At 40.7% G+C, this 144,179-nt stretch overlaps 1 protein-coding gene across 1 annotated transcript; it reads left to right on the forward strand.

The window, feature by feature from the left end:
• The first annotated feature begins 16,253 nt into the window (after positions 1 to 16,253).
• On the forward strand, positions 16,254 to 119,632 carry LOC138357158 (uncharacterized). Its single transcript, XM_069313810.1, has 5 exons — positions 16,254 to 16,292; positions 116,063 to 116,205; positions 117,321 to 117,526; positions 118,346 to 118,487; positions 119,268 to 119,632. Exons 2-5 carry the CDS (start codon positions 116,181 to 116,183, stop codon positions 119,615 to 119,617), a joined length of 723 nt encoding a protein of 240 aa, XP_069169911.1. The 5' UTR covers positions 16,254 to 16,292; positions 116,063 to 116,180; the 3' UTR covers positions 119,618 to 119,632.
• Positions 119,633 to 144,179: the final 24,547 nt, after the last annotated feature.

Here is a 144,179-nt window from a genome sequence, read left to right on the forward strand (position 1 = left end):
TTTGAAAACTTCAGGGAGGTTTGGGACAAATCTGACCAAACGCCACTTTCAGTACTTGGCATATGTTAGGTATAAAAAAGTCGCAATTTCAAACTGCGAATACGTGCAGAGAGCCAGAATTTCGCTTCAAAATATGGCTCAGGCCTCGAAATTGGGATGTTTGATAAATTTTGAAAACTGCAGGTGGGATTGGGACAAATGTGTCCAAGCGCCGCTTTCAGGACTTGGCATATGTTGGGTATAAAAAGTCGTAAATTCAAACTGCGAATACGTGCAGAGAGCCAGAATTCGGCTCCAAAATGTGGCTCAGACCACGAAATTGGGATATTTGGGATATATTGAAAACTGCAGGGAGGTTTGGGCCAAATGTGACCAAACGTTGCTTACAGTACTTGGCATATGTTGGGTATAAAAAGTCGTAATTTAAAACTGCAAATACGTGCACAGAGCTAGAATTTGCCTCCTAAATATGGCTCAGGCCTATAAATATGAATATTTGGGATATTTTGAAAACTGCAGGGGAGTTTGTGCAAAATATGTCTCATTGCCGCTCTCAGTACTTGGCATATGTTAGGTATAAAAAGTCGTAATTTAAAACTGCAAATACGTGCAGAGAGCAAGAATTTGGCTTCAAAATATGGCTCTGGCCTCGAAATTGAGATGTTTGGGATATTTTAAAACTGCAGGGGGGATTGGGACAAATTTGACCAAACGCCACTTTCAGTACTTGGCATATGTTGGGTATATAAAGTCGAAAATTCAAACTGCGAATACGTGCAAAGAGCTTGAATTTGGCTCCAAAATATGGCTCAGGCCTCGAAATTGGGATGTTTGGGAAATTTTGTAAACTGCAGGGAGGTTAGGGACAAATGTGACCAAACGCTGCTTTCAGTACTTCGCATATGTTGGGTATATAAATTCGTAATTTCAAACTGCGAATACTTGCAGAGAGCGAGAATTTAGCTCCAAAAGATGGCTTAGGCCTCGAAATTGGGATATTTGTGATATTTTGAAAACTGCAGGGGAGTTTGTGCAAAATGTGACTCACTGCCGCTTTCAGTACTTGGCATATGTTGGGTATAAAAAGTCGTAATATCAAACTGCGAATACGTGCAGAGAGCCAGAATTTGGCTCCAAAATATGGCTCAGACCTCGAAACTGGGATAATTGGGATATTTTGAAAACTGCAGGGGAGTTTGTGCAAAATGTGACTCACTGCTGCTTTCAGTACTTGGCATATATTGGGTATAAAAAGTCGTAATTTCAAACTCCGAATACGTGCAGAGAGCCTGAATTTGGCTCCAAAATATGGCTCAGTCCTCGAAATTGGGATGTTTGATATATTTTGAAAACTGCAGAGGGGATTGGGACAAATGTGTCCAAACGCTGCTTTCAGTACTTGACATTAATTGGGTATAAAAAAGTCGCAGTTTCAAACTGCGAATACGTTAAGAGAGCCAGAATTTGGCTCCAAAATATGGCTCGGGCCTCGATATTGGGATTTTTGGGATATTTTGAAAACTGCAGGGGAGTTTGTGCAAAATGTGACTCACTGCTGCTTTCAGTACTTGGCATTTATTGGGTATTAAAAAGTCGCAATTTCAAACTGCGAATACGTTCAGAGAGACAGAATTTGGCACCAAAATATGGCTCAGGCCTCGCAATTGGGATGTTTGGGATATTTTGAAAACTGCAGGGGTTTTGGGACAAATATGACCACACGACGCTTTCAGTACTTGTCATATGTTGGGTATAAAAAGTCGTAATTTAAAACTGCGAATACGTGCAGAGAGCCAGAATTTGGCTCCAAAATATGGCTCAAGCCTCGAAATTAAGATGTTTGGGATATTTCAAAAACTGCAGGGGGGATTGGGATAAATTTGACCAAACGCCGCTTTCAGAACTTGTCATAAGTTGGGTATAAAAAGTCGTAATTTCAAAGGGCGAATACGTGCAGAGAGCCAGAATTTGGCTCCAAAATATGGCTCTGGCCTCGAAATTGGCATGCTTGGGATATTTTGAAAACTACAGGGAGGGGTTTGGGACAAATTTGACCAAACGCTGTTTTTCGTACTTGGCATATGTTGGGTATAAAAAGGCGTAATATCAAACTGCGAATACGTGCAGAGAGCCAGAATTTGGCTCCAAAATATGGCTCAGGCCTTGAAATTGGGATATTTGGGATATTTTGAAAACTGCAGGGGAGTTTGTGCAAAATGTGACTCACTGCCGCTTTCAGGACTTGGCATATGTTGGGCATAAAAAGTAGTAATATCAAACTGCGAATACGTGCAGAGAGCCAGAAATTGGCTCCAAAATATGGCTCAGGCCACGATATTGGGATGTTTGGGATATTTTGAAAACTGCAGTTTGATTTTTGATAAATGTGACCAAACGCCGCTTTCAGTACTTGGCATATGTTGGGTATAAAAAATCGTTATTTCAAACTGCGAATACATGCATAGAGCCAGAATTTGGCTCCAAAATATGGCTCAGGCCTCGAAATTGGGATGTTTAGGATATTTTGAGAACTGAAGGGAGGTTTGGGACAAATGTGACCAAACGCCGCTTTCAGTACTTGACATATGTTGGGCATAAAAAGATTTAATTTAAAACTGCGAATACGTGCAGAGAGCCAGAATTTGGCTCCAAAATATGGCTCAGGCACGGAAATTGGAATGTTTGGGATATTTTGTAAACTGCAGGGAGGTTAGAGACAAATGTGACCAAACGCCGCTTCAGTACTTCGCATATGTTGGGTGTAAAAAGTCGTAATTTCACACGGAGAATACGTGCAGAGAGCCAGAATTTGGCTCTATAATATGGCTCAGGCCACGAAATTAGGATATTTAGGATATTTTGAAAATTGCCGGGGGGATTGGGACAAATGTGACTCACTGCGGCTTTCAGTACTTGGCATATGTTCGGTATAAAAAGTCGTAATATCAAACTGCAAATACGTGAGGAGAGCCATAATTTGGCTCCAAAATATGGTTCAGGCCTCGAAATTTGGAAGTTTGGGATATTTTAAAAACTGCAGGGAGGTTTGGGACAAATCTGACCAAACGCCACTTTCAGTACTTGGCATATGTTAGGTATAAAAAAGTCGCAATTTCAAACTGTGAATACGTGCAGAGAGCCAGAATTTCGCTTCAAAATATTGCTCAGGCCTCGAAATTGGGATGTTTGATAAATTTTGAAAACTGCAGGTGGGATTGGGACAAATGTGTCCAAGCGCCGCTTTCAGGACTTGGCATATGTTGGGTATAAAAAGTCGTAAATTCAAACTGCGAATACCTGCAGAGAGCCAGAATTCGGCTCCAAAATGTGGCTCAGGCCACGAAATTGGGATATTTGGTATATATTGAAAACTGCAGGGAGGTTTGGGCCAAATGTGACCAAACGTTGCTTACAGTACTTGGCATATGTTGGGTATAAAAAGTCGTAATTTAAAACTGCAAATACGTGCACAGAGCTAGAATTTGCCTCCTAAATATGGCTCAGGCCTATAAATATGAATATTTGGGATATTTTGAAAACTGCAGGGGAGTTTGTGCAAAATATGTCTCATTGCCGCTCTCAGTACTTGGCATATGTTAGGTATAAAAAGTCGTAATTTAAAACTGCAAATACGTGCAGAGAGCAAGAATTTGGCTTCAAAATATGGCTCTGGCCTCGAAATTGAGATGTTTGGGATATTTTAAAACTGCAGGGGGGATTGGGACAAATTTGACCAAACGCCACTTTCAGTACTTGGCATATGTTGGGTATATAAAGTCGAAAATTCAAACTGCGAATACGTGCAAAGAGCTTGAATTTGGCTCCAAAATATGGCTCAGGCCTCGAAATTGGGATGTTTGGGAAATTTTGTAAACTGCAGGGAGGTTAGGGACAAATGTGACCAAACGCTGCTTTCAGTACTTGGCATATGTTGGGTATATAAAGTCGTAATTTCAAACTGCGAATACGTGCAGAGAGCGAGAATTTAGCTCCAAAAGATGGCTTAGGCCTCGAAATTGGGATATTTGTGATATTTTGAAAACTGCAGGGGAGTTTGTGCAAAATGTGACTCACTGCCGCTTTCAGTACTTGGCATATGTTGGGTATAAAAAGTCGTAATATCAAACTGCGAATACGTGCAGAGAGCCAGAATTTGGCTCCAAAATATGGCTCAGACCTCGAAACTGGGATATTTGGGATATTTTGAAAACTGCAGGGGAGTTTGTGCAAAATGTGACTCACTGCTGCTTTCAGTACTTGGCATATATTGGGTATAAAAAGTCGTAATTTCAAACTCCGAATACGTGCAGAGAGCTTGAATTTGGCTCCAAAATATGGCTCAGTCCTCGAAATTGGGATGTTTGATATATTTTGAAAACTGCAGAGGGGATTGGGACAAATGTGTCCAAACGCCGCTTTCAGTACTTGACATTAATTGGGTATAAAAAAGTCGCAGTTTCACACTGCGAATACGTTAAGAGAGCCAGAATTTGGCTCCAAAATATGGCTCGGGCCTCGATATTGGGATTTTTGGGATATTTTGAAAACTGCAGGGGAGTTTGTGCAAAATGTGACTCACTGCTGCTTTCAGTACTTGGCATTTATTGGGTATTAAAAAGTCGCAATTTCAAACTGCGAATACGTTCAGAGAGACAGAATTTGGCACCAAAATATGGCTCAGGCCTCGCAATTGGGATGTTTGGGATATTTTGAAAACTGCAGGGGTTTTGGGACAAATATGACCAAACGCCGCTTTCATTACTTGTCATATGTTGGGTATAAAAAGTCGTAATTTAAAACTGCGAATACGTGCAGAGAGCCAGAATTTGGCTCCAAAATATGGCTCAAGCCTCGAAATTAAGATGTTTGGGATATTTTAAAAACTGCAGGGGGGGATTGGGATAAATTTGACCAAACGCCGCTTTCAGAACTTGTCATATGTTGGGTATAAAAAGTCGTAATTTCAAAGGGCGAATACGTGCAGAGAGCCAGAATTTGGCTCCAAAATATGGCTCTGGCCTCGAAATTGGCATGCTTGGGATATTTTGAAAACTACAGGGAGGGGTTTGGGACAAATTTGACCAAACGCTGTTTTTCGTACTTGGCATATGTTGGGTATAAAAAGGCGTAATATCAAACTGCGAATACGTGCAGAGAGCCAGAATTTGGCTCCAAAATATGGCTCAGGTCTTGAAATTGGGATATTTTGAAAACTGCAGGGGAGTTTGTGCAAAATGTGACTCACTGCCGCTTTCAGGACTTTGCATATGTTGGGCATAAAAAGTAGTAATATCAAACTGCGAATACGTGCAGAGAGCCAGAAATTGGCTCCAAAATATGGCTCAGGCCTCGAAATTGGGATGTTTAGGATATTTTGAGAACTGAAGGGAGGTTTGGGACAAATGTGACCAAACGCCGCTTTCAGTACTTGACATATGTTGGGCATAAAAAGATTTAATTTAAAACTGCGAATACGTGCAGAGAGCCAGAATTTGGCTCCAAAATATGGCTCAGGCACGGAAATTGGAATGTTTGGGATATTTTGTAAACTGCAGGGAGGTTAGAGACAAATGTGACCAAACGCCGCTTCAGTACTTCGCATATGTTGGGTGTAAAAAGTCGTAATTTCATACGGAAAATACGTGCAGAGAGCCAGAATTTGGCTCTATAATATGGCTCAGGCCACGAAATTAGGATATTTGGGATATTTTGAAAATTGCCGGGGGGATTGGGACAAATGTGACTCACTGCGGCTTTCAGTACTTGGCATATGTTCGGTATAAAAAGTCGTAATATCAAACTGCAAATACGTGAGGAGAGCCATAATTTGGCTCCAAAATATGGTTCAGGCCTCGAAATTTGGAAGTTTGGGATATTTTGAAAACTGCAGGGAGGTTTGGGACAAATCTGACCAAACGCCACTTTCAGTACATGGCATATGTTAGGTATAAAAAAGTCGCAATTTCAAACTGCGAATACGTGCAGAGAGCCAGAATTTGGCTCCAAAATATGGCTCAGGCACGGAAATTGGAATGTTTGGGATATTTTGTAAACTGCAGGGAGGTTAGAGACAAATGTGACCAAACGCCGCTTCAGTACTTCGCATATGTTGGGTGTAAAAAGTCGTAATTTCATACGGAGAATACGTGCAGAGAGCCAGAATTCGGCTCCAAAATGTGGCTCAGGCCACGAAATTGGGATATTTGGGATATATTGAAAACTGCAGGGAGGTTTGGGCCAAATGTGACCAAACGTTGCTTACAGTACTTGGCATATGTTGGGTATAAAAAGTCGTAATTTAAAACTGCAAATACGTGCACAGAGCTAGAATTTGCCTCCTAAATATGACTCAGGCCTATAAATATGAATATTTGGGATATTTTGAAAACTGCAGGGGAGTTTGTGCAAAATATGTCTCATTGCCGCTCTCAGTACTTGGCATATGTTAGGTATAAAAAGTCGTAATTTAAAACTGCAAATACGTGCAGAGAGCAAGAATTTGGCTTCATAATATGGCTCTGGCCTCGAAATTGAGATGTTTGGGATATTTTAAAACTGCAGGGGGGATTGGGACAAATTTGACCAAACGCCACTTTCAGTACTTGGCATATGTTGGGTATATAAAGTCGAAAATTCAAACTGCGAATACGTGCAAAGAGCTTGAATTTGGCTCCAAAATATGGCTCAGGCCTCGAAATTGGGATGTTTGGGAAATTTTGTAAACTGCAGGGAGGTTAGGGACAAATGTGACCAAACGCTGCTTTCAGTACTTTGCATATGTTGGGTATATAAATTCGTAATTTCAAACTGCGAATACGTGCAGAGAGCGAGAATTTAGCTCCAAAAGATGGCTTAGGCCTCGAAATTGGGATATTTGTGATATTTTGAAAACTGCAGGGGAGTTTGTGCAAAATGTGACTCACTGCCGCTTTCAGTACTTGGCATATGTTGGGTATAAAAAGTCGTAATATCAAACTGCGAATACGTGCAGAGAGCCAGAATTTGGCTCCAAAATATGGCTCAGACCTCGAAACTGGGATATTTGGGATATTTTGAAAACTGCAGGGGAGTTTGTGCAAAATGTGACTCACTGCTGCTTTCAGTACTTGGCATATATTGGGTATAAAAAGTCGTAATTTCAAACTCCGAATACGTGCAGAGAGCCTGAATTTGGCTCCAAAATATGGCTCAGTCCTCGAAATTGGGATGTTTGATATATTTTGAAAACTGCAGAGGGGATTGGGACAAATGTGTCCAAACGCCGCTTTCAGTACTTGACATTAATTGGGTATAAAAAAGTCGCAGTTTCAAACTGCGAATACGTTAAGAGAGCCAGAATTTGGCTCCAAAATATGGCTCGGGCCTCGATATTGGGATTTTTGGGATATTTTGGAAACTGCAGGGGAGTTTGTGCAAAATGTGACTCACTGCTGCTTTCAGTACTTGGCATTTATTGGGTTTTAAAAAGTCGCAATTTCAAACTGCGAATACGTTCAGAGAGACAGAATTTGGCACCAAAATATGGCTCAGGCCTCGCAATTGGGATGTTTGGGATATTTTTAAAACTGCAGGGGTTTTGGGACAAATATGACCAAACGCCGCTTTCAGTACTTGTCATATGTTGGGTATAAAAAGTCGTAATTTATAACTGCGAATACGTGCAGAGAGCCAGAATTTGGCTCCAAAATATGGCTCAAGCCTCAAAATTAAGATGTTTGGGATATTTTAAAAACTGCAGGGGGGATCTTCTTGAGGTTATCTTGAGATGATTTCGGGGCTTTAGTGTCCCCGCGGCCCGGTCCTCGACCAGGCCTCCACCCCCAGGAAGCAGCCCGTGACAGCTGACTAACACCCAGGTACCTATTTTACTGCTAGGTAACAGGGGCATAGGGTGAAAGAAACTCTGCCCATTGTTTCTCGCCGGCGCCTGGGATCGAACCCAGGACCACAGGATCACAAGTCCAGCGTGCTGTCCGCTCGGCCGACCGGCTCCCCTATTGATTGAATTGGGATAAATTTGACCAAACGCCGCTTTCAGAACTTGTCATATGTTGGGTATAAAAAGTCGTAATTTCAAAGGGCGAATACGTGCAGAGAGCCAGAATTTGGCTCCAAAATATGGCTCTGGCCTCGAAATTTGTCGGAAAATCCGACACCATTTAATAATCATACAGATAATAACTGTATTACCAACAAGTTACCCATTGAAACCGTAACTTGTAGTGGAATTACCATCTAAAGAAAACGGGATATCATCACCACATACTATTATAATTCACCACCTATTATGGTGGGAATTATTCTTAAATACATTAGTCTTTGGACTTTACCATCATAAAAACATCTTATATAAATTAACTTAATTATCAATATTAAAGTAGAGTAAATGTGGCCCTTCTATCACTTTCTGAAATGTGGACAATGTAAGCCAGGCGTCAGAGTGGGAAGGAGGGCAGCCATTGTTTATACGAGACCAGAGGCTCACACGGGAGCAAATTCGGCTCCTGTTAAATTTACTTGGACGTAGTGTTATGGAAACTAAAAGTGTACCATTATCAACACGCTGTCTACAAATACAAGTTAAGTGTCTATCCGAAACCCGTTTATCATTCATTTATGGCCATTAATATCAGGATATAGGGTGGCCCGGTTAGATCACGAAATCGCCTCAAACTAAAGGTATTTAAGCCAGGTCTTCATGTTCCATGTACAGTTTTCTCTGATATAGCTTGTCATATATAGGATTCTGGCTTCACAGCTAGCGCACTTTTGACAGGTCAAGACGAGGAAGCAAGATTTGTGCACCAGTTACTGGGTGATATGGAAGCTACCTCAAAGAGGATAATTTGGTGTCTACACCCTAGTTATACCTGGTGGACTAACCTGCTGTACTATAAGATAAGGAACCTCTTCAATGTATGTAGTTAATTCTGCAGTTTGATTGGCTGCATATATATTAATTTAATAACCCCCCTAATGTGTAGAGGATCGATTTGTGAGATTATGAGATTATTGCAGAAATACAGTCCACTTATCATTATACAAATTGCTATCGAAGTATATAAATTAACGTAAATATAAATTCATATAAATTAAATAAATATAAATCTCACAGGTCGGTTCCCACATTATTTGGTCATCTTCGAACCGGATGACGGATTATTTGATCCTTTGAACCCACATTTGGTCATCTTAGTACCGGATGAACCAGTTAACCAGTGGATTCATTAAATATACTAGTGCAGTGTTATTTAAACAAAGCCAGTCAAGACGGCGGCGTTGACTCGTGCGAGTTCACGAGCCCCGCTCAGTTCAGATCTGCCTCATCAGCGGTTTCAGGGACACCCACAGATATTTGGTGGCGTGTTATTTCGTGAAATGACAGCGATAATATAGAAGCCAGCCAAGTTAGTGGCTGTGTCCTCGCAAGATTGTTCACGGATTTCGTGGTGTTACATTTCGCGAGAGATTATCTACGAATTTTGTGGAGTTTATTTCGCGAGGTCACTAATAATATTTAATACTTCTTGATAATATTAGAAGTTTCATAGAGGCTAATTAAGAGGCTATTATCAATAATTGTGTATATTATTTCTCCAAAATAGAGAATTATTTAATATATATTGCACTAGTGATCACAGTATAATATTTACTAATTGCCAACCCACAACAGGGTAGGATAAAACCATTGACTAGTTGAACTATTATTGCTCATCCTAGTCCCATGATTACCATAGTCAGTTGTACTATATTGAATAACCTAACACCATTAATGAATGGTCCAGACCCTATTTTGGGTGTAATTTTTATCAACTCGAGTTGAGTTGTGTATATATAATAATTTACTTATGATCATTACACCTTTGAGTGATTAATTAGTGTCTCTACCATCCTAGGGTGATATAGAAGAGCTAACCTAAAGGTACTTCCAGTGACACTGGTTTATCACTCAAATCATTAGTGTGGATGATTGTATATATATAATGTGTATTAATTTTAAGTGCTAACCTCTAGTAGTGGTAGGATTACAGCCTAGTGAGTGCAGAATTTACCCTAGGCTACCATTAGAGCTTGTTCAGTATTATGAGCAGCCCAAGTACAAGTCCCACAAGGCTTAACCAACTAGCCAGTATGGATAATGCAGGGAGAATGAAAAGAACCCTTGCAGGTCTGAAAGGCCACTTAACAAGACAGATCAAGAAATGTGAAGATTTGTCACAACAATCTCAAGTTGATTATGCTGACCTGGAAAGCTATTATCAAGCAGCTGCAGGTAAATTTGAGCAAATCAAATGCCAAATAGCAACATATGTGGCTGAACTTGCCAACACCAATTTATCAGAAACAGAAATAGACGACATTATGGTTGATCTTGCGAATTATGAAGATCACACTCAGGCCACATTACAGCCTTATGTCAAATTAATTGCCCAGAACAAGGCAGCAACAACAACAACAGTTGCATCTAATACGAGTCAAGCGGAAGCTCGACTCCCTCCAATTAATTTACCCACTTTCTCAGGGAAAGATGAGGAAGATTGGGACGAATTTTGGAACAAATTCGTTGACCTTGTAGACTCAAAACAATCTTTACCAAAGAGTAGTAAATTCTCTTATTTGCAAGGCCAATTATCAGGTGAGGCTAAAACAGTAGTATCCCATCTGAGATTAACTAATGACGGCTATGATCTGGCAGTAAAACTCCTCAAGGATAATTATGCTGATCCAGAAGTAAGAACATCACATTTAGTTCATGAGCTGTTGCATTTACCCCCACCGGAGGCTTCAGCTGATTCACTCCAAGTCTTCAAGCTGGAGGTAGAATCATTGATCAATGCCCTCAGCCTGACAGCAGATACAAACGGGGCTGAGTGGGTCTTGAAAATAATTGTCCAGGAGAAAATACCTAGGGACATATTGAGACAAATGAGTGCTCATTACAATAAAAGCATCTTATCCATGAATGAAATATCTGAAGGTTTAAAGTCAGTAGTTCATCAATTACGAACACATGACAAATTAAAACCACCAAGTAAACCCTCAGAAACCAATAATAGTAAACCACAGAGTACCAAAGGTACTCCAAATCAATCTAGACAATATAATTCAACACCAAAGTGGAACAGTGGCAGTGTGGGCGTATATGCAGTGGGACCCTCCAAGCCTATAGTTACTGTGTCACCCAAGAACGTGACACCAAAGGGTACTGGAAGCTATGGAACATGTTTGTTCTGCAATGAGAAACATTCAATGTACCACTGCCCTAATTTTCCTGATAGTGACGCCCGTGTTGAGCGACTCAAAGATTTGCAACATTGCACGAGGTGCCTCAGGAAACATAACATCAAGGATTGTGAGACCCAATTACACACCTGTAATAGGTGTAACAAAGGTCGACACCATGCAGCATTGTGCAGAGACACCAAAACAACGTCTCCAAACGCCAAGGTGGAAGATAGCATTCCCACCACAGTACAGTACTGCAAGGTGCAACAAACAAACAGTGTCCAATCGGCAAAGTCTAAAGGTAATACGACTTTGCCTACTGCCCAAATTACCATCCTGAATAAGAGGGCCAAGGTCCATACCCGTGGGTTGTTTGACCAAGGATCCCAGAGAACATTTGTCACTAAAAAGTTGGCAGATGAACTACAATTAAGGCCTGTAGCCCAGACGTCATTCAACATCTCAGGGTTTGTAACAGATGCAGGACCTCAAGTCTACCAGGTGGTACAACCATCAGTACGCTTAGGCAGGTACGTCTGTCGAGTACAAGCCATTGTGGTGGACAAAATACCAGTAGACCTACAAGTTCAAGGTCTGAGAGCAACAGCCAAATTCCTGAGAAATAGAGGAATAAAATTGGCAGATAATATTAAGTCTGATCACCTCACCGACTTCGGTCTCCTTGTAGGGACAGACTATTGTCATCGATTCATCGGTAGCCCTACTAAATATCAGGGTATAACCATGTTAAACTCTGCAGGAGGTAAATTACTCTCAGGCCCAGTATCAAGCCTGAGGAGACCTATGCCTGCAGATAAACAATACCAGTAGAAATCTAAATTTGTCAGCTGATTATATTTCTCCAGTAGCATTATACTAAGGAGATTACAGCTGACTATACCAACAGAGATTGATGTTAGTATCATCATTTGAAGCTGGAGATGAGTTCATGAGGCCTCAGTGGCAAATCAGTGAACAGTAGCCTAAAACAGCTACAAGTCACTGCGACCAATATCACTGAACCCACTGCAGTCTCAGAACCATACTTTACTTTAATGATGAGCTATTCAATCTTCTGAATCAATTAACTAAATTAAACCCCAATAAATCTGAAGACTGATTTGATACATTTATTATTTAATCAAGATGTATTCCATGGGCCTCAGTGTTTATATATCAGTGACCAGTTACCTGAAGAAACTTCAAGTTATATCTAATGTCACTGATCTCACTGCAGTCCCTGAATCATACTTGACTGTAGTACTTGATCACATTCAGTCTTCTGGGTTAAATAATAAGTAATTAGGCTTGAATATTAGCCTTTCAAGAGTTGACAGGGAAATGAAATCGCATTAGACTTCTAACCCCTGCAACTCTAGTACGGGACATCCGTCCTGTACGAACAGACACACAAATGTGTGATTACTAACTACTAACATCAAATTAATCTAATAATCCGAAGGAGGAGTATCGGTGTTCGTCTGTTCTAAATAGGACTTCGACCCGTGAGCAGCCCCCTGGGGAATTATGTCGGAAAATCCGACACCATTTAATAATCATACAGATAATACCTGTATTACCAACAAGTTACCCATAGAAACCGTAACTTGTAGTGGAATTACCATCTAAAGAAAACGGGATATCATCACCACATACTATTATAATTCACCACCTATTATGGTGGGAATTATTCTTAAATACATTAGTCTTTGGACTTTACCATCATAAAAACATCTTATATAAATTAACTTAATTATCAATATTAAAGTAGAGTAAATGTGGCCCTTCTATCACTTTCTGAAATGTGGACAATGTAAGCCAGGCGTCAGAGTGGGAAGGAGGGCAGCCATTGTTTATACGAGACCAGAGGCTCACACGGGAGCAAATTCGGCTCCTGTTAAATTTACTTGGACGTAGTGTTATGGAAACTAAAAGTGTACCATTATCAACACGCTGTCTACAAATACAAGTTAAGTGTCTATCCGAAACCCGTTTATCATTCATTTATGGCCATTAATGTCAGGATATAGGGTGACCCGGTTAGATCACGAAATCGCCTCAAACTAAAGGTATTTAAGCCAGGTCTTCATGTTCCATGTACAGTTTTCTCTGATATAGCTTGTCATATATAGGATTCTGGCTTCACAGCTAGCGCACTTTTGACAGGTCAAGACGAGGAAGCAAGATTTGTGCACCAGTTACTGGGTGATATGGAAGCTACCTCAAAGAGGATAATTTGGTGTCTACACCCTAGTTATACCTGGTGGACTAACCTGCTGTACTATAAGATAAGGAACCTCTTCAATGTATGTAGTTAATTCTGCAGTTTGATTGGCTGCATATATATTAATTTAATAACCCCCCTAATGTGTAGAGGATCGATTTGTGAGATTATGAGATTATTGCAGAAATACAGTCCACTTATCATTATACAAATTGCTATCGAAGTATATAAATTAACGTAAATATAAATTCATATAAATTAAATAAATATAAATCTCACAGGTCGGTTCCCACAAAATTAGGATATTTGATATTTTTTGAAAACTGCAGGGGGGATTGGGACAAATGTGTCCAAACGGCGCAATCAGTACTTGGCATTTATTGGGTATAAAAAAGTCGCAATTTTAAACTGCGAATACGTTAGGAGAGCCAGAATTTGGCTCCAAAATATGGCTCGGGCCATGAAATTGGGAAGTTTGGGATATTTTGAAAACTGCAGGGGGGTTTGGGACAAATATGACCAAACGCCGCTTTCATTACTTGGCATATGTTGGGTATAAAAAGTCGTAATATCAAACTGCGAATACGTGCAGAGAGCCTGAATTTGGCTCCAAAATATGGCTCAGATCTCGAAACGGGGATATTTGGGATATTTTGAGAACTGCAGGGGAGTTTGTGCAAAATGTGACTCACTGCCTCTTTCAGTACTTGGCATATGTTGGGTATAAAAAGTCGTAATTTCAAACTGCGAATACGTGCAGAGAGCCAGAATTTGGCTCCAAAATACGGCTCAAGCCTCGAAATTGGGATGTTTGATAAATTTTTGAAAACTGCAGGGGGGATTGGGACAAATGTGTCCAAAGGCTGCATTCAGTACTTGTTATATGTTGGGTATAAAAAAGTCGCAATTTCAAACTGCGAATACGTGCAGAGAGCCAGAATTTGGCTCAAAAATCAGGCTCAGGCCATGAAATTGGGATATTTGGGATATTTTGAAAACTGCAGGGGAGTTTGTGCAAAATTTGACTCACTGCTGCTCTAAGGACTTGGCATATGTTGGGTATAAAAAGTCGTAATATCAAACTGTGAATACGTGCAGAGAGCCAGACGTTGACTCCAAAATATGGCTCAGGCCTCGATATTGGGATGTTTGGGATATTTTGAAAACTGCAGGGGGGATTGGGCCAAATGTGACCAAATGCCGCTTTCAGGACATGGCATATGTTGGGAATAAAAAAGTTGCAATTTTAAACTGTAAATACGTGCAGAGAGCCAGAATTTGGCTCCAAAATATGGCTCCGGCCTCGAAATTGGGATTTTCGGGATATTTTGAAAATTGCAGGGGGGATTGGGACAAATGTGACCAAACGCCGCTTTCAGTTTTTGGCATATGTTGGGTATAAAAAATCGTAATTTCAAACTGCAAATACGTGCAGAGAGCCAGAATTTGGCTCCAAAATATGGCTCAGGCCTCGAAATTGGGATATTTGGGATATTTTGAAAACTGCAGGGGAATTTGTGCAAAATGTGATTTATTGCCGCTTTCCGTACTTGGCATATGTTGGGTATAAAAAGTCGTAATATCAAACTGCGAATGCGTGCAGAGAGCCAGAATTTGGCACCAAAATATGGCTCAGACCTCGAAACTGGGATATTTGGGGTATTTTGAAAACTGCAGGGGAGTTTGTGCAAAATGTGAATCACTGCCGCTTTCAGTACTTTGCATATGTTGGGTATAAAAAGTCGTAAATTCAAACTGCGAATACGTGCAGTGAGCCAGAATTTGGCTCCAAAATATGGTTCAGGCCTCGAAATTCGGATGTTTGATACATTTTGAAAACTGCATGCGGGATTAGAACAAATGTGTCCAAACGCCGTTTTCAGTTCTTGGCATATGTTGGGTATAAAAAAGTCGCAATTTCAAACTGCGAATACGTGTAGAGAGCCAGAATTTGGCTCCAAAATATGGCTCATGCTTCGAAATTGGGATGTTTGATAAATTTTGAAAACTGCATGTGGAATTGGGACAAATGTGTCCAAACGCCGCTTTCAGTACGAAACATATGTTGGGTATAAAAAAACGTAATTTAAAACTGCGAATACGTGCAGAGAACCCGAATTTGGCTCCAAAATATGGATCAGGCCTAAAAATTGGGATGTTTTGATATTTTGAAAACTGCAGGGTGGATTGGGCAAAATGTGATCAAACGCCGCTTTCAGAACTTGGCATATGTTGGGTATAAAAAAGTAGCAATTTTAAACTGCGAATACGTGCAGAGAGCCAGAATTTGGTTCCAAAATATGGCTCAGGCCTCGAAATTGGGATATTTGGGATATTTCGAAAACTGCAGGGGAGTAGCAGCTAAATAAATAAATAAACAGCTAAATAAATTAATAATACACAGTACGTTTATCTAAGATTAGCTAAAGGTTTGTTTTTAGTGGAAGACCCTAATAAGATAATGTGTTTCTATGTAACTTTAAAAGAACATTGATGCTTAACCATAGCCTCATGAGTCGGAGACAAAAATGTATTCCGTTAGGCTATTGCAGTGTTATCAGTCTTGCCTACTCGCTATTGTTGATACAATATGTAATTAATCTCCATTGCAATTTCACCTTTTCCAGTGATTGGTTCCAGTGTTCTTGAAATTCATAATTGTATTTTCCTACTCGATTGTATTTGAAATAAACTGTTTATACTTACCCTGGTGCTACATATCCTTGCTGGTTTGGTACCTTCTTTTGATAATTACTTACTTATACTTGCCCTTAATATATGTAAAAAATATTTTTTCAGGAGTGTGGCACGTGTGGACAAGTGTTGGATCAGAGGAGTCAAGGTAAAGTGCTTATTTAACAACTAGTTTTGGGGAGGAGCGGGTGGAACTAGATGGACGTAGAAAACTTCACATTCTTGTTACACTAACACTGGTTTGTGCCTCGGAGAGGCTGCAGGATCCAGTAAGTTCAGTAGAACTTCGGTTTCAACTCCTTTTGACCATGTCGTAGCTCAGTCGATTACGGCAGCGTCTGGGATGCTCTCGGATGCAGGTTTGAATCCTCGTTCCGGCCCTTGTGGATTTGTACACTCTTGTTAACAGGCTGAGAGCTTTTCTTTCCCATAGATTTATTTATAGAAGAGTTAGCATTAAGTCGGCTGGGTTTATTAACGTATTGTTTTTAGGCCTCATTTAGATTATGCAGTTCAGTTTTGATCGCCATGCTAAACAATGGACATAATTCACTAGAACACGTCAGTTAGGATGACAAAGTTAATCCCGCAAATTATAAAGCTTCCGTATGAAGAGATGTTGGAAAAACCTTAACGTGACATGATTGAAGTGTACAAGTGGATGAATGGGCATAACAAGGGAGTTATTGATAAGGCTTTAAATGAAGATAAGTTTAGATTTAGGAAATACCTGGGTAAATACTGGTTTGGTAACTGGGTTGTGGATTTGTGGAACAAATTACTGGATCATGTGCAGACGACGAGTCACAATAACGTGGCTGAAGTATGTTGACCAGACCACACACTAGAAGGTGAAGGGACGACGACGTTTCGGTCCGTCCTGGACATTCTCCTGTCTATTGTGGATCATATTACTGGATCACTGGATCCATATTACTGGATCATAATAGGCATAGGAATCTTTGATTGGTTGAAGCTTAGGTTAGACGTATATGAATGAGTGTGGGTGGATATAAATAGGTGGTGATACGTGCAGGCCAATAGGCTATCTGCAGTTTCTTGACTTACGTTCTACTAGTTTACACTCAGAACGCGACTATCCAATCAACTTACATCTGTATCCTCAATTGCTGCTAGGTGATCAAGGGCAAACATTTAACCTTGAATGTTTAATACAAACCAAATGATGGGTAGCAAAGATGTGTGGTAAGGTAAAAGCTGGGTGGCGAGGCAAGTTTTGGAGTAGTGAAGACTTAGAATATTGTTCAATGTGGGTGACAAAGACTTGCTGTGAAGAGTAGGTAAAGAATAAATTGAGAGATAGGAGAATTATCTTAAGATTAGACTTGGACTGGCTGGCATATGCATTATATATCATTAATGCATATGCCATGGGGGGGGGGGAGTTTTTCCCCAAAGGCATAAACTGCTAGGTCAGGTCATCCACAAACCCATATCCAATGACTCCAAGGTCATGGGAAGCTTGACCTTCCCATTAAGTTGGAGGATTGTTGGTGGGTTTGTGGATTTGGAATGAGGGAAGAGGCGGGCTGGATGAGGCAGTTTATGTCTTGGGAAATATTTGTAATCATTTTATTTAGAGATGAGTGTGAGCAGAAATGACACGCTATAGTAGTAATTTATAGTGAAGATGATAATGTATTTTCCAAATGAGAAAAAATTATGCGTGGCGAAAACTTAAGTTGAGATAAAAGTATGTTGTCAACAGCTCTACAATAAAAGATTTCGTTGTGGAAGAGATTCCCGCCCGAAAGGTCGGCCATCTTGGCGCGCAGTTTGAACGCTCCTGGCTGGACTTTCTTTCCACACCTCGCCTGGAGCTCATCTTTGAATTCAGCTGGCTTTTTTGGGCCAGTGTGTGCTCACTGCAGCTATCCAGGGGCTCACAGCATCAGGGGAGGCCGGAGCCTCCCTAATGGACGCCATTTTTTGGAGCCAAATTCTGGCTCTATGCACGCATTCGCAGTTTGATATTACGATTTTTTATACCCAAAATATGCCAAGTGCTGAAAGCGGCAATGAGTCACATTTTAAACAAACTCCCCTGCAGTTTTCAAAATATCCCAAACATCCCAATTTCGAGGCCTGAGCCATATTTTGGAGCCAAATTCTGGCTCTCTGCACGTATTCACAGTTTGAAATTGCTACATTTTTATACCCAACATATGCCAAGTACTGAAAGCGGCGTTTGGACACATTTATACCAATCATCCCTGCAGTTTTCAATATATACCAAACATCCCAATTTCGAGGCCTGAGCCATATTTTGGAGCCAAATTCAGGCTCTCTGCACGTATTCGCAGTTTAAAATTACGACTTTTTATACCCAACATATGCCTAGTACTGAAAGCGGCAGTGAGTCACATTTTGAACAAACTCCCCTGCAGTTTTCAAAATATTCCAATTTCGAGGCCTGAGCCATATTTTGGAGCCAAATTCTGGCTCTCTGCACGTATTCGCAGTTTGAAATTACAACTTTTTATACCCAACATATGCCAAGTACTGAATGCGGTGTTTGGTCACATATGTCCCAAACCTCCCTACAGTTTTAAAAATATCCCAAACATCCCAATTTCGAGGCTTGAGCCACATTTTAGAGCCAAATTTAGAATCTCTGCACGTATTCGCAGCTTGATATAACGACTTTTTATACCCAACATATGCCAAGTCCTGAGAGTTGCAGTGAGTCACATTTTGCACAAACTCCCCTGCAGTTTTCGAAATATCCCAAATATCCCAATTTCGAGGCCTGAGCCATTATTTGGAGTCAAATTCAGGCTCTCTGCACGTATTCGCAGTTTGAAATTACGACTTTTTATACCCAACATATGCGAAGTACTGAAAGCAGCATTTGGTCACATTTGTCCCAAATCCCCCTGCAGTTTTCAAAATATCCCAAACATCCCAATTTCGAGGCCTGAGCCATATTTTGGAGCCAAATTTTGGCTCTATTCACGTATTCGCAGTTTGAAATTGCGACTTTTTTATACCCAACATATGCCAAGTACTGAAAGCGGCGTTTGGTCACATTTGTCCCAATCCACCCTGCAGTTTTCAAAATATCCCAAACATCCAAATTTCGAGGCCTGAGCCGTATTTTGAAGCCAAATTCTGGCTCTCTGCACGTATTCGCAGTTTGAAATTACGACTTTTTATACCCAACATATGCCACGTACTGCAAGCGGCGTTTGGTCAAATTTGTCCCAAATCCCTCTGCAGTTTTCAAAATATCCAAAATATGCCAATTTCGAGGCCTGAGCCATGTTTTAGAGCCAAATTTTGGCTCTATGCACGTATTCGCAGTTTTAAATTACGACTTTTTATACCCAACATATGCCTAGTTCTGAAAGCGGCAATGAGTCACATTTTGCACAAACTCCCCTGCAGTTTACGAAATATCCCCAATATCCCAATTTCGAGCCTGAGCCATATTTTGGAGCCGAATTCTGGCTCTCTGCACGTATTCGCAGTTTGAAATTGCGACTTTTTTATACCCAACATATGCCAAGTACTGAAAGCGGCGTTTGGTCACATTTGTCCCAATCCCCCTTGCAGTTTTCAAAATATCCGAAACATCCCAATTTCGAGGCCAGAGTCATATTTTGGAGCCAAATTCTGGCTCTCTGCACGTATTCGCAGTTTGAAATTACGACTTTTTATACCCAACATATGCCAAGTACTGAACGCAGCAGTGAGTCACATTTTGAACAAACTCCCCTGCAGTTTTCAAAATATCCCAAACATCCCAATTTCGAGGCCTGAGCCATATTTTGGTGCCAAATTCTGGCTCTCTGCACGTATTTGCAGTTTGATATTACGACTTTTTATATCCAACATATGCCAAGTACTGAAAGTGGCAGAGAGTCACATTTTGCTCAAACTCCCCTGCAGTTTTCAAAATATCCCAAACATCCCAATTTCGAGGCCTGAGCCATATTTTGGTGCCAAATTCTGGCTCTCTGCACGTATTCGCAGTTTGAAACTACGAATTTTTTATACCCAGCAAATGCGAAGTACTGAAAGCAGCGTTTGGTCACATTTGTCCAAAACCTCCCTGCAGTTTTCAAAATATCCCTTCCATCTTAATATCGAGGCCTGAGCCACATTTTGGAGCCAAATTCTGGCTCTCTGCACGTATTCGCAGTTTATTATTACGACTTTTTATACCCATCATATGCCAAGTACTGAAAGCGGCAGTGAGTCACATTTTGAACAAACTCCCCTGCAGTTTTCAAAATATCATAAATATCCCAATTTCGAGGCTTGATCCATATTTTGGAGCCAAATTCAGGCTGTCTGCACATATTCGCAGTTTGAAATTACGACTTTTTATACCCAACATATGCGAATTACTGAGAGCGGCGTTTGGTCACATTTGTCCCAAACCTTCCTGCAGTTTTCAAAATATCCCAAACATCCCAATTACGAGGCCTGAGCGATATTTTGGAAACAAATTCTGGCTCTCTGCACGTATTAGCAGTTTGAAATTACAACTTTTTTATACCCAACATATGCAGTGTACTGAAAGCGGCGTTTGGTGACATTTGTCCCAAACCTCCCTGCAGTTTTCAAAATATCCCAAACATTCCAATATCGAGGCCTGAGCCATATTTTGGAGCCAAATTCAGGCTCTCTGCACGTATTCTCAGTTTGAAATTACGACTTTTTATACCCAACATATGCCAAGTACTAAAAGTGGCAGTGAGTCACATTTTGCACAAACTCCCCTGCAGTTTTCCAAATATCCCAATTTCGAGGCCTGAGCCATATTTTGGAACCAAAATTTGGCTCTCTGAACGTATTCGCATTTTGAAATTACAACTTTTTATACCCAACATATGCCAAGTACTGAATGCGGCGTTTGGTGACATATGTCCCAAACTTCCATGCAGTTTTCAAAATATCCCAAACATCCCAATTTCGAGGCCTGAGCCACATTTTAGAGCCAAATTTAGGCTCTCTGCACGTATTCGCAGCTTGAAATAACGACTTTTTATACCCAACATATGCGAAGTACCGAAAGCGGCATTTGGTCACATTTGTCCCAAACCGCCCGGCAGTTTTCAAAATATCCCAAACATCCCAATTTTGAGGCCTGAGCCATATTTTGGAGCCAAATTCTGGCTCTCTGCACGTATTCGCAGTTTGAAATTACGACTTTTTATACCCAACATATGCCAAGTCCTGAGAGCGGCAGTGAGTCACATTTTGCACAAACTCCCCTGCAATTTTCGAAATATCCCAAATATCCCAATTTCGAGGCCTGAGCCATATTTTGGAGTCAAATTCAGGCTCTCTGCACGTATTCGCAGTTTGAAATTGCGACTTTTTTATACCCAACATATATGCCATGAACTGAAAGCGGCGTTTGGACACATTTGTCCCAATCCCCCCTGCCGTTTTCAAAATATATCAAACATCCCAATTTCGAGCCCTGAGCCATATTTTAGAGCCAAATTCAGGCTCTCTGCACGTATTCGCAGTTTGAAATTACGACCTTTTATACCCAACAAATGCCAAGTCCTGAAAGCGGCAGTGAGTCACATTTTGCATAAACTCCCCTGCAGTTTTCAAAATATCCCAAATATCCCAATTTCGAGGCCTGAGCCATTTTTTGGAGCCAAATTCTCGCTCTCTGCACGTATTTGCAGTTTGAAATTGCGACTTTTTTATACCCAACATATGCCAAGAACTGAAAGCGGCGTTTGGACACATTTGTCCCAATCCCCCTTGCCGTTTTCAAAATATATCAAACATCCCAATTTCGAGCCCAGAGATATATTTTAGAGCCAAATTCAGGCTCTCTGCACGTATTCGCAGTTTGAAATTACGACTTTTTATACCCAACAAATGCCAAGTACTGAAAGCGACAGTGAGTAACATTTTGCACAAACTCCCCTGCAGTTTTCAAAATATCCCAAATATCCCAATTTCGAGGCCTGAGCCATATTTTGGAGCGAAATTCTGGCTCTCAGCACGTATTGGCAGTTTGAAGTTGCGAATTTTTATACCCAACATATGCCAAATACTGAAAGCAGCAGTGAGTCACATTTTGCACAAACTCCCCTGCAGGTTTCAAAATATCCCAAATACCCCAATTTCGAGGCCTGAGCCATATTTTGGAGCCAAATTCTGGCTCTCTGCACGTATTCGCAGTTTGAAATTACGACTTTTTTATACCCAACATATGCCAAGTACTGAAAGCGGCGTTTGGTCACATTTGTCCCAAACCTCCCTGCAGTCTTCAAAATATCCGAAACATCCCAATTTTGAGGCCAGAGTCATATTTTGGAGCCAAATTCTGGCTCTCTGCACGTATTCGCAGTTTGATATTACGACTTTTTATATCCAACATATGCCAAGTACTGAAAGTGGCAGAGAGTCACATTTTGCACAAACTCCCCTGCAGTTTTCGAAATATCCCAAATATCCCAATTTCGAGGCCTGAGCCATTATTTGGAGTCAAATTCAGGCTCTCTGCACGTATTCGCAGTTTGAAATTACGACTTTTTATACCCAACATATGCCACGTACAGCAAGCGGCGTTTGGTCATATTTGTCCCAATCCCCCCTGCAGTTTTCAAAATATCCGAAACATGCCAATTTCGAGACCTGAGCCATATTTTGGAGCAAAATTTTGGCTCTATTCACGTATTCGCAGTTTGAAATTGCGACTTTTTTATACCCAACATATGCCAAGTACTGAAAGCGGCGTTTGGTCACATTTGTCCCAATCCCCCCTGCAGTTTTCAAAATATCCGAAACATCCCAATTTCGATGCCTGAGCCATATTTTGGAGCCAAATTCTGGCTCTCTGCACGTATTCGCAGTTTGAAATTACGACTTTTTATACCCAACATATGCCAAGTACTGAAAGCGGCAGAGTCACATTTTGCACAAACTCCCCTGCAGTTTTCAAAATATCCCAAACATCCTAATTTCGAGGCCTGAGCCATATTTTGGAGCCAAATTCTTGGTCTCTGCACGTATTCGCAGTTTGAAATTACGACTTTTTATACCCAACATATGCCACGTACAGCAAGCGGCGTTTGGTCATATTTGTCCCAAACCCCTCTGCAGTTTTCAAAATATTCAAAACATGCCAATTTCGAGGCCTGAGCCATGTTTTAGAGCCAAATTTTGGCTCTATGCATGTATTCGCAGTTTTAAATTACGACTTTTTATACCCAACATATGCCTAGTCCTGAAAGCGGCAATGAGTCACATTTTGCACAAACTCCCCTGCAGTTTTCGAAATATCCCAAATATCCCAATTTCGAGGCCTGAGCCATATTTTGGAGCCGAATTCTGGCTCTCTGCACGTATTCGCAGTTTGAAATTGCGACTTTTTTATACCCAACATATGCCAAGTACTGAAAGCGGCGTTTGGTCACATTTGACCCAAACCTCCCTGCAGTTTTCAAAATATCCCAAACATTCCAATATCGAGGCCTGAGCCATATTTTGGAGCCAAATTCAGGCTCTCTGCACGTATTCTCAGTTTGAAATTACGACTTTTTATACCCAACATATGCCAAGTACTGAAAGTGGCAGTGAGTCACATTTTGCACAAACTCCCCTGCAGTTTTCAAAATACCCCAATTTCGAGGCCTGAGCCATGTTTTGGAGCCAAAATTTGGCTCTCTGCACGTATTCGCAGTTTGAATTTATGACTTTTTATACCCAACATATGCGAAGTACCGAAAGCGGCATTTGGTCACATTTGTCCCAAAACCCCCTGCAGTTTTCAAAATATCCCAAATATCCCAATTTCGAGGCCTGAGCAATATTTTGGAGCCGAATTCAGGCTCTCTGCACGTATTCGCAGTTTGAAATTGCGACTTTTTTAAACCCATCATATGCCAATTACTGAAAGCGGCATTTGGTCACATTTGTCCCAATCCCTCTGCAGTTTTCAAAATATCCCAAACATCCCAATTTCGAGGCCTGAGCCATATTTTGGGGCCACATTCTGGCTCTATACACGTATTCGCAGTTTGAAATTACGACTTTTTATACCCAACATATGCTAAGTCCTGAAAGCGGCAGTGAGTCACATTTTGCACAAACTCCCCTGCAGTTTTCGAAATATCCCAAATATCCCAATTTCGAGGCCTGAGCCATGTTTTGGAGCCAAATTCTGGCTCTCTGCACGTATTCGCAGTTTGAAATTACGAATTTTTTATACCCAACATATGCCAAGTACTGAAAGCGGCGCTTGGTCACATTTGTCCCAAACCTCCCTGCAGTCTTCAAAATATCCCAAACATCCCAATTTCGAGGCCTGAGCCATATTTTGGAGCCACATTCTGGCTCTCTGCACGTATTCGCAGTTTGATATTACGACTTTTTATATCCAACATATGCCAAGTACTGAAAGTGGCAGAGAGTCACATTTTGCAAAAACTCCCCTGCAGTTTTCAAAATATCCCAAACATCCCAATTTCGAGGCCTGAGCCATATTTTGGTGCCAAATTCTGGCTCTCTGCACGTATTCGCAGTTTGAAAATACGAATTTTTTATACCCAGCAAATGCGAAGTACTGAAAGCAGCGTTTGGTCACATTTGTCCCAATTCTCCCTGCAGTTTTCAAAATATCCCTACCATCTTAATATCGAGGCCTGAGCCATATTTTGGAGCCAAATTCTGGCTCTCTGCACGTATTCGCAGTTTAATATTACGACTTTTTATACCCATCATACGCCAAGTACTGAAAGCGGCAGTGAGTCACATTTTGCACAAACTCCCCTGCAGTTTTCAAAATATCCCAAATATGCCAATTTCGAGGCTTGATCCATATTTTGGAGCCAAATTCAGGCTGTCTGCACATATTCGCAGTTTGAAATTACGACTTTTCATACCCAACATATGCGAATTACTGAGAGCGGCGTTTGGTCACATTTGTCCCAAACCTCCCTGCAGTTTTCAAAATATCCCAAACATCCCAATTTCGAGGCCTGAGCGATATTTTGGAGACAAATTGTGTCTCGCTGCACGTATTCGCAGTTTGAAATTACTACTTTTTTATACCCAACATATGCCAAGTACTGAAAGCGGCGTTTGGTCACATTTGTCCCAAACCTCTCTGCAATTTTCAAAATATCCCGAACATCACAATTTCGAGGCCTGAGCCATATTTTGGAGCCAAATTCTGGCTCTCTGCACGTATTCGCAGTTTGAAATTACTACTTTTTTATACCCAACATAAGCAAAGTACTGAAAGCGGCGTTTGGTGACATTTTTCCCAAACCTTCCTGCAGTTTTCAAAATATCCCAAACATTCCAATATCGAGGCCTGAGCCATATTTTGGAGCCAAATTCAGGCTCTCTGCACGTATTCTCAGTTTGAAATTACGACTTTTTATACCCAACATATGCCAAGTACTGAAAGTGGCAGTGAGTCACATTTTGCACACACTCCCCTATAGTTTTCAAAATATCCCAATTTCGAGGCCTGAGCCATATTTTGGAGCCAAAATTTGGCTCTCTGCACGTATTCGCAGTTTGAAATTACAACTTTTTATACCCAACATATGCCACGTACTGAATGCGGCGTTTGGTGACATATGTCCCAAACTTCCATGCAGTTTTCAAAATATCCCAAACATCCCAATTTCGAGGCCTGAACCACATTTTAGAGCCAAATTTAGGCTCTCTGCACGTATTCGCCGCTTGAAATAACGACTTTTTATACCCAACATATGCCAAGTACTGAAAAAGGCAGTGAGTCACATTTTGCACAAACTCCCCTGCAGTTTTCAAAATATCGCAAATATCCCAATTTCGAGGCCTGAGCCATTTTTTGGAGTTAAATTCTGGCTCTCTGCACGTATTCCCAGTTTGAAATTGCGACTTTTTATACCCAACATATGCGAAGTACCGAAAGCGGCATTTGGTCACATTTGTCCCAAACCCCCCTGCAGTTTTCAAAATATCCCAAACATCCTAATTTTGAGGCCTGAGCCATATTTTGGAGCCAAATTCTGGCTCTCTGCACGTATTCGCAGTTTGAAATTACGACTTTTTTATACCCAACATATGCCAAGTCCTGAAAGCGGCAGTGAGTCACATTTTGCATAAACTCCCCTGCAGTTTACAAAATATCCCAAATATCCCAATTTCGAGGCCTGAGCCATTTTTTGGAGCCAAATTCTGGCTCTCTGCACGTATTTACAGTTTGAAATTGCGACTTTTTTATACCCAACATATGCCAAGAACTGAATGCGGCGTTTGGACACATTTGTCCCAATCCCCCCTGCCGTTTTCAAAATATATCAAACATCCCAATTTCGAGCCCTGAGCCATATTTTAGAGCCAAATTCAGGCTCTCTGCACGTATTCGCAGTTTGAAATTACGACTTTTTATACCCAACAAATGCCAAGTACTGAAAGCGGCAGTGAGTGACATTTTTCACAAACTCCCCTGCAGTTTTCAAAATATCCCAAATATCCCAATTTCGAGGCCTGAACCATATTTTCGAGCCAAATTCTGGCTCTCAGCACGTATTGGCAGTTTGAAATTGCGAATTTTTATACCCAACATATGCCGAGCACTGAAAGCAGCAGTGAGTCACATTTTGCACAAACTCCCCTGCAGGTTTCAAAATATCCAAAATTCCCCAATTTCGAGGCCTGAGCCATATTTTGGAGCCAAATTCTGGCTCTCTGCACGTTTTCGCAATTTGAAATTACGACTTTTTTATACCCAACATATGCCAAGTATTGAAAGCGGCGTTTGGTCACATTTGTCCCAAACCTCCCTGCAGTCTTCAAAATATCCGAAACATCCCAATTTTGAGGCCAGAGTCATATTTTGGAGCCAAATTCTGGCTCTCTGCACGTATTCGCAGTTTAATATTACGAATTTTTATACCCATCATACGCCAAGTACTGAAAGCAGCAGTGAGTCACATTTTGCACAAACTCCCCTGCAATTTTCAAAATATCCCAAATATCCCAATTTCGAGGCGCGAGCCATATTTTGGAGCCAAATTCAGGCTGTCTGCACGTATTCGCAGTTTGAAATTACTACTTTTTATACCCAACATATGCGAATTACTGAGAGCGGCGTTTGGTCACATTTGTCCCAAACCTCCCTGCAGTTTTCAAAATATCCCAAACATCACAATTTCGAAGCCTGAGCTTTATTTTGGAGACAAATTGTGTGTCTCTGCACGTATTCGCAGTTTGAAATTACTACTTTTTTATACCCAACATATGCAAAGTACTGAAAGCGGCGTTTGGTCACATTTGTCCCAAACCTCCCTGCAGTTTTCAAAATATCCCAAACATTCCAATATCGAGGCCTGAGCCATATTTTGGAGCCAAATTCAGGCTCTCTGCACGTATTCTCAGTTTGAAATTACGAATTTTATACCGAACATATGCCAAGTACTGAAAGCGGCAGTGAGTCACATTTTGCACAAACTCCCCTGCAGTTTTCAAAATATCCCAATTTCGAGGCCTGATCCATATTTTGGAGCCAAATTCTGGCTCTCTGCACGTATTCGCAGTTTGAAATTACAACTTTTTATACCCAACATATGCGAAGTACTGAAATCATCGTTTGGTCACATTTGTCACAAACCTCCCTCCAGTTTTCAAAATATCCCAAACATCCCAATATCGAGGCCTGAGCCATATTTTGTAGCCAAATTCTGGCTCTATGCACGTAATCGCAGTTTGATATTACGACTTTTTATACCCAACATATTCCAAGTCCTGAAAGCGGCAGTGAGTCACATTTTGCACAAACTCCCCTGCAGTTCTCGAAATATCCCAAATATCCCAATTTCGAGGCCTGAGCTATATTTTGGAGCCAAATTCTGGCTCCCTGCATGTATTCGCAGTTTTAAGTTACGACTTTTTATACCCAACATATGCCAAGTACTGAAAGCGGCGTTTGGTCACATTTGTCCCAAACCTCTCTCCAGTTTTCAAAATATCCCAAACATCCCAATTTCTAGGCCTGAGCCAAATTTTGGAGCCAAATTCTGGCTCTATGCACGTATTCGCAGTTTGATATTACGACTTTTTATACCCAACATATGCCAAGTCCTGAAAGAGGCAGCGAGTCACATTTTGCACAAACTCCCCTGCAGTTTTTGAAATATCCCAAATATCCCAATTTCGAGGCCTGAGCCATATTTTGGAGCAAAATTCTGGAACTCTTCACGTATTCACAGTTTGATAATACGACTTTTTATACCCAACATATGCAAAGTACTGGACGCAGCAGTGAGACACATTTTGCACAAACTTCCCTGCAGTTTTCAAAATATCCCAAACATCCCAATTTCGAGACCTGAGCCATATTTTGGACCCAAATTCTGGCTCTCTGCACGTATTCGCAGTTTGAAATTATGACTTTTTTATACCCAACATATGCGAAGTACTGAAAGCGGCGTTTGGCCACATTTGTCCCAAACCTTCCTGCAGTTATCAAAATATCCCAAACAACCCATTATCGAGGCCTGAGCCATATTTTGGAGCCAAATTCTGGCTCTCTGCACGTATTCGCAGTTTAAAATTACGACTTTTTATACCCATCATATGCCAAGTACTGAAAGCGGCGTTTGGTCATATTTGTCCCAAACTCCCCTGCAGTTTTAAAAATATCCCAAACATCCCAATTTCGAGGCCTGAGCTATATTTTGGAGCCAAATTCAGGCTCTCTGCACGTATTCGCAGTTTGAAATTATGACTTTTTATACCCAACATATGCCAAGTACTGAAAGCGGCGTTTGGTCATATTTGTCCCAAAGTCCCCTGCAGTTTTCAAAATATCCCAAACATCCCAATTTCGAGGCCTGAGCCATATTTTGGAGCCAATTTCTGGCTCTCTGCACGTATTCGTAGTTTGAAATTACCACCTTTTATACCCAACATATGCAAAGTCCTGAAAGCGGCAGTGAGTCACATTTTTCACAAACTCCCCTGCAGTTTTCGAAATATCCTAAATATCCCAAAATTTCGAGGCATGAGCCATATTTTGGAGCCAAATTCTAGCTCTCTGCATATATTCGAAGTTTGAAATTACATCTTTTTATACCCAACATATGCCAAGTACTGAAAGCGGCGTTTGGTCTCATTTGTACCAAACCACCCTGCAGTTTTCAAAATATCCCAAATATCCCAATTTCGAGGCCTGAGCCATATTTTGGAGCCAAATTCTGGCTCTCTGCATATATTCGCAGTTTGATATTACAAATTTTTATACCCAACATATGCCAAGTACTGAAAGCGACAGTGAGGCACATTTTGCACAAACTCCTCTGCAGTTTTCAAAATATCCCAAACATCCCAATTTCGAGGATTGTGCAATATTTTGGAGCCAAATTCTGGCTCTCTGCACGTATTTGCAGTTTTAAATTACGACTTTTTATTCCCAACATATGCCAAGTCCTGAAAGCGGCAATTAGTCACATTTTGCACAAACTCCCCTGCAGTGTTCAAAATATCCCAAACATCCCAATTTTGTGGCCTGAGCCATATTTTGGAGCCAAATTCTGGCTCTCTGCACGTATTCGCAGTTTTAAGTTACGGCTTTTTATACCCAACATACGCCAAGTACTGAAATCGGCGTTTGGTCACATTTGTCGCAAACCTCCCTCCAGTTTTCAAAATATCCCAAACATCCCAATATCTAGGCCTGAGCTATATTTTGGAGCCAAATTCAGGCCTTATGCACGTAATCCCAGTTTGATATTTCGACTTTTTATACTCAACATATGCCAAGTCCTGTAAGCAGCAGTGAGTCACATTTTGCACAAACTTCCCTGCAGTTTTCAAAAGATCCCAAACAACCCAATATCGAGGCCTGAGCCATATTTTGGAGCCTAATTCTGGCTCTCGGCACGTATTCGCAGTTTGAAATTACGACTTTTTATACCCATCATATGCCAAGTACTGAAAGCAGCGTTTGGTCATAATTGTCCCAAACTCCCCTGCAATTTTCAAAATATCCCAAACATCCCAATTTCGAGGCCTGAACCATATTTTGGAGCCAAATTCAGGCTCTCTGCACGTATTCGCAGTTTGAAATTACCACCTTTTATACCCAACATATGCCAAGTCCTGAAAGCGGCAGTGAGCCACATTTTTCACAAACTCCCCTGCAGTTTTCGAAATATCCTAAATATCGCAAAATTTCGAGGCATGAGCCATATTTTGGAGCCAAATTCTAGCTCTCTGCAAGTTTTCGCAGTTTGAAATTACGACGTTTTATACCCAACATATGCGAAGTACTGAAAGCGTCGTTTGGTCACATTTGTCCCAAACCTCCCTCCAGTTTTCAAAATATCCCAAATATCCCAATTTCGAGGCCTGAGCCATATTTTGGAGCCAAATTCTGGCTCTATGAACGTAATCCCAGTTTGATATTTCGAATTTTTATACCCAACATATGCCATGTCCTGTAAGCGGCAGTGATTCACATTTTGCACAAACTCCCCTGCAGTTCTCGAAATATCCCAAATATCCCAATTTCGAGGCCTGAACCATATTTTGGAGCCAAATTCTGGCTCTCTGCACGTATTCGCAGTTTTAAGTTACGACTTTTTATGCCCAACATATGCTAAGTACTGAAAGCGGCTTTTGGCCACATTTGTCCCAAACCTTCCTGCAGTTATCAAAATATCCCAAACAACCCCATATCGAGGCCTGAGCCATATTTTGGAGCCAAATTCTGGCTCTCTGCACGTATTCGCAGTTTGAAATTACCACCTTTTATACCCAACATATGCCAAGTCCTGAAAGCGGCAGTGAGTCACATTTTGCACAAACTCCCCTCCAGTTTTCAAAATACCCCAAATATCCCAATTTCGAGGCCTGAGCCATATTTTGGAGCCAAATTCTGGCTCTCTGCATGTATTCGAAGTTTGAAATTACATCTTTTTATACCCAACATATGCCAAGTACTGAAAGCGGCGTTTGGTCACATTTGTACCAAACCACCCTGCAGTTTTCAAAATATCCCAATTTCGAGGCCTGAGCCATATTTTGGAGCCAAATTCTGGCTCTCTGCATATATTCGCAGTTTGATATTACAAATTTTTATACCCAACATATGCCAAGTACTGAAAGCGACAGTGAGGCACATTTTGCACAAACTCCTCTGCAGTTTTCAAAATATCCCAAACATCCCAATTTCGAGGATTGTGCAATATTTTGGAGCCAAATTCTGGCTCTCTGCACGTATTTGCAGTTTTAAATTACGACTTTTTATTCCCAACATATGCCAAGTCCTGAAAGCGGCAATTAGTCACATTTTGCACAAACTCCCCTGCAGTGTTCAAAATATCCCAAACATCCCAATTTTGTGGCCTGAGCCATATTTTGGAGCCAAATTCTGGCTCTCTGCACGTATTCGCAGTTTTAAGTTACGGCTTTTTATACCCAACATACGCCAAGTACTGAAATCGGCGTTTGGTCACATTTGTCGCAAACCTCCCTCCAGTTTTCAAAATATCCCAAACATCCCAATATCTAGGCCTGAGCTATATTTTGGAGCCAAATTCAGGCTCTATGCACGTAATCCCAGTTTGATATTTCGACTTTTTATACTCAACATATGCCAAACCTGTAAGCAGCAGTGAGTCACATTTTGCACAAACTTCCCTGCAGTTTTCAAAAGATCCCAAACAACCCAATATCGAGGCCTGAGCCATATTTTGGAGCCTAATTCTGGCTCTCGGCACGTATTCGCAGTTTGAAATTACGACTTTTTATACCCATCATATGCCAAGTACTGAAAGCAGCGTTTGGTCATAATTGTCCCAAACTCCCCTGCAATTTTCAAAATATCCCAAACATCCCAATTTCGAGGCCTGAGCCATATTTTGGAGCCAAATTCAGGCTCTCTGCACGTATTCGCAGTTTGAAATTACGACTTTTTATACCCATCATATGCCAAGTACTGAAAGCAGCGTTTGGTCATAATTGTCCCAAACTCCCCTGCAATTTTCAAAATATCCCAAATATCCCTATTTTGAGGCCTGAGCCATATTTTGGAGCCAAATTCTGGCTCTCTACATGTATTCGCAGTTTGATATTACAAGTTTTTATACCCAACATATGCCAAGTACTGAAAGCGGTAGTGAGTCACATTTTGCACAAACTCCCCTGCAGTTTTCAAAATATCCCAAACATCCCAATTTGGAGGATTGTGCAATATTTTGGAGCCAAATTCTGGCTCTTTGCACGTATTCGCAGTTTTATATTACTACTTTTTATTCCCAACATATGCCAAGTCCTGAAAGCGGCAATTAGTCACATTTTGCACAAACTCCCCTGCAGTGTTCAAAATATCCCAAACAACCGAATTTCGAGGCCTGAGCCATATTTTGGAGCCAAATTCTGGCTCTCTGCACGTATTCGCAGTTTTAAGTTACGACTTTTTATACCCAACATATGCCAAGTACTGAAATCGGCGTTTGGTCACATTTGTCACAAACCTCCCTCCAGTTTTCAAAATATCCCAAACATCCCAATATCGAGGCCTGAGCCATATTTTGGAGCCAAATTCTGGCTCTATGCACGTAATCGCAGTTTAATATTACGACTTTTTATACCCAACATATTCCAAGTCCTGAAAGCGGCAGTGAGTCACATTTTGCACAAACTCCCCTGCAGTTTTTGAAATATCCCAAATATCCCAATTTCGAGGCCTGTGCCATATTTTGGAGCCAAATTCTGGCACTCTTCACGTATTCACAGTTTGATAATACGACTTTTTATACCCAACATATGCAAAGTACTGGACGCAGCAGTGAGACACATTTTGCACAAACTTCCCTGCAGTTTTCAAAATATCCCAAACATCCCAATTTCAAGACCTGAGCCATATTTTGGACCCAAATTCTGGCTATTTGCACGTATTCGCAGTTTGAAATTACGACTTTTTATACCCATCATATGCCGAGTACTGAAAGCGTCGTTTGGTCATATTTGTCCCAAACTCCCCTGCAGTTTTCAAAATATCCCAATCATCCCAATTTCAAGGCCTGTGCCATATTTTGGAGCCAAATTCAGGCTCTCTGCACGTATTCGCAGTTTGAAATTACGACTTTTTATACCCAACATATGCCAAGTACTGAAAGCGGCGTTTGGTCATATTTGTCCCAAAGTCCCCTGCAGTTTTCAAAATATCCCAAACATCCCAATTTCGAGGCCTGAGCCATATTTAGGAGCCAAATTCTTGCTCTCTGCACGTATTCGCAGTTTGAAATTACCACCTTTTATACCCAACATATGCCAAGTCCTGAAAGCGGCAGTGAGTCACATTTTTCACAACCTCCCCTGCAGTTTTCGAAATATCCTAAATATCCAAAAATTTCGAGGCATGAGCCATATTTTGGAGCCAAATTCTAGCTCTCTGTAAGTATTCGCAGTTTGAAATTACGACTTTTTATTCCCAACATATGCGAAGTACTGAAAGCGGCGTTTGGTCACATTTGTCCCAAACCTCCATCCAGTTTTCAAAATATCCCAAATATCCCAATTTCGAGGCCTGAGCCATATTTTGGAGCCAAATTCTGGCTCTCTACATGTATTCGCAGTTTGATATTACAAGTTTTTATACCCAACATATGCCAAGTACTGTAGGCTGTAGTGAGTCACATTTTGCACAAACTCCCCTGCAGTTTTCAAAATATCCCAAACATCCCAATTTCGAGGATTGTGCAATATTTTGGAGCCAAATTCTGGCTCTTTGCACGTATTCGCAGTTTTATATTACTACTTTTTATTCCCAACATATGCCAAGTCCTGAAAGCGGCAATTAGTCACATTTTGCACAAACTCCCCTGCAGTGTTCAAAATATCCCAAACAACCGAATTTCGAGGCCTGAGCCATATTTTGGAGCCAAATTCTGGCTCTCTGCACGTATTCGCAGTTTTAAGTTACGACTTTTTATACCCAACATATGCCAAGTCCTGAAAGCGGCAGTGAGTCACATTTTGCCCAAACTCCCCTCCAGTTTTCAAAATATCGCAAATATCCCAATTTCGAGGCCTGAGCCATATTTTATAGCCAAGTTCTGGCTCTCTGCACGTATTCGCAGTTAGAAATTACATCTTTTTATACCCAACATATGCCAAGTACTGAAAGCGGCGTTTGGTCACATTTGTCCCAAACCTCCCCGCAGTTTTCAAAATATCCCAAATATCCCAATTTCGAGGCCTGAGCCATATTTTGGAGCCAAATTCTGGCTCTCTGCATGTATTCGCAGTTTGATATTACGAATTTTTATACCCAACATATTCCAAGTTCTGAAAGCGACAGTGAGTCACATTTTGAACAAACTCTCCAGCAGTTTTCAAAATATCCTAAACATCCCAATTTCGAGGCCTGAGCAATATTTTGGAGCCAAATTCTGGCTCTCTGCACGTATTCGCAGTTTGAAATTACCACCTTTTATACCCAACATATGCCAAGTCCTGAAAGCGGCAGTGAGTCACATTTTTCACAAACTCCCCTGCAGTTTTCGAAATATCCTAAATATCCCAAAATTTCGAGGCATGAGCCATATTTTCGAGTCAAATTCTAGCTCTCTGCAAGTATTCGCAGTTTGAAATTACGACTTTTTATACCCAACATATGCGAAGTACTGAAAGCGGCGTTTGGTCACATTTGTCCCAAACCTCCATCCAGTTTTCAAAATATCCCAAATATCCCAATTTCGAGGCCTGAGCCATATTTTGGAGCCAAATTCTGGCTCTGCATGTATTCGCAGTTTGAAATTACATCTTTTTATACCCAACATATGCCAAGTACTGAAAGTTGCGTTTGGTCACATTTGTACCAAACCACCCCGCAGTTTTCAAAATATCCCAAATATCCCAATTTCGAGGCCTGAGCCATATTTTAGAGCCAAATTCTGGCTCTCTGCATGTATTCGCAGTTTGATATTACGAATTTTTATACCCAACATATGCCAAGTACTGAAAGCGACAGTGAGTCACATTTTGCACAAACTCCCCTGCAGTTTTCAAAATATCCTAAACATCCCAATTTCGAGGCCTGATCAATATTTTGGAGCCAAATTCTGGCTCTCTGCCTGTATTCGCAGTTTGAAATTACGACTTTTTTATACCCAACATATGCCAAGTGCTGAAAGCGGCGTTTGGTCACATTTGTCCCAAACCTCCCTCCAGTTTTGAAAATATCCCAAACATCCCAATTTCGAGGCGTGAGCCATATTTTGGAGCCAAATTCTGGCTCTCTACATGTATTCGCAGCTTAATATTACAAGGTTTTATACCCAACATATGCCAAGTACTGAAAGCGGTAATGAGTCAAATTTTGCACAAACTCCCCTGCAGTTTTCAAAATATCCCAAACATCCCAATTTCGAGGATTGTGCAAAATTTTGGAGCCAAATTCAGGCTCTCTGCACGTATTCGCAGTTTTAAATTACGACTTTTTATTCCCAACAGATGCCAAGTCCTGAAAGCGGCAATTAGTCACATTTTGCACGAACTCCCCTGCAGTGTTCAAAATATCCCAAAGATCCCAATTTCGAGGCCTGAGCCATATTTTAGAGCCAAATTCTGGCTCTCTGCACTATTCGCAGTTTTAAGCTACGACATTTATACCCAACATATGCCAAGTAATGAATTCGGCGTTTGGTCACATTTGTCGCAAACCTCCCTCCAGTTTTCAAAATATCCCAAACATCCCAATTTCTAAGCCTGAGCCTAATTTTGGAGCCAAATTCTGGCTCTATGCACGTAATCGCAGTTAGATATTACGACTTTTTATACCTAACATATGCCAAGTCCTGAAAGCGGCAGTGAGTCACATTTTGCACAAACTCCCCTGCAGTTCTCGAAATATCCCAAATATCCCAATTTCGCGGCCTGAGCCATATTTTGGAGCCAAATTCTGGCTCTCTGCACGTATTCGCAGTTTTAAGTTACGACTTTTTATACCCAACATATTCCAAGTACTGAAAGTGGCGTTTGGTAATATTTGTCCCAAACTCCCCTGCAGTTTTCAAAATATCCCAAACATCCCAATTTCGAGGACTGAGCCATATTTTGGAGCCACATTCTGGGTCTATGCATGTATTCGCAGTTTGATAGTACGAATTTTTATACCCAACATATGCCAAGTCCTGAAAGCGGCAGTGAGTCACATTTTGCCCAAACTCCCCTCCAGTTTTCAAAATATCGCAAATATCCCAATTTCGAGGCCTGAGCCATATTTTATAGCCAAGTTCTGGCTCTCTGCACGTATTCGCAGTTAGAAATTACATCTTTTTATACCCAACATATGCCAAGTACTGAAAGCGGCGTTTGGTCACATTTGTCCCAAACCTCCCCGCAGTTTTCAAAATATCCCAAATATCCCAATTTCGAGGTCTGAGCCATATTTTGGAGCCAAATTCTGGCTCTCTGCATGTATTCGCAGTTTGATATTACGAATTTTTATACCCAACATATTCCAAGTTCTGAAAGCGACAGTGAGTCACATTTTGCACAAACTCTCCAGTAGTTTTCAAAATATCCTAAACATCCCAATTTCGAGGCCTGAGCAATATTTTGGAGCCAAATTCTGGCTCTCTGCACGTATTCGCAGTTTGAAATTACCACCTTTTATACCCAACATATGCCAAGTCCTGAAAGCGGCAGTGAGTCACATTTTTCACAAACTCCCCTGCAGTTTTCGAAATATCCTAAATATCCCAAAATTTCGAGGCATGAGCCATATTTTGGAGCCAAATTCTAGCTCTCTGCAAGTATTCGCAGTTTGAAATTACGACTTTTTATACCCAACATATGCGAAGTACTGAAAGCGGCGTTTGGTCACATTTGTCCCAAACCTCCCTCCAGTTTTCAAAATATCCCAAATATCACAATTTCGAGGCCTGAGCCATATTTTGGAGCCAAATTCTGGCTCTCTGCATGTATTCGCAGTTTGAAATTACATCTTTTTATACCCAACATATGCCAAGTACTGAAAGCGGCGTTTGGTCACATTTGTCCCAAACCTCCCTACAGTTTTCAAAATATCCCAAATATTCCAATTACGAGGCCTGAGCCATATTTTGGAGCCAAATTCAGGCTCTCTGCACGTATTCGCAGTTTGAAATTACGACTTTTTATACCCAACATATGCCAAGTACTGAAAGCGGCGTTTGGTCATATTTGTCCCAAAGTCCCCTGCAGTTTTCAAAATATCCCAAACATCCCAATTTCGAGGCCTGAGCCATATTTTGGAGCCAAATTCTGGCTCTCTACATGTATTCGCAGTTGGTATTACAAGTTTTTATACCCAACATATGCCAAGTACTGAAAGCTGTAGTGAGTCACATTTTGCACAAACTCCCCTGCAGTTTTCAAAATATCCCAAACATCCCAATTTCGAGGATTGTGCAATATTTTGGAGCCAAATTCTGGCTCTCTGCACGTATTAGCAGTTTTAGGTTACGACTTTTTATACCCAACATATGCCAAGTACTGAAATCGGCGTTTGGTCACATTTGTCGCAAACCTCCCTCCAGTTTTCAAAATATCCCAAACATCCCAATATCTAGGCCTGAGCCATATTTTGGAGCCAAATTCTGGCTCTATGCACGTAATCCCAGTTTGATATTTCGACTTTTTATACCCAACATATGCCAAGTCCTGTAAGCTGCAGTGAGTCACATTTTGCACAAACTCCCCTGCAGTTCTCGAAATATCCCAAATATCCCAATTTCGAGGCCTGAACCATATTTTGGAGCCAAATTCTGGCTCTCTGCACGTATTCGCAGTTTTAAGTTACGACTTTTTATACCCAACATATGCTAAGTACTGAAAGCGGCGTTTGGTCACATTTGTCCCAAACCTCTCTCCAGTTTTCAAAATATCCCAAACATCCCAATTTCTAGGCCTGAGCCATATTTTGGAGCCAAATTCTGGCACTCTGCACGTATTCGCAGTTTGATATTACGAATTTTTATACCCAACATATGCCAAGTACTGAAAGCGACAGTGAGTCACATTTTGCACAAACTCCCCTGCAGTTTTCAAAATATCCTAAACATCCCAATTTCGAGGCCTGATCAATATTTTGGTGCCAAATTCTGGCTCTCTGCCTGTATTTGCAGTTTGAAATTACGACTTTTTTATACCCAACATATGCCAAGTGCTGAAAGCGGCGTTTGGTCACATTTGTCCCAAACCTCCCTCCAGTTTTGAAAATATCCCAAACATCCCAATTTCGAGGCGTGAGCCATATTTTGGAGCCATATTCTGGCTCTCTACATGTATTCGCAGCTTAATATTACAAGGTTTTATACCCAACATATGCCAAGTACTGAAAGCGGTAATGAGTCAAATTTTGCACAAACTCCCCTGCAGTTTTCAAAATATCCCAAACATCCCAATTTCGAGGATTGTGCAATATTTTGGAGCCAAATTCAGGCTCTCTGCACGTATTCGCAGTTTTAAATTACGACTTTTTATTCCCAACAGATGCCAAGTCCTGAAAGCGGCAATTAGTCACATTTTGCACAAACTCCCCTGCAGTGTTCAAAACATCCCAAACATCCCAATTTCGAGGCCTGAGCCATATTTTGGAGCCAAATTCTGGCTCTCTGCACGTATTCGCAGTTTTAAGTTACGACTTTTTATACCCAACATATGCCAAGTACTGAAATCGGCGTTTGGTCACATTTGTCGCAAACCTCCCTCCAGTTTTCAAAATATCCCAAACATCCCAATATCTAGGCCTGAGCCATATTTTGGAGCCAAATTCTGGCTCTATGCACGTAATCCCAGTTTGATATTTCGACTTTTTATACCCAACATATGCCAAGTCCTGTAAGCTGCAGTGAGTCACATTTTGCACAAACTCCCCTGCAGTTCTCGAAATATCCCAAATATCCCAATTTCGAGGCCTGAACCATATTTTGGAGCCAAATTCTGGCTCTCTGCACGCATTCGCAGTTTTAAGTTACGACTTTTTATACCCAACATATTCCAAGTACTGAAAGCGGCGTTTGGTAATATTTGTCCCAAACTCCCCTGCAGTTTTCAAAATATCCCAAACATCCCAATTTCGAGGACTGAGCCATATTTTGGAGCCACATTCTGGGTCTATGCATGTATTCGCAGTTTGATAGTACGAATTTTTATACCCAACATATGCCAAGTCCTGAAAGCGGCAGTGAGTCACATTTTGCCCAAACTCCCCTCCAGTTTTCAAAATATCGCAAATTTCCCAATTTCGAGGCCTGAGCCATATTTTATAGCCAAGTTCTGGCTCTCTGCACGTATTCGCAGTTAGAAATTACATCTTTTTATACCCAACATATGCCAAGTACTGAAAGCGGCGTTTGGTCACATTTGTCCCAAACCTCCCCGCAGTTTTCAAAATATCCCAAATATCCCAATTTCGAGGTCTGAGCCATATTTTGGAGCCAAATTCTGGCTCTCTGCATGTATTGGCAGTTTGATATTACGAATTTTTATACCCAACATATTCCAAGTTCTGAAAGCGACAGTGAGTCACATTTTGCACAAACTCTCCAGCAGTTTTCAAAATATCCTAAACATCCCAATTTCGAGGCCTGAGCAATATTTTGGAGCCAAATTCTGGCTCTCTGCACGTATTCGCAGTTTGAAATTTCCACCTTTTATACCCAACATATGCCAAGTCCTGAAAGCGGCAGTGAGTCACATTTTTCACAAACTCCCCTGCAGTTTTCGAAATATCCTAAATATCCCAAAATTTCGAGGCATGAGCCATATTTTGGAGCCAAATTCTAGCTCTCTGCAAGTATTCGCAGTTTGAAATTACGACTTTTTATACCCAACATATGCGAAGTACTGAAAGCGGCGTTTGGTCACATTTGTCCCAAACCTCCCTCCAGTTTTCAAAATATCCCAAATATCACAATTTCGAGGCCTGAGCCATATTTTGGAGCCAAATTCTGGCTCTCTGCATGTATTCGCAGTTTGAAATTACATCTTTTTATACCCAACATATGCCAAGTACTGAAAGCGGCGTTTGGTCACATTTGTCCCAAACCTCCCTACAGTTTTCAAAATATCCCAAATATTCCAATTACGAGGCCTGAGCCATATTTTGGAGCCAAATTCAGGCTCTCTGCACGTATTCGCAGTTTGAAATTACGACTTTTTATACCCAACATATGCCAAGTACTGAAAGCGGCGTTTGGTCATATTTGTCCCAAAGTCCCCTGCAGTTTTCAAAATATCCCAAACATCCCAATTTCGAGGCCTGAGCCATATTTTGGAGCCAAATTCTGACTCTCTACATGTATTCGCAGTTTGTTATTACAAGTTTTTATACCCAACATATGCCAAGTACTGAAAGCTGTAGTGAGTCACATTTTGCACAAACTCCCCTGCAGTTTTCAAAATATCCCAAACATCCCAATTTCGAGGATTGTGCAATATTTTGGAGCCAAATTCTGGCTCTCTGCACGTATTAGCAGTTTTAGGTTACGACTTTTTATACCCAACATATGCCAAGTACTGAAATCGGCGTTTGGTCACATTTGTCGCAAACCTCCCTCCAGTTTTCAAAATATCCCAAACATCCCAATATCTAGGCCTGAGCCATATTTTGGAGCCAAATTCTGGCTCTATGCACGTAATCCCAGTTTGATATTTCGACTTTTTATACCCAACATATGCCAAGTCCTGTAAGCTGCAGTGAGTCACATTTTGCACAAACTCCCCTGCAGTTCTCGAAATATCCCAAATATCCCAATTTCGAGGACTGAGCCATATTTTGGAGCCAAATTCTGGCTCTCTGCACGTATTCGCAGTTTTAAGTTACGACTTTTTATACCCAACATTTGCTAAGTACTGAAAGCGGCGTTTGGTCACATTTGTCCCAAACCTCTCTCCAGTTTTCAAAATATCCCAAACATCCCAATTTCTAGGCCTGAGCCATATTTTGGAGCCAAATTCTGGCACTCTGCACGTATTCGCAGTTTGATATTACGACTTTTTATACCCAACATATGCAAAGTACTGGATGCAGCAGTGAGTCCTTTTTGCACAAACTTCCCTGCAGTTTTCAAAAGATCCCAAAAATCCCAATTTCGAGACCTGAGCCATATTTTAGACCCAAATTCTGGCTCTCTGCACGTATTCGCAGTTTGAAATTACGAATTTTTTATACCCAACATATGCGAAGTATTGAAAGCGGCATTTGGCCACTTTTGTCCCAAACCTTCCTGCAGTTATCAAAATATCCCAAACAACCCAAAATCGAGGCCTGAGTCATATTTTGGAGCCAAATTCTGGCTCTCTGCACGTATTCGCAGTTTGAAATTACGACTTTTTATAACCATCATATGCCAAGTACTGAAAGCGGCGTTTGGTCATGTTTGTCCCAAAGTCCCCGGCAGTTTTCAAAATATCCACAATATCCCAATTTCGAGTCCTGAGCCATATTTTGGAGCCAAATTCAGGCTCTCTGCACGTATTCGCAGTTTGAAATTACGACTTTTTATACCCAACATATACCAAGTACTGAAAGCGGCGTTTGGTCATATTTGTCCCAAAGTCCCCTGCATTTTTCAAAATATCCCAAACATCCCAATTTCGAGGCCTGAGCCATATTTTGGAGCCAAATTCTGGCTCTCTGCACGTATTCGCAGTTTTAAGTTACGACTTTTTATACCCAACATATGCCAAGTACTGAAATCGGCGTTTGGTCACATTTGTCACAAACCTCCCTCCAGTTTTCAGAATATCCCAAACATCCCAATATCGAGGCCTGAGCCATATTTTGGAGCCAAATTCTAGCACTATGCACGTAATCGCAGTTTGATATTACGACTTTTTATACCCAACATATTCCAAGTCCTCAAAGCGGCAGTGAGTCACATTTTGAACAAACTCCCCTTTAGTTCTCGAAATATCCCGAATATCCAAATTTCGAAGCCTGAGCCATATTTTGGAGCCAAATTCTGGCTCTCTGCACGTATTCGCAGTTTTAAGTTACGACTTTTTATACCCAACATATGCCAAGTACTGAAAGCGGCGTTTGGTCACATTAGTCCCAAACCTCCCTCTAGTTTTCAAAATATCCCAAACATCCCAATTTCTAGGCCTGAGCCATATATTGGAGCCAAATTCTGGCTCTCTGCATGTATTCGCAGTTTGATATTACAAATTTTTATACCCAACATATGCCAAGTACTGAAAGCAACAGTGAGTCACATTTTGCACAAACTCCCCTGCAGTTTTCAAAATATCCTAAACATCCCAATTTCGAGGCCTGAGCAATATTTTGGAGCCAAATTCTGGCTCTCTGCACGTATTCGCAGTTTGAAATTACGACTTTTTTATACCCAACATATGCCAAGTGCTGAAAGCGGCGTTTGGTCACATTTGTCCCAAACCTCCCTCCAGTTTTGAAAATATCCCAAACATCCCAATTTCGAGGCCTGAGCCATATTTTGGAGCCAAATTCTGGCTCTCTACATGTATTCGCAGTTTGATATTACCAGGTTTTATACCCAACATATGCCAAGTACTGAAAGCGGTAATGAGTCACATTTTGCACAAACTCCCCTGCAGTTTTCAAAATATCCCAAACATCCCAATTTCGAGGATTGTGCAATATTTTGGAGCCAAATTCTGGCTCTCTGCACGTATTCGCAGTTTTAAATTACGACTTTTTATTCCCAACATATGCCAAGTCCTGAAAGCGGCAATTAGTCACATTTTGCACAAACTCCCCTGCAGTGTTCAAAATATCCCAAACATCCCAATTTCGAGGCCTGAGCCATATTTTAGAGCCAAATTCTGGCTCTCTGCACTATTCGCAGTTTTAAGTTACGACTTTTTATACCCAACATATTCCAAGTACTGAAATCGGCGTTTGGTCACATTTGTCGCAAACCTCCCTCCAGTTTTCAAAATATCCCAAATATCCCAATTTCTAAGCCTGAGCCATATTTTGGAGCCAAATTCTGGCTCTATGCACGTATTCGCAGTTTGATATTACGACTTTTTATACCCAACACATGCCAAGTCCTGAAAGCGGCAGCGAGTCACATTTTGCACAAACTCCCCTGCAGTTTTTGAAATATCTCAAATATCCAATTTCGAGGCCTGAGCCATATTTTGGAGCCAAATTCTGGCACTCTTCACGTATTCACAGTTTGATAATACGACTTTTTATACCCAACATATGCAAAGTACTGGACGCAGCAGTGAGACACATTTTGCACAAACTTCCCTGCAGTTTTCAAAATAACCCAAACATCCCAATTTCGAGACCTGAGCCATATTTTGGACATAAATTCTGGCTCTCTGCACGTATTCGCAGTTTGAAATTACGACTTTTTTATACCCAACATATGCAAAGTACTGAAAGCGGCGTTTGGCCACATTTGTCCCAAACCTTCCTGCAGTTTTCAAAATATCCCAAACATTCCAATTACGAGGCCTGAGCCATATTTTGGAGCCAAATTCTAGCTCTATGCATGTATTCGCAGTTTGATAGTACGAATTTTTATACCCAACATATGCCAAGTCCTGAAAGCGGCAGTGAGTCACATTTTGCCCAAACTCCCCTCCAGTTTTCAAAATATCGCAAATATCCCAATTTCGAGGCCTAAGCTATATTTTATAGCCAAGTTCTGGCTCTCTGCACGTATTCACAGTTAGAAATTACATCTTTTTATACCCAACATATGCGAAGTACTGAAAGCGGCGTTTGGTCACATTTGTCTCAAACCTCCCTGCAGTTTTCAAAATATCCCAAATATCCCAATTTCGAGGCTGAGCCATATTTTGGAGCCAAATTCAGGCTCTCTGCACGTATTCGCAGTTTGAAATTACGACTTTTTATACCCAACATATGCGAAGTACTGAAAGCGGCGTTTAGTCATATTTGTCCCAAAGTCCCCTGCAGTTTTCAAAATATCCCAAGCATCCCAATTTCGAGGACTGAGCCATATTTTGGCTCTCTGCACGTATTCGCAGTTTGAAATTACCACCTTTTATACCCAACATATGCCATGTCCTGAAAGCGGCAGTGAGTCACATTTTTCACAAACTCCCCTGCAGTTTTCGAAATATCCTAAATATCCCAAAAATTTCGAGGCATGAGCCATATTTTGGAGCCAAATTCTAGCTCTCTGCAAGTATTCGCAGTTTGAAATTACGAATTTTTATACCCAACATATGCGAAGTACTGAAAGTGGCGTTTGGTCACATTTGTCCCAAACCTCCCTCCAGTTTGCAAAATATCCCAAATATCCCAATTTCGAGGCCTGAACTATATTTTGGAGCCAAATTCTGGCTCTCTGCATGTATTCGCAGTTTGAAATTACATCTTTTTATACCCAACATATGCAAAGTACTGAAAGCAGCGTTTGGTCACATTTGTACCAAACCTCCCCGCAGTTTTCAAAATATCCCAAATATCCCAATTTCGAGGCCTGAGCCATATTTTGGAGCCAAATTCTAGCTCTCTGCAAGTATTCGCAGTTTGAAATTACGACTTTTTATACCCAACATATGCGAAGTACTGAAAATGGCGTTTGGTCACATTTGTCCCAAACCTCCCTCCAGTTTTCAAAATATCCCAAATATCCCAAATTCGAGGCCTGAGCCATATTTTGGAGCCAAATTCTGGCTCTCTGCATGTATTCGCAGTTTGAAATTACATCTTTTTATACCCAACATATGCAAAGTACTGAAAGCGGCATTTGGTCATATTTGTCCCAAAGTCCCCTGCAGTTTTCAAAATATCCCAAACATCCCAATTTCGAGGCCTGAGCCATATTTTGGAGCCAAATTCTGGCTCTCTGCACGTATTCGCAGTTTGAAATTACCACCTTTTATACCCAACATATGCCATGTCCTGAAAGCGGCAGTGAGTCACATTTTTCACAAACTCCCCTGCAGTTTTCGAAATATCCTAAATATCCCAAAATTTCGAGGCATGAGCCATATTTTGGAGCCAAATTCTAGCTCTCTGCAAGTATTCGCAGTTTGAAATTACGACTTTTTATACCCAACATATGCGAAGTACTGAAAGCATCGTTTGGTCACATTTGTACCAAACCTCCCCGCAGTTTTCAAAATATCCCAAATATCCCAATTTCGAGGCCTGAGCCATATTTTGGAGCCAAATTCTGGCTCTCTGCAAGTATTCGCAGTTTGATATTACAAATTTTTATACCCAACATATGCCAAGTACTGAAAGCGACAGTGAGTCACATTTTGCACAAACTCCCCTGCAGTTTTCAAAATATCCTAAACATCCCAATTTCGAGGCCTGAGCAATATTTTGGAGCCAAATTCAGGCTCTCTGCACGTATTCGCAGTTTGAAATTACGACTTTTTTATACCCAACATATGCCAAGTGCTGAAAGCGGCGTTTGGTCACATTTGTCTGAAGCCTCCCTCCAGTTTGGAAAATATCCCAAATATCCCAATTTCGAGGCCAGAGCCATATTTTGGAGCCAAATTCTGGCTCTCTACATGTATTCGCAGTTTGATATTACGACTTTTTATACCCAACATATGCAAAGTACTGGACGCAGCAGTGAGTCACATTTTGCACAAACTTCCCTGCAGTTTTCAAAATATCCCAAACATCCCAATATCGAGGCCTGAGCCATATTTTGGAGCCAAATTCTGGCTCTCTACATGTATTCGCAGTTTGATATTACAAGTTTTTATACCCAACATATGCCAAGTACTGAAAGCTGTAGTGAGTCACATTTTGCACAAACTCCCCTGCAGTTTTCAAAATATCCCAAACATCCCAATTTCGAGGATTGTGCAAAATTTTGGAGCCAAATTCTGGCTCTCTGCACGTATTCACAGTTTTAAATTACGACTTTTTATTTCCAACATATGCCAAGTCCTGAAAGCGGCAGTGAGTCACATTTTGCACAAACTCCCCTGCTGTTTTCAAAATATCCTAAATATCCCAATTTCGAGGCCTGAGCCATATTTTGGAGCCAAATTCTGGCTCTCTGAACGTATTCGCAGTTTTAAGTTACGACTTTTTATACCCAACATATGCCAAGTACTGAAATCGGCGTTTGGTCACATTTGTCGCAAACCTCCCTCCAGTTTTCAAAATTTCCCAAACATCCCAATATCTAGGACTGAGCCATATTTTGGAGCCAAATTCTGCCTCTATGCACGTAATCCCAGTTTGATATTTCGACTTTTTTATACCCAACATATGCCAAGTCCTGTAAGCTGCAGTGAGTCACATTTTGCACAAACTCCTCTGCAGTTCTCGAAATATCCCAAATATCCCAATTTCGAGGCCTGAGCCATATTTTGGAGCCAAATTCTGGCTCTCTGCACGTATTCGCAGTTTGAAATTACGACTTTTTATACCCAACATATGCTAAGTACTGAAAGTGGCGTTTAGTCACATTTGTCCCAAACCTCTCTCCAGTTTTCAAAATATCCCAAACATCCCAATTTCTAGGCCTGAGCCATATTTTGGAGCCAAATTCTGGCACTCTGCACTTATTCGCAGTTTGATATTACGACTTTTTATTTCCAACATATGCCAAGTCCTGAAAGCGGCAGTGAGTCACATTTTGCACAAACTTCCCTGCAGTTTTCAAAAGATCCCAAACAACCCAATATCGAGGCCTGTGCCATATTTTGGAGACAAATTCTGGCTCTCTGCACGTATTCGCAGTTTGAAATTACGACTTTTTATACCCATCATATGCCAAGTACTGAAAGCGGCGTTTGGTCATATTTGTCCCAAAGTCCCCTGCATTTTTCAAAATATCCCAAACATCCCAATTTCGAGGCCTGAGCCATATTTTGGAGCCAAATTCTGGCTCTCTGCATGTATTCGAAGTTTGAAATTACCACCTTTTATACCGAACATATGCCAAGTCCTGAAAGTGGCAGTGAGTCACATTTTGTACAAACTCCCCTGCAGTTTTCGAAATATCCTAAATATCCCAATTTCGAGGCATGAGCCATATTTTGGAGCCAAATTCTAGCTCTCTGCACGTATTCGCAGTTTGAAATTACGACTTTTTATACCCAACATATGTGAAGTACTGAAAGCGGCGTTTGGTCACATTTGTCCCAAACCTCCCTGCAGTTTCAAATATCCCAAATATCCCAATTTCGAGGCCTGACCCCTATTTTGGAGCCAAATTCAGGCTCTCTGCACGTATTCGCAGTTTGAAATTACGACTTTTTATACCTAACATATGCCAAGTACTGAAAGCGGCGTTGGTCATATATGTCCCAAAGTCCCCTGCAGTTTTCAAAATATCCCAAACATCCCAATTTCGAGGCCTGAGCCATATTTTGGAGCCAAATTCTGGCTCTCTGCACGTATTCGCATTTTGAAATTACCACCTTTTATACCCAACATATGCCAAGTCCTGAAAGCGGCAGTGAGTCACATTTTGCACAAACTCCACTGCAGTTCTCGAAATATCCCAAATATCCCAATTTCGAGGCTTGAGCCATATTTTGGAGCCAAATTCTGGCTCTCTGCACGTATTCGCAGTTTTAAGTTACGACTTTTTATACCCAACATATGGCAAGTACTGAAAGCGGCGTTTGGTCACATTTGTTCCAAACCTCCCTCCAGTTTTCAAAATATCCCAAACATCCCAATTTCTATGCCTGAGCCATATTTTGGAGCCAAATTCTGGCACTCTGCACGTATTCGCAGTTTGATATTACGACTTTTTATACCCAACATATGCAAAGTACTGGACGCAGCAGTGAGTCACATTTTGCACAAACTTCCCTGCAGTTTTCAAAATATCCCAAACATCCCAATATCGAGGCCTGAGCCATATTTTGGAGCCAAATTCTGGCTCTCTACATGTATTCGCAGTTTGATATTACAAGTTTTTATACCCAACATATGCCAAGTGCTGAAAGCGACAGTGAGTCACATTTTGCACACACTCCCCTGCTGTTTTCAAAATATCCTAAATATCCCAATTTCGAGGCCTGAGCCATATTTTGGAGCCAAATTCTGCCTCTATGCACGTAATCCCAGTTTGATATTTCGACTTTTTATACCCAACATATGCCAAGTCCTGTAAGCTGCAGTGAGTCACATTTTGCACAAACTACCCTGCAGTTCTCGAAATATCCCAAATATCCCAATTTCGAGGCCTGAGCCATATTTTGGAGCCAAATTCTGGCTCTCTGCAAGTATTCGCAGTTTGATATTACAAATTTTTATACCCAACATATGCCAAGTACTGAAAGCGACAGTGAGTCACATTTTGCACAAACTCCCCTGCAATTTTCAAAATATCCTAAACATCCCAATTTCGAGGCCTGAGCAATATTTTGGAGCCAAATTCAGGCTCTCTGCACGTATTCGCAGTTTGAAATTACGACTTTTTTATATCCAACATATGCCAAGTGCTGAAAGCGGCGTTTGGTCACATTTGTCCCAAGCCTCCCTCCAGTTTGGAAAATATCCCAAACATCCCAATTTCGACGCCTGAGCCATATTTTGGAGCCAAATTCTGGCTCTCTACATGTATTCGCAGTTTGATATTACCAGGTTTTATACCCAACATATGCCAAGTACTGAAAGCGGTAATGAGTCACATTTTGCACAAACTCCCCTGCAGTTTTCAAAATATCCCAAACATCCCAATTTCTAGGATTGTGCAATATTTTGGAGCCAAATTCTGGCTCTCTGCACGTATTCGGAGTTTTAAATTACGACTTTTTATTCCCAACATATGCCAAGTCCTGAAAGCGGCAATTAGTCACATTTTGCACAAACTCCCCTGCAGTGTTCAAAATATCCCAAACATCCCAATTTCGAGGCCTGAGCCATATTTTAGAGCCAAATTCTGGCTCTCTGCACTATTCGCAGTTTTAGGTTACGACTTTTTATACCCGACATATGCCAAGTACTGAAATCGGCGTTTGGTCACATTTGTCGCAAACCTCCCTCCAGTTTTCAAAATATCCCAAACATCCCAATTTCTAAGCCTGAGCCATATTTTGGAGCCAAATTCTGGCTCTATGCACGTATTCGCAGTTTGATATTACGACTTTTTATACCCAACATATGCAAAGTACTGAAAGCTGCAGTGAGTCACATTTTGCACAAACTTCCCTGCAGTTTTCAAAATATCCCAAACATCCCAATATCGAGGCCTGAGCCATATTTTGGAGCCAAATTCTGGCTCTCTGCACGTATTCGCAGTTTTAAGTTACGACTTTTTATACCCAACATATGGCAAGTACTGAAAGCGGCGTTTGGTCACATTTGTACCAAACCTCCCTCCAGTTTTCAAAATATCCCAAACATCCCAATTTCTAGGCCTGAGCAATATTTTGGAGCCAAATTCTGGCACTCTGCACGTATTCGCAGTTTGATATTACGACTTTTTATACCCAACATATGCAAAGTACTGAAAGCTGCAGTGAGTCACATTTTGCACAAACTTCCCTGCAGTTTTCAAAATATCCCAAACATCCCAATATCGAGGCCTGAGCCATATTTTGGAGCCAAATTCTGGCTCTCTACATGTATTCGCTGTTTGATATTACAAGTTTTTATACCCAACATATTCCAAGTACTGAAAGCTGTAGTGAGTCACATTTTGCACAAACTCCCCTGCAGTTTTCAAAATATCCCAAACATCCCAATTTCGAGGATTGTGCAATATTTTGGAGCCAAATTCTGGCTCTCTGCACGTATTCGCAGTTTTAAATTACGACTTTTTATTTCCAACATATGCCAAGTCCTGAAAGCGGCAGTGAGTCACATTTTGCACAAACTCCCCTGCAGTTCTCGAAATATCCTAAATATCCCAATTTCTAGGCCTGAGCCATATTTTGGAGCCAAATTCTGGCACTCTGCACGTATTCGCAGTTTGATATTACGACTTTTTATTTCCAACATATGCCAAGTCCTGAAAGCGGCAGTGAGTCACATTTTGCACAAACTTCCCTGCAGTTTTCAAAAGATCCCAAACATCCCAATTTCGAGACCTGAGCCATATTTTAGACCCAAATTCTGGCTCTCTGCACGTATTCGCAGTTTGAAATTACGAATTTTTTATACCCAACATATGCGAAGTATTAAAAGCGGCGTTTGGCCACATTTGTCCCAAACCATCCTGCAGTTATCAAAATATCCCAAACAACCCAATTACGAGGCCTGAGCCATATTTTGGAGCCAAATTCTAGCTCTATGCATGTATTCGCAGTTTGATAGTACGCATTTTTATACCCAACATATGCCAAGTCCTGAAAGCGGCAGTGAGTCACATTTTGCCCAAACTCCCCTCCAGTTTTCAAAATATCGCAAATATCCCAATTTCGAGGCCTAAGCTATATTTTATAGCCAAGTTCTGGCTCTCTGCACGTATTCACAGTTAGAAATGACATCTTTTTATACCCAACATATGCGAAGTACTGAAAGCGGCGTTTGGTCACATTTGTCTCAAACCTCCCAGCAGTTTTCAAAATATCCCAAATATTCCAATTTCGAGGCTGAGCCATATTTTGGAGCCAAATTCAGGCTCTCTGCACGTATTCGCAGTTTGAAATTACGACTTTTTATACCCAACATATGCCAAGTACTGAAAGCGGCGTTTGGTCATATTTGTCCCAAAGTCCCCTGCAGTTTTCAAAATATCCCAAACATCCCAATTTCGAGGCCTGAGCCATATTTTGGAGCCAAATTCTGGCTCTCTGCACGTACTCGCAGTTTGAAATTTCCACCTTTTATACCCAACATATGCCAAGTCCTGAAAGCGGCAGTGAGTCACATTTTTCACAAACTCCCCTGCAGTTTTCGAAATATCCTAAATATCCCAAAATTTCGAGGCATGAGCCATATTTTGGAGCCAAATTCTAGCTCTCTGCAAGTATTCGCAGTTTGAAATAACGACTTTTTATACCCAACATATGCGAAGTACTGAAAGTGGCGTTTGGTCACATTTGTCCCAAACCTCCCTCCAGTTTTCAAAATATCCCAAATATCCCAATTTCGAGGCCTGAGCCATATTTTGGAGCCAAATTCTGGCTCTCTGCATGTATTCGCAGTTTGAAATTACATCTTTTTATACCCAACATATGCAAAGTACTGAAAGCGGCGTTTGGTCACATTTGTACCAAACCTCCCCGCAGTTTTCAAAATATCCCTATTTCGAGGCCTGAGCCATATTTTGGAGCCAAATTCTGGCTCTCTGCATGTATTCGCAGTTTGATATTACAAATTTTTATACCCAACATATGCCAAGTACTGAAAGCGACAGTGAGTCACATTTTGCACAAACTCCCCTGCAGTTTTCAAAATATCCTAAACATCCCAATTTCGAGGCCTGAGCAATATTTTGGAGCCAAATTCTGGCTCTCTGCACGTGTTCGCAGTTTGAAATTACGACTTTTTTATACCCAACATATGCCAAGTGCTGAAAGCGGCTTTTGGTCACATTTGTCCCAAACCTCCCTCCAGTTTTGAAAATATCCCAAACATCCCAATTTCGAGGCCTGAGCCATATTTTGGAGCCAAATTCTGGCTCTCTACATGTATTCGCAGTTTGATATTACCAGGTTTTATACCTAACATATGCCAAGTACTGAAAGCGGTAATGAGTCACACTTTGCACAAACTCACCTGCAGTTTTCAAAATATCCCAAACATCCCAATTTCGAGGATTGTGCAATATTTTGGAGCCAAATTCTGGCTCTCTGCACGTATTCGGAGTTTTAAATTACGACTTTTTATTCCCAACATATGCCAAGTCCTGAAAGCGGCAATTAGTCACATTTTGCACAAACTCCCCTGCAGTGTTCAAAATATCCCAAACATCCCAATTTCGAGGCCTGAGCCATATTTTAGAGCCAAATTCTAGCTCTCTGCACTATTCGCAGTTTTAAGTTACGACTTTTTATACCCAACATATGCCAAGTCCTGAAAGCGGCAGTGAGTCACATTTTGCACAAACTCCACTGCAGTTTTTGAAATATCCCAAATATCCCAATTTCGAGGCTTGAGCCATATTTTGGAGCCAAATTCTGGCTCTCTGCACGTATTCGCAGTTTTAAGTTACGACTTTTTATACCCAACATATGGCAAGCACTGAAAGCGGCGTTTGGTCACATTTGTACCAAACCTCCCTCCAGTTTTCAAAATATCCCAAACATCCATATTTCGAGGCCTGAGCCATATTTTGGAGTCAATTTCTGGCACTCTGCAAGTATTCGCAGTTTGATATTACGACTTTTTATACCCAACATGTGCAAAGTACTGGACGCAGCAGTGAGTCACATTTTGCACAAACTTCCCTGCAGTTTTCAAAATATCCCAAGCATCCCAATATCGAGGCCTGAGCCATATTTTGGAGCCAAATTCTGGCTCTCTGCACGTATTCGCAGCTTGAAATTACGAATTTTTATACCCAACTTATTCCAAGTACTGAAAGCGGCGTTTGGAAATATTTGTCCCAAACTCCCCTGCAGTTTTCAAAATATCCCAAACATCCCAATTTCGAGGCCTGAGCCATATTTTGGAGCCAAATTCTGGCTCTATGCATGTATTCGCAGTTTGATAGTACAAATTTTTATACCCAACATATGCCAAGTCCTGAAAGTGGCAGTGAGTCACATTTTGCCCAAACTCCCCTCCAGTTTTCAAAATATCGCAAATATCCCAATTTCGAGGCCTGAGCCATATTTTATAGCCAAGTTCTGGCTCTCTGCACGTATTCGCAGTTAGAAATTACATCTTTTTATACCCAACATATGCCAAGAACTGAAAGCGGCGTTTGGTCACATTTGTCCCAAACCTCCCCGCAGTTTTCAAAATATCCCAAATATCCCAATTTCGAGGCCTGAGCCATATTTTGGAGCCAAATTCTGGCTCTCTGCATGTATTCGCAGTTTGATATTACGAATTTTTATACCCAACATATGCCAAGTTCTGAAAGCGACAGTGAGTCACATTTTGCACAAACTCCCCTGCAGTTTTCAAAATATCCTAAACATCCCAATTTCGAGGCCTGAGCAATATTTTGGAGCCAAATTCTGTCTCTCTGCACGTATTCGCAGTTTGAAATTGCGACTTTTTTATACCAACATATGCCAAGTACTGAAAGCAGCGTTTGGTCACATTTGTCCCAAACCTCCCTGCAGTTTTCAAAATATCTCAAACATCCCAATTTCGAGGCCTGATCCATATTTTCGAGCCAAATTCTGGATCTCTGCACGTATTCGCAGTTTGAAATTGCGACTTTTTTATCCCAACATGTGCCAGGTACTGAAAGCGGCAGTGAGTCACATTTTGCCCAAACTCGCCTCCAGTTTTCAAAATAACGCAAATATCCAAATTTCGAGGCCTGAGCCATATTTTGGAGGCAAGTTCTGGCTCTCGCACGTATTCACAGTTGAAAATTACATCTTTTTATACCCAACATATGGCAAGTACTGAAAGCGGCGTTTGGTCACATTTGTCCCAAACCTCCCTCCAGTTTTCAAAATATCCCAAACATCCCAATTTCAAGGCCTGAGCCATATTTTGGAGCAAAATTCTGGCTCTATGCACGTATTCGCAGTTTGATATTACGACTATTTTTACCCAACATATGCCAAGTCCTGAAAGCGGCAGTGAGTCACATTTTGCACAAACTCCCCTGCAGTTTTCGAAATATCCCAAATATCTCAATATCGAGGCCTGAGCTATATTTTGGAGCCAAATTCTGGCTCTCTGCACGTATTCGCAGTTTGAAATTACGACTTTTTATACCCAACATATGCCAAGTACTGAAAGCGGCGTTTGGTCATATTCGTCCCAAACCTCCCTCCCAGTTTTCAAAAAATCCCAAACATCCCAATTTCGAGGCCTGAGCCATATTTTGGAGCAAAATTCTATCTCTATGCACGTATTCGCAGTTTGATATTACGACTATTTATACCCAACATATGCCAAGTCCTGAAAGCGTCAGTGACTCACATTTTGCCCAAACTCCCCTCCAGTTTTTAAAATAACGCAAATATCCCAATTTCGAGGCCTGAGACATATTTTAGAGCCAAATTCTGGCTCTCTGCACGTATTCGCAATTAGAAATTTCATCTTTTTATACCCAACATATGCCAAGTACTGAAAGCGGCGTTTAGTCACATTTGTCCCAAACCTCCCCGCAGTTTTCAAAATATCCCAAAAATCCCAATTTCGAGGCCTGATTCATATTTTGGAGCCAAATTCTGCCTCTCTGCATGTATTCGCAGTTTGATATTACGACTTTTTATACCCAACATATGCCAAGTAATGAAAGCGGCAGTGAGTCACATTTTGCATAAACTCCCCTGCAGTTATCAAAATATCCCAAACATCCCAATTTCGAGGCCTGAGCAATATTTTGGAGCCAAATTCTGGCTCTCTGCACGTATTCGCAGTTTGAAATTACAACCTATTATACCAACATATGCCAAGTACTGAAAGCGGCGTTTGGTTACATTTGTCCCAAATCTAACTGCAGTTTTCAAAATATCCCAAACATCCCAATATCGAGGACTGAGCCATATTTTGGAGCCAAATTGTGGCTCTCTGCACGTATTCGCAGTTTGATATTACGACTTTTTTTACCCAACATATTCCAAGTCCTGAAAGCGGCAGTGAGTTACATTTTGAACAAACTCCCCTGCAGTTTTCAAAATATCCCAAACGTCCCAATTTCGAGGCCTGAGCCATATTTTGAGCCAAATTCTGGATCTCTGCACGTATTCGCAGTTTTAAATTACGACTTTGTATACCCAACATATACCAAGTCCTGAAAAGCGGCAGTGAGTCACATTTTGCACAAACTCCCCTGCAGTTTTCAAAATATCCCAAACGTCCAAATTTCGAGGCCTGAGCTATATTTTGGAGCCAAATTCTGGCTCTCTGCACGTATTCGCAGTTTGAAATTACGACTTTTTATACCCAACATATGCCAAGTACTGAAAGCGGCGTTTGGTCATATTTGTCCCGAAGTCCCCTGCAGTTTTCAAAATATCCCAAACATCACAATTTCGAGGCCTGAGCCATATTTTGGAGCCAAAATCTGGCTCTCTGCACGTATTCGCGGTTTGAAATTACCACCTTTTATTCCCAACATATGCCAAGTCCTGAAAGCGGCAATTAATCACATTTTGCACAAACTCCCCTGCAGTTTTCAAAATATCCCAAACATCCCAATTTCGAGGCCTGAGCCATATTTTGGAGCCAAATTCTGGCTCTCTGCACGTATTCGCAGTTTTAAGTTACGACTTTTTATACCCAACCCAGCCAAGTACTGAAAGCGGCGTTTGGTCACATTTGTCCCAAACCTCCCTCCAGTTTTCAAAATATCCCAAACATCCCAATTTCTAAGCCTGAGTCATATTATGGAGCCAAATTCTGGCTCTATGCACGTATTCGCAGTTTGATATTACGACTTTTTATACCCAACATATGCCAAGTCCTGAAAGCGGCAGAGAGTCACATTTTGCACAAACTCCCCTGCAGTTTTCGAAATTTCCCAAATATCCCAATTTCGAGGCTTGAGCCATATTTTGGAGCCAAATTCTGGCTCTCTGCACGTATTTGCAGTTTGATATTACGACTTTTTATACCCAAAATATGCCAAGTACTGAAAGCGGCATTTGGTCATATTTATCCCAAACTCCCCTTCAGTTTTCAAAATATCCCAAACATCCCAATTTGGAGGCCTGAGTCATATTTTGGAGCCAAATTCTGGCTCTATATGCACGTATTCGCAGTTTGATATTACGAATTTTTATACCCAACATATGCCAAGTCCTGAACGCGGCAGTGAGTCACATTTTGCACAAACTCCTCTGCAGTTTTCGAAATATCCCAAATATCCCAATTTCGAGGCCTGAGCAATATTTTGGAGCCAAATTCTGGCTCTCTGCACGTATTCGCAGTTTGAAATTACAACTTATTATACCAACATATGCCAAGTACTGAAAGCGGCGTTTGGTTACATTTGTCCCAAATCTAACTGCAGTTTTCAAAATATCCCAAACATCCCAATATCGAGGCCTGAGCCATATTTTGGAGCCAAATTCTGGCTCTCTGCACGTATTCGCAGTTTGATATTACGACTTTTTTTACCCAACATATTCCAAGTCCTGAAAGCGGCAGTGAGTTACATTTTGCACAAACTCCCCTGCAGTTTTCAAAATATCCCAAACGTCCCAATTTCGAGGCCTGAGCCATATTTTGAGCCAAATTCTGGCTCTCTGCACGTATTCGCAGTTTTAAATTACGACTTTTTATACCCAACATATACCAAGTCCTGAAAAGCGGCAGTGAGTCACATTTTGCACAAACTCCCCTGCAGTTTTCAAAATATCCCAAACGTCCAAATTTCGAGGCCTGAGCTATATTTTGGAGCCAAATTCTGGCTCTCTGCACGTATTCGCAGTTTGAAATTATGACTTTTTATACCCAACATATGCCCAGTACTGAAAGCGGCGTTTGGTCATATTTGTCCCGAAGTCCCCTGCAGTTTTCAAAATATCCCAAACATCACAATTTCGAGGCCTGAGCCATATTTTGGAGCCAAAATCTGGCTCTCTGCACGTATTCGCGGTTTGAAATTACCACCTTTTATTCCCAACATATGCCAAGTCCTGAAAGCGGCAATTAATCACATTTTGCACAAACTCCCGTGCAGTTTTCAAAATATCCCAAACACCCCAATTTCGAGGCCTGAGCCATATTTTGGAGCCAAATTCTTGCTCTCTGCACGTATTTGCAGTTTGATATTACGACTTTTTATACCCAACATATGCCAAGTACTGAAAGCGGCATTTGGTCATATTTATTCCAAACTCCCCTTCAGTTTTCAAAATATCCCAAACATCCCAATTTGGAGGCCTGAGTCATATTTTGGAGCCAAATTCTGGCTCTATATGAACGTATTCGCAGTTTGATATTACGAATTTTTATACCCAACATATGCCAAGTCCTGAAAGAGGCAGTGAGTCATATTTTGCGCAAACTCCCCTCCAGTTTTTAAAATAACGCAAATATCCCAATTTCGAGGCCTGAGCCATATTTTGGAGCCAAATTCCGGCTCTCTGCACGTATTCGCAGTTAGAAATTTCATCTTTTTATACCCAACATAAGCCAAGTACTGAAAGCGGCGTTTGGTTACATTTGTCCCAAACATCCCTGCAGTTTTCAAAATATCCCAAAAATACCAACTTCGAGGCCTGAGCAATATTTTGGAGCCAAATTTTGGCTCTCTGCACGTATTCGCAGTTTGAAATTACGACTTTTTTATACCCAACATATGCGAAGGACTGAAAGCGGCGTTTGGTCACATTTGTCCCAAACCTCCCTGCAGTTTTCAAAATATCCGAAATATCCCAATATCGAGGCCTGACTCATATTTTGGAGCCAAATTCTAGCTCTTTGCACGTATTCGCAGTTTGATATTACGACTTTTTATACCCAACATATGCCAAGTACTGAAAGCAGCAGTGAGTCACATTTTGCACAAACTCCCCTGCAGTTTTCAAAATATCCCAAACGTCCCAATTTCGAGGCCTGAGCCATATTTTGGAGCCAAATTCTGGCTCTCTGCACGTATTCGCAGTTTTAAATTACGACTTTTTATACCCAACATATACCAAGTCCTGAAAGCGGCAGTGAGTCACATTTTGCACAAACTCCCCTGCAGTTTTCAAAATATCCAAAACGTCCAAATTTCGAGGCCTGAGCTATATTTTGGAGCCAAATTCTGGCTCTCTGCACGTATTCGCAGTTTGAAATACGACTTTTTATACCCAACATATGCCAAGAACTGAAAGGGCGTTTGGTCACATTTGTCCGAAACCTCCCTCCAGTTTTCAAAATATCCCAAACATTCCATTTTCGTGGCCTGAGCCATATTTTGGAGCAAAATTCTGGCTCTATGCACGTATTCGTAGTTTGATATTACGACTTTTTATACCCAACATATGCCAAGTACTGAAAGCGACGTTTGGTCACATTTGTCCCAAATCTAACTGCCGTTTTCAAAATATCCAAAACATTCCAATATCGAGGCCTGAGCCATATTTTGGAGCCAAATTCTGGCTCTCTGCTCGTATTCGCAGTTTGATATTACGACTTTTTATACCCAACATATGCCAAGTACTGAAAGGGCGTTTGGTCACATTTGTCCCAAACCTCCCTCCAGTTTTCAAAATATCCTAAACATTCCATTTTCGAGGCATGAGCCATATTTTGAAGCGAAATTCTGGCTCTATGCAGGTATTCGCAGTTTGAAATTACAACTTATTATACCCAACATATGCCAGGTACTGAAAGTGACGTTTGGTCACATTTGTCCCAAATCTAACTGCAGTTTTCAAAATATCCCAAACATCCCAATATCGAGGCCTGAGCCATATTTTGGAGCCAAATTCTGGCTCTCTGCACGTATATACCTTTTTATACTTTTTATACTTTTTATACCTTTTTTTTAAAGACTTTTATACCTTTTTTTTAAAGACTTTTATACCTTTTTTTTTATAGACTTTTTTATATATGCAAAGTCCTGAAAGCGGAAGTGAGTCACATTTTGCACAAACTCCCTTGCAGTTTTCGAAATATCCCAAATATCCCAATTTCGAGGCCTGAGCCATATTTTGGAGCCAAATTCCAGCTATCTGCACGTATTCGCAGTTTGAAATTACGACATTTTATACCCAACATATGCGAAGAACTGAAAGCGGCGTTTGGTCACATTTGTCCCAAACCTCCCTGCAATTTTCAAAATATCCCAAATATCCCAATTTCGAGGCCTGAGCCATATTTTGGAGCCAAATTCAGGCTCTCTGCACGTATTCGCAGTTTGAAATTACGACTTTTTATACCCAACATATGCCAAGTACTGAAAGCGGCGTTTGGTCACATTCGTCCCAAACCTCCCTCCCAGTTTTCAAAAAATCCCAAACATCCCAATTTCGAGGCCTGAGCCATATTTTGGAGCAAAATTCTGGCTCTATGCACGTATTCGCAGTTTGATATTACGACTATTTATACCCAACATATGCCAAGTCCTGAAAGCGGCAGTGAGTCACATTTTGCACAAACTCCCCTGCAGTTTTCGAAATATCCCAAATATCCCAATTTCGAGGCCTGTACCATATTTTGGAGCCAAATTCTGGATCTCTGCACGTATGCGCAGTGTAAAATTGCGACTTTTTTATACCCAACATATGCCAAGTCCTGAAAGCGGCAGTGACTCACATTTTGCACAAACTCCCCTGCAGTTTTCGAAATATCAAAAATATCCCAATTTCGAGGCCTGAGCCATATTTTGGAGCCAAATTCTAGCTATCTGCACGTATTCGCAGTTTGAAATTACGACATTTTATACCCAACATATGCGAAGAACTGAAAGCGGCGTTTGGTCACATTTGTCCCAAACCTCCCTGCAATTTTCAAAATATCCCAAATATCCCAATTTCGAGGCCTGAGCCATATTTTGGAGCCAAATTCAGGCACTCTGCACGTATTCGCAGTTTGAAATTACGACTTTTTATACCCAACATATGCCAAGTACTGAAAGCGGCGTTTGGTCATATTTGTCCCAAAGTCCCCTGCAGTTTTCATAATATCCCAAACATCCCAATTTCGAGGCCTGAGCCATATTTTGGAGCCAAAATCTGGCTCTCTACACATATTCGCAGTTTGAAATTATCACCTTTTATACCCAACATATGCCAAGTCCTGAAAGCGGCAGAGAGTCACATTTTGCACAAACTCCTCTGCAGTTTTCAAAATATCCCAAATATCCCAATTTCGAGGCCTGAGCTATATTTTGGAGCCAAATTCTGGCGCTCTGCACGTATTCGCAGTTTTAAATCACGATTTTTTATTCCCAACATATGCCAAGTCCTTAAAGCGGCAAAATTAGTCACATTTTGCACAAACTCCCCTGCAGTTTTCAAAATATCCCAAACATCCCAATTTCGAGGCCTGAGCCATATTTTGGACCCAAATTCTGGCTCTCTGCACGTATTCGCAGTTTGAAATTACGACTTTTTTATACCCAACATATGCGAAGTACTGAAAGCGGCGTTTGGTCACATTTGTCCCAAACCTTCCTGCAGTTTTCAAAATATCCCAAACATCCCAATATCGAGGCCTGAGCCATATTTTGGAGCCAAATTCTGGCTCTCTTCAAGTATTCGCAGTTTGATATTACGAATTTTATACCCAACATATGCCAAGTACTGAAAGCGGCAGTGAGTCACATTTTGCACAAACTCCCTTCCAGTTTTCAAATTATCCCAAATATCCCAATTTCGAGGCCTGAGCCATATTTTGGAGCCAAATTCTGGCTCTCTGCACGTATTCGCAGTTAGAAATTACGTCTTTTTATACCCAACATATGCCAAGTACTGAAAGCGGCAGTGAGTCACATTTTGCACAAACTCCCCTGCAGTTTTCGAAATATCCCAAATATCCCAATTTCGAGGCCTGAGCCATATTTTGGATCCAAATTCTGGCTCTCTGCACGTATTCGCAGTTATAAGTTACGAATTTTTATACCCAACATATGCCAAGTACTGAAAGCGGTGTTTGGTCACATTTGTCCCAAACCTCCCTCCAGTTTTCAAAATATCCCAAACATCCCAATTTCTAGGCCTGAGCCATATTTTGGAGCCAAATTCTTGCTTTATGCACGTATTCGCAGTTTAATATTACGACTTTTTATACCCAACATATGCCAAGTCCTGAAAGCGGCAGTGAGTCACATTTTGCACAATCTCCCCTGCAGTTTTCAAAATATCCCAAATATCCCAATTTCGAGGTCTGAGACATATTTTGGAGCCAAATTCTGGCTCTCTGCACGTATTCGCAGTTCGAAATTACGTCGTTTTATACCCAACATATGCCAAGTCCTGAAAGCGGCAGTGAGTCAAATTTTGCACAATCTCCCCTGCAGTTTTCAAAATATCCCAAATATCCCAATTTCGAGGCCTGAGCCATATTATGGAGCCAAATTGTGGCTCTCTGCACGTATTCGCAGTTTGAAATTGCGACTTTTTTATACCAACATATGCGAAGAACTGAAAGCGGCGTTTGGTCACATTTGTCCCAAACCTCCCTGCAATTTTCAAAATATCCCAAATATCCCAATTTCGAGGCCTGAGCCATATTTTGGAGCCAAATTCAGGCACTCTGCACGTATTCGCAGTTTGAAATTACGACTTTTTATACCCAACATATGCCAAGTACTGAAAGCGGCGTTTGGTCATATTTGTCCCAAAGTCCCCTGCAGTTTTCAAAATATCCCAAACATCCCAATTTCGAGGCCTGAGCCATATTTTGGAGCCAAAATCTGGCTCTCTGCACATATTCGCAGTTTGAAATTACGACTTTTTATACCCAACATATGCCAAGTACTGAAAGCGGCGTTTGGTCATATTTGTCCCAAAGTCCCCTGCAGTTTTCAAAATATCCCAAACATCCCAATTTCGAGGCCTGAGCCATATTTTGGAGCCAAATTCTGGCTCTCTGCACGTATATACCTTTTTATACTTTTTATACTTTTTATACCTTTTTTTATAGACTTTTATACCTTTTTTTTATAGACTTTTTTTATATATGCAAAGTCCTGAAAGCGGAAGTGAGTCACTTTTTGCACAAACTCCCTTGCAGTTTTCGAAATATCCCAAATATCCCAATTTCGAGGCCTGAGCCATATTTTGGAGCCAAATTCTAGCAATCTGCACGTATTCGCAGTTTGAAATTACGACTTTTTATACCCAACATATGCGAAGAACTGAAAGCGGCGTTTGGTCACATTTGTCCCAAACCTCCCTGCAATTTTCAAAATATCCCAAATATCCCAATTTCGAGGCCTGAGCCATATTTTGGAGCCAAATTCAGGCACTCTGCACGTATTCGCAGTTTGAAATTACGACTTTTTATACCCAACATATGCCAAGTACTGAAAGCGGCGTTTGGTCATATTTGTCCCAAAGTCCCCTGCAGTTTTCAAAATATCCCAAACATCCCAATTTCGAGGCCTGAGCCATATTTTGGAGCCAAAATCTGGCTCTCTGCACATATTCGCAGTTTGAAATTATCACCTTTTATACCAAACATATGCCAAGTCCTGAAAGCGGCAGAGAGTCACATTTTGCACAAACTCCTCTGCAGTTTTCAAAATATCCCAAATATCCCAATTTCGAGGCCTGAGCTATATTTTGGAGCCAAATTCTGGCTCTCTGCACGTATTCGCAGTTTTAAATCACGATTTTTTATTCCCAACATATGCCAAGTCCTTAAAGCGGCAAAATTAGTCACATTTTGCACAAACTCCCCTGCAGTTTTCAAAATATCCCAAACATCCCAATTTCGAGGCCTGAGCCATATTTTGGACCCAAATTCTGGCTCTCTGCACGTATTCGCAGTTTGAAATTACGACTTTTTTATACCCAACATATGCGAAGTACTGAAAGCGGCGTTTGGTCACATTTGTCCCAAACCTTCCTGCAGTTTTCAAAATATCCCAAACATCCCAATATCGAGGCCTGAGCCATATTTTGGAGCCAAATTCTGGCTCTCTTCAAGTATTCGCAGTTTGATATTACGAATTTTATACCCAACATATGCCAAGTACTGAAAGCGGCAGTGAGTCACATTTTGCACAAACTCCCTTCCAGTTTTCAAATTATCCCAAATATCCCAATTTCGAGGCCTGAGCCATATTTTGGAGCCAAATTCTGGCTCTCTGCACGTATTCGCAGTTAGAAATTACGTCTTTTTATACCCAACATATGCCAAGTACTGAAAGCGGCAGTGAGTTACATTTTGCACAAACTCCCCTGCAGTTTTCGAAATATCCCAAATATCCCAATTTCGAGGCCTGAGCCATATTTTGGATCCAAATTCTGGCTCTCTGCATGTATTCGCAGTTATAAGTTACGAATTTTTATACCCAACATATGCCAAGTACTGAAAGCGGTGTTTGGTCACATTTGTCCCAAACCTCCCTCCAGTTTTCAAAATATCCCAAACATCCCAATTTCTAGGCCTGAGCCATATTTTGGAGCCAAATTCTTGCTTTATGCACGTATTCGCAGTTTAATATTACGACTTTTTATACCCAACATATGCCAAGTCCTGAAAGCGGCAGTGAGTCACATTTTGCACAATCTCCCCTGCAGTTTTCAAAATATCCCAAATATCCCAATTTCGAGGCCTGAGCCATATTATGGAGCCAAATTGTGGCTCTCTGCACGTATTCGCAGTTTGAAATTGCGACTTTTTTATACCAACATATGCCAAGTACTGAAAGCCGCGTTTAGTCACATTTGTCTCAAACCACCCTGCAGTTTTCAAAATATCCCAAATATCCCAATTTCGAGGCCTGAGCCATATTTTGGAGCCAAATTCTAGCTATCTGCACGTATTCGCAGTTTGAAATTACGACTTTTTATACCCAACATATGCGAAGAACTGAAAGCGGCGTTTGGTCACATTTGTCCCAAACCTCCCTGCAATTTTCAAAATATCCCAAATATCCCAATTTCGAGGCCTGAGCCATATTTTGGAGCCAAATTCAGGCACTCTGCACGTATTCGCAGTTTGAAATTACGACTTTTTATACCCAACATATGCCAAGTACTGAAAGCGGCGTTTGGTCATATTTGTCCCAAAGTCCCCTGCAGTTTTCAAAATATCCCAAACATCCCAATTTCGAGGCCTGAGCCATATTTTGGAGCCAAAATCTGGCTCTCTGCACATATTCGCAGTTTTAAATCACGATTTTTTATTCCCAACATATGCCAAGTCCTTAAAGCGGCAAAATTAGTCACATTTTGCACAAACTCCCCTGCAGTTTTCAAAATATCCCAAACATCCCAATTTCGAGGCCTGAGCCATATTTTGGACCCAAATTCTGGCTCTCTGCACGTATTCGCAGTTTGAAATTACGACTTTTTTATACCCAACATATGCGAAGTACTGAAAGCGGCGTTTGGTCACATTTGTCCCAAACCTTCCTGCAGTTTTCAAAATATCCCAAACATCCCAATATCGAGGCCTGAGCCATATTTTGGAGCCAAATTCTGGCTCTCTTCAAGTATTCGCAGTTAGAAATTACGTCTTTTTATACCCAACATATGCCAAGTACTGAAAGCCGCGTTTAGTCACATTTGTCTCAAACCACCCTGCAGTTTTCAAAATATCCCAAACATCCCAATTTCGAGGCCTGAGCCATAATTTGAAGCCAAATTCTGGCTCTATGCACGTATTCGCAGTTTGATATTACGACTTTTTATACCCAACATATGCCAAGTCCTGAAAGCGGCAGTGAGTCACATTTTGTACAAACTCTCCTGCAGTTTTCGAAATATCCCAAATATCACAATTTCGAGGTCTAAGCCATATTTTGGAGCCAAATTCTGGCTCTCTGCACGTATTCGCAGTTTGAAATTACATCTTTTTACACCCAACATATGCCAAGTACTGAAAGCGGCATTTGGTCACATTTGTTCCAAACATCCCTGCAGTTTTCAAAATATCCAAAATATCCCAATTTCGAGGTCTAAGCCATATTTTGGAGCCAAATTCTGGCTCTCTGCACGTATTCGCAGTTTGAAATTACAACTTATTATACCCAACATATGCCAATTACTGGAAGCGGCGTTTGGTCACATTTGTCCCAAACCTCCCTGCAGTTTTCAAAATATCCCAAATATCCCAATTTCGAGGCCTGAGCCATATTTTGGAGCCAAATTCTGGCTCTCTGCACGTATTCGCAGGTCGAAATGACGTCTTTTTATACCCAACATATGTCAAGTACTGAAAGCGGCGTTTGGTCATATTTGTCCCAAACTCCCCTGCAGTTTTCAAAATATCCCAAACTTTCCAATTTCGAGGCCTGAGTCATATTTTGGAGCCAAATTCTGGTTCTCTGCACGTATTCGCAGTTTGAAATTACGACTTTTTATACCCAACATATGCCAAGTCCTGAAAGCGGCAGTGAGTCACATTTTGTACAAACTCTCCTGCAGTTTTCGAAATATCCCAACTATCTCAATTTCGAGGACTGAGCCATATTTTGGAGCCAAATTCTGGCTCGCTGCACGTATTCGCAGTTAGAAATTACTACTTTTTATACCCAACATATGCCAAGTACTGAAAGCGGTGTTTGGTCACATTTGTCCCAAACATCCCTGCAGTTTTCAAAATATCCTAAATATCCCAATTTCGAGGTCTGAGCCATATTTTGGAGCCAAATTCTGGCTCTCTGCACGTATTCGCAGTTCGAAATTACGTCTTTTTATACCCAACATATGCCAAGTACTGAAAGCGGCGTTTAGTCAGATTTGTCCCAATCCCCCCTGCAGTTTTCAAAATATCAAAACATCCCAATATCGAGGCCTGAGCCATATTTTGGAACCAAATTCTGGCTCTCTGCACGTATTCGCAGTTTGTTAATTACAACTTATTATACCCAACATATGCCAACTACTGAAAGCGGCGTTTGGTCACATTTGTCCCAAACCTCCCTGCAGTTTTCAAAATATCCCAAATATCCCAATTTCGAGGCCTAAGATATATTTTGGAGCCAAATTTAAGCTCTATGAACGTATTCGCAGTTTGATATTTCGACTTTTTATACCCAACATATGCCAAGTCCTGAAAGCAGCAGTGAGTCACATTTTGCACAAACTCCCCTGCAGTTTTCGAAATATTCCAAATATCCCAATTTCGAGGCCTGAGCCATATTTTGGTGCCAAATTCTGGCTCTCTGCACGTATTCGCAGTTTGAAATTGCGACTTATTTTATACCCAACATATGCCCAGTACTGAAAGCGGCGTTTGGTCACATTTGTCCCAAACCTCCCTGCAGTTTTCAAAATATCCCAAATATCTCAATTTCGAGGCCTGAGCCATATTTTGGAGACAAATTCTAGCTCTCTGCACGCATTCGCAGTATGATATTACGACTTTTTATACCCAACATATGCCAAGTACTGAAATCAGCGTTTGGTCACATTTGTCCCAAACCTACCTGCAGTTTTCAAAATATCCCAAACTTCCCAATTTCGAGGCCTGAGCCATAATTTGGAGCCAAATTCTGGCTCTATGCACGTATTCGCAGTTTGATATTATGAATTTTTATACCCAACATATGACAAGTCCTGAAAGCGGCAGTGAGTCACATTTTGCACAAACTCCCCAGCAGTTTTCGAAATATCTCTATTTCGAGGCCTGAGCCATATTTTGGAGCCAAATTCTGGATCTCTGCACGTATTCGTAGTTTGAAAGTGCGACTTTTTTATACCCAACATATTCCAAGTACTGAAAGCGGCAGTGAGTCACATTTTGCACAAACTCCCCTGCAGTTTTCAAAATATCCTAAACATCCCAATTTCGAGGCCTGAGCAATATTTTGGAGCCAAATTCTGGCTCTCTGCACGTATTCGCAGTTTGAAATTACGACTTTTTTATACCCAACATATGCGAAGGACTGCAAGCGGCAGTGGTTCACATTTTGCCCAAACTCCCCTCCAGTTTTCAAAATAACGCAAATATCCCAATTTCGAGGCCTGAGCCATATTTTCGAGCCAAATTCTGGCTCTCTGCACGTATTCGCAGTTTGAAATTGCGACTTTTTTATACCCAACATAGGGCAAGTACTGAAAGCGGCATTTGGTCACATTTGTCCCAAACCTCAATGCAGTTTTCAAAATATCCCAAACATCTCAATATCAAGGCCTGGGCCATATTTTGGAGCCAAATTCTGGCTCTCTGCACGTATTCGCAGTTTGATATTACGACTTTTTATACCCAACATATGCCAAGTCCAGAAAGCGGCAGTGAGTCACATTTTGAACAAACTCCCCTGTAGTTTTCGAAATATCCCAAACATCCCAATTTCGAGGCCTGAGCCATATTTTGGACCCAAATTCTGGCTCTCTGCACGTATTCGCAGTTTGATATTACGAATTTTATACCCAACATATGCCAAGTACTGAAAGCTGCAGTGAGTTACATTTTGCACAAACTCCCCTGCAGTTTTCGAAATATCCCAAATATCCCAATTTCGAGGCCTGAGCCATATTTTGGATCCAAATTCTGGCTCTCTGCACGTATTCGCAGTTATAAGTTACGACTTTTTATACCCAACATATGCCAAGTACTGAAAGCGGTGTTTGGTCACATTTGTCCCAAACCTCCCTCCAGTTTTCAAAATATCCCAAACATCCCAATATCGTGGCCTGAGCCATATTTTGGAACCAAATTCTGGCTCTCTGCACGTATTCGCAGTTTGAAATTACAACTTATTATACCCAACATATGCCAAGTCCTGAAAGCGGCAGTGAGTCACATTTTGCACAAACTCCCCTGCAGTTTTCAAAATATCCCAAATATCCCAATTTCGAGGCCTGAGCCCTATTATGGAGCCAAATAGTGGCTCTCTGCACGTATTCGCAGTTTGAAATTGAGACTTTTTTATACCAACATATGCCAAGTACTGAAAGCCGCGTTTAGTCACATTTGTCTCAAACCACCCTGCAGTTTTCAAAATATCCCAAACATCCCAATTTCGAGGCCTGAGCCATAATTTGGAGCCAAATTCTGGCTCTTTGCACGTATTCGCAGTTTGATATTACGACTTTTTATACCCAACATATGCCAAGTCCTCAAAGCGGCAGTGAGTCACATTTTGTACAAACTCTCCTGCAGTTTTCGAAATATCCCAAATATCACAATTTTGAGGCCTGAGCCATATTTTGGAGCCAAATTCTGGCTCTCTGCACGTATTCGCAGTTAGAAATTACATCTTTTTACACCCAACATATGCCAAGTACTGAAAGCGGCGTTTGGTCACATTTGTCCCAAACATCCCTGCAGTTTTCAAAATATCCCAAACATCCCAATTTCGAGGCCTGAGCCATAATTTGGAGCCAAATTCTGGCTCTATGCACGTATTCGCAGTTTGATATTATGAATTTTTATACCCAACATATGACAAGTCCTGAAAGCGGCAGTGAGTCACATTTTGCACAAACTCCCCAGCAGTTTTCAAAATATCCTAAACATCCCAATTTCGAGGCCTGAGCAATATTTTGGAGCCAAATTCTGGATCTCTGCACGTATTCGCAGTTTGAAATTGCGAATTTTTATACCCAATATATGCCAAGTACTGAAAGCGGCAGTGAGCCACATTTTGCCAAAACTCACCTCCAGTTTTCAAAATATCCCAAACATCCCAATTTCGAGTCCTGAGTTATATTTTGGAGCCAATTTCTGGCTCTCTGAACGTATTCGCAGTTTGAAATTACCACCTTTTATACCCAACATATGCGAAGTACTGAAAGCGGCGTTTAGTCACATTTGTCCCAATCCCCCCCTGCAGTTTTCAAAATATCCCAAACATCCCAATATCGAGGCCTGAGCCATATTTTGGAACCAAATTCGTGCTCTCTGCACGTATTCGCAGTTTGAAATTACAACTTATTATACCCAACATATGCCAATTCCTGAAAGCGGCAGTGAGTCACATTTTGCACAAACTCCCCTGCAGTTTTCGAAATATCCCAAATATCTCAATTTCGAAGCATGAGCCATATTTTGGAGCCAAATTCTAGCTCTCTGCACGTATTCGCAGTTTGAAATTACGAATTTTATACCCAACATATGCCAAGTCCTGAAAGCGGCAGTGAGTCACATTTTGCACAAACTCCCCTTCAGTTTTCACAATATCTTAAATATCCCAATTTCGAGGCCTTAGCCATATTATGGAGCCAAATTTTGTCTCTCTGCACGTATTCGCAGTTTGATAGTACAAATCTTTATACTCAACATATGCCAAGTCCTGAAAGCAGCAGTGAGCCACATTTTGCACAAACTCCCCCTGCAGTTTTCAAAATAATCCAAAAATCTCAATTTCTAGGCCTGAGCCATATTTTGGAGCCAAATTCAGGATCTCTGCACGTATTCGCAGTTTGAAATTGCGACTTTTTTATGCCGAATATATGCCAAGTACTGAAAGCGGCAGTGAGTCACATTTTGCCCAAACTCCCCTCCAAATTTCAAAATAACGCAAATATCCCAATTTCGAGGCCTGAGCCATATTTTGGAGCCAAGTTCTAGCTTTCTGCACGTATTCGCAGTTAGAAATTACATCTTTTTATACCCAACATAGGGCAAGTACTGAAAGCGGCTTTTGGTCACATTTGCCCCAAACCTCCCTGCAGTTTTCAAAATATCCCAAATATCCCAATTTTGAGGCCTGAGCCATATTTTGGAGCAAAATTCATGCTATCTGCACGTATTCGCAGTTTGAAATTACAACTTTTTATACCCAACATAGGGCAAGTACTGAAAGCGGCATTTGGTCACATTTGTCCCAAACCTCAATGCAGTTTTCAAAATATCCCAAACATCTCAATATCAAGGCCTGGGCCATATTTTGGAGCCAAATTCTGGCTCTCTGCACGTATTCGCAGTTTGATATTACGACTTTTTATACCCAACATATGCGAAGTACTGAAAGCGGCGTTTAGTCACATTTGTCCTAATCCCCCCTGCAGTTTTCAAAATATCCCAAACATCCAAATATCGAGGCCTGAGCTATATTTTGGAGCCAAATTCTGGATCTCTGCACGTATTCGCAGTTTGAAATTACGACTTTTTATACCCAACATATGCCAAGTAATGAAAGCGGCGTTTGGTCATATTTGTCCCAAAGTCCCCTGCAGTTTTCAAAATATCCCAAACATCCCAATTTCGAGGCCTGAGCCATATTTTGGAGTCAAATTCTGGCTCTATGCACGTATTCGCAGTTTGATATTACGACTTTTTATACGCAACATATGCCAAGTCCTGAAAGCGGCAGTGAGTCGCATTTTGAACAAACTCCCCTGCAGTTTTCAAAATATCCCAAATATCCCAATTTCGAGGCCTGAGCCATATTTTGGAGCCAAATTCTGGCTCTCTGCACGTATTCGCAGTTTGAAATTGCGACTTTTTTATACCCAACATATGCCAAGAACTGAATGCGGCGTTTGGTCATATTTGTCTCAAACCTCCCTGCAGTTTTCAAAATATCCCAAATAACCCAATTTCGAGGTCTGAGCCATATTTTGGAGCCAAATTCGGGCTCTCTGCACGTATTCACAGTTTGATATTACGACTTTTTATACCCAACATATGCCAAGTCCTGAAAGCGGCAGTGAGTCACATTTTGAACAAACTCCCCTGTAGTTTTCGAAATATCCCAAACATCCCAATTTTGAAGCCTGAGCCATAATTTGCAACCAAATTCTGGCTCTCTGCACGTATTTGCAGTTTGGAATTACGACTTTTTTATTCCCAACATATGCGAAGTACTGTAAGCGGCGTTTGGTCACATTTGACCCAAACTTTCCTGCAGTTTTCAAAATATCGCAAACATCCCAATTTCGAGTCCTGAGCCATATTTTGGAGCCAATTTCTGGCTCTCTGAACGTATTCGCAGTTTAAAATTAACACCTTTTATACCCAACATATGCGAAGTACTGTAAGCGGCGTTTAGTCACATTTGTCCCAATCCCCCCTGCAGTTTTCAAAATATCCCAAACATCCCAATATCGTGGCCTGAGCCATATTTTGGAACCAAATTCTGGCTCTCTGCACGTATTCGCAGTTTGAAATTACAACTTATTATACCCAACATATGCCAAGTCCTGAAAGCGGCAGTGAGTCACATTTTGCACAAACTCCCCTGCAGTTTTCGAAATATCCCAAATATCTCAATTTCGAAGCATGAGCCATATTTTGTAGCCAAATTCTAGCTCTCTGCACGTATTCGCAGTTTGAAATTACGAATTTTATACCCAACATATGCCAAGTCCTCAAAGCGGCAGTGAGTCAAATTTTGCACAAACTCCCCTTTAGTTTTACAATATCTTAAATATCCCAATTTCGAGGCCTTAGCCATATTATGGAGCCAAATTTTGGCTATCTGCACGTATTCGCAGTTTGATAGTACGAATTTTATACCCAACATATGCCAAGTCCTGAAAGCAGCAGTGAGTCACATTTTGCACAAACTCCCCTGCAGTTTTCGAAATATCCGAAATATCCTAATTTCTTGGCCTGAGCCATATTTTGGAGCCAAATTCAGCATCTCTGCACGTATTCGCAGTTTGAAATTGCGACTTTTTTATACCGAATATATGCCAAGTACTGAAAGCGGCAGTGAGTCACATTTTGCCCAAACTCCCCTCCAAATTTCAAAATAACGCAAATATCCCAATTTCGAGGCCTGAGCCATATTTTGGAGCCAAGTTCTAGCTCTCTGCACGTATTCGCAGTTAGAAATTACATCTTTTTATACCCAACATATTCCAAGTACTGAAAGCGGCTTTTGGTCACATTTGTCCCAAACCTCCCTGCAGTTTTCAAAATATCCCAATTTTGAGGCCTGAGCCATATTTTGGAGCAAAATTCATGCTATCTGCACGTATTCGCAGTTTGAAATTACAAATTTTTATACCCTACATAGGGCAAGTACTGAAAGCGGCATTTGGTCACATTTGTCCCAAACCTCAATGCAGTTTTCAAAATATCCCAAACATCTCAATATCAAGGCCTGGACCATATTTTGGAGCCAAATTCTGGCTCTCTGCACGTATTCGCAGTTTGATATTACGACTTTTTATACCCAACATATGCGAAGTACTGAAAGCGGTGTTTAGTCACATTTGTCCTAATCCCCCCTGCAGTTTTCAAAATATCCCAAACATCCAAATATCGAGGCCTGAGCCATATTTTGGAGTCAAATTCTGACTCTCTGCACGTATTCGCAGTTCGAAATTACCAACTTTTATACCCAACATATGCCAAGTCCTGAAAGCGGCAGTGAGTCTCATTTTGTACAAACTCCCCTGCAGTTTTTGAAATATCCCAAATATCCCAATTTCGAGGCCTGAGACATATTTTGGAACCAAATTCTGGCTCTCTGCACGTACTCGCAGTTTGAAATTACAACTTTTTATACCCAACATAGGCCAAGTACTGAAAGCGGCGTTTGGTCATATTTGTCCCAAAGTACCCTGCAGTTTTCAAAATATCCCAAACATCCCAATTTCGAGGCCTGAGCCATATTTTCGAGCCAAATTCTCGCTCTATGCACGTATTCGCAGTTTGATATTACGACTTTTTATACCCAACATATGCCAAGTCATAAAACCGGCAGAGAGTCACATTTTGCACAAACTCCCCTGCAGTTTTTGAAATATCCCAAATATCCCAATTTCGAGGCTTGAGACATATTTTGGAACCAAATTCTGGCTCTCTGCACGTATTCGCAGTTTGAAATTACGACTTTTTTATACCCAACATATGCGAAGTATTGAAAGCGGCGTTTAGTCACATTTGTCCCAATCCCCCCTGCAGTTTTCAAAATATCCCAAACATCCCAATATCGAGGCCTGAGCCATATTTTGGAGCCAAATTCTGGCTCTATGCACGTATTCGCAGTTTGATATTACGACTTTTTATACCCAACATATGCCAAGTAATGAAAGCGGCAGTGAGTCACATTTTGCCCAAACTCCCCTCCAGTAATAAAGCAAATATCCCAATTTCGAGGCCTGAGCTATATTTTGGAGCCAAATTCTGGCTCTCTGCACGTATTCGCAGTTTGAAATTACATATCTTTATACCCAACATATGCCAAGTACTGAAAGCGGCGCTGGGTCACATTTGTCCCAAACCTTCCTCCAGTTTTCAAAATATCCCAAACACCCCAATTTCAAGGCCTGAGCCATATTTTAGAGCCAAATTCTGGCTCTATGCACGTATTCGCAGTTTGATATTACGACTTTTTATACGCAACATATGCCAAGTCCTGAAAGCGGCAGTGAGTCGCATTTTGCACAAACTCCCCTGTAGTTTTTGAAATATCCCAAATATCCCAATTTCGAGGCCTGAGCCATATTTTGGAGCCAAATTCTGGCTCTCTGCACGTATTCGCAGTTTGAAATTACGAATTTTTATACCCAACATATGCGAAGTACTGAGAGCGGCGTTTGGTCTCATTTGTCCCAAACCTCCCTGTAGTTGCAAAATATCCCAAATATCCCAATTTCGAGGGCTGCGCCATATTTTGGAGCAAAATTCATGATATCTGCACGTATTCGCAGTTTGAAATTACAACTTTTTATACCCAACATAGGCCAAGTACTGAAAGCGGCATTTGGTCATATTTGTCCCAAAGTCCCCTGCAGTTTTCACAATATCCCAAACATCCCAATTTCGAGGCCTGAGCCATATTTTGGAGTTAAATTCTGGCTCTATGCACGTATTCGCATTTTGATATTATGATATTTTATACCCAACATATGCCACGTCCTGACAGCGGCAGTGAGTCACATTTTGCACAAACTCCCCTGCAGTTTTTGAAATATCCCAAATATCCCAATTTCGAGGACAGAGCCATATTTTGGAGCCAAATTCTGGCTCTCTGCACGTATTCGCAGTTTGAAATTACGAATTTTTATTCCCAACATATGCGATGTACTGAGAGCAGCGTTTGGTCTCATTTGTCCCAAACCTCCCTGCAGTTGCAAAATATCCCAAATATCCCAATTTCGAGGCCTGCACCATATTTTGGAGCAAAATTCAGGCTCTCTGCACGTATTCGCAGTTTGAAATTACAACTTTTTTTACCCAACATATGCCAAGTACTGAAAGCGGCGTTTGGTCATATTTGTCCCAAAGTCCCCTGCAGTTTTCAAAATATCCCAAACAACCCAATTTCGAGGCCTGAGCCATATTTTGGAGTCAAATTCTGGCTCTCTGCACGTATTCGCAGTTTGAAATTGCTACTTTTTTTTACCAACATATGCCAAGTACTGTAAGCGGCGTTTGGTCACATTTGTCCCAAACCTCCCTGCAGTTTTCAAAATATCCCAAACATTCCAATTTCGAGGCCTGGGCCATATTTTGGAGCCAAATTCTGGCTCTCTGCACGTATTCGCAGTTTGAAATTACGACTTTTTTATACCCAACATATGCGAAGTTCTGAAAGCGGCGTTTGGTCACATTTGTCCCAAACCTCCCTGCAGTTTAAAAAATATCCCAAACATTCCAATTTTGAGGCCTGAGCCATATTTTGGAGCCAAATTCTGGCTCTATGCACGTACTCGGAGTTTGATATTACGAATTTTTATACCCAACATATGCCAAGTCCTGAAAGCGGCAGTGAGTCACATTTTGCCCAAACTCCCCTCCAATAATAACGCAAATATCCCAATTTCGAAGCCTGAGCCATATTTTGGAGCCAAGTTCTGGCTCTCTGCACGTATTCGCAGTTTGAAATTACGACTTTTTTATACCCAACATATGCGAAGGACTGAAAGCGGCGTTTGGTCACATTTGTCCCAAACCTCCCTGCAGTTTTCAAAATATCCCAAACATCTCAATATCGAGGCCTGGGCCATATTTTGGAGCCAAATTCTGGCTCTCTGCACGTATTCGCAGTTTGATATTACGACTTTTTATACCCAACATATGCGAAGTACTGAAAGCGGTGTTTGGTCACATTTGTCCTAAACTTTATTGCAGTTTTCAAAATATCCGAAACATCCCAATATCGAGGCCTCAGCCATATTTTGGAACCAAATTCAGGCTCTCTGCATTTATTCGCAGTTTGAAATAACGAATTTTTTTACCCAACATATGCCAAGTACTGAAAGCGGCGTTTGGTCACATTTGTCCCAATCCACCCTCCAGTTTTCAAAATATCCCAACCATCCCTATTTCGAGGCCTGAGCCATATTTTGGAGCCAAATTCTGGATCTCTGCACGTATTCGCAGTTTGAAATTACGACTTTTTATACCGAACATATGCCAAGTACTGAAAGCGGCGTTTGGTCATATTTGTCCCAAAGTCCCCTGCAGTTTTCAAAATATCCCAAACATCCCAATTTTGAGGCCTGAGCCATAATTTGGAGCCAAATTCTGGCTCTGTGCACGTATTCGCAGTTTGATATTACGAATTTTTATACCGAACATATGCTAAGTCCTGAAAGCGGCAGTGAGTCACATTTTGCACAAACTCCCCTGCAGTTTTTGAAATATCCCAAATATCCCAATTTCAAGGCCTGAGCCATATTTTGGAGCCAAATTCTGGCTCTATGCACGTATTCGCAGTTTGATATTACGACTTTTTATAAACAACATATGCAAAGTCCTGAAATCGGCAGTGAGTCGCATTTTGCACAAACTCCCCTGCAGTTTTTGAAATATCCCAAATATCCCAATTTCGAGGCCTGAGCCATATTTTGGAGCCAAATTCTGGCTCTCTGCACGTATTCGCGGTTTGAAATTACGACTTTTTATACCCAACATATGCAAAGTACTGAGAGCGGCGTTTGGTCTCATTTGTCCCAATCGTCCCTGCAGTTGCAAAATATCCCAAATATCCCAATTTCGAGGCCTGCGCCATTATTTGGAGCAAAATTCAGGCTCTCTGCACGTATTCGCAGTTTGAAATTACGACTTTTTTATACAGAACATATGCAAAGTATTGAAAGCGGCGTTTAGTCACATTTGTCCCAATCCCCCCTGCAGTTTTCAAAATATCCCAAACATCCCAATATCGAGGCCTGAGCCATATTTTGGAACCAAATTCTGGCTCTCTGCACGTATTCACAGTTTGAAATTACCACCTTTTATACGCAACATATGCCAAGTCATGAAAGCGGCAGTGAGTCACATTTTGCACAAACTCCCCTGCAGTTTTCAAAATATCCCAATTTCGAGGCCTGAGCCATATTATGGAGCCAAATTTTGGCTCTTTGCACGTATTCGCAGTTTGAAATTACGACTTTTTTATACCAACATATGCCAAGTACTGAAAGCGGCGTTTGGTCACATTTGTCCCAAACCTCCCTCCAGTTTTCAAAATATCCCAAACACCCCAATTTCGAGGCCTGAGCCATAATTTGGAGCCAAATTCTGGCTCTGTGCAGGTATTCGCAGTTTGAAATTACAACTTTTTATACCCAACATAGGCCAAGTACTAAAAGCGGCGTTTAGTCATATTTGTCCCAAAGTCCCCTGCAGTTTCAAAATATCCCAAACATCCCAATTTCGAGGCCTGAGCCATATTTTGGAGCCAAATTCTGGATCTATGCACGTATTCGCAGTTTGATATTACGACTTTTATACCCATCATATGCCAAGTCCTGAAAGCGGCAGTGAGTCACATTTTGCACAAACTCCCCTGCAGTTTTTTAAATATCCGAAATATCCCAATTTCGAGGCCTGAGACATATTTTGGAACCAAATTCTGGCTCTCTGCACGTATTCGCAGTTTGAAATTACGACTTTTTTATACAGAACATATGCAAAGTATTGAAAGCGGCGTTTAGTCACATTTGTCCCAATCCACCCTGCAGTTTTCAAAATATCCCAAACATCCCAATATCGAGGCCTGAGCCATATTTTGTAGCCAAATTCTGGCTCTATGCACGTATTCGCAGTTTGATATTACGACTTTTTATACCCAACATATGCCAAGTAATGAAAGCGGCAGTGAGTCACATTTTGCCCAAACTCCCCTCCAGTAATAATGCAAATATCCCAATTTCGAGGCCTGAGCTATATTTTGGAGCCAAATTCTGGCTCTCTGCACGTTTTCGCAGTTTGAAATTACATCTTTTTATACCCAACATATGCCAAGTACTGAAAGCGGCGTTTGGTCACATTTGTCCCAAACCTCCCTCCAGTTTTCAAAATATCCCAAACACCCCAATTTCGAGGCCTGCGCCATATTTTGGAGCAAAATTCAGGCTCTCTGCATGCATTTGCAGTTTGAAATTACAACTTTTTATACCCAACATAGGCCAAGTACTGAAAGCGGCGTTTGGTCATATTTGTCCCAAAGACTCCGGCAGTTTTCAAAATATCCCAAACATCCCAATTTCGAGGCCTGAGCCATATTTTTGAGCCAAATTCTGGCTCAATGCACGTATTCGCAGTTTGATATTACGACATTTTATACCCAACATATGCCAAGTCCTGAAAGCGGCAGTGAGTCACATTTTGCACAAACTCCACTGCAGTTTTCAAAATATCCCAAATATCCCAATTTCGAGGCCTGAGCCATATTATGGAGCCAAATTTTGGCTCTTTGCACGTATTCGCTTTTTAAAATTGCGATTTTTTATACCAACATATGCCAAGTCCTGAAAGCGGCAGTGAGTCGCATTTTGCACAAACTCCCCTGCAGTGTTTGAAATATCCCAAATAACCCAATTTCGAGGCCTGAGCCATATTTTGGAGCCAAATTATGGCTCTCTGCAGGTATTCGCAGTTTGAAATTACGACTTTTTATACCCAACATATGCGAAGTACTGAGAGCGGCGTTTGGTCTTATTTGTCCCAAACCTCCCTCCAGTTTTCAAAATATCCCAAACACCCCAATTTCGAGGCCTGAGCTATAATTTGGAGCCAAATTCAGGCTCTCTGCACGTATTCGCAGTTTGAAATTACGACTTTTTATACCCAACATATGCGAAGTACTGAAAGCGGCGTTTAGTCACATTTGTCCCAATCCCCCCTGCAGTTTTCAAAATATCCCAAACATCGCAATATCGAAACCTGAGCCATATTTTGGAGGCAAATTCTGGCTCTATGCACGTACTCGGAGTTTGATATTACGAATTTTTATACCCAACATATGCCAAGTCCTGAAAGCGGCAGTGAGTCACATTTTGCCCAAACTCCCCTCCAATAATAATGCAAATATCCCAATTTCGAAGCCTGAGCCATATTTTGGAGCCAAGTTCTGGCTCTCTGCATGTATTCGGGGTTTGATATTACGACTTTTTATACCCAACATATGCGAAGTACTGAAAGCGGTGTTTGGTCACATTTGTCCTAAACTTTCCTGCAGTTTTCAAAATATCCCAAACATCCCAATATCGAGGCCTGAGCTATATTTTGGAGCCAAATCCTGGCTTTCTGCACGTATTCGCAGTTTGAAATAACGACTTTTTATACCCAACATATGCGAAGTACTGAAAGCGGCGTTTAGTCACATTTGTCCTAATCCCCCCTGCAGTTTTCAAAATATCCCAAACATCCCAATATCGAGGCCTGAGCCATATTTTGGAGCCAAATTCTGGCTCTCTGCACGTATTCGCAGTTTGAAATAACGACTTTTTATATCCAACATATGACAAGTACTGAAAGTGGCGTTTGGTCACATTTGTCCCAAATCTAACTGCAGTTTTCAAAATATCCCAAACATCCCAATATCGAGGCCTGAACCATATTTTGGAACCAAATTCAGGCTCTCTGCACGTATTCATAGTTTGAAATAACGACTTTTTATACCCAACATATGCCAAGTACTGAAAGCTGCGTTTGGTCACATTTGTCGCAAACCACCCTCCAGTTTTCAAAATATCCCAACCATCCCTATTTCGAGGCCTGAGCCATATTTTGGAGCCAAATTCTGGATCTCTGCACGTATTCGCAGTTTGAAACTACGACTTTTTATACCCAACATATGCCAAGTACTAAAAGCGGCATTTAGTCACATTTGTCCCAATCCCCCCTGCAGTTTTCAAAATATCCCAAACATCCCAATATCGAAACCTGAGCCATATTTTGGAGCCAAATTCTGGCTCTATGCACGTACTCGGAGTTTGATATTACGAATTTTTATACCCAACATATGCCAAGTCCTGAAAGCGGCAGTGAGTCACATTTTGCCCAAACTCCCCTCCAATAATAACGCAAATATCCCAATTTCGAAGCCTGAGCCATATTTTGGAGCCAAGTTCTGGCTCTCTGCATGTATTCGGGGTTTGATATTACGAATTTTTATACCCAACATATGCCAAGTACTGAAAGCGGCAGAGAGTCACATTTTGCACAAACTCCCCTGCAGTTTTCAAAATATCCCAAACACCACCATTTCGATTTCTGAGCATTATTTTGGAGCCAAATTTTGGCTCTCTGCACGTATTCGCAGTTTGAAATTACGACTTTTTTATACCCAACATATGCGAAGGACTGAAAGCGGCGTTTAATCACATATGTCCTAATCCCCCCTGCAGTTTTCAAAATATCCCAAACATCCCAATATCGAGGCCTGAGCCATATTTTGGAACCAAATTCAGGCTCTCTGCACATATTCGCAGTTTGAAATAACGACTTTTTATACCCAACATATGCGAAGTACTGAGAGCGGCGTTTGGTCTCATTTGTCCCAAACCTCCCTGCAGTTTTCAAAATTTCCCAAATATCCCAATTTCGAGGCCTGCGTCATATTTTGGAGCAAAATTCAGGCTCTCTGCACGTATTCGCAGTTTGAAATTAAAACTTTTTTACCCAACATAGGCCAAGTACTGAAAGCGGCGTTTGGTCATATTTGTCCCAAAGTCCCCTGCAGTTTTCACAACATCCCAAACATCCCAATTTCGAGGCATGAGCCATATTTTGGAGCCAAATTCTGGCTCTATGCATGTATTCGCAGTATGATATTATGACATTTTATACCCAACATATGCCAAGTCCTGAAAGCGGCAGTGAGTCACATTTTGCACAAACTCCCCAGCAGTTTTCAAAATATCCCAAATATCCCAATTTCGAGGCCTGAGCCATATTATGGAGCCAAATATTGGCTCTTTGCACGTATTCGCTGTTTGAAATTGCGACTTTTTTATAACAACATATGCCAAGTACTGAAAGCGGCGTTTGGTCACATATGTCCCAAACCTCCCTCCAGTTTTCAAAATATCCCAAACACCCCAATTTCGAGGCCTGAGCCATATTTTGGAGCCAAATTCTGGCTCTATGCACGTATTCGCAGTTTGATAATACGATTTTTATACCCAACATATTCCAAGTAATGAAAGCGGCAGTGAGTCACATTTTGCCCTCACTCCCCTCCAGCAATAATGCAAATATCCCAATTTCGAGGCCTGAGCTATATTTTGGAGCCAAATTCTGGCTCTCTGCACGGATTCGCAGTTTGAAATTACATCTTTTTATATCCAACATATGCGAAGTACTGAAAGCGGCGTTTGGTCACATTTGTCCCAAACCTCCCTCCAGTTTTCAAAATATCCCAAACACCCCAATTTCGAGGCCTGAGCCATATTTTGGAGCCAAATTCTGGCTCTCTGCACGTATTCGCAGTTTGAAATTACAACCTATTATACCCAACATATGCCAAGTACTGAAAGCGGCGTTTGGTCATATTTGTCCCAAACCTCCCTGCAGATGCAAAATATCCCAAATATCCCAATTTCGAGGCCTGCGCCATATTTTGGAGCAAAATTCAGGCTCTCTGCACTCGTTCTCTGTTTGAAATTACAACTTTTTATACCCAACATATGCCAAGTACTGAAAGCGGCGTTTGGTCATATTTGTCCCAAAGTCCCCTGCAGTTTTCAAAATATCCCAAACATCCCAATTTCGAGGCCTGAGCCATATTTTGGAGTCAAATTCTGGCTCTCTGCACGTATTCGCAGTTCGAAATTGCCACCTTTTATACCCAACATATGCCAAGTCCTGAAAGCGGCAGTGAGTCACATTTTGCACAAACTCCCCTGCAGTTTTCAAAATATCCCATATATCCCAATTTCGAGGCCTGAGCCATATTATGGAGCCAAATTTTGGCTCTTTGCACGTATTCGCAGTTTGAAATTGCGACTTTTTTATACCAACATATGCCAAGTACTGAAAGCGGCGCTTGGTCACATTTGTCCGAAACCTCCCTGCAGTTTTTTAAATATCCAAAGCATCCCAATTTCGAGGCCTGGGCCATATTTTGGAGCCAAATTCTGGATCTCTGCACGTACTCGCAGTTTAATATTACGAATTTTTATACCCAACATATGCCAAGTCCTGAAAGCGGCAGTGAGTCACATTTTGCACAATCTCCCCTGCAGTTTTCGAAATATCCCAAATATCCCAACTTCGAGGCCTGAGCCATATTTTTGGAGCCAAATTCTGGATCTCTGCACGTATTAGCAGTTTGAAATTGCGACTTTTTTATACCCAACATATGCCAAGTACTGAAAGCGGCAGTGAGTCACATTTTGCCCAAACTCCCCTTCAGTTTTCAAAATAACGCAAATATCCCAATTTCGAGGCCTGAGCTATATTTTGGAGCCAAATTCTGGCTCTCTGCACGTATTCGCAGTTTGAAATTACATCTTTTTATACCCAACATATGACAAGTACTGAAAGCGGCGTTTGGTCACATTTGTCCCAAACCTCCCCGCAGTTTTCAAAATATCCCAAATATCCCAATTTCGAGGCCTGAGCCATATTTTGGACCCAAATTCTGGCTCTTTGCATGTATTAGCAGTTTGAAACTACGACTTTTTTATACCCAACATATGCGAACGACTGAAAACGGCGTTTGGTCACATTTGTCCCAAACCTCCCTCCAGTTTTCAAAATAACCCAAACGTCCCAATTTCGAGGCCAGAGCCATATTTTGGAGCCAAATTCTGGCTCTCTGCACGTATTCGCAGTTTGAAATTGCGACTTTTTTATACCCAACATATGCTAAGTGCTGGAAGTGGCGTTTGGTCACATTTGTCTGAATCCCCTCAGCAGTTTTCAAAATATCCCAAACATCCTAAAATCGAGGCTTGAGCCATATTTTGGAGCCAAATTCTGGATCTCTGCACGTATTCGCAGGTTGAAATTACGACATATAATATCCAACATATGCCAAGCACTGAAAGCGGCAAAGAGTCACATTTTGCACAAACTCCCCTGCATTTTTCTAAATATCCCAAACATCCCAATTTCGAGGCCTGAGCCATATTTTGGAGTTAAATTCAGGCTCTCTGCACGTATTCGCAGTTTGAAATTACGACTTTTTATACCCAACATATGCCAAGTACTGAACGCAGCGTTTGGTCACATTTGTCCCAAACCTCCCTCCAGTTTTCAAAATACCCCAAACATCCCAATTTCGAGGCCTGCGCCATATTTTGGAGCAAAATTCAGGCTCTCTGCACTCATTCTCTGTTTGAAATTACAACTTTTTATACCCAACATATGCCAAGTACTGAAAGCGGCGTTTGGTCATATTTGTCCCAAAGTCCCCTGCAGTTTTCAAAATATCCCAAACATCCCAATTTCGAGGCCTGAGCCATATTTTGGAGTCAAATTCTGGCTCTCTGCACGTATTCGCAGTTCGAAATTGCCACCTTTTATACCCAACATATGCCATGTCCTGAAAGCGGCAGTGAGTCACATTTTGCACAAACTCCCCTGCAGTTTTCAAAATATCCCATATATCCCAATTTCGAGGCCTGAGCCATATTATGGAGCCAAATTTTGGCTTTTTGCACGTATTTGCTGTTTGAAATTGCGACTTTTTTATAACAACATATGCCAAGTACTGAAAGCGGCGTTTGGTCACATTTGTCCCAAACCTCCCTGCAGTTTTTTAAATATCCAAAGCATCCCAATTTCGAGGCCTGGGCCATATTTTGGAGCCAAATTCTTGATCTCTGCACGTACTCGCAGTTTAATATTACGAATTTTTATACCCAACATATGCCAAGTCCTGAAAGCGGCAGTGAGTCACATTTTGCACAAACTCCCCTGCAGTTTTCGAAATATCCCAAATATCCCAACTTCGAGGCCTGAGCCATATTTTTGGAGCCAAATTCTGGATCTCTGCACGTATTAGCAGTTTGAAATTGCGACTTTTTTATACCCAACATATGCCAAGTACTGAAAGCGTCAGTGAGTCACATTTTGCCCAAACTCCCCTCAAGTAATAACGCAAATATCCCAATTTCGAGGCCTGAGCCATATTTTGGAGCCAAATTCTGGCCCTCTGCACGTATTCGCTGTTTGATATTACGACTTTTTATACCCAACATATGCCAAGTACTGGACGCAGCAGTGAGTCACATTTTGCACAAACTCCCCTTCAGTTTTCAAAATATCCCAAACATCCCAATTTCGAGGCCTGAGCCATATTTTAGAGCCAAATTCAGGCTCTCTGCACGTATTCGCAGTTTGATATTACGACTTTTTTATACCCAACATATGTGGAGTACTGAAAGCGGCGTTTGATCACATTTGTCCCAAACCTTCCTGCAGTTTTCAAAATATCCCAAACATCCCAATATCGAGGCCTACCCCATATTTTGGAGCCAAATTCTGGCTCTCTGCACGTGTTCGCAGTTTGGTATTACGAATTTTATACCCAACATATGCCAAGTACTGAAAGCAGCAGTGAGTCACATTTTGCACAAACTCCCCTCCAGTTTTCAAAATATCTCAAATATCCAAATTTCGAGTCCTGAGCCATATTTTAGAGCCAAATTCTTGCTCTCTGACGTATTCGCAGTTTGAAATTGCGAATTTTTTATTCCCAATATATGCCAAGTGCTGAAAATGGCGTTTGGTCACATGTGACCCAAACCTCCCTCCAGTTTTCAAAATATCCCACACATCCCAATTTCGTGGCCTGAGCCATATTTTGGAGCCAGATTCTGGCTCTCTGCACGTATTCGCAGTTTGAAATTACGACTTTTTATACCCAACATATGCCAATTCCTGAAAGCGGCAGTGAGTCATATTTGTCCCAAAGTCTCCTGCAGTTTTCAAAATATCCCAAACATCCCAATCTCGAGTTCTGAGCCATATTTTGGAGCCAAATTCTGGCTCTCTGCACTTATTTGCAGTTTGAAATTGCGACTTTTTTATACCCAACATATGTCAAGTACTGAAAGCGGCGTTTGGTCATATTTGTCCTAAACTCCCCTGCAGTTTTCAAAATATCCCAAACTTCCCAATTTCGAAACCTGAGCCATAATTTGGAGCCAAATTCTTGCTCTATGCACGTATTCGCAGTTTGATATTACCAATTTTTATACCCAACATACGCAAAGTCCTGAAAGCGGCAGTGAGTCACATTTTGCACAAACTCCCCTGCAGTTTTCGAAATATCCCAAATATCCCAATTTCGAGGCCTGAGCCATATTTTGGAGCCAAATTCTGGCTCTCTGCACGTATTCGCAGTTTGAAATAGCGACTTTTTTATTCCCAACATATGCCACGTACTGAAAGCGGCAGTGAGTCACATTTTGCCCAAACTCCCCTTCAGTTTTCAAAATAACGCAAATATCCGAATTTCGAGGCCTGAGCTATATTTTGGAGCCAAATTCTGGCTCTCTGCACGTATTCGCAGTTTGAAATTACATCTTTTTATACCCAACATATGACAAGTACTGAAAGCGGCGTTTGGTCATATTTGTCCCGAAGTCCCCTGCAGTTTTCAAAATATCCCAAACATCACAATTTCGAGGCCTGAGCCATATTTTGGAGCCAAAATCTGGCTCTCTGCACGTATTCGCGGTTTGAAATTACCACCTTTTATTCCCAACATATGCCAAGTCCTGAAAGCGGCAATTAATCACATTTTGCACAAACTCCCCTGCAGTTTTCAAAATATCCCAAACATCCCAATTTCGAGGCCTGAGCCATATTTTGGAGCCAAATTCTGGCTCTCTGCACGTATTCGCAGTTTTAAGTTACGACTTTTTATACCCAACCCAGCCAAGTACTGAAAGCGGCGTTTGGTCACATTTGTCCCAAACCTCCCTCCAGTTTTCAAAATATTCCAAACATCCCAATTTCTAAGCCTGAGTCATATTATGGAGCCAAATTCTGGCTCTATATGCACGTATTCGCAGTTTGATATTACGAATTTTTATACCCAACATATGCCAAGTCCTGAAAGCGGCAGTGAGTCACATTTTGCACAAACTCCTCTGCAGTTTTCGAAATATCCCAAATATCCCAATTTCGAGGCCTGAGCAATATTTTGGAGCCAAATTTTGGCTCTCTGCACGTATTCGCAGTTTGAAATTACGACTTTTTTATACCCAACATATGCGAAGGACTGAAAGCGGCGTTTGGTCACATTTGTCCCAAACCTCCCTGCAGTTTTCAAAATATCCGAAATATCCCAATATCGAGGCCTGACTCATATTTTGGAGCCAAATTCTAGCTCTTTGCACGTATTCGCAGTTTGATATTATGACTTTTTATACCCAACATATGCCAAGTACTGAAAGCAGCAGTGAGTCACATTTTGCACAAACTCCCCTGCAGTTTTCAAAATATCCAAAACGTCCAAATTTCGAGGCCTGAGCTATATTTTGGAGCCAAATTCTGGCTCTCTGCACGTATTCGCAGTTTTAAATCACGATTTTTTATTCCCAACATATGCCAAGTCCTAAAGCGGCAAAATTAGTCACATTTTGCACAAACTCCCCTGCAGTTTTCAAAATATCTCAAACATCCCGATTTCGAGGCCTGAGCCATATTTTGGAGCCAAATTCAGGCTCTCTGCACGTATTCGCAGTATGAAATTACGACTTTTTATACCCAACATATGCCAAGTACTGAAAGCGGCGTTTGGTCACATTTGTCCCAAACCTCCTTGCAGTTTTCAAAATATCCAAAATATCCCAATTTCGAGGCCTGACCCATATTTTAGAGCCAAATTCTGGCTCGTTGCACGTATTCGCAGTTTAATATTATGAATTTTTATACTCAACATATGCCAAGTACTGAAAGCGGCAGTGAGTTACATTTTGCACAAACTCCCCTGCAGTTTTCGAAATATCCCAAATATCCCAATTTCGAGGCCTGAGCCATATTTTGGATCCAAATTCTGGCTCTCTGCACGTATTCGCAGTTATAAGTTACGACTTTTTATACCCAACATATGCCAAGTACTGAAAGCGGTGTTTGGTCACATTTGTCCCAAACCTCCCTCCAGTTTTCAAAATATCCCAAACATCCCAATTTCTAGGCCTGAGCCATATTTTGGAGCCAAATTCTTGCTTTATGCACGTATTCGCAGTTTAATATTACGACTTTTTATACCCAACATATGCCAAGTCCTGAAAGCGGCAGTGAGTCACATTTTGCACAATCACCCCTGCAGTTTTCAAAATATCCCAAATATCCCAATTTCGAGGACTGAGACATATTTTGGAGCCAAATTCTGGCTCTCTGCACGTATTCGCAGTTTGAAATTACAACTTATTATACCCAACATATGCCAACTACTGAAAGCGGCGTTTGGTCACATTTGTCCCAAACCTCCCTGCAGTTTTCAAAATATCCCAAATATCCCAATTTCGAGGCCTGAGATATATTTTGGAGCCAAATTCAGGCTCTATGAACGTATTCGCAGTTTGATATTTCGACTTTTTATACCCAACATATGACAAGTCCTGAAAGCAGCAGTGAGTCACATTTTGCACAAACTCCCCTGCAGTTTTCGAAATATTCCTAATATCCCAATTTCGAAGCCTGAGCCATATTTTGGTGCTAAATTCTGGCTCTCTGCACGTATTCGCAGTTTGAAATTGCGACTTATTTTATACCCAACATATGCCCAGTACTGAAACCGGGGTTTGGTCACATTTGTCCCAAACCTCCCTGCAGTTTTCAAAAATATCCCAAATATCTCAATTTCGAGGCCTGAGGCATATTTTGGAGCCAAATTCTAGCTCTCTGCACGCATTCGCAGTTTGATATTACGACTTTTTATACCCAACATATGCCAAGTACTGAAATCAGCGTTTGGTCACATTTGTCCCAAACCTACCTGCAGTTTTCAAAATATCCCAAACTTCCCAATTTCGAGGCCTGAGCCATAATTTGGAGCCAAATTCTGGCTCTATGCACGTATTCACAGTTTGATATTATGAATTTTTATACCCAACATATGACAAGTCCTGAAAGCAGCAGTGAGTCACATTTTGCACAAACTCCCCAGCAGTTTTCGAAATATCCGAAATATCTCTATTTCGAGGCCTGAGCCATATTTTGGAGCCAAATTCTGGATCTCTGCACGTATTCGCAGTTTGAAAGTGCGACTTTTTTATACCCAACATATTCCAAGTACTGAAAGCGGCAGTGAGTCACATTTTGCACAAACTCCCCTGCAGTTTTCAAAATATCCTAAACATCCCAATTTCGAGGCCTGAGCAATATTTTGGAGCCAAATTCTGGCTCTCTGCACGTATTCGCAGTTTGAAATTACGACTTTTTTATACCCAACATATGCGAAGGACTGCAAGCGGCAGTGATTCCCATTTTGCCCAAACTCCCCTCCAGTTTTCAAAATAACGCAAATATCCCAATTTCGAGGCCTGAGCCATATTTTGGAGCCAAGTTTTGGCTCTCTGCACGTATTCGCAGTTAGAAATTACATCTTTTTATACCCAACATATGCCAAGTACTGAAAGCGGCTTTTGGTCACATTTGTCCCAAACCTCCCCGCAGTTTTCAAAATATCCCAAATATCCCAATTTCGAGGCCTGAGCCATATTTTGGACCCAAATTCTGGCTCTCTGCACGTATTCGCAGTTTGAAATTGCGACTTTTTTATACCCAACATATGCCAAGAACTGAATGCAGCGTTTGGTCATATTTGTCTCAAACCTCCCTGCAGTTTTCAAAATATCCCAAATAACCCAATTTCGAGGTCTGAGCCATATTTTGGAGCCAAATTCTGGCTCTCTGCACGTATTCGCAGTTTGATATTACGACTTTTTATACCCAACATATGCCAAGTCCAGAAAGCGGCAGTGAGTCACATTTTGAACAAACTCCCCTGTAGTTTTCGAAATATCCCAAACATCCCAATTTCAAGGCCTGAGCCATATTTTGGACCCAAATTCTGGCTCTCTGCACGTATTCCCAGTTTGAAATTACGACTTTTTTATACCCAACATATGCGAAGTACTGAAAGCGGCGTTTGGTCACATTTGTCCCAAACCTTCCTGCAGTTTTCAAAATATCCCAAACATCCCAATATCGAGGCCTGAGCCATATTTTGGAGCCAAATTCTGGCTCTCTTCACGTATTCGCAGTTTGATATTACGAATTTTATACCCAACATATGTCAAGTACTGAAAGCGGCAGTGAGTCACATTTTGCACAAACTCCCTTCCAGTTTTCAAATTATCCCAAATATCCCAATTTCGAGGCCTGGGCCATATTTTGGAGCCAAATTCTGGCTATCTGCACGTATTCGCAGTTAGAAATTACGTCTTTTTATACCCAACATATGCCAAGTACTGAAAGCGGCGTTTGGTCACATTTGTCCCAAACCTCCTTGCAGTTTTCAAAATATCCAAAATATCCCAATTTCGAGGCCTGACCCATATTTTGGAGCCAAATTCTGGCTCGTTGCACGTATTCGCAGTTTAATATTATGAATTTTTATACCCAACATATGCCAAGTACTGAAAGCGGCAGTGAATTACATTTTGCACAAACTCCCCTGCAGTTTTCGAAATATCACAAATATCCCAATTTCGAGGCCTGAGCCATATTTTGGATCCAAATTCTGGCTCTCTGCACGTATTCGCAGTTATAAGTTACGACTTTTTATACCCAACATATGCCAAGTACTGAAAGCGGTGTTTGGTCACATTTGTCCCAAACCTCCCTCCAGTTTTCAAAATATCCCAAAAATCCCAATTTCTAGGCCTGAGCCATATTTTGGAGCCAAATTCTTGCTTTATGCACGTATTCGCAGTTTAATATTACGACTTTTTATACCCAACATATGCCAAGTCCTGAAAGCGGCAGTGAGTCACATTTTGCACAATCTCCCCTGCAGTTTTCAAAATATCCCAAAAATTCCAATTTCGATGCCTGAGCCATATTATGGAGCCAAATTGTGGCTCTCTGCACGTATTCGCAGTTTGAAATTACGACTTTTTTATACCAACATATGCCAAGTACTGAAAGCCGCGTTTAGTCACATTTGTCTCAAACCACCCTGCAGTTTTCAAAATATCCCAAACATCCCAATTTCGAGGCCTGAGCCATAATTTGGAGCCAAATTCTGGCTCTATGCACGTATTCGCAGTTTGATATTACGACTTTTTATACCCAACATATGCCAAGTCCTGAAAGCGGCAGTGAGTCACATTTTGTACAAACTCTCCTGCAGTTTTCGAAATATAACAAATATCACAATTTCGAGGCCTGAGCCATATTTTGGAGCCAAATTCTGGCTCTCTGCACGTATTCGCAGTTAGAAATTACATCTTTTTACACCCAACATATGCCAAGTAATGAAAGCGGCATTTGGTCACATTTGTTCCAAACATCCCTGCAGTTTTCAAAATATCCAAAATATCCCAATTTCGAGGTCTAAGCCATATTTTGGAGCCAAATTCTGGCTCTCTGCACGTATTTGCAGTTTGAAATTACAACTTATTATACCCAACATATGCCAACTACTGAAAGCGGCGTTTGGTCACATTTGTCCCAAACCTCCCTGCAGTTTTCAAAATATCCCAAATATCCCAATTTCGAGGCCTGAGCCATATTTTGGAGCCAAATTCTGGCTCTTTGCACGTATTCGCAGTTAGAAATTACATCTTTTTACACCCAACATATGCCAAGTACTGAAAGCGGCGTTTGGTCACATTTGTCCCAAACATCCCTGCAGTTTTCAAAATATCCCAAATATCCTAATTTCGAGGCCTGAGCCATATTTTGGAGCCAAATTCTGGCTCTCTGCACGTATTCGCAGGTCGAAATGACGTCTTTTTATACCCAACATATGTCAAGTACTGAAAGCGGCGTTTGGTCATATTTGTCCCAAACTCCCCTGCAGTTTTCAAAATATCCCAAACTTTCCAATTTCGAGGCCTGAGTCATATTTTGGAGCCAAATTCTGGCTCTCTGCACGTATTCGCAGTTTGATATTACGACTTTTTATACCCAACATATGCCAAGTCCAGAAAGCGGCAGTGAGTCACATTTTGAACAAACTCCCCTGTAGTTTTCGAAATATCCCAAACATCCCAATTTCAAGGCCTGAGCCATATTTTGGAACCAAATTCTGGCTCTCTGCACGTATTCGCAGTTTGAAATTACGACTTTTTTATACCCAACATATGCGAAGTACTGAAAGCGGCGTTTGGTCACATTTGTCCCAAACCTTCCTGCAGTTTTCAAAATATCCCAAACATCCCAATATCGAGGCCTGAGCCATATTTTGGAGCCAAATTCTGGCTCTCTTCACGTATTCGCAGTTTGATATTACGAATTTTATACCCAACATATGTCAAGTACTGAAAGCGGCAGTGAGTCACATTTTGCACAAACTCCCTTCCAGTTTTCAAATTATCCCAAATATCCCAATTTCGAGGCCTGAGCCATATTTTGGAGCCAAATTCTGGCTATCTGCACGTATTCGCAGTTAGAAATTAAGTCTTTTTATACCCAACATATGCCAAGTACTGAAAGCGGCGTTTGGTCACATTTGTCCCAAACCTCCTTGCAGTTTTCAAAATATCCAAAATATCCCAATTTCGAGGCCTGACCCATATTTTGGAGCCAAATTCTGGCTCGTTGCACGTATTCGCAGTTTAATATTATGAATTTTTATACCCAACATATGCCAAGAACTGAAAGCGGCAGTGAATTACATTTTGCACAAACTCCCCTGCAGTTTTCGAAATATCACAAATATCCCAATTTCGAGGCCTGAGCCATATTTTGGATCCAAATTCTGGCTCTCTGCACGTATTCGCAGTTATAAGTTACGACTTTTTATACCCAACATATGCCAAGTACTGAAAGCGGTGTTTGGTCACATTTGTCCCAAACCTCCCTCCAGTTTTCAAAATATCCCAAAAATCCCAATTTCTAGGCCTGAGCCATATTTTGGAGCCAAATTCTTGCTTTATGCACGTATTCGCAGTTTAATATTACGAATTTTTATACCCAACATATGCCAAGTCCTGAAAGCGGCAGTGAGTCACATTTTGCACAATCTCCCCTGCAGTTTTCAAAATATCCCAAATATTCCAATTTCGATGCCTGAGCCATATTATGGAGCCAAATTGTGGCTCTCTGCACGTATTCGCAGTTTGAAATTACGACTTTTTTATACCAACATATGCCAAGTACTGAAAGCCGCGTTTAGTCACATTTGTCTCAAACCACCCTGCAGTTTTCAAAATATCCCAAACATCCCAATTTCGAGGCCTGAGCCATAATTTGGAGCCAAATTCTGGCTCTATGCACGTATTCGCAGTTTGATATTACGACTTTTTATACCCAACATATGCCAAGTCCTGAAAGCGGCAGTGAGTCACATTTTGTACAAACTCTCCTGCAGTTTTCGAAATATAACAAATATCACAATTTCGAGGCCTGAGCCATATTTTGGAGCCAAATTCTGGCTCTCTGCACGTATTCGCAGTTAGAAATTACATCTTTTTACACCCAACATATGCCAAGTACTGAAAGCGGCATTTGGTCACATTTGTTCTAAACATCCCTACAGTTTTCAAAATATCCAAAATATCCCAATTTCGAGGTCTAAGCCATATTTTGGAGCCAAATTCTGGCTCTCTGCACGTATTTGCAGTTTGAAATTACAACTTATTATACCCAATATATGCCAACTACTGAAAGCGGCGTTTGGTCACATTTGTCCCAAACCTCCCTGCAGTTTTCAAAATATCCCAAATATCCCAATTTCGAGGCCTGAGCCATATTTTGGAGCCAAATTCTGGCTCTCTGCACGTATTCGCAGTTAGAAATTACATCTTTTTACACCCAACATATGCCAAGTACTGAAAGCGGCGTTTGGTCACATTTGTCCCAAACATCCCTGCAGTTTTCAAAATATCCCAAATATCCCAATTTCGAGGCCTGAGCCATATTTTGGAGCCAAATTCTGGCTCTCTGCACGTATTCGCAGGTCGAAATGACGTCTTTTTATACCCAACATATGTCAAGTACTGAAAGCGGCGTTTGGTCATATTTGTCCCAAACTCCCCTGCAGTTTTCAAAATATCCCAAACTTTCCAATTACGAGGCCTGAGTCATATTTTGGAGCCAAATTCTGGTTCTCTGCACGTATTCGCAGTTTGAAATTACGACTTTTTATACCCAACATATGCCAAGTCCTGAAAGCGGCAGTGAGTCACATTTTGTACAAACTCTCCTGCAGTTTTCGAAATATCCCAACTATCTCAATTTCGAGGACTGAGCCATATTTTGGAGCCAAATTCTGGCTCTCTGCACGTATTCGCAGTTAGAAATTACTACTTTTTATACCCAACATATGCCAAGTACTGAAAGCGGTGTTTGGTCACATTTGTCCCAAACATCCCTGCAGTTTTCAAAATATCCCAAATATCCCAATTTCGAGGTCTGAGCCATATTTTGGAGCCAAATTCTGGCTCTCTGCACGTATTCGCAGTTTTAAATTACGTCTTTTTATACCCAACATATGCCAAGTACTGAAAGGGGCGTTTAGTCAGATTTGTCCCAATCCCCCCTGCAGTTTTCAAAATATCAAAACATCCCAATATCGAGGCCTAAGATATATTTTGGAGCCAAATTCAAGCTCTATGAACGTATTCGCAGTTTGATATTTCGACTTTTTATACCCAACATATGACAAGTCCTGAAAGCAGCAGTGAGTCACATTTTGCACAAACTCCCCTGCAGTTTTCGAAATATTCCAAATATCCCAATTTCGAGGCCTGAGCCATATTTTGGTGCCAAATTCTGGCTCTCTACACGTATTCGCAGTTTGAAATTGCGACTTATTTTATACCCAACATATGCCCAGTACTGAAAGCGGCGTTTGGTCACATTTGTCCCAAACCTCCCTGCAGCTTTCAAAATATCCCAAATATCTCAATTTCGAGGCCTGAGCCATATTTTGGAGCCAAATTCTAGCTCTCTGCACGCATTCGCAGTTTGATATTACGACTTTTTATACCCAACATATGCCAAGTACTGAAATCAGCGTTTGGTCACATTTGTCCCAAACCTACCTGCAGTTTTCAAAATATCCCAAACTTCCCAATTTCGAGGCCTGAGCCATAATTTGGAGCCAAATTCTGGCTCTATGCACGTATTCGCAGTTTGATATTATGAATTTTTATACCCAACATATGACAAGCCCTGAAAGCGGCAGTGAGTCACATTTTGCATAAACTCCCCAGCAGTTTTCGAAATATCCGAAATATCTCTATTTCGAGGCCTGAGCCATATTTTGGAGCCAAATTCTGGATCTCTGCACGTATTCGCAGTTTGAAAGTGCGACTTTTTTATACCCAACATATTCCAAGTACTGAAAGCGGCAGTGAGTCACATTTTGCACAAACTCCCCTGCAGTTTTCAAAATATCCTAAACATCCCAATTTCGAGGCCTGAGCAATATTTTGGAGCCAAATTCTGGCTCTCTGCACGTATTCGCAGTTTGAAATTACGACTTTTTTATACCCAACATATGCGAAGGACTGCAAGCGGCAGTGATTCACATTTTGCCCAAACTCCCCTCCAGTTTTCAAAATAACGCAAATTTCCCAATTTCAGGGCCTGAGCCATATTTTGGAGCCAAGTTCTGGCTCTCTGCACGTATTCGCAGTTAGAAATTACATCTTTTTATACCCAATATATGCCAAGTACTGAAAGCGGCTTTTGGTCACATTTGTCCCAAACCTCCCCGCAGTTTTCAAAATATCCCAAATATCCCAATTTCGAGGCCTGAGCCATATTTTCGAGCCAAATTCTGGCTCTCTGCACGTATTCGCAGTTTGAAATTGCGACTTTTTTATACCCAACATATGCCAAGAACTGAATGCAGCGTTTGGTCACATTTGTCTCAAACCTCCCTGCAGTTTTCAAAATATCCCAAATAACCCAATTTCGAGGTCTGAGCCATATTTTGGAGCCAAATTCTGGCTCTCTGCCCGTATTCGCAGTTTGATATTACGACTTTTTATACCCAACATATGCCAAGTCCAGAAAGCGGCAGTGAGTCACATTTTGAACAAACTCCCCTGTAGTTTTCGAAATATCCCAAACATCCCAATTTCGAGGACTGAGCCATATTTTGGACCCAAATTCTGGCTCTCTGCACGTATTCGCAGTTTGAAATTACGAATTTTTTATACCCAACATATGCGAAGTACTGAAAGCGGCGTTTGGTCACATTTGTCCCAAACCTTCCTGCAGTTTTCAAAATATCCCAAACATCCCAATATCGAGGCCTGAGCCATATTTTGGAGCCAAATTCTGGCTCTCTTCACGTATTCGCAGTTTGATATTACGAATTTTATACCCAACATATGTCAAGTACTAAAAGCGGCAGTGAGTCACATTTTGCACAAACTCCCTTCCAGTTTTCAAATTATGCCAAATATCCCAATTTCGAGGCCTGAGCCATATTTTGGAGCCAAATTCTGGCTATCTGCACGTATTCGCAGTTAGAAATTACGTCTTTTTATACCCAACATATGCCAAGTACTGAAAGCGGCGTTTGGTCACATTTGTCCCAAACCTCCTTGCAGTTTTCAAAATATCCAAAATATCCCAATTTCAAGGCCTGACCCATATTTTGGAGCCAAATTCTGGCTCGTTGCACGTATTCGCAGTTTAATATTATGAATTTTTATACCCAACATATGCCAAGTACTGAAAGCGGCAGTGAGTTACATTTTGCACAAACTCCCCTGCAGTTTACGAAATATCCCAAATATCCCAATTTCGAGGCCTGAGCCATATTTTGGATCCAAATTCTGGCTCTCTGCACGTATTCGCAGTTATAAGTTACGACTTTTTATACCCAACATATGCCAAGTACTGAAAGCGGTGTTTGGTCACATTTGTCCCAAACCTCCCTCCAGTTTTCAAAATATCCCAAAAATCCCAATTTCTAGGCCTGTAGCCATATTTTGGAGCCAAATTCTTGCTTTATGCACGTATTCGCAGTTTAATATTACGACTTTTTATACCCAACATATGCCAAGTCCTGAAAGCGGCAGTGAGTCACATTTTGCACAATCTCCCCTGCAGTTTTCAAAATATCCCAAATATTCCAATTTCGATGCCTGAGCCATATTATGGAGCCAAATTGTGGCTCTCTGCACGTATTCGCAGTTTGAAATTACGACTTTTTTATACCAACATATGCCAAGTACTGAAAGCCGCGTTTAGTCACATTTGTCTCAAACCACCCTGCAGTTTTCAAAATATCCCAAACATCCCAATTTCGAGGCCTGAGCCATAATTTGGAGCCAAATTCTGGCTCTATGCACGTATTCGCAGTTTGATATTACGACTTTTTACACCCAACATATGCCAAGTCCTGAAAGCGGCAGTGAGTCACATTTTGTACAAACTCTCCTGCAGTTTTCGAAATATAACAAATATCACAATTTCGAGGCCTGAGCCATATTTTGGAGCCAAATTCTGGCTCTCTGCACGTATTCGCAGTTAGAAATTACATCTTTTTACACCCAACATATGCCAAGTACTGGAAGCGGCATTTGGTCACATTTGTTCCAAACATCCCTGCAGTTTTCAAAATATCCAAAATATCCCAATTTCGAGGTCTAAGCCATATTTTGGAGCCAAATTCTGGCTCTCTGCACGTATTTGCAGTTTGAAATTTCAACTTATTATACCCAACATATGCCAACTACTGAAAGCGGCGTTTGGTCACATTTGTCCCAAACCTCCCTGCAGTTTTCAAAATATCCCAAATATCCCAATTTCGAGGCCTGAGCCATATTTTGGAGCCAAATTCTGGCTCTCTGCACGTATTCGCAGTTAGAAATTACATCTTTTTACACCCAACATATGCCAAGTACTGAAAGCGGCGTTTGGTCACATTTGTCCCAAACATCCCTGCAGTTTTCAAAATATCCCAAATATCCCAATTTCGAGGCCTGAGCCATATTTTGGAGCCAAATTCTGGCTCTCTGCACGTATTCGCAGGTCGAAATGACGTCTTTTTATACCCATCATATGTCAAGTACTGAAAGCGGCGTTTGGTCATATTTGTCCCAAACTCCCCTGCAGTTTTCAAAATATCCCAAACTTTCCAATTTCGAGGCCTGAGTCATATTTTGGAGCCAAATTCTGGTTCTCTGCACGTATTCGCAGTTTGAAATTACGACTTTTTATACCCAACCTATGCCAAGTCCTGAAAGCGGCAGTGAGTCACATTTTGTACAAACTCTCCTGCAGTTTTCGAAATATCCCAACTATCTCAATTTCGAGGACTGAGCCATATTTTGGAGCCAAATTCTGGCTCTCTGCACGTATTCGCAGTTAGAAATTACTACTTTTTATACCCAACATATGCCAAGTACTGAAAGCAGTGTTTGGTCACATTTGTCCCAAACATCCCTGCAGTTTTCAAAATATCCCAAATATCCCAATTTCGAGGTCTGAGCCATATTTTGGAGCCAAATTCTGGCTCTCTGCACGTATTCGCAGTTTTAAATTACGTCTTTTTATACCCAACATATGCCAAGTACTGAAAGCGGCGTTTAGTCAGATTTGTCCCAATCCCCCCTGCAGTTCTCAAAATATCAAAACATCCCAATATCGAGGCCTAAGATATATTTTGGAGCCAAATTCAAGCTCTATGAACGTATTCGCAGTTTGATATTTCGACTTTTTATACCCAACATATGACAAGTCCTGAAAGCAGCAGTGAGTCACATTTTGCACAAACTCCCCTGCAGTTTTCGAAATATTCCAAATATCTCAATTTCGAGGCCTGAGCCATATTTTGGTGCCAAATTCTGGCTCTCTACACGTATTCGCAGTTTGAAATTGCGACTTATTTTATACCCAACATATGCCCAGTACTGAAAGCGGCGTTTGGTCACATTTGTCCCAAACCTCCCTGCAGCTTTCAAAATATCCCAAATATCTCAATTTCGAGGCCTGAGCCATATTTTGGAGCCAAATTCTAGCTCTCTGCACGCATTCGCAGTTTGATATTACGACTTTTTATACCCAACATATGCCAAGTACTGAAATCAGCGTTTGGTCACATTTGTCCCAAACCTACCTGCAGTTTTCAAAATATCCCAAACTTCCCAATTTCGAGGCCTGAGCCATAATTTGGAGCCAAATTCTGGCTCTATGCACGTATTCGCAGTTTGATATTATGAATTTTTATACCCAACATATGACAAGCCCTGAAAGCGGCAGTGAGTCACATTTTACATAAACTCCCCAGCAGTTTTCGAAATATCCGAAATATCTCTATTTCGAGGCCTGAGCCATATTTTGGAGCCAAATTCTGGATCTCTGCACGTATTCGCAGTTTGAAAGTGCGACTTTTTTATACCCAACATATTCCAAGTACTGAAAGCGGCAGTGAGTCACATTTTGCACAAACTCCCCTGCAGTTTTCAAAATATCCTAAACATCCCAATTTCGAGGCCTGAGCAATATTTTGGAGCCAAATTCTGGCTCTCTGCACGTATTCGCAGTTTGAAATTACGACTTTTTTATACCCAACATATGCGAAGGACTGCAAGCTTCAGTGATTCACATTTTGCCCAAACTCCCCTCCAGTTTTCAAAATAACGCAAATATCCCAATTTCGAGGCCTGAGCCATATTTTGGAGCCAAGTTCTGGCTCTCTGCACGTATTCGCAGTTAGAAATTACATCTTTTTATACCCAATATATGCCAAGTACTGAAAGCGGCTTTTGGTCACATTTGTCCCAAACCTCCCCGCAGTTTTCAAAATAACGCAAATATCCCAATTTCGAGGCCTGAGCCATATTTTGGAGCCAAGTTCTGGCTCTCTGCACGTATTCGCAGTTAGAAATTACATCTTTTTATACCCAACATATGCCAAGTACTGAAAGCGGCTTTTGGTCACATTTGTTCCAAACCTCCCCGCAGTTTTCAAAATATCCCAAATATCCCAATTTCGAGGCCTGAGCCATATTTTGGAGCCAAATTCTGGCTCTCTGCACGTATTCGCAGTTTGAAATTGCGACTTTTTTATACCCAACATATGCCAAGAACTGAATGCAGCGTTTGGTCATATTTGTCTCAAACCTACCTGCAGTTTTCAAAATATCCCAAATAACCCAATTTCGAGGTCTGAGCCATATTTTGGAGCCAAATTCTGGCTCTCTGCACGTATTCGCAGTTTGATATTACGACTTTTTATACCCAACATATGCCAAGTCCAGAAAGCGGCAGTGAGTCACATTTTGAACAAACTCCCCTGTAGTTTTCGAAATATCCCAAACATCCCAATTTCGAGGCCTGAGCCATATTTTGGACCCAAATTCTGGCTCTCTGCACGTATTCGCAATGTGAAATTACGACTTTTTTATACCCAACATATGCGAAGTACTGAAAGCGGCGTTTGGTCACATTTGTCCCAAACCTTCCTGCAGTTTTCAAAATATCCCAAACATCCCAATATCGAGGCCTGAGCCATATTATGGAGCCAAGTTCTGGCTCTCTTCACGTATTCGCAGTTTGATATTACGAATTTTATACCCAACATATGTCAAGTACTAAAAGCGGCAGTGAGTCACATTTTGCACAAACTCCCTTCCAGTTTTCAAATTATCCCAAATATCCCAATTTCGAGGCCTGAGCCATATTTTGGAGCCAAATTCTGGCTATCTGCACGTATTCGCAGTTAGAAATTACGTCTTTTTATACCCAACATATGCCAAGTACTGAAAGCGGCGTTTGGTCACATTTGTCCCAAACCTCCTTGCAGTTTTCAAAATATCCAAAATATCCCAATTTCAAGGCCTGACCCATATTTTGGAGCCAAATTCTGGCTCGTTGCACGTATTCGCAGTTTAATATTATGAATTTTTATACCCAACATATGCCAAGTACTGAAAGCGGCAGTGAGTTACATTTTGCACAAACTCCCCTGCAGTTTTCGAAATATCACAAATATCCCAATTTCGAGGCCTGAGCCATATTTTGGATCCAAATTCTGGCTCTCGGCACGTATTCGCAGTTATAAGTTACGACTTTTTATACCCAACATATGCCAAGTACTGAAAGCGGTGTTTGGTCACATTTGTCCCAAACCTCCCTCCAGTTTTCAAAATATCCCAAAAATCCCAATTTCTAGGCCTGAGCCATATTTTGGAGCCAAATTCTTGCTTTATGCACGTATTCGCAGTTTAATATTACGACTTTTTATACCCAACATATGCCAAGTCCTGAAAGCGGCAGTGAGTCACATTTTGCACAATCTCCCCTTCAGTTTTCAAAATATCCCAAATATTCCAATTTCGAGGCCTGAGCCATATTATGGAGCCAAATTGTGGCTCTCTGCACGTATTCGCAGTTTGAAATTGCGACTTTTTTATACCAACATATGCCAAGTACTAAAAGCCGTGTTTAGTCTCATTTGTCTCAAACCACCCTGCAGTTTTCAAAATATCCCAAACTTCCCAATTTCGAGGCCTGAGTCATTTTTTGAAGCCAAATTCTGGTTCTCTGCACGTATTCGCAGTTTGAAATTACGACTTTTTATACCCAACATATGCCAAGTCCTGAAAGCGGCAGTGAGTCACATTTTGTAAAAACTCTCCTGCAGTTTTCGAAATATCCCAACTATCTCAATTTCGAGGACTGAGCCATATTTTGGAGCCAAATTCTGGCTCTCTGCACGTATTCGCAGTTAGAAATTACTACTTTTTATACCCAACATATGCCAAGTACTGAAAGCGGTGTTTGGTCACATTTGTCCCAAACATCCCTGCAGTTTTCAAAATATCCCAAATATCCCAATTTCGAGGTCTGAGCCATATTTTGGAGCCAAGTTCTGGCTCTCTGCACGTTTTCGCAATTAGAAATTACATCTTTTTATACCCAACATATGCCAAGTACTGAAAGCGGCTTTTGGTCACATTTGTCCCAAACCTCCCCGCAGTTTTCAAAATATCCCAAATATCCCAATTTCGAGGCCTGAGCCATATTTTGGAGCCAAATTCTGGCTCTCTGCACGTATTCGCAGTTTGATATTACGACTTTTTATACCCAACATATGCCAAGAACTGAATGCAGCGTTTGGTCATATTTGTCTCAAACCTCCCTGCAGTTTTCAAAATATCCCAAATAACCCAATTTCGAGGTCTGAGCCATATTTTGGAGCCAAATTCTGGCTCTCTGCACGTATTCGCAGTTTGATATTACGACTTTTTATACCCAACATATGCCAAGTCCAGAAAGCGGGAGTGAGTCACATTTTGAACAAACTCCCCTGTAGTTTTCGAAATATCCCAAATATCCCAATTTCGAGGCCTGAGCCATATTTTGGAGCCAAATTCTGGCTATCTGCACGTATTCGCAGTTAGAAATTACGTCTTTTTATACCCAACATATGCCAAGTACTGAAAGCGGCGTTTGGTCACATTTGTCCCAAACCTCCTTGCAGTTTTCAAAATATCCAAAATATCCCAATTTCGAGGCCTGACCCATATTTTGGAGCCAAATTCTGGCTCGTTGCACGTATTCGCAGTTTAATATTATGAATTTTTATACCCAACATATGCCAAGTACTGAAAGCGGCAGTGAGTTACATTTTGCACAAACTCCCCTGCAGTTTTCGAAATATCACAAATATCCCAATTTCGAGGCCTGAGCCATATTTTGGATCCAAATTCTGGCTCTCTGCACGTATTCGCAGTTATAAGTTACGACTTTTTATACCCAACATATGCCAAGTATTGAAAGCGGCAGTGAGTCACATTTTGCACAATCTCCCCTGCAGTTTTCAAAATATCCCAAATATTCCAATTTCGAGGCCTGAGCCATATTATGGAGCCAAATTGTGGCTCTCTGCACGTATTCGCAGTTTGAAATTACGACTTTTTTTATACCAACATATGCCAAGTACTGAAAGCCGCATTTAGTCACATTTGTCTCAAACCACCCTGCAGTTTTCAAAATATCCCAAACATCCCAATTTCGAGGCCTGAGCCATAATTTGGAGCCAAATTCTGGCTCTATGCACGTATTCGCAGTTTGATATTACGACTTTTTATACCCAACATATGCCAAGTCCTGAAAGCGGCAGTGAGTCACATTTTGTACAAACTCTCCTGCAGTTTTCGAAATATCACAAATATCACAATTTCGAGGCCTGAGCCATATTTTGGAGCCAAATTCTGGCTCTCTGCACGTATTCGCAGTTAGAAATTACATCTTTTTACACCCAACATATGCCAAGTACTGGAAGCGGCATTTGGTCACATTTGTTCCAAACATCCCTGCAGTTTTCAAAATATCCAAAATATCCCAATTTCGAGGTCTAAGCCATATTTTGGAGCCAAATTCTGGCTCTCTGCACGTATTTGCAGTTTGAAATTACAACTTATTATACCCATCATATGCCAACTACTGATAGCGGCGTTTGGTCACATTTGTCCCAAACCTCCCTGCAGTTTTCAAAATATCCCAAATATCCGAATTTCGAGGCCTGAGCCATATTTTGGAGCCAAATTCTGGCTCTCTGCACGTATTCGCAGTTAGAAATTACATCTTTTTACACCCAACATATGCCAAGTGCTGAAAGCGGCGTTTGGTCACATTTGTCCCAAACATCCCTGCAGTTTTCAAAATATCCCGAATATCCCAATTTCGAGGCCTGAGCCATATTTTGGAAGCCAAATTCTGGCTCTCTGCACGTATTCGCAGGTCGAAATGACGTCTTTTTATACCCAACATATGTCAAGTACTGAAAGCGGCGTTTGGTCATATTTGTCCCAAACTCCCCTGCAGTTTTCAAAATATCCCAAACTTTCCAATTTCGAGGCCTGAGTCATATTTTGGAGCCAAATTCTGGTTCTCTGCACGTATTCGCAGTTTGAAATTACGACTTTTTATACCCAACATATGCCAAGTCCTGAAAGCGGCAGTGAGTCACATTTTGTACAAACTCTCCTGCAGTTTTCGAAATATCCCAACTATCTCAATTTCGAGGACTGAGCCATATTTTGGAGCCAAATTCTGGCTCTCTGCACGTATTCGCAGTTAGAAATTACTACTTTTTATACCCAACATATGCCAAGTACTGAAAGCGGTGTTTGGTCACATTTGTCCCAAACATCCCTGCAGTTTTCAAAATATCCCAAATATCCCAATTTCGAGGTCTGAGCCATATTTTGGAGCCAAATTCTGGCTCTCTGCACGTATTCGCAGTTTTAAATTACGTCTTTTTATACCCAACATATGCCAAGTACTGAAAGCGGCGTTTAGTCAGATTTGTCCCAATCCCCCCTGCAGTTTTCAAAATATCAAAACATCCCAATATCGAGGCCTAAGATATATTTTGGAGCCAAATTCAAGCTCTATGAACGTATTCGCAGTTTGATATTTCGACTTTTTATACCCAACATATGACAAGTCCTGAAAGCAGCAGTGAGTCACATTTTGCACAAACTCCCCTGCAGTTTTCGAAATATTCCAAATATCCCAATTTCGAGGCCTGAGCCATATTTTGGTGCCAAATTCTGGCTCTCTACACGTATTCGCAGTTTGAAATTGCGACTAATTTTATACCCAACATATGCCCAGTACTGAAAGCGGCGTTTGGTCACATTTGTCCCAAACCTCCCTGCAGCTTTCAAAATATCCCAAATATCTCAATTTCGAGGCCTGAGCCATATTTTGGAGCCAAATTCTAGCTCTCTGCACGCATTCGCAGTTTGATATTACGACTTTTTATACCCAACATATGCCAAGTACTGAAATCAGCGTTTGGTCACATTTGTCCCAAACCTACCTGCAGTTTTCAAAATATCCCAAACTTCCCAATTTCGAGGCCTGAGCCATAATTTGGAGCCAAATTCTGGCTCTATGCACGTATTCGCAGTTTGATATTATGAATTTTTATACCCAACATATGACAAGTCCTGAAAGCGGCAGTGAGTCACATTTTGCACAAACTCCCCAGCAGTTTTCGAAATATACGAAATATCTCTATTTCGAGGCCTGAGCCATATTTTGGAGCCAAATTCTGGATCTCTGCACGTATTCGCAGTTTGAAAGTGCGACTTTTTTATACCCAACATATGCTAAGGACTGCAAGCGGCAGTGATTCACATTTTGCCCAAACTCCCCTCCAGTTTTCAAAATAACGCAAATATCCCAATTTCGAGGCCTGAGCCATATTTTGGAGCCAAGGTCTGGCTCTCTGCACGTATTCGCAGTTAGAAATTACATCTTTTTATACCCAATATATGCCAAATACTGAAAGCGGCTTTTGGTCATATTTGTCCCAAACCTCCCCGCAGTTTTCAAAATATCCCAAATATCCCAATTTCGAGGCCTGAGCCATATTTTCGAGCCAAATTCTGGCTCTCTGCACGTATTCGCAGTTTGAAATTGCGACTTTTTTATACCCAACATATGCCAAGAACTGAATGCAGCGTTTGGTCATATTTGTCTTAAACCTCCCTGCAGTTTTCAAAATATCCCAAATAACCCAATTTCGAGGTCTGAGCCATATTTTGGAGCCAAATTCTGGCTCTCTGCACGTATTCGCAGTTTGATATTACGACTTTTTATACCCAACATATGCCAAGTCCAGAAAGCGGCAGTGAGTCACATTTTGAACAAACTCCCCTGTAGTTTTCGAAATATCCTAAACATCCCAATTTCGAGGCCTGAGCCATATTTTGGAGCCAAATTCTGGCTCTCTGCACGTATTCGCAGTTCGAAATTACGTCTTTTTATACCCAACATATGTCAAGTACTGAAAGCGGCGTTTAGTCAGATTTGTCCCAATCCCCCCTGCAGTTTTCAAAATATCAAAACATCCCAATATCGAGGCCAAAGATATATTTTGGAGCCAAATTCAAGCTCTATGAACGTATTCGCAGTTTGATATCTCGACTTTTTATACCCAACTTATGACAAGTCCTGAAAGCAGCAGTGAGTCACATTTTGCACAAACTCCCCTGCAGTTTTCGAAATATTCCAAATATCCCAATTTCGAGGCTTGAGCCATATTTTGGTGCCAAATTCTGGCTCTCTGCACGTATTCGCAGTTTGAAATTGCGACTTATTTTATACCCAACATATGCCCAGTACTGAAAGCGGCGTTTGGTCACATTTGTCCCAAACCTCCCTGCAGTTTTCAAAATATCCCAAATATCTCAATTTCGAGGCCTGAGCCATATTTTGGAGCCAAATTCTAGCTCTCTGCACGCATTCGCTGTTTGATATTACGACTTTTTATACCCAACATATGCCAAGTACTGAAATCAGCGTTTGGTCACATTTGTCCCAAACCTACCTGCAGTTTTCAAAATATCCCAAACTTCCCAATTTCGAGGCCTGAGCCATAATTTGGAGCCAAATTCTGGCTCTATGCACGTATTCGCAGTTTGATATTATGAATTTTTATACCCAACATATGACAAGTCCTGAAAGCGGCAGTGAGTCACATTTTGCACAAACTCCCCAGCAGTTTTCGAAATATCCGAAATATCTCTATTTCGAGGCCTGAGCCATATTTTGGAGCCAAATTCTGGATCTCTGCACGTATTCGCAGTTTGAAAGTGCGACTTTTTTATACCCAACATATTCCAAGTACTGAAAGCGGCAGTGAGTCACATTTTGCACAAACTCCCCTGCAGTTTTCAAAATATCCTAAACATCCCAATTTCGAGGCCTGAGCAATATTTTGGAGCCAAATTCTGGCTCTCTGCACGTATTCGCAGTTTGAAATTACGACTTTTTTATACCCAACATATGCGAAGGACTGCAAGCGGCAGTGATTCACATTTTGCCCAAACTCCCCTCCAGTTTTCAAAATAACGCAAATATCCCAATTTCGAGGCCTGAGCCATATTTTGGAGCCAAGTTCTGGCTCTCTGCACGTATTCGCAGTTAGAAATTACATCTTTTTATACCCAACATATGCCAAGTACTGAAAGCGGCTTTTGGTCACATTTGTCCCAAACCTCCCCGCAGTTTTCAAAATATCCCAAATATCCCAATTTCGAGGCCTGAGCCATATTTTGGACCCAAATTCTGGCTCTCTTCACGTATTCGCAGTTTGATATTATGAATTTTTATACCCAACATATGCCAAGTCCAGAAAGCGGCAGTGAGTCACATTTTGAACAAACTCCCCTGTAGTTTTCGAAATATCCCAAACATCCCAATTTCGAGGCCTGAGCCATATTTTGGACCCAAATTCTGGCTCTCTGCACGTATTCGCAGTTTGAAATTACGACTTTTTTATACCCAACATATGCGAAGTACTGAAAGCGGCGTTTGGTCACATTTGTCCCAAACCTTCCTGCAGTTTTCAAAATATCCCAAACATCCAAATATCGAGGCCTGAGCCATATTTTGGAGCCAAATTCTGGCTCTCTTCACGTATTCGCAGTTTGATATTACGAATTTTGTACCCAACATATGTCAAGTACTAAAAGCGGCAGTGAGTCACATTTTGCACAAACTCCCTTCCAGTTTTCAAATTATCCCAAATATCCCAATTTCGAGGCCTGAGCCATATTTTGGAGCCAAATTCTGGCTATCTGCACGTATTCGCAGTTAGAAATTACGTCTTTTTATACCCAACATATGCCAAGTACTGAAAGCGGCGTTTGATCACATTTGTCCCAAACCTCCTTGCAGTTTTCAAAATATCCTAAATATCCAAATTTCAAGGCCTGACCCATATTTTGGAGCCAAATTCTGGCTCGTTGCACGTATTCGCAGCTTAATATTATGAATTTTTATACCCAACATATGCCAAGAACTGAAAGCGGCAGTGAGTTACATTTTGCACAAACTCCCCTGCAGTTTTCGAAATATCCCAAATATCCCAATTTCGAGGCCTGAGCCATATTTTGGATCCAAATTCTGGCTCTCTGCACGGATTCGCAGTTATAAGTTACGACTTTTTATACCCAACATATGCCAAATCCTGAAAGCGGCAGTGAGTCACATTTTGCACAATCTCCCCTGCAGTTTTCAAAATATCCCAAATATCCCAATTTCATGACCTGGCCCATATTATGGAGCCAAATTGTGGCTCTCTGCACGTATTCGCAGTTTGAAATTGAGACTTTTTTATACCAACATATGCCAAGTACTGAAAGCCGCGTTTAGTCACATTTGTCTCAAACCACCCTGCAGTTTTCAAAATATCCCAAACATCCCAATTTCGAGGCCTGAGCCATAATTTGGAGCCAAATTCTGGCTCTATGCACGTATTCGCAGTTTGATATTACCACTTTTTATACCCAACATATGCCAAGTCCTGAAAGCGGCAGTGAGTCACATTTTGTACAAACTCTCCTGCAGTTTTCGAAATATCCCAAATATCACAATTTCGAGGCCTGAGCCATATTTTGGAGCCAAATTCTGGCTCTCTGCACATATTCGCAGTTAGAAATTACATCTTTTTACACCCAACATATGCCAAGTACTGAAAGCGGCTTTTGGTCACATTTGTCCCAAACCTCCCCGCAGTTTTCAAAATATCCCAAATATCCCAATTTCGAGGCCTGAGCCATATTTTCGAGCCAAATTCTGGATCTCTGCACGTATTAGCAGTTTGAAATTGCGACTTTTTTATACCCAACATATGCCAAGTACTGAAAGCGGCAGTGAGTCACATTTTGCCCAAACTCCCCTCAAGTAATAACGCAAATATCCCAATTTCGAGGCCTGAGCCATATTTTGGAGCCAAATTCTGGCTCTCTGCACGTATTCGCAGTTTGAAATAGCGACTTTTTTATTCCCAACATATGCCAAGTACTGAAAGCGGCAGTGAGTCACATTTTGCCCAAACTCCCCTTCAGTTTTCAAAATAACGCAAATATCCCAATTTCGAGGCCTGAGCTATATTTTGGAGCCAAATTCTGGCTCTCTGCACGTATTCGCAGTTTAAAATTACATCTTTTTAAACCCAATATATGACAAGTACTGAAAGCGGCGTTTGGTCACATTTGTCCCAAACCTCCCCGCAGTTTTCAAAATATCCCAAATATCCCAATTTCAAGGCCTGAGCCATATTTTGGACCCAAATTCTGGCTCTTTGCATGTTTTAGCAGTTTGAAACTACGACTTTTTTATACCCAACATATGCGAACGACTGAAAACGGCGTTTGGTCACATTTATCCCAAACCTCCCTCCAGTTTTCAAAATATCCCACACATCCCAATTTCGTGGCCTGAGCCATATTTTGGAGCCAGATTCTGGCTCTCTGCACGTATTCGCAGTTTGAAATTACGACTTTTTATACCCAACATATGCCAATTCCTGAAAGCGGCAGTGAGTCATATTTGTCCCGAAGTCCCTGCAGTTTTCAAAATATCCCAAACATCCCAATCTCGAGTCCTGAGCCATATTTTGGAGCCAAATTCTGGCTCTCTGCACTTATTTGCAGTTTGAAATTGCGACTTTTTTATACCCAACATATGTCAAGTACTGAAGGCGGCGTTTGGTCATATTTGTCCTAAACTCCCCTGCAGTTTTCAAAATATCCCAAACATCCCAATTTCGAGGCCTGAGCCATATTTTGGAGCCAAATTCTGGCTCTCTGCACGTATTCGCAGTTTGAAATTACGACTTTTTATACCCAACATATGCGAAGTACTGAAAGCCGCGTTTGGTCTCATTTGTCCCAAACCTCCCTGCAGATGCAAAATATCCCAAATATCCCAATTTCGAGGCCTGCGCCATATTTTGGAGCAAAATTCAGGCTCTCTGCACTCGTTCTCTGTTTGAAATTACAACTTTTTATACCCAACATATGCCAAGTACTGAATGCGGCGTTTGGTCATATTTGTCCCAAAGTCCCCTGCAGTTTTCAAAATATCCCAAACATCCCAATTTCGAGGCCTGAGCCATATTTTGGAGTCAAATTCTGGCTCTCTGCACGTATTCGCAGTTCGAAATTGCCACCTTTTATACCCAACATATGCCAAGTCCTGAAAGCGGCAGTGAGTCACATTTTGCACAAACTCCCCTGCAGTTTTCAAAATATCCCATATATCCCAATTTCGAGGCCTGAGCCATATTATGGAGCCAAATTTTGGCTCTTTGCACGTATTCGCAGTTTGAAATTGCGACTTTTTTATACCAACATATGCCAAGTACTGAAAGCGGCGCTTGGTCACATTTGTCCGAAACCTCCCTGCAGTTTTTTAAATATCCAAAGCATCCCAATTTCGAGGCCTGGGCCATATTTTGGAGCCAAATTCTGGATCTCTGCACGTACTCGCAGTTTAATATTACGAATTTTTATACCCAACATATGCCAAGTCCTGAAAGCGGCAGTGAGTCACATTTTGCACAATCTCCCCTGCAGTTTTCGAAATATCCCAAATATCCCAACTTCGAGGCCTGAGCTATATTTTGGAGCCAAATTCTGGCTCTCTGCACGTATTCGCAGTTTGAAATTACATCTTTTTATACCCAACATATGACAAGTACTGAAAGCGGCGTTTGGTCACATTTGTCCCAAACCTCCCCGCAGTTTTCAAAATATCCCAAATATCCCAATTTCGAGGCCTGAGCCATATTTTGGACCCAAATTCTGGCTCTTTGCATGTATTAGCAGTTTGAAACTACGACTTTTTTATACCCAACATATGCGAACGACTGAAAACGGCGTTTGGTCACATTTGTCCCAAACCTCCCTCCAGTTTTCAAAATAACCCAAACGTCCCAATTTCGAGGCCAGAGCCATATTTTGGAGCCAAATTCTGGCTCTCTGCACGTATTCGCAGTTTGAAATTGCGACTTTTTTATACCCAACATATGCTAAGTGCTGGAAGTGGCGTTTGGTCACATTTGTCTGAATCCCCTCAGCAGTTTTCAAAATATCCCAAATATCCTAAAATCGAGGCTTGAGCCATATTTTGGAGCCAAATTCTGGATCTCTGCACGTATTCGCAGGTTGAAATTACGACATATAATATCCAACATATGCCAAGCACTGAAAGCGGCAAAGAGTCACATTTTGCACAAACTCCCCTGCATTTTTCTAAATATCCCAAACATCCCAATTTCGAGGCCTGAGCCATATTTTGGAGTTAAATTCAGGCTCTCTGCACGTATTCGCAGTTTGAAATTACGACTTTTTATACCCAACATATGCCAAGTACTGAACGCAGCGTTTGGTCACATTTGTCCCAAACCTCCCTCCAGTTTTCAAAATACCCCAAACATCCCAATTTCGAGGCCTGCGCCATATTTTGGAGCAAAATTCAGGCTCTCTGCACTCATTCTCTGTTTGAAATTACAACTTTTTATACCCAACATATGCCAAGTACTGAAAGCGGCGTTTGGTCATATTTGTCCCAAAGTCCCCTGCAGTTTTCAAAATATCCCAAACATCCCAATTTCGAGGCCTGAGCCATATTTTGGAGTCAAATTCTGGCTCTCTGCACGTATTCGCAGTTCGAAATTGCCACCTTTTATACCCAACATATGCCATGTCCTGAAAGCGGCAGTGAGTCACATTTTGCACAAACTCCCCTGCAGTTTTCAAAATATCCCATATATCCCAATTTCGAGGCCTGAGCCATATTATGGAGCCAAATTTTGGCTTTTTGCACGTATTTGCTGTTTGAAATTGCGACTTTTTTATAACAACATATGCCAAGTACTGAAAGCGGCGTTTGGTCACATTTGTCCCAAACCTCCCTGCAGTTTTTTAAATATCCAAAGCATCCCAATTTCGTGGCCTGGGCCATATTTTGGAGCCAAATTCTTGATCTCTGCACGTACTCGCAGTTTAATATTACGAATTTTTATACCCAACATATGCCAAGTCCTGAAAGCGGCAGTGAGTCACATTTTGCACAAACTCCCCTGCAGTTTTCGAAATATCCCAAATATCCCAACTTCGAGGCCTGAGCCATATTTTTGGAGCCAAATTCTGGATCTCTGCACGTATTAGCAGTTTGAAATTGCGACTTTTTTATACCCAACATATGCCAAGTACTGAAAGCGTCAGTGAGTCACATTTTGCCCAAACTCCCCTCAAGTAATAACGCAAATATCCCAATTTCGAGGCCTGAGCCATATTTTGGAGCCAAATTCTGGCCCTCTGCACGTATTCGCTGTTTGATATTACGACTTTTTATACCCAACATATGCCAAGTACTGGACGCAGCAGTGAGTCACATTTTGCACAAACTCCCCTTCAGTTTTCAAAATATCCCAAACATCCCAATTTCGAGGCCTGAGCCATATTTTAGAGCCAAATTCAGGCTCTCTGCACGTATTCGCAGTTTGATATTACGACTTTTTTATACCCAACATATGTGGAGTACTGAAAGCGGCGTTTGATCACATTTGTCCCAAACCTTCCTGCAGTTTTCAAAATATCCCAAACATCCCAATATCGAGGCCTACCCCATATTTTGGAGCCAAATTCTGGCTCTCTGCACGTGTTCGCAGTTTGGTATTACGAATTTTATACCCAACATATGCCAAGTACTGAAAGCAGCAGTGAGTCACATTTTGCACAAACTCCCCTCCAGTTTTCAAAATATCTCAAATATCCAAATTTCGAGGCCTGAGCCATATTTTAGAGCCAAATTCTTGCTCTCTGACGTATTCGCAGTTTGAAATTGCGAATTTTTTATTCCCAATATATGCCAAGTGCTGAAAATGGCGTTTGGTCACATGTGACCCAAACCTCCCTCCAGTTTTCAAAATATCCCACACATCCCAATTTCGTGGCCTGAGCCATATTTTGGAGCCAGATTCTGGCTCTCTGCACGTATTCGCAGTTTGAAATTACGACTTTTTATACCCAACATATGCCAATTCCTGAAAGCGGCAGTGAGTCATATTTGTCCCAAAGTCTCCTGCAGTTTTCAAAATATCCCAAACATCCCAATCTCGAGTCCTGAGCCATATTTTGGAGCCAAATTCTGGCTCTCTGCACTTATTTGCAGTTTGAAATTGCGACTTTTTTATACCCAACATATGTCAAGTACTGAAAGCGGCGTTTGGTCATATTTGTCCTAAACTCCCCTGCAGTTTTCAAAATATCCCAAACTTCCCAATTTCGAAACCTGAGCCATAATTTGGAGCCAAATTCTTGCTCTATGCACGTATTCGCAGTTTGATATTACCAATTTTTATACCCAACATACGCAAAGTCCTGAAAGCGGCAGTGAGTCACATTTTGCACAAACTCCCCTGCAGTTTTCGAAATATCCCAAATATCCCAATTTCGAGGCCTGAGCCATATTTTGGAGCCAAATTCTGGCTCTCTGCACGTATTCGCAGTTTGAAATAGCGACTTTTTTATTCCCAACATATGCCACGTACTGAAAGCGGCAGTGAGTCACATTTTGCCCAAACTCCCCTTCAGTTTTCAAAATAACGCAAATATCCGAATTTCGAGGCCTGAGCTATATTTTGGAGCCAAATTCTGGCTCTCTGCACGTATTCGCAGTTTGAAATTACATCTTTTTATACCCAACATATGACAAGTACTGAAAGCGGCGTTTGGTCATATTTGTCCCGAAGTCCCCTGCAGTTTTCAAAATATCCCAAACATCACAATTTCGAGGCCTGAGCCATATTTTGGAGCCAAAATCTGGCTCTCTGCACGTATTCGCGGTTTGAAATTACCACCTTTTATTCCCAACATATGCCAAGTCCTGAAAGCGGCAATTAATCACATTTTGCACAAACTCCCCTGCAGTTTTCAAAATATCCCAAACATCCCAATTTCGAGGCCTGAGCCATATTTTGGAGCCAAATTCTGGCTCTCTGCACGTATTCGCAGTTTTAAGTTACGACTTTTTATACCCAACCCAGCCAAGTACTGAAAGCGGCGTTTGGTCACATTTGTCCCAAACCTCCCTCCAGTTTTCAAAATATTCCAAACATCCCAATTTCTAAGCCTGAGTCATATTATGGAGCCAAATTCTGGCTCTATATGCACGTATTCGCAGTTTGATATTACGAATTTTTATACCCAACATATGCCAAGTCCTGAAAGCGGCAGTGAGTCACATTTTGCACAAACTCCTCTGCAGTTTTCGAAATATCCCAAATATCCCAATTTCGAGGCCTGAACCATATTTTGGAGCCAAATTCTGGATCTCTGCACGTATTCGCAGTTTGAAATTGCGACTTTTTTATACCCAACATATGCCAAGTACTGAAAGCGGCAGTGAGTCATATTTTGCGCAAACTCCCCTCCAGTTTTTAAAATAACGCAAATATCCCAATTTCGAGGCCTGAGCCATATTTTGGAGCCAAATTCTGGCTCTCTGCACGTATTCGCAGTTAGAAATTTCATCTTTTTATACCCAACATATGCGAAGGACTGAAAGCGGTGTTTTGTTACATTTGTCCCAAACATCCCTGCAGTTTTCAAAATATCCCAAAAATACCAATTTCGAGGCCTGAGCAATATTTTGGAGCCAAATTTTGGCTCTCTGCACGTATTCGCAGTTTGAAATTACGACTTTTTTATACCCAACATATGCGAAGGACTGAAAGCGGCGTTTGGTCACATTTGTCCCAAACCTCCCTGCAGTTTTCAAAATATCCGAAATATCCCAATATCGAGGCCTGACTCATATTTTGGAGCCAAATTCTAGCTCTTTGCACGTATTCGCAGTTTGATATTATGACTTTTTATACCCAACATATGCCAAGTACTGAAAGCAGCAGTGAGTCACATTTTGCACAAACTCCCCTGCAGTTTTCAAAATATCCCTAACGTCCCAATTTCGAGGCCTGAGCCATATTTTGGAGCCAAATTCTGGCTCTCTGCACGTATTCGCAGTTTTAAATTACGACTTTTTATACCCAACATATACCAAGTCCTGAAAGCGGCAGAGAGTCACATTTTGCACAAACTCCCCTGCAGTTTTCAAAATATCCAAAACGTCCAAATTTCGAGGCCTGAGCTATATTTTGGAGCCAAATTCTGGCTCTCTGCACGTATTCGCAGTTTTAAATCACGATTTTTTATTCCCAACATATGCCAAGTCCTAAAGCGGCAAAATTAGTCACATTTTGCACAAACTCCCCTGCAGTTTTCAAAATATCTCAAACATCCCAATTTCGAGGCCTGAGCCATATTTTGGAGCCAAATTTTGGCTCTCTGCACGTATTCGCAGTATGAAATTACGACTTTTTATACCCAACATATGCCAAGTACTGAAAGCGGCGTTTGGTCACATTTGTCCCAAACCTCCTTGCAGTTTTCAAAATATCCAAAATATCCCAATTTCGAGGCCTGACCCATATTTTAGAGCCAAATTCTGGCTCGTTGCACGTATTCGCAGTTTAATATTATGAATTTTTATACTCAACATATGCCAAGTACTGAAAGCGGCAGTGAGTTACATTTTGCACAAACTCCCCTGCAGTTTTCGAAATATCCCAAATATCCCAATTTCGAGGCCTGAGCCATATTTTGGATCCAAATTCTGGCTCTCTGCACGTATTCGCAGTTATAAGTTACGACTTTTTATACCCAACATATGCCAAGTACTGAAAGCGGTGTTTGGTCACATTTGTCCCAAACCTCCCTCCAGTTTTCAAAATATCCCAAACATCCCAATTTCTAGGCCTGAGCCATATTTTGGAGCCAAATTCTTGCTTTATGCACGTATTCGCAGTTTAATATTACGACTTTTTATACCCAACATATGCCAAGTCCTGAAAGCGGCAGTGAGTCACATTTTGCACAATCACCCCTGCAGTTTTCAAAATATCCCAAATATCCCAATTTCGAGGACTGAGACATATTTTGGAGCCAAATTCTGGCTCTCTGCACGTATTCGCAGTTTGAAATTACAACTTATTATACCCAACATATGCCAACTACTGAAAGCGGCGTTTGGTCACATTTGTCCCAAACCTCCCTGCAGTTTTCAAAATATCCCAAATATCCCAATTTCGAGGCCTGAGATATATTTTGGAGCCAAATTCAGGCTCTATGAACGTATTCGCAGTTTGATATTTCGACTTTTTATACCCAACATATGACAAGTCCTGAAAGCAGCAGTGAGTCACATTTTGCACAAACTCCCCTGCAGTTTTCGAAATATTCCAAATATCCCAATTTCGAGGCCTGAGCCATATTTTGGTGCCAAATTCTGGCTCTCTGCACGTATTCGCAGTTTGAAATTGCGACTTATTTTCAACCCGTTCTCACACAAGACAGTACATATATGACTAGTGCTTAAAGTCAATATGTGGAATGTGATTTAGTACATATGTGATATATTCCCAGTTAACTTTTTTACCAAGGCTCAAACTCTTCCTCACGTACCAATTTACGTCTCACAGTACTCGTCCATCAACGTAGATAGCTGAATAGTCGTGATTGGTTCAATTATAACGAAAATTGTAGTTTTCAGGTCCCACATGGGTTGTGAAATTCACCTACTATTGTCCATGCTCTTATAATATTACAGATCAGCTACATCCTATTGAAGGCTCGTAGTTTTGTTTTAAGAAATATTAGTTGTTCTTAGTAAATTATAATAAGCACAATAAATTATTACATAGAATAAGTGCTTCACCAATCAATATTATATACCATAGTTTGTGCTTTAGAAATCTTTAAAGAATGTTTTGTAGGAACGCTAACAGAAAACGATGTTATGTTGGAATGTATATAGGGTAAACTACTGCAAACAGGATGGTATGGTGTGGATTATTGGAAACTATAGGATTAGTATAGGGTCCACTACCACCTGTTAGGTGGGTAAGGGGTCCAATAACACCCGCAGGATGAGTATGGGGGTCACATCCACCCACAGGAATGGTATGGGGATCACTTCCACCCACAGGAAGGGTATGGGATCCAATACCATCCACTGGATGTGTATTGCGTCCACTACCACCGACAGGATGGGTATGGGCTCACAACCACCCACAGGATAGGTATGGGGTCCAATACCACCCACAGGATGAGTATGGGGTCCACTATAACCCACAGGATGGGTATGGGGCTCCAACCACCCACAGAATAAGTATGGGGTACAATAACACCCACTGGATATGTATGGCATCCATTGCCCCCACAGGATGACTATAGGGTACAGTATCGCCCACAGGATTAGTATATAGGGTTCACTGCCGCCCACAGAGTCGGTATGGGGTCCACCGCCACCCACAGGGTCGGTATGGGGTCCACTACCGCCCACTGGGTCGCTATGAAGTCAACTACCGTCCACAGGGTCGGTAGGGGTCCACTACCGCCCACAGGGTCGGCAGGGGGTCCACTGCCACCCACTGGGTCGGTAGGGGGTCCACTGCCGCCCACAGGATCGATAGGGGGTCCACTGCCGCCCACAGGGTCGATATGGGGGGGGTCCACTACCGCCCACAGGATCGATAGGGGGTCCACTGCCGCCCACAGGGTCGGTAGGGGGTCCACTGCCGCCCACACGTTCGGTAGGGGTCCACTGCCGCCCACAGGGTCGGTAGGGGGTCCACTGCCGCCCACAGGACCGATAGGGGGTCCACTGCCGCCCACAGGGTCGATAGGGGGTCCCTTACCGCCCACAGGGTCTCTATGAAGTCAACTACCGCCCATAGTGTTTGTATAGTGTCCACTATCGCCCATAGTGTTATTATGGGGTCCACTACCCCTCATAGGGTCGGTATGGGGGTCCATTACTACCCACAGGGTGTGTCTGGGGTCTATTTTGGCAATACTGCTTTTCCAATCTCATTTGTTGTTCAATGTAAAATATTTGTTGCTCGACTTGCAACAATTTATATATATATATATATAGTATAGTGCCTTTGCAATAATGTACCAATGTGTGTATTTTCATAACTCGTTTTAAATTGTTGAAAAATAAATAACTACATTGTGAATGCAAGTCAATGTTTACATGCTAAATCAGAGTTGCCAGATTCCGCTTAAAATAGCAAATTGTGCTTATTTTCAAAGCTTGAGAATTTAGCTTTAAAGTAGTTAAAAAACTACGAATTTCGCAATTTGCTATGTACTTTAGTGTACTATTTTAAAATAAGGTTGGTTTTTAAGCTGCAAGTCATATGAATCTCAAAAAAAGTATATTATTAACAATCTTATCTCCATAGTTCACTAGTTTCTGTAAATCAGATCTGGTAACTGTAGGCCAAGTACTGGTAGACTCAAGACACAATGTGTTGAAGCTATTCTCTTTGAAGAAGTCATCTCGACAGGATCTTCCAGCTCCAGCTATAAAACTTCACCAAACATGGATCTACCTAGTACATCCAATGGTAAGAAATTACTAAACTGTAGTAAACTGAATCTGACACTGTCATATATATATATATATATATATGTATGTGTGTATGTATGTATGTATGTATGTATGTATGTATATATATATATATATATATATGTTGTACCTAGTAGCCAGAACGTCGTACTCGGCTTACTATGCAAGGCCCGATTTGCATAATAAGCCAAGTTTTCCTGACAGTATATTTTCTCTAATTTGTTTTCTGATGAAATGATAAAGCTACCCATTTCATTATGTATGAGGTCAATTTTTTTTATTGGAGTTAAAATTAACGTAGATATATGGCCGAACCTAACCAACCCTACCTAACCTAACCTATATTTATAGGTTAGGTTAGGTTAGGTAGCCGAAAAGTTAGGTTAGGCTAGCTTAGGTAGGTTAGGTAGTCGAAAAACAATTAATTCATAAAAACTTGGCTTATTAGGCAAATCGGGCCTTGCATAGTAGGCTGAGAAGTGCGTTCGGGCTACTAGGTACGACATATATATATATATATATATATATATATATATATATATATATATATATATATATATATATGAGGGGTACCACCTCTGGTGCAAGTGTAGGGACCCATAGCCTCGGAGAAGAAAATAAAGAGTACTCAGAGAAGACCTTGTGGATCCTCACTGAACACTTTCATATTTTCTTCTCCTACCACCCTTATTCTTTTGGTATGTGTGTATATTTATCTAACTTTATTTGAAAACGTCATTACACAAAAAAAGTTACAATATTGATTATATATATATATATATATATATATATATATATATATAATTTTTTTTTCTTCCAATAATATAGTATTCGCTTGAAATTAACAGCCTGGTCAATCAGGCTGTTGGATTCAACTCCTCTCAGTTTTGTTATACAAGTTACAGCATGGTTAATCACATCCAAAATTAAAGTTATTTCCAGATGCAGTCCTAAAATTTTTAACATTGCTCTCACTAGTGTTAATGTAGATTATTTCATAATTTAAATAATATATTTAATTACTGTAGTACATTTTAACAACAATTTAACTTATAATTTTTGCAGCATAGGTCATTTGAATATAAGTATTTTATTAGAAACTATTTCCTTCAGGTCTTCAGGGAAAATTCTTGAGGAGATGCACAAACTGCAAACAATGTGTGCATGTCCGAAGCAATGTTTGCAAGTTCTGCCAGTGTGACTTCCGAAACAGTAGAGAATTAATGAAGAAAGAAGAGGAAGCCCGTTTTCTACTTAAAGGCAAGAAGGCTTTAGAACGAAATACAGCAAGCCGGGTTCTACGAAGGATTGAAAATCAGGTATTGAAGTTTGTCTACATCTGTTGTATTCATTTGTATTCTTCTTATGCTGAACTTGCTTGATAAGGTATAGAATCAACATGAATAATGCTGTACAGTACTTACATACTATTTGTTTATTTATTTATATACAAGATAGCACACTGGGATTATGAGAGTACATAGAATTGATGTTTTTACATTCTTGTAAAGCCACTAGCACACATAGTGTTTTGGGCAGGTCCTTAATCTTACAGATAATTTTAAATAGGCAATTTAAAGCTTAAATGGAAAAAATTGGCTGGTACATTGTAAGAAAGTATCACAAAGATTACTATGTACATTAAAGTAAAATTTGAGGGTTATCAACATATAAATTGTAGCATAATTTGAGGAATATTTCAAGGTATAATATAGTAAGATATGCATTCAATATAACAATCATGATATAAGGTGATAGCAATGATTACAATGGAAAAGTTGTATGGTTTAGGCACATATATTCTGGCATTGGATTTCATAAGATACAGTGCGAGTTTAATACACTAGTTAGGAAACTATCAAGAAAAAATTTAGGTACTTTTTGGTTTTATTTTTTAAAATGGCAGAAGTTGGACAGTTTTTAAATTTGTTAGCAAGTTAGTTCCATAGACAAGGTCCCTTTATTTGCATAGAGTATTTACACAGAATAACTTTGACTCTGGGGATATCAAAGATATTTATTTCTGGTATTGTGATTCTATTATGGGTTCTATTGCACATGCCCAGCTATGCTTCAAACATTTATTTTGTTGCATTTTCCCAGATAGTGTTATTGTTTAAATATTATTTGCTTTTCAGCTAACATATCTGCGTGGCTGTGGGTATGAATCAATCGTTATCTATTACAAGAAAGGACCAGCACGGGTGACGCATGGTATCCTACCAAACAACGTAATACAAGAAGAGGACAAGAAGATCTTCACCACTAACTTCTTTTTGTGTAAGTAGTTCACATAATATATAAATATATCACCACCTATTATTTTCTCTCATATATATATATATATATACATATGTATATATATATATATATACATATGTATATATATATATATATATATATATATATATATATATATATATATATATATATATATATATAATTTCAATTCAATCATCTCTGTCGTTGATGTATATGGCAAAAAGTGTGTGGCCCAATACAGCACTATGTCTTAACGTAATGGGTCCAAGGGCCCATAAGGTCTCGACAGCATTAAGGGCCCTTTAGCAAACCAGTGTGCTGGTGCCCCTATGACACCCATGACGTCTTTGTATCATTTCAAGTTTGTACATGTACTTCTTAAGATATGGGCACCATACAACTGCTGCATATTCTAGCTTTTGTCTAAAAAAATCATGAACAATTTATTTATTATTTATCCATGAATGCCAGAACTAAACCCTGTGGTACTCCACTCGTGACATTTCTCCAGTCCAATACATTGCCTCTGATTACTGCCCTCATTTTTCTATCAGTTTGAAATTTTTTAATCCATGTTAGAAGCTTACCTGTCACCCCTCCAATATGTTCCAGTTTCCAGAACAAACTCTTATGTGGAATTCTATTGAATGCCTCTTTTAGGTCCAGATAGATGCAGTCAACCCAACCATATCTTTCCTGTAAAATTTCTGCGGCTCGATCATAGTAACTGATTAAATTTGTTACACAGGATCTTCCATTTCAAAATTTTTTATTTTTTATTTTTATTTTTTTTTCCAGCACGCACAAGGAAGCTTGATGCAGATAAACTTACATTAGGATCAGAAGGTGATAGCGATAATGCCCTGGAAAAAAATCCTGACGAGCTACAAGTGCAGCAGGTGCATAAAGTCCAAAAAGTACCGCAGGTGCAAGAAATTCAACAATTACAAAAAGTTCCGCAGGTGGAACATTTACAAAAAGTTCCGCCGGTGCAACAAGGGCTACCATTAGCAATCCTTCAGAAACAGCAAGAAGTACAAGTAGTAAAATTTGAACCACAGGGAACTACACCAGGAAAACAGTGTAGTAACAACGGAATGGGAATTTTAAAATACCTGAGGAAACAGGTAAAAAAGGACAAACAATAGAAATGGTTCCTTACACATTATTTGGTAGTTTATAGGTATTTTACTTATAATACTTTATATTATGTCTACAGTTTATAATTTAGTTTACAGTTAATTTACTTTTCAACTTCCATATCTTACATGAAGGATTTTTACTGTTTTTCATTTTTAAAACCTTATTAGTATCATTTATAGTTTAGTGTCAATTCACTTATAATACAATATATGGAATAATTTACTAAATTCATTTAACTATAATAAATTTAAATAAACATTTTTACCCCAGGATGAGTTTCAGTCACCCTACCCAAAAAATTAATGTTTCTTTATTACTAATCTTGTGAGAGGTAGCTTATTGTGCAGCCCATACTCATTCTGTGAGTGTTAGTTTATTGTGCACCCCATAGTCATCATGTCACCCAAGCCTGCTGCAGCTGCACCTGAGGGGTGGTGTAGGGAACCATTAGTGTACTATTATGATTTGAGAGAGAGAATGCTCTGTGGACAGAGCATCAATATGGCTTAAGGCATTGAGCTTTGCCTCAAGATGAAGCTTGGGCTGATCTCTGATTGCTTCTTGGGAGTCTTCATTTACGTGCACCCCATACTCAACCACTTTGTAGTAATTAATTGTGCAACCCATACTCATCCTGTTACCAGTAGTTTGTGCAACCCATACTTATCCTGTGATCCCTATCCCTCTACTTCAAGTCCCTCAAGGGGCGCACGAATTCAGTTTGGCATACTGCATCCTGCCTTCCCATCCCTAGCTACTGACCCATCACAATATTTTATTTTATTTTATTTATATATATACAAGTAGGTACATTGGGGTTGTGAGAATACATTGAATAGTACAGTATTTACAATCTTGTAAAGCCACTAGTATGCGCAGCGTTTCAGGCAGGTCCTTAATCTAACAGATAATTTTAAGTAGGTAATTTCTATCAGAATTGATAATGATAATAAATACATTGTTTACATACATACATTACAAATACATACATATAAGCTCAAAAGCTTCATTGAAGGTTGTAACAGAACCCATGAGCACCACACCAGAAAAAAATACAGTTTTGATATTCCAAGAATACGACTTAATCAAACTAGAAATGCTCTACAAATCAAGGGACCCAGAATGTGGAATGATCTTCCCAACCATGTTAAAGACTGTACCTCTCTCAACCAGTTTAAGATAAAAACTAAACACTACCTAATAAATTCACTAACCTACCTTACCCCTCTATTGTCAACCCATGTCTGTTATTTTTTTTTTTTTTTAATCAACACTGTTTGTCAACCTATTGTATTTGTGCTGCTTTTTCAGTCATGTTCCCTCTTTTTTTTATCTTTATTTGTATTTGTTCTCAACACATTTTATTCTTTATGCTCAATTAGTATTAAGTTCTAGATATTAATGTTTTTCCTGCCCGAAACGCGTTGCGTAATAGTGGCTTTAGGCATTGTATGTACTAGCTCTATCTATATATCGATCCATTAATGTAACATTACTTGTATGTATGTACCTTACCTGAATAAACATATTTATTTATTTATTTATTTATTTATACAAGTTTAACTCTGGGGATATCAAAGAGATATTTATTTCTGGTGTGGTGATAATGGGTCCTATTACATCTGTCCAGGAAGAGTTTCAGAGCAGGATTTGCATTTAAGAACAGGGTTTTGTAAATGTAGTTGACACAAGAGAATTTATGGAGTGAGATTATGTTTAGCATGTTTAGGGAGTTAAACAAGGGGGCTGTGTGTTGTCTGAAAGCAGAATTTGATATTATTCTGATAGCAGATTTTTGCTGGGTGATGATGGACTTGAGGTGGTTTGCAGTGGTTGAACCCCATGCACAGATACCATAGTTGAGATAGGGATAGATTAGTGTATAATATAGAGAGATGAGAGCAGGGTTAGGTACATAATATCTGATTTTGGAGAGTATACCAACTGTTTTAGAGACTTTCTTAGTTATGTATTGTATGTGGGTACTGAAGTTGAGTCTCTTGTCTAAGAATAGACCAAGAAACTTCCATCATTGTTATTGCTAATGTTTACATTGTCATCTGAAGCTGAATTGCATTTGTAGATTTGCTTCCAAATAAGATGTAGTAGGTCTTTTCTATGTTAAGTGTTAGTTTGTTGGTTGACATCCATAAGTGGACTTTTTTTAGTTCATTATTAACAACATTACAGTATTTAGTGTATGTGGGTTGGGGTTGGAGTAGATGAGTGTAGTATCATCAGCAAACAATATAGGTTTCAGAATGTTAAGAACATATACATCCTGCCTTCCCATCCCTAGCTACTGACCCATCACAATATACATCCTGCCTTCCCATCCCTAGCTACTGACCCATCACAATATACATCCTGCCTTCCCATCCCTAGCTACTGACCCATCACAATATACATGTAGTAGAGTGTTTTCTGTAGGCAATTTTCTAATTATACAATCATATGTTGCCCTCAGCTCTCCTATTTCATACATACTTTTTTTCTTTTGCAAGGGAGTAATTACTACATCTACATTACAATCCTCCCATGGTGGTGTAAATTTTCTCTTGGGCACAGCAATACACTCTGAAATAACATCATACTTAATAACATTAGAACATAAGGTATTCATATATGCTCTTTTCTTCATCATACATTGTTCAGTACTTCCCACCTTTTGAACTGAGAGGACCAATTCATTAGCTCCCCCACCTCTCATTAATCTAATGGCAGAAGCTACATTTATCTCTGCAATTCTATCCCCAATACTCTGCAGATTCAACTCCATCCTGATTTTCTCAATCATAGCATTTCTTGGGCATCCTAAGATAATTCTCATGGCTTCATTTTGTACCTGTGGGAGGTTGGTGCTGGGGTTACTGTGGGAGGTGTACTGTGTGAGGTTGGTGTTGGGGTTACCTGTAGGAGGTGTACTGTGGGAGGTTGGTGCTGGGGTTACCTGTGGGAGGTGTACTGTGGGAGGTTGGTGTTGTGTACTGTGGGAGGTTGGTGCTGGGGTTACCTGTGGGATGTGTACTGTGGGAGGTTGGTGTTGTGTACTGTGGGAGGTTGGTGCTGGGGTTACCTGTGGGAGGTGTACTGTGGGAGGTTGGTGTTGTGTACTGTGGGAGGTTGGTGTTGGGGTTACCTGTGGGAGGTGTACTGTGGGAGGTTGGTGCTGGGGTTACCTGGGGGATGTGTACTGTGGGAGGTTGGTGTTGTGTACTGTGGGAGGTTGGTGTTGGGGTTACTGTGGGAGGTTGGTGCTGGGGTTACTGTGGGAGGTGTACTGTGTGAGGTTGGTGTTGGGGTTACCTGTAGGAGGTGTACTGTGGGAGGTTGGTGCTGGGGTTACCTGTAGGAGGTGTACTGTGGGAGGTTGGTGCTGGGGTTACCTGTGGGAGGTGTACTGTGGGAGGTTGGTGTTGTGTACTGTGGGAGGTTGGTGCTGGGGTTACTGTGGGAGGTGTACTGTGTGAGGTTGGTGTTGGGGTTACCTGTAGGAGGTGTACTGTGGGAGGTTGGTGCTGGGGTTACCTGTGGGATGTGTACTGTGGGAGGTTGGTGTTGTGTACTGTGGGAGGTTGGTGTTGGGGTTACTGTGGGAGGTTGGTGCTGGGGTTACTGTGGGAGGTGTACTGTGTGAGGTTGGTGTTGGGGTTACCTGTAGAGGTGTACTGTGGGAGGTTGGTGCTGGGGTTACCTGTAGGAGGTGTACTGTGGGAGGTTGGTGCTGGGGTTACCTGTGGGAGGTGTACTGTGGGAGGTTGGTGTTGTGTACTGTGGGAGGTTGGTGCTGGGGTTACTGTGGGAGGTGTACTGTGTGAGGTTGGTGTTGGGGTTACCTGTAGGAGGTGTACTTGGGAGGTTGGTGCTGGGGTTACCTGTGGGAGGTGTACTGTGGGAGGTTGGTGTTGTGTACTGTGGAGGTTGGTGTTGGGGTTACTGTGGGGAGGTTGGTGCTGGGGTTACTGTGGGAGGTGTACTGTGTGAGGTTGGTGTTGGGGTTACCTGTAGGAGGTGTACTGTGGGAGGTTGGTGCTGGGGTTACCTGTAGGAGGTGTACTGTGGGAGGTTGGTGCTGGGGTTACCTGTGGGAGGTGTACTGTGGGAGGTTGGTGTTGTGTACTGTGGGAGGTTGGTGCTGGGGTTACTGTGGAGGTGTACTGTGTGAGGTTGGTGTTGGGGTTACCTGTAGGAGGTGTTACTGTGGGAGGTTGGTGCTGGGGTTACCTGTGGGAGGTGTACTGTGGGAGGTTGGTGTTGTGTACTGTGGGAGGTTGGTTGGTGCTGGGGTTACCTGTGGGATGTGTACTGTGGGAGGTTGGTGTTGTGTACTGTGGGAGGTTGGTGCTGGGGTTACCTGTGGGAGGTGTACTGTGGAGGTTGGTGCTGGGGTTACCTGTGGGAGGTGTACTGTGGGAGGTTGGTGCTGGGGTTACCTGTGGGAGGTGTACTGTGGGAGGTTGGTGTTGTGTACTGTGGGAGGTTGGTGTTGGGGTTACCTGTGGGAGGTGTACTGTGGGAGGTTGGTGTTGTGTACTGTAGGAGGTTGGTGTTAGGGTATTCACCTAGTATATCTTGTTTCTGGGTGTACTAACTTAGTATATGTTGCGTGTGTGTGTATACTCACCTAGTCTCACCTAGAATATCTTGTGTGTAAGTACTCAACTAGTACTCACCTAGTATACCTTGTATGTGTGTATTCACCTAGTATATCTTGTTTCTGGGTGTACTAACTTAGTATATGTTGCGTGTGTGTGAATACTCACCTAGTCTCACCTAGAATATCTTGTGTGTAAGTACTCAACTAGTACTCACCTAGTATACCTTGTATGTGTGTATTCACCTAGTATATCTTGTTTCTGGGTGTACTAACTTAGTATATGTTGCGTGTGTGTGTATACTCACCTAGTCTCACCTAGAATATCTTGTGTGTAAGTACTCAACTAGTACTCACCTAGTATACCTTGTATGTGTGTATTCACCTAGTATATCTTGTTTCTGGGTGTACTAACTTAGTATATGTTGCGTGTGTGTGTATACTCACCTAGTCTCACCTAGAATATCTTGTGTGTAAGTACTCAACTAGTACTCACCTAGTATACCTTGTCAGACCTTGCCTATACCCTATACAGACCTTGGTGTGTGTGTACGATCATATGTGGCATTCTTCCAAGAAAAGGAGTTAGAAATGAAACGGTATAATCAGATCCTTTTATACAACACATTGAGAAAGAATAAGGTTAAGTGTGGTATCAGTAAGATTTACACACTAGTCCACACTTGCGTGGTGTACAATATGTGTGTGTACAATGTAAGTGGAGGCATAGTTGGAGGGAGGGAAATGTAGTTGGTGGACCTGTGGTCAGGGTGGCTCCAGAGGTAGGGTGTCAAATTTCAGTGTTTATGGCAGGGTAAGGGAATGGTCGTCGTTGGTCTTGTGATTCAATATTTTCTTGGTGTCGCTAAGTTACACTTTTTCAGGTCTATATAGTACAATGGCCAGTCCTCAGGTACCTAGTAATTATGTACCTTAAATTATGTACGTAAATTATGTAATTATGTTCATGTACCTAGTAGCTAGTAGTTATAGTGTCAGTTGGGGGTTAATGGGGCCAGGCCGAGTGTGCCTGTGCCCCACAAATATCACCCTTATTGCTGACTAGTTGGTATAACGGCTTTTCCCAAACCTCTCTCTCGCCAGAATTATACTGACATGTGAATATCTTTTGGCAGTTGATGAATCCTAAATATAAATAATAAATAAATAAATGTTTATTTAGGTAAGGTACATCCATACAAGAAATTTTTACAAAGATTGGTGGACTTATAGATAGATTCATACATTGCATAACTGCATGGCATAACTGGCAATCCCCTCACAGTGTTCAAGTGAGAACTGGATAAGCACCTCCAAAGGATACCCAAGTATGCCAAGTATGCTGCCCTGAGGAACACCAATGTTGATGGGTAGGGTGGGAGAAATTGAATTATTCACAGAAACATACTGGAGCCTGTCAGTGAGGTACGTAGGATTTGAGGTATTGCAGGGGATACAAGACACTGATCACTGGTCTCCCATTTGGTCCTCATTGCTTTATCTTACTATTATTGAATGTCAATAACCGTATTATGCAATTTCAATTTCTTCTATTGCTTTCTTTATTATGCACCCATACCCATCCCGTGGGCCGTGGTGTAAAGGATTACAGAGGCACATAATCGGTTCAGGACCGGAACCCTCTAGTTCGTTTAGCTAAGCAAATAACAATGTTTGACGCTAGTTACAAAATTATTAATGTTGTATACACATGTACACACACACTCATACATACATATATATATATATATATATATATATATATATATATATATATATATAATATATATTATATATATATATATATATAATATATATATATATATATGTATATATATATACATATATATATATATATATATATATATATATATATATATATATATATATATATATATATATATATATATATTATAATTATACCAGTATAATCTAATAATATATACTGGTCTAATAAAATAATTATACCAGTTTAATACTCTCACTCGTTGTGTTAGGATATGTTAGCTTGATAAAACTGACTGTTCATTGTTGAGAAATGTGTTAACAAACAATATATCTGACTTATCAAGACTGTAGCTTGCTTAGCAAGGAACTTTTTTTAAATTTGGGTTCAGTTTAACTACCGCTCAAGGGATGAGTAATTGGGGCATAATAAAGGAACTAAGCTGATAAAATGAAAGATGGGAAAACAACATTAGAAAGATAAACTCGAGAGACGTTTTTCATGTTAACCCGAAAATTATTTGAGGAGCAAGACAGACTGCGGGTCAAGCAATTGGTCTTTATGCTATCGTGATGGGGGATCAGCCATTACACGTGTTAATGACTCTTGTATAGTTGTGTAGTTAAGGACATCAGGGTAAAGGGGTAATGGGCATTGTGGTTGATTGTTCTACCTGGGAATCCTCCACTGTTTTATATCTTATGTATGTATGTATGTACTAACCTAGTTGTGGTTGCAAGGGTTGAACTTTGGCTCTTTGGTCCCGCCACTTGAATACATACACTTTCCATACACTTGAAACTGTGTATGGAATCAGCCTCCACCACATTACTGCCTAAAGCATTCCATTTATTAACTACTCTGACACTGAAAAGTTCTTTCTATAATCTCTCTGTGGCTCATTTGGGTACTCAGCTTCCACCTGTGTCCCTTGTGCGTGTACCACATGTGTTAAATAAATGTATGTATGTATGTATGTATGTACGTATGTATGTATGTATGTACGTATGTATGTATGTATGTACGTATGTATGTATGTATGTATGTATGTATGTATGTATGTATGTATGTATGTATGTAAGGAGAGAGAGAGAGGGAGAGAGAGAGAGAGAGAGAGAGAGAGAGAGAGAGAGAGAGAGAGAGAGAGAGAGAGAAAGAGAGAGAGAGAGAGAGAGAGAGAGAGAGAGAGAGAGAGAGAGAAAGAGAGAGAGAGAGAGAGAGAGAGAGAGAGAGAGAGAGAGAGAAAGATCGAGAGAGAGAGAGAGAGAGAGAGAGAGAGAGAGAGAGAGAGAGAGAGAGAGAGAGAGAGAAAGAGATGAAGATCGAGACAGAGAAATAGATATAGACAGAGTCAGGGAGAGAATGTTAGACACAGAGACGTATAGATAAGGATATGCAAAGTCAGTGAGAGAATGACAGAGATAGAGCGAGGAAAGAGACAGAGAGATAGGCTGACACAGAGAATGTCAGAAACGAGGAGAGGCAGAGACAGAGGGACAGGGACAGACGGACAGGGCCAGAGGAGGGACGGGGGAACAGAGGGGGAGCAGTGGGACAGGGAGGGAGACAGGGACAGAGAGGGGGACATGGACAGAGACAGAGACAGAGGGACAGGGTCAGAGAGGGGGACCGGGGACAGAGGGAGGAGAGGGGGGGCAGGAGACCAAGAGAGAGGGGACAGAGGAGAGACAGGGACAAGGGGACAGAGATGGATAGGGGGACTGGAGGAAAGGGAGGGGGACAGATGATGGACAGCGGACAGAAAGAGTGGGCAGGGGGACAGAGAGGTACAGGGGACAGAGAGATGGACAGGGGGACATAGAGGAACAGGGGGACAGAGAGTGACAGGGGGACAGAGAGAGGAACAGGAGGACAGAGAAGAACAGGGGGACAGAGAGAGACAGGGGGGACAGAGACAGGGACAATGGGATAGAGAGGGACAGGGGGACAGAGAGATGGAAAGGGGGGACAGGGGGACAGAGAGGGGGAAAGGGATCTGGGACAGAGGACAGAAAATGTGGGCAAGGGGACAAAGTGAGGGACAGGGGACAAAGATGGACAGGGGGACAAAGATGGACAAGGGGGACAGGAGGAAAGGGGGGAGATGTATGAGGGGAAATGTTTGCGGAAGATGGAGAAGGGGTATTTAGAACGGTAAGTTAGAGAGGGGGCAACTAAGGCCCATCATTGAAAAACAAATGAGCATCATTGCAATAGCAGGAGCCACGCACATCTTTAGCCTGCGTTGTTGAGACATTGTCAATTAAGCGGTGTCCAATAGCAGTATCTTCGGTATTTAAGCGTTACCTTAAAAATACTGGAAATATTGAAAGCTATTAATCCAGATATTAATCCCCTTGTGCAACGCACACAAGAGGCAACAGCTTCTAGCTCTACAAGCCGCAATATAAAATAGAGAATAGGCGATTGTTTTCACTCACAGTGTAATAAACCCACGGACCCACCCACCCGCTGAAGCCGTAAATGCCAAGACATTACTTCCGTTTAAAATTAAGCCGGAATAATCCTCAGGTATGTGGAGGATGTGGGAGGCCTTTGATCAACCACCGACTTCCTGCCCCGTCGACGGGGCCATCAGCCCTCAGTGTGCCCTCAGCCAAAATAATGTGAAACATGTATGTGGGTGTATTAAATATTTTAATTTATTATTTCCAAGATTTAGCTGTTAGCTCTTGGACCCCGCCTTTCTAAGCGTCGGTTGTCTAATGTACCGACTCTCGGCCTCTTTTCCTCCATCATATCTAAACAACATATATTTTTATCTAACACACTCACACATCCCCAAGATGCAGCCTTTAGCAGCTTCCTGACTTTCAGGTTCCTATTTACTGCAAGGTGAATAGAGGCATTAGTGTGTGTATGTTTGTGTCTGTGTGTGTGTGTGTGTGTGTACGTGTGTGTGTGTGTGTGTATACTCACCTAGTTGTGGTTGCGGGGGGTTGAGCTCTGGCTCTTTGGTCCCACCTCTCAACTGGCAATCAACTGATGTACAGATTCCTGAGCCTACTGGGCTCTATCATATCTGCATTTGAAACTGTGTATGGAGTCAGCCTCCACCACATCACTGCCTAATGCATTCCATCTATTAACTACTCTGACACTGAAAAAGTTCTTTCTAACATCCTAGTGGTTCATTTGGGTACTAAGTTTCCACCTGTGTCCCCTTGTTCGCCTACCACCCGTGTTAAACAGTTTATCTTTATGTACCCTATCAATTGCATTTCTCGCAGCCTGTCCTCGTAACTCATGCCTCTTAGTCCTGGGACTAGCCTATTGGCATACCACTAAACTTTTTCAAGCTTCGTCTTGTGCTTTTTTTTTTTTTTTTTTTGAGATATATACAAGAGTTGTTATATTCTTGTACAGCCTAGTACTAAGTATATGGTGTTTGGCTAGATAAGAGTAAAACTGCTTGTAGATTAGTTTTTCAAAAAATGTTGACAAGTTAGGCAGGATTGATATAGGTCTGTAGTTGTTAACATCTGTGAGATCACCACATTTGTGTACAGGGGTAACTCGCTTTTTTAGGATAACTGGAAAGGTTTGGAGTTCAAGTTCAAGTAGCTTTTCAAAAAATGTTGACAAGTTAGGCAGGATTGATATAGGTCTGTAATTGTTAACATCTGTGAGATCACCACATTTGTGTACAGGGGTAACTCGCTTTTTTTAGGATAACTGGAAAGGTTTGGAGTTCAAGTGACCTGTTGAAGAGCATGAGAATTCTTTGGAGACAATTCCTAACCTATACTTCTTCTCAAGGTCATGTTTTTTATTAATGGGTTTAAGTATTCCCTTTGTAAGCAAGGGATTGTTAAGCCTTTTGGTTATGCTTACAAAAAAGTCACAGGACAGACATTATCAGCAGCAGTTATAAAATTGTCAATAGCAGTTTCATTGTGCAGCCTAAAACTTAACTCCCTTGACTCTAGAGGTATATATATTAGGTTTAGGTTAGGTTTTTTTAATTAAACCAGCCAGGATGAGTGAAGCCATGAAGGGCGTTTTTATTAATTAAAACACCCAAATGTTGGGTGCTTCAGGTGTTGTTCCTCTTGGATGATCTTGTACCTCTCTGTCTCACACCTGTAAGAATGAGTGATATGGTTAAGGGGGAAACAAAGTGCAGGCAAGGCAATGGAGGCCAGTAGTAATCTTAGGGCTAGGATAATTAGAAATTAGAGAAATTAAGTAAGAGAAATTAGCAAGAGAAATCAGGTAAAATTTATTATACTTAACTTTTGTATCATCAGTTTAGTAGTAATTCTTCATCTTCATCATCATCATCTTCACTGTCACAAAGCTCCAGGTAGGGCTCGGAAACATCAACATCCTCTTCCTGGTATCCAATAAACGCTTTGCATCACTCAGCTTGTCAGAACACAACTTTTGCCCTTGCTTCAAAAGAGCCAAGATTCCACTCTTATTTTTGGTTGATAGGTGCTTCTCTTCAATAGTGTACTTGTTAGGATCCTGTAATATATAGACTATTTAATGGGGTTTAAGACATTTACAAATTTCCCTGAAAATACTAAAGAAATTAGAATAAATAAATAAAGTTTTCGGTAAAAGTTCAAATATATGTAAAACACACCAGTACAGTATATGAAAACCATGGAATTGTCTACCTGTCAAAGTTGTAAATAGCAAGACTTTACTCAAGTATAAAATTCTGCTGGATAAATGTTTATGAAGAACTGAATTGCAACACACATTTAGGCTGTTAGCTTACCTTGCTTAGATATGAAGGAAAAATTCCACATAACAACTCTTCAGTATGTTCGGTTAAAATCTCTCTCTTATTCTTGTAATATGCGAGATAATGCAGCATTTCTTGAACAGTGTGTTGTTGCTCTTCTCTGGATCTCTTCTGAAGCTCCACATCTTCTACTGCCTTCTTTTTTTGAGCAAGGGACACTAATAAAAGAGGAAAATTATATTTACTGCAAGTAAACTACAACTCAATTTAATGTAATTACAGTTTAGGTACTTGCATTATACATACTATACATAGTTTATTGTGCAGTATCAACCTGATAAAAACCTACGGATTATGATACTGCACCTATTTTACAAACAGTAGTGATGATATTTTACTTCAAAAATAAGTAAAGCTTATCCATTATGCATGCTAAATGTTAGTTATCTTGATAAGGCCGAATTGTAACCCCTGATAAAATGAGATGTAGTTACATACCATTTTGGCTATGATGAGGCAATAAATTGTGCCATGGCAGGATACCTTCTATTGCATCCTTTTCACTGAGAATTTCAGAGTTTTCACTATTGTAGATTTTTATGAAGCCTTGAAGCTTTTTCCTATCACACTCATTTCTGTGCCGGAGTGAAGAGCGCATTTTACTGGATGCTGCAAATAAAGTTTTTTGGCTGAAAGTTTTAAAGTTGTTAAAAAAATTTCCTCATCATTTACCTACATAGAAATTATAGACAAGAGCTAAATAGAAATTGCTTCAGAGTTAACAAAGAAATAGTAAGCCTACCTGCATCAGTGGCAATCAGATTTTTGCGATGCCTGATAGAGTCTGCAACTGCCTCGATAGAATATTTTATGTTCTTCGAGGTTGTTCCAGTGTTTAACTCTAACTCCTTACAAATCATTTGTAGGTCAGATCGCCATTCTTGAATCAATGACTTTTGAACATCAAGTTTGTCGATCTCATTTGAAACTGTTATTTCCGTCTCTCTGGCCTATTTGAAAATATAATAAATTTAATGAACAAATCACATTAACCATGATGAGTGGTTCGAACCTATGGGCTTGGCATTCCCAGATGCTTGCTGTAGTTGAATGCGCCACAACATGGTCAAAAGAATTGCAACCTAGGGTACTAATGAACCCACAATTCAATTTTTGTTAATTATGCACCCCCATACCCATTCCATGGGCGGTTGTGCATGCAGTTTCCCATGTACTTGGTCTGTGTCCTCCAGTAGTTTTACCTCTGATGGCCCTTTCAATACACATAGAATTCATATTATTGTGATATATCAATACATGGAGAAAGACATTGAAATGGGGGCATCAAAGGCAGAACTACTGAATGACAGAGACCGAGTTCATGGGGGAATTGTGTGAAACCTGGTTTGGCTTCAGTGGAAGCCTTGGGATCCTTGTGGGTGCAGTAGTACTCCAAGTTGCAATTCATCTGACCATGTCGTGGCGTAGTGAACTAGAGCATGCATCTGAGAGCACTCAGTGCATGGGGTTCAAACCCTCATCACAGTTCCCGTGATATATCACGATACTGTGATTTCTCTGTGAACACATTTGATATATCTCGGAATCATACATTTAGGTTAATTAAATACTATATACTTTATACAAATTAACCTTATTGATATATTGAAAAAGTTCAAGCAGTTAATTCAAGGAAATGGTCGCTAATTTATAATGGAAAATATATGTAGTACATGATCTGAACACATAACTAACCTATAAATGCATTATAATACCTTTCACATATAAATGCATTATAATAAGTTTCAAAATAAATACAAATAAATAAAATAAATATATATTATTTTTAGTACCTTTCTGAGTCGAGTAACTAATGCACGAGCCAGTCCATCAATTTTTCGATGGTTCCAAAAGACTGCACCCTCTGTGAGTTCTTCTGTTCTTTCTGAGAAAAATATTTATAGCAATGAACATCTTGAAGAGCATAGATTAATAACAGTTTCATAACATACCTTTACTCACCACGACCAACTCAAGTTTGACCAATATGTTTTCATTCTTTTATTGATTATTTGAGGGAGTTGATACTTATTGAATACTGAATACAAATCGCATTATACTGATTACAGGGCAGGTAAAATAATAAAAAACTTGATCAGATGAACCATATAAACAAATACCAGCTTTCAGCATGTTTTTAGTTGTAGAGTTGTATCGTGAGAGGTATGCAAACACTTGCTCTGCCTCTTCCCCTAAAGTCATGCCACTTCCTTCTTGCCACCGCCCTCCATACAATACCTTTAACATAAAAGTATACAGTAAAAAAAAATTCAAATTATTGTACAAAAATTAAAAGCCTCCTACTATATTAAATGATACGTATATCATTAATCTTAAACAATCAGAAATCTTAAATTTTTTACACAAACTGTACTTATTATATTTAATGTAATGTATACATTACATTAAATTTAATTAGTATACATAAATGTAATGTTATATTTTTATTTACCTGACAATACCAAGCATGTCCTTTTGCATGTAGGACTCCTAAAAATGGCTTTGCTTGACCAATGTGAAAATGTGATTGTTTCTGAGCCACAGTTAAGGCCCATGGCCAATATTTGCAAATTATGTCTTGACAAATAAACTTTACGTATTTGAAATACATAATTTGCAAATAGTGGGCATAACTGTACAGCTCTCCTTGATACATATTCAAGGTGTGGAGGATAATACCATGTCGACAGGAGGCCATGCTGATTCCTGTTTCATCCAAACTTTGGAATGAAAGAGGCTTATTTTGAGCAGCTTTCCATGTAGACACTCCACACGTGTGCTTACTCTGTTTGTTAAACAAAAATATTTATAGTAACTAAATACCCAGTTGGTGAGCATGATTATAATTATGTAGGACGGGTAGAAGGTAGAGATTATTTTGCGCGATAGGCATTGTTGTTGCACATAAGAATTTCTATGGGTTATATTTCCTTATTCAATATATATAAACTATAATGAAAAAATACAAAAATGGCCACCATATGTTATAGTCGCCAAACAGTTATTAGGTAAAATTGAAGGTTTCTCAATATATAATAAAACTCACCTTAGTTTTCAAGCTCTGAATAGTGCCAACATGAGCTTGAACATCTTCATCTTTGCTGAAGATACTATCAGAATAATAGGGGTTTCTGATACCTCTGCAATGATAATTCAGAAATAATTATTTATTGTCTGTAACCACTATAATATTAAACAATGGGTAATGGGGTATCAAAAAATGTTTTATATGAAGAATTCTGATGCACTGCTAAATTTTACATAAAACAAAAATTTACATGGTGTTAGATAAATAAAATGATGATATGGATGCAATTGAAAGGCAAACTATAAAGACATACTCAGTTAAAAAATATGTCATATGACAATGTATATTTATATGTGCATACTTTATTTATAAGAACATTAATTTGAAGACAATATAATTCATTATAATATAGTGTGTGTAGAGAACAAAAGAATACTATACATTAAGTATCTGTAAAGCACATTTTATTACCTCCCAACTTTGTTGTAACGATACAGCTTCTTGTTGCCATCAATATGTACTGCTAAAGGGGTTTTATCACAAGCAGGACACTCATTGTCAGCTTCTCCTCTAATTTTTCTCAGCTCATATTGCTGGAATCGCCATTCGAAGAACACTCTCTTCGAAGTTATATAATTAATGGGTCCAATCTAGGAATAGAATTTTTTAGATGGTGACATTTAAAATGCATATTATGACATAAGATAAATAAAACAAAAAAAACATTCCATTTTGTGTTTGAACAAAATTAAAAACTAATTATTAATAAATGAATATACATTACTACAAAATTTTGATAATTTTTGTATTGAAATATAAAACTGAAAATATTAAGAATAACGGTATCAAAACATACACGCCCACGAGAAGCACCAAAGGATTCCAGTGCAGTGACTAATGCCCGAAATGATGTTCCGGGACAATTTCTTTTGATATGGTGCCATGATTCAAGCAGACTGGTGCTGTAGAATGTGCTGCTCTTTCCTAATGATGAATAGAAACCAGACTTGTGCATGGTCTTGCCTAGTTGTTGATGCTCATATCCACAGTGGCATGTATAGATTGGAGTATAGAGGTCATACCTTCCTGTAGTTTAAAATACAGTGCATTGAGTGGTGTGGCGACTTGCTAAAATAGTGATGTAAAAATTAACATTTATAGCAACAAAAATTTCAAAATGTATTGTGATTCAGGAATATCCGGTAATGGAAATAAAAGGGTAAATTTTAAAGTTTATTTACCCATTATAGTGATGAAGATGCAGAGATTGCTGGAGCTTGAAATTTTAAACTTGCAATCTGTGCAGTTGGGGCAAGAATTTGGTGGTTGGGCTGGTACAACAGGTTCTGGTAACAAAGAAAAGGAAGACAGTTTGACAAAATGAGTTTTATGGAAAAGAATTTCAGACTGAATATTTCATTGTTTCTTGATTGTACAAAATATTGACATTATTCTCCAGATAATGACTGAGAAATTCACAGAAAAGAAACAATCAGACGATTAAATCAATCTATAAAACCAAGTGTCAGGTTTAAACTTTAAGACTTCTCCAAATGTTGTAATGACTGAAATGAAACATTTATTCATTTTATTTTGTTATACCAAGATAATCGTAGCTCTAGACTGGGATTGGGAAGTAGAAGTAATCTCGGAACAAAGTACGGATTTTATACAGGTATCGTATACTTACTCCAGTGAAAGATATTTCCTTCAGGGCACACAGTTTGTGTCGGGTCTAATGGCTCATAAAAGCCATTTTTCCAATATAATCTGTGGTGGAAAGGCATGAGAAAATGTTGCATTTGGTCACAAATGTGACACAAAAATGCAAAACAGTCTTCACATTTGATGCTTGCCTCACAATTTGTACATTGTACACAAACTTTACCTGATGAAAAAAGGGGTAATTATTTATACTAATTTTAAATACTGTATACCTAACATTTTAAACAATCTGAAGTCTAAATGTATTAATAGAGTGTCATTAATTTGCATATGATGCTTATTATACAGTATAACCTTAATGAACACAGCAATATTTAATTTACCTTTATCTGGAACACCCAACTCAGACAATGTCCAATCGAACAGCATTGCCCTGCTTTCTCCCCAATTAATCTCTGCATTTTTTCTTCTTTTTTGCCAGTCAGAAACACTTGGCTGAGAATCTTTAATTTGTTCAAGTTCTGCAGCAAGTACTTTGAAATATGGGATTAAAAATTAGTAAGAAAAATTTGTAAGTGAAAGGAATGATTAGTATAATATGTTAAACAAAATTTCATAGGCATTAAGCACAATTTTGGTACATAATATTTATGACGTGTGTCCATTAAATAAACCCTCATTTAAATACCAACAAATGATGTTGGGACATACCAACATCAAATGATTCCAAAGTTTCTTCACCAGCTGCCAAATAACTTTGAGTGTACGTTCTGCCACTAGTAGAATAGCCCGCATTTTGAATGTGTGGTGGTGAAAGTATAGCAGGCAGAATGTCTGGGTGGCACATTTGAAGATTTAAGCATGGTACATAATTGCAAATTGTATACAAGTATTAATATTTTCAGACAAATCTCAAGATATTACTATAACTAACTTTATGCTACCAAGTTGTTCAGTGTTATAGTAATTTAATCTCCATAATTGTCTAGCATACACTTAAAAATAGGCAACAAATATTATTGGAAAGTACACAAATAACAGCTGTAGAAATATTGTTAAAAAAATAATAGAAGATTACCATCAGATTGGGGTGCAGCTGGTCTTTGTTTTGAATTAATGTGTGATACATCCTGTATGTTATCTTTTTTCTGTTTCTTGTTTGTCACCTTTATTGAGTTTGGTTCCTCCACGTTTAAGAGTCTCTTCAAGTACTCATTTCTTTGTATCATTGCAGCACGTGCTTTCTGGTACTCACGTTCAAGATGTTCTCTAGTCATCACTGCTATTCTCCGGTGAAATTCTGAAGAGAAAATAATAGTGTTCGAAGGAAAAGTACAAGAACAAAACAAGAAAATTATGCTTATGCAAAATTATGCTACAATGTACCTATTAATAATCTTAAAATTTGCTACAAATTACCTACTTATAATTATGTGTTAAATTATGGACTTTCCCATAATGATATGCATGTTAGTGGCATTACCTATACTGCCTACCTGGAGCCCCCTAGAGAGATAGTGACACAAGTTAAGGTAATCCCTTTAGTAAGGTGCTGGGTCAACATAAATAAGCTATAACTAATAAGGACACAAATCAATATGTTCATTTAACAGTGGTATTAACATTTATATAAATATAGCTAAGAATAAGTTTTTACAAGTGTAACAAAGTGAAAGAAATGTATGAAAATTTTGATGATATATTAAAATGCTCATTGATTGAACTTGTCTTCCTATATATAAAGTATAAAAATAGTAAACACAGTACCATTATTGTTGTCTGTAGTTATTTTTGGAACATCTGGTATGTACAGCATACTGTCAAAATCCGATGATCTATCTGAAAAATTGATTGGTAGCGTAAATATTTGAATTCATTGCATAGCCTTTTATACAAACAAAAAAGAAAAATTGTACAGAAAAGCTAACACAACATTATAACACCTTTCTGTGGTACTTTCTATGGTACAAAAGAAAACAAACCTTAATTATAAAGGAAAATAAACTGACAGAAGAACTATGAATACTGCTGAAAATACTTTCCACAAAATATCTGAACCAAGGGATAGTACCCCGAGATTTGAAATATGAAAATTTCACCCTTACAGTATTTAAAAAAAAAGCAGAAAGAGTTAAGCACAAAACTAATGTCCGATCAGCTAGGTATAACACATCTGCAAGCTCATGGCGAAAATCCTAAGGGAGGGAATCATTTACCATCTTTCAGTGAAAAATCTTATTCAATCGACACACCATGGTCTTCTTAAAAACAGATGCTACCTTATAAACCTCCTCACTTTTGGGACATGGTAACATGGTACTCAGATAAAGGGTTTCCGGTGGATGTAGTATACATGGATTATGCTAAAGACTTTAATAAGGTACCACATGGAAGACTAGCAAGGAAATTACAGGTTCATGAAAAAAATTGTAAAGTGCACAAAACAATAGTTAAAACAAAGAGAGCAAAAGGTCATACTAAATGGGAATGAATATGAAGAAATGTGTTAAGTTGAGTACCTCAGGGGTCCATTTTTAAGTCTAAAATATTTTTCATATATTGAACATCTATGATATAGAAAAGAATATAATCTAATCAACCACATCCTCATATTTGCAAATGCCTGGCATTTCACGAGCACTTTGTCCGGGGTTTATATTCTAGCCGGGGAGGATTTACTGGGTTAGGCTAACCTAACCTAACTTAACCAAACCAAACCAAGTATCTCAAGTTACAAATATCTCTGGGAATTCATATTATCTGCTGTTGTAGAATTGACAAAATGGACAGTGTCAACAAAATTATTCCCACATACTCCGTCACTATGTGATGGAGTACACATAGAATAGGGACTGAATTGTCCCTGACAGGGACAATTCTGTAACAAATGTTCTAGCATAAAACTTTGTACAGTTTAGTAATTTCTTACCATTGGATGTACTAGGTAGATCCATGTTTGGTGAAGTTTTATAGCTGGAGCTGGAAGATCCTGTCGAGATGACTTCTTCAAAGAGAATAGCTTCAACACATTGTGTCTTGAGTCTTCCAGTACTTGGCCTACAGTTACCAGATCTGATTTACAGAAACTAGTGAACTATGGAGATAAGATTGTTAATAATATACTTTTTTTGAGATTCATATGACTTGCAGCTTAAAAACCAATCTTATTTTAAAATAGTACACTAAAGTACATAGCAAATTGCGAAATTCGTAGTTTTTTAACTACTTTAAAGCTAAATTCTCAAGCTTTGAAAATAAGCACAATTTGCTATTTTAAGCGGAATCTGGCAACTCTGATTTAGCATGTAAACATTGACTTGCATTCACAATGTAGTTATTTATTTTTCAACAATTTAAAACGAGTTATGAAAATACATACATTGGTACATTATTGCAAAGGCACTATACTATATATATATATATATATATATATAAATTGTTGCAAGTCGAGCAACAAATATTTTACATTGAACAACAAATGAGATTGGAAAAGCAGTATTGCCAAAATAGACCCCAGACACACCCTGTGGGTAGTAATGGACCCCCATACCGACCCTATGAGGGGTAGTGGACCCCATAATAACACTATGGGCGATAGTGGACACTATACAAACACTATGGGCGGTAGTTGACTTCATAGAGACCCTGTGGGCGGTAAGGGACCCCCTATCGACCCTGTGGGCGGCAGTGGACCCCCTATCGATCCTGTGGGCGGCAGTGGACCCCCTACCGACCCTGTGGGCGGCAGTGGACCCCTACCGAACGTGTGGGCGGCAGTGGACCCCCTACCGACCCTCTGGGCGGCAGTGGACCCCCTATCGATCCTGTGGGCGGTAGTGGACCCCCCCCATATCGACCCTGTGGGCGGCAGTGGACCCCCTATCGATCCTGTGGGCGGCAGTGGACCCCCTACCGACCCAGTGGGTGGCAGTGGACCCCCTGCCGACCCTGTGGGCGGTAGTGGACCCCTACCGACCCTGTGGACGGTAGTTGACTTCATAGCGACCCTGTGGGCGGTAGTGGACCCCATACCGACCCTGTGGGTGGCGGTGGACCCCATACCGACTCTGTGGGCGGCAGTGAACCCTATATACTAATCCTGTGGGCGATACTGTACCCTATAGTCATCCTGTGGGGGCAATGGATGCCATACATATCCAGTGGGTGTTATTGTACCCCATACTTATTCTGTGGGTGGTTGGAGCCCCATACCCATCCTGTGGGTTATAGTGGACCCCATACTCATCCTGTGGGTGGTATTGGACCCCATACCTATCCTGTGGGTGGTTGTGAGCCCATACCCATCCTGTCGGTGGTAGTGGACGCAATACACATCCAGTGGATGGTATTGGATCCCATACCCTTCCTGTGGGTGGAAGTGATCCCCATACCATTCCTGTGGGTGGATGTGACCCCCATACTCATCCTGCGGGTGTTATTGGACCCCTTACCCACCTAACAGGTGGTAGTGGACCCTATACTAATCCTATAGTTTCCAATAATCCACACCATACCATCCTGTTTGCAGTAGTTTACCCTATATACATTCCAACATAACATCGTTTTCTGTTAGCGTTCCTACAAAACATTCTTTAAAGATTTCTAAAGCACAAACTATGGTATATAATATTGATTGGTGAAGCACTTATTCTATGTAATAATTTATTGTGCTTATTATAATTTACTAAGAACAACTAATATTTCTCAAAACAAAACTACGAGCCTTCAATAGGATGTAGCTGATCTGTAATATTATAAGAGCATGGACAATAGTAGGTGAATTTCACAACCCATGTGGGACCTGAAAACTACAATTTTCGTTATAATTGAACCAATCACGACTATTCAGCTATCTACGTTGATGGACGAGTACTGTGAGACGTAAATTGGTACGTGAGGAAGAGTTTGAGCCTTGGTAAAAAAGTTAACTGGGAATATATCACATATGTACTAAATCACATTCCACATATTGACTTTAAGCACTAGTCATATATGTACTGTCTTGTGTGAGAACGGGTTGCTTATTTTATACCCAACATATGCCCAGTACTGAAACCGGCGTTTGGTCACATTTGTCCCAAACCTCCCTGCAGTTTTCAAAAATATCCCAAATATCTCAATTTCGAGGCCTGAGGCATATTTTGGAGCCAAATTCTAGCTCACTGCACGCATTCGCAGTTTGATATTACGACTTTTTATACCCAACATATGCCAAGTACTGAAATCAGCGTTTGGTCACATTTGTCCCAAACCTACCTGCAGTTTTCAAAATATCCCAAACTTCCCAATTTCGAGGCCTGATCCATAATTTGGAGCCAAATTCTGGCTCTATGCACGTATTCACAGTTTGATATTATGAATTTTTATACCCAACATATGACAAGTCCTGAAAGCAGCAGTGAGTCACATTTTGCACAAACTCCCCAGCAGTTTTCGAAATATCCGAAATATCTCTATTTCGAGGCCTGAGCCATATTTTGGAGCCAAATTCTGGATCTCTGCACGTATTCGCAGTTTGAAAGTGCGACTTTTTTATACCCAACATATTCCAAGTACTGAAAGCGGCAGTGAGTCACATTTTGCACAAACTCCCCTGCAGTTTTCAAAATATCCTAAACATCCCAATTTCGAGGCCTGAGCAATATTTTGGAGCCAAATTCTGGCTCTCTGCACGTATTCGCAGTTTGAAATTACGACTTTTTTATACCCAACATATGCGAAGGACTGCAAGCGGCAGTGATTCCCATTTTGCCCAAACTCCCCTCCAGTTTTCAAAATAACGCAAATATCCCAATTTCGAGGCCTGAGCCATATTTTGGAGCCAAGTTCTGGCTCTCTGCACGTATTCGCAGTTAGAAATTACATCTTTTTATACCCAACATATGCCAAGTACTGAAAGCGGCTTTTGGTCACATTTGTCCCAAACCTCCCCGCAGTTTTCAAAATATCCCAAATATCCCAATTTCGAGGCCTGAGCCATATTTTGGACCCAAATTCTGGCTCTCTGCACGTATTCGCAGTTTGAAATTGCGACTTTTTTATACCCAACATATGCCAAGAACTGAATGCAGCGTTTGGTCATATTTGTCTCAAACCTCCCTGCAGTTTTCAAAATATCCCAAATAACCCAATTTCGAGGTCTGAGCCATATTTTGGAGCCAAATTTTGGCTCTCTGCACGTATTCGCAGTTTGATATTACGACTTTTTATACCCAACATATGCCAAGTCCAGAAAGCGGCAGTGAGTCACATTTTGAACAAACTCCCCTGTAGTTTTCGAAATATCCCAAACATCCCAATTTCGAGGCCTGAGCCATATTTTGGAGCCAAATTCTGGCTCTTTGCACGTATTCGCAGTTAGAAATTACATCTTTTTACACCCAACATATGCCAAGTACTGAAAGCGGCGTTTGGTCACATTTGTCCCAAACATCCCTGCAGTTTTCAAAATATCCCAAATATCCTAATTTCGAGGCCTGAGCCATATTTTGGAGCCAAATTCTGGCTCTCTGCACGTATTCGCAGGTCGAAATGACGTCTTTTTATACCCAACATATGTCAAGTACTGAAAGCGGCGTTTGGTCATATTTGTCCCAAACTCCCCTGCAGTTTTCAAAATATCCCAAACTTTCCAATTTCGAGGCCTGAGTCATATTTTGGAGCCAAATTCTGGCTCTCTGCACGTATTCGCAGTTTGATATTACGACTTTTTATACCCAACATATGCCAAGTCCAGAAAGCGGCAGTGAGTCACATTTTGAACAAACTCCCCTGTAGTTTTCGAAATATCCCAAACATCCCAATTTCAAGGCCTGAGCCATATTTTGGACCCAAATTCTGGCTCTCTGCACGTATTCGCAGTTTGAAATTACGACTTTTTTATACCCAACATATGCGAAGTACTGAAAGCGTCGTTTGGTCACATTTGTCCCAAACCTTCCTGCAGTTTTCAAAATATCCCAAACATCCCAATATCGAGGCCTGAGCCATATTATGGAGCCAAAGTTCTGGCTCTCTTCACGTATTCGCAGTTTGATATTACGAATTTTATACCCAACATATGTCAAGTACTGAAAGCGGCAGTGAGTCACATTTTGCACAAACTCCCTTCCAGTTTTCAAATTATCCCAAATATCCCAATTTCGAGGCCTGAGCCATATTTTGGAGCCAAATTCTGGCTATCTGCACGTATTCGCAGTTAGAAATTAAGTCTTTTTATACCCAACATATGCCAAGTACTGAAAGCGGCGTTTGGTCACATTTGTCCCAAACCTCCTTGCAGTTTTCAAAATATCCAAAATATCCCAATTTCGAGGCCTGACCCATATTTTGGAGCCAAATTCTGGCTCGTTGCACGTATTCGCAGTTTAATATTATGAATTTTTATACCCAACATATGCCAAGTACTGAAAGCGGCAGTGAATTACATTTTGCACAAACTCCCCTGCAGTTTACGAAATATCACAAATATCCCAATTTCGAGGCCTGAGCCATATTTTGGATCCAAATTCTGGCTCTCTGCACGTATTCGCAGTTATAAGTTACGACTTTTTATACCCAACATATGCCAAGTACTGAAAGCGGTGTTAGGTCACATTTGTCCCAAACCTCCCTCCAGTTTTCAAAATATCCCAAAAATCCCAATTTCTAGGCCTGAGCCATATTTTGGAGCCAAATTCTTGCTTTATGCACGTATTCGCAGTTTAATATTACGACTTTTTATACCCAACATATGCCAAGTCCTGAAAGCGGCAGTGAGTCACATTTTGCACAATCTCCCCTGCAGTTTTCAAAATATCCCAAATATTCCAATTTCGATGCCTGAGCCATATTATGGAGCCAAATTGTGGCTCTCTGCACGTATTCGCAGTTTGAAATTACGACTTTTTTATACCAACATATGCCAAGTACTGAAAGCCGCGTTTAGTCACATTTGTCTCAAACCACCCTGCAGTTTTCAAAATATCCCAAACATCCCAATTTCGAGGCCTGAGCCATAATTTGGAGCCAAATTCTGGCTCTATGCACGTATTCGCAGTTTGATATTACGACTTTTTATACCCAACATATGCCAAGTCCTGAAAGCGGCAGTGAGTCACATTTTGTACAAACTCTCCTGCAGTTTTCGAAATATAACAAATATCACAATTTCGAGGCCTGAGCCATATTTTGGAGCCAAATTCTGGCTCTCTGCACGTATTCGCAGTTAGAAATTACATCTTTTTACACCCAACATATGCCAAGTACTGAAAGCGGCATTTGGTCACATTTGTTCTAAACATCCCTGCAGTTTTCAAAATATCCAAAATATCCCAATTTCGAGGTCTAAGCCATATTTTGGAGCCAAATTCTGGCTCTCTGCACGTATTTGCAGTTAGAAATTACAATCTTATTATACCCAATATATGCCAACTACTGAAAGCGGCGTTTGGTCACATTTGTCCCAAACCTCCCTGCAGTTTTCAAAATATCCCAAATATCCCAATTTCGAGGCCTGAGCCATATTTTGGAGCCAAATTCTGGCTCTCTGCACGTATTCGCAGTTAGAAATTACATCTTTTTACACCCAACATATGCCAAGTACTGAAAGCGGCGTTTGGTCACATTTGTCCCAAACATCCCTGCAGTTTTCAAAATATCCCAAATATCCCAATTTCGAGGCCTGAGCCATATTTTGGAGCCAAATTCTGGCTCTCTGCACGTATTCGCAGGTCGAAATGACGTCTTTTTATACCCAACATATGTCAAGTACTGAAAGCGGCGTTTGGTCATATTTG

The sequence above is a fragment of the Procambarus clarkii genome, chromosome 76 (assembly GCF_040958095.1).
Source record: "Procambarus clarkii isolate CNS0578487 chromosome 76, FALCON_Pclarkii_2.0, whole genome shotgun sequence".
NCBI lineage: Eukaryota > Metazoa > Arthropoda > Malacostraca > Decapoda > Cambaridae > Procambarus > Procambarus clarkii.

Bases quoted from the DNA above. Each gene is read 5' to 3' on its own strand.
- LOC138357158 (XM_069313810.1), top strand. From the start codon at position 116,181: ATGGATCTACCTAGTACATCCAATG. The intron at 117,527-118,345 runs GTATTGAAGTTT...TTTGCTTTTCAG, and splicing joins TACGAAGGATTGAAAATCAG to CTAACATATCTGCGTGGCTG. The intron at 118,488-119,267 runs GTAAGTAGTTCA...TTTTTTTTCCAG, and splicing joins CACCACTAACTTCTTTTTGT to CACGCACAAGGAAGCTTGAT.